Source organism: Chionomys nivalis, chromosome 1, assembly GCF_950005125.1.
Source record: "Chionomys nivalis chromosome 1, mChiNiv1.1, whole genome shotgun sequence".
Lineage (NCBI taxonomy): Eukaryota > Metazoa > Chordata > Mammalia > Rodentia > Cricetidae > Chionomys > Chionomys nivalis.
Window position 1 is genome coordinate 173,751,621 of NC_080086.1, and position 142,599 is coordinate 173,894,219.

The 142,599-nt window shown below is 44.5% G+C and overlaps 4 protein-coding genes and 1 non-coding gene across 17 annotated transcripts; 1 reads left to right on the forward strand and 4 right to left on the reverse strand.

Annotated features, from left to right (window-relative positions):
• Positions 1-3,952: 3,952 nt before the first annotated feature.
• Ccdc136 (coiled-coil domain containing 136) lies at positions 3,953-35,782 on the reverse strand. 11 transcript variants are annotated; one of them, XM_057772355.1, is made up of 18 exons: positions 35,642-35,782; positions 34,791-34,898; positions 32,447-32,701; positions 32,288-32,362; positions 25,406-25,726; positions 21,670-21,781; positions 20,583-20,751; positions 19,283-19,423; positions 18,626-18,784; positions 17,984-18,154; positions 17,455-17,640; positions 15,781-15,975; positions 15,115-15,339; positions 13,300-13,806; positions 12,719-12,940; positions 11,482-11,763; positions 10,578-10,874; positions 3,953-4,271 (listed from the first exon to the last, which is right to left on the reverse strand). In XM_057772355.1, the coding sequence occupies exons 1-18, from the start codon at positions 35,697-35,699 to the stop codon at positions 4,161-4,163; spliced, it is 3,594 nt and encodes a 1,197-aa protein (XP_057628338.1). In that variant the 5' UTR covers positions 35,700-35,782; the 3' UTR covers positions 3,953-4,160. The 11 variants fall into 11 exon arrangements, with proteins under 11 accessions (XP_057628338.1, XP_057628347.1, XP_057628355.1 ...); XM_057772364.1 differs by lacking the exon at positions 18,626-18,784; XM_057772372.1 differs by lacking the exons at positions 17,984-18,154; positions 18,626-18,784.
• Positions 35,783-40,239: 4,457 nt separating this feature from the next.
• Trnap-agg (transfer RNA proline (anticodon AGG)) lies at positions 40,240-40,311 on the reverse strand. Its single transcript has one exon. It is a non-coding gene; the product is annotated as a tRNA-Pro (tRNA).
• Positions 40,312-46,749: 6,438 nt separating this feature from the next.
• Positions 46,750-50,002, forward strand: Opn1sw (opsin 1, short wave sensitive). The gene is made up of 5 exons (XM_057772457.1): positions 46,750-47,095; positions 47,477-47,645; positions 47,884-48,049; positions 48,481-48,720; positions 49,479-50,002. The coding sequence occupies exons 1-5, from the start codon at positions 46,750-46,752 to the stop codon at positions 49,596-49,598; spliced, it is 1,041 nt and encodes a 346-aa protein (XP_057628440.1). The 3' UTR covers positions 49,599-50,002.
• Positions 50,003-50,794: 792 nt separating this feature from the next.
• Positions 50,795-80,138, reverse strand: Calu (calumenin). Of its 3 annotated transcripts, none has more exons than XM_057772482.1 (7): positions 80,031-80,138; positions 72,036-72,267; positions 66,008-66,201; positions 61,173-61,339; positions 60,398-60,458; positions 54,879-55,078; positions 50,795-53,099 (listed from the first exon to the last, which is right to left on the reverse strand). In XM_057772482.1, exons 2-7 carry the CDS (start codon positions 72,254-72,256, stop codon positions 52,995-52,997), a joined length of 948 nt encoding a protein of 315 aa, XP_057628465.1. In that variant the 5' UTR covers positions 72,257-72,267; positions 80,031-80,138; the 3' UTR covers positions 50,795-52,994. The 3 variants fall into 3 exon arrangements, with proteins under 3 accessions (XP_057628465.1, XP_057628458.1, XP_057628449.1); XM_057772475.1 differs by lacking the exon at positions 66,008-66,201 and adding an exon at positions 65,742-65,935 and having other exon boundaries at positions 72,036-72,262; positions 80,031-80,119; XM_057772466.1 differs by having other exon boundaries at positions 72,036-72,262; positions 80,031-80,119.
• Garin1b (golgi associated RAB2 interactor 1B) lies at positions 79,637-104,597 on the reverse strand. The gene is made up of 8 exons (XM_057751981.1): positions 104,352-104,597; positions 102,783-102,970; positions 99,625-99,877; positions 96,344-96,465; positions 92,796-92,833; positions 89,120-89,287; positions 79,731-80,480; positions 79,637-79,680 (listed from the first exon to the last, which is right to left on the reverse strand). The coding sequence occupies exons 1-8, from the start codon at positions 104,595-104,597 to the stop codon at positions 79,637-79,639; spliced, it is 1,809 nt and encodes a 602-aa protein (XP_057607964.1).
• Positions 104,598-142,599: the final 38,002 nt, after the last annotated feature.

Here is a 142,599-nt window from a genome sequence, read left to right on the forward strand (position 1 = left end):
GCTCTGGAGGCTAGCAGCTGGGTCTCACAAGGGAGTCTCTCTCTCTCTCTCTCTCTCTCTCTCTCTCTCTCTCTCTCTCTCTCTCTCTCTCTCTCTCTCTGTGTGTGTGTATGTATGTAAAGGCAGACTTCTGACAGCCAACCCAAGGACCCAGGAGCACTAGGCTCCATAGTATTGTCTTTGTTGAAGAAACCAAAATATAGAGCTGAAAAAAAATTGAGTACTCTCTGAGCTACTGGAGCGGGAGAAAGGAGGTCAGCCGGAGTACCTAGAACTGACCCTTACAGTTCCTCATGGCTCTCAGTCTCATGTGTGGCGGGGTGTTGTGGGGGTTGCTAGTCAGGCCAGGGACTCTGTTGGGGTGGAACTGTTCAGAGGGAGGTTAGCAAGGGGCAAGACCTCTGAAGGATAGAAGGATGGTTTCCCTTGCAAGTATTATCTCACTGGGGGGAGGAGGGTCAGCGTGCAGGCCCCATACGGGGGTGACTGGGCAGGAGTGGTAGCAGAGCAGCGCACACAGCGCCAATGGACGTTCCCATCACCCTCCTGCCTGAAATCTGAGCCTCTTGCTCTCCAGGATAAATCGGGGCCTGACTCAGGCTCGGCAGCCTGTCACAGTCAGCCTACCCAGGAGCAGGCTGGTGACTCAGCCCTCAATATAGCCCATGAGCCCAGGTCCCCAGCCTCAGCCATGCAGGCAGAACAGACCGTGCGCAATGCTGTTCTGGGGCCTGCCAAAGGGGGCCCCCACCCTGAGAAGAGCTAGTATGTTCTTCCCACAAGCCAGGCAGAGGTCCCAAGAGGGGCTTTACAGGTGGTTTCATCAGCTGAGTGTGTTTGAGAAGTGCTGGCTCAGGCCACGGGCTGTTTATAGCCCCCTGACTATCTTTTGACCTATCTCAGTGCCTGGCTCATCACCTGGGCCTGCCTCTCCCATCAGGGGACACCGCTGACCGGTCACCGACAGTGGTCATTTATAACTTGGGTCGAAGCCCCTGCAGTGAGTCAAATGTGCCATGTTTGAAGATTTTGCGTTTGGGATCCAGGGACGTTCCCGCGGTCACCTGTGATGACGCTAGGCCTCCGGTGCAGGGACTCTGACAGTCGGTGATACTGTGGCCTTGTCTGGATGTCGGGCCGAACCCCAGTCTCTCCACTTCTAGCTCTGCAGGTTACATAACTTCAGTAGGTTATATAACTCCTTTGAGCCTCTACTTCCCCCTCTGTAAAATGGGATTAATTGTATCCTCAAAGAATGTGTAAAGACAAGAAGCAAAACAACAAAACAAAACACATGGATGATGACGAGTATGGTACCAGGCACTTACTAGGGGACTGGAAGATCTCTTCCGCCGCTAAGATACTGGATTCCTCTGAGGAGGAGAGCCCTTCCTTACAGCCTTTTGTCCACAGGCTGCTCTCCTCACCTTTCCTCTCGCCGGAACCAGAGGTGCTCTTTAGACCCACCCTGACCCACAGCAGCTGCCCCCTGCACTGGCCTGCAGGGGACCTGGCCTGCAGGCAGTGGGTAGAAAGCAGACAGCTATGCTGTGGAGGGCAGTAGCTAGGGTTCCTCTGTCTAACTGTACCCAGACTGCGGTGCCTGCCTGATTGTGGTGTTGAAGACACACTTGCTCTAGACTTAAAAATCAGTTTCTCTCTGTCTTTTTAAGCTAAGTCCGGTGAATGTTTCACATTTAATAAAAAGAGAGCTGTTTTGTGTGCTCTGGGAACTCAGGGTCAACAAGACCTGAAGGCTTAAGTCCAAGCCAAATGAAGAGAGGAAAGGTGTGTGTGTGTGTGTGTGTGTGTGTGTGTGTGTGTAAGTGCCTGTGGAAGCTGAAAGAATTGGGTCCCCTGGATTGGAGTTATAGGCAGTTGTAAATTGCCCAGTGTGGGTGCTGGAAACTGAACTCTGGTGCTGTGAAAGATAAGGAAGCACTCTTAATTACTGAGCCATCTCTCCAGCCCTAGGGCAAGGGTCTAAAATGGGGAAAGGGTCAGGTACCCTAAAGGGAGCAATTGTTTGTGGGCGAAGGCGGGTCATATTCTGTCATTATCTAGGCTTTTGGTTCAGGTCTCTTGGCTAGATGGACTGCCTCCCAGAATCTTCTCTTCTAACTCCAAATGCTGCATGTCTCTGAGCGTCCATCTACTGTTGTGGATATGTGGCCCACATATAGAATAAAATAAAGACAAGCCGCAAAGAAGACTCTCAAAGGAGTAGAGCTTCCAAGAAGACAGACAAGCTGAGCTACCTGGAAGAGGCGTAGACCACTGAGACACCTGGGAAGGACACTCCAAGCCCACAGGCTGTGCAGTGTGCTGCTGCAGATTCCCAGCATTGTGAACTGTCACCCGTGCTGGTGTAGGCTCTGGTGATGCAGCCGCCTTTGAGTCACTTCTGCTCCTGTAAGTAACCCTTCACCCATACTCCTGGGAGTGACTCCAGTTAAACTTGTTGGTTCACCAAATTTGACTTTGGTGGCATCTGTGTTCAGGTCTGCCAGGCGGTCCCTATCGGTTATGGGCGGATGTGTGTGTTGCGACTCCCCAAGGAAAGTTTGTTACCCAACAGAGGCAGAAAGAGGGGTTTCAAGGTCATAAAAGCCATTCTGCTCACATGGTTTGAGGAAACAGTTGGGGGTCTTGCATATGGAACAACCAGTCGTAAACGGAGGACTTCACAGGAGTGAAAGTAGAGGGCTGCATAGATTGTCGCATTCTCAATGCTGCCCAGCATTAAGCTCCTGGAGGCTGATCTTGAAAGACTACATCACGTTGGAATGTCTACTCTCTGGTTCGCCAATGAGATGCCACTGGGAGGCAAGCTGCTGGGAGGAGGAAAGGGTACAAAACTTCCCTCATCATCATAGGTCTGGTACAGCACTCCTGTCAGGGTCCCTTCTCAGGGCTCCAGCTGAGTATCGTTCATGAGTCAGCTGAGTAAAGAATGCACGCCACGGTGCACATCTGGAAGTCAGAGGATAACTTTCAGCAATCGGTTTTCATTCCATTGTGGGTTCAGAGAACTGACCTCAGGACATCAGACTTGTTCAGGATCTTGGCTGGCTTCAGCTGTCAACTTGACATAGCCTAAAGTTATCTGAGTGAGTCTCAACTGAGGGAGGATTGCTAGGATCAGGGTGGCCTATGACCATGTATGTCGGGGACTGTCTTGACTGATGGTTGATGTGTGAGGGTCCATCCCACTTTGGGTGGCACACTGTCTTGACTGATGGTTGATGTGTGAGGGTCCATCCTATTTTGGGTGGCACAATGCTTGGGTCGTTGGTCCTGGGCTGCATAAGAACGCTAGCAAAGTGAGCCAGGGAACAAGTCGGCAAATGTTCTTCCGTGGGTTCTGATTTGAGTTCATGCCCTGAGTTCCTTCAATAACGGCCTGTGACCTGAAGGCTAAATCCCTTCTTCCTACTCCAGCCTAGGGTGGTAACAACTTTTCACTGTTGTTAGGACCGGAGTTCCTCGGTTCTCCCGTCTTCCACACATAATTGCTTCATGGAATTCTCTTAGGTCCAAGCATCTGAGTGTCTTGTTTGCTGCCTTGTTAGGCTCTTGACTAATTAAACTATCTCCAAATTTGAGTCCCTTAAGTCAGAAGGCTAAACCACAAAGGCTCCCATGAAGATCTTAGGGCGCAGAAACGAAGAAGTCTTTTGTTTGTTCATTGCTCCCGTCCCATACACAGGGTACCCGGTTCACTCCAGTTCTCTGTGTTTTTAAGAGTTCCTTGAGATAGGGTCAAATAGGTACAACTCAATCTCTCTGTGATTCAGCTGGTAGCAGAGAGAGAGCCAACCTCATTTCTGAAAAATTGTATTTAAAAGTCAGACTCTTAGGTGGGAATACTTGGCTGAAAGGTAATTGCTCTCTTCAGTTCTATGTGAAACATTTAATGAAAAAAAAAGCCACACAATGTCTCATGTAATTAGGTTGACATTTAATTACAAGGAACCCAGGTTCTTACACAAGGCAGGAGGTTGGGAGCCAGCAACTCCCATAAGCCTTTCCAGTCTGAGTGGCTGAGGCAAAGGAGATGGGACACATGGGTGGGTGGGGGCTCTGGCACAGTGTGTTCTGCCCAAAGGTGAGGGTGGTAGCCGCTGGGGGTCTGCCCTCTGGTCTGGCCCAGGTCTCCATCACTTCATGTAGCAGTATTCTGTATTTTGCGGTCGCATGTTGGGTAACACATACAGAGCCACTGCTGCGATAGCCAAGAATACCACAGGCTTCCACATCCCAAACATGTTCTGTGGGGACCAAAGAGAAAGAGTGAGCTCCCAGCCTCCTGAACCTGTCCTTAAGCCAGAAATCACCTGCCTGCTCGAGGGCACACCTCAGGAACATTATAGCTCAGCCTCTCTCATTTCCTGGGTAACCATAGAGACTGTGACACCACTAGGTTTGTAGTGATACTATTTGTACCACTTAGGTCACTCCTGAATCTGTGCTTGATCTGTCCCCGTGGATGAGAATCCGTGTGCACGTGAGAAAAGTGGGGTCGTCCCGCCTGTGGAGGAGGCAGGCACATCTCATGAGCTCTACATGTAGAAGTGAGATCTGAGTTAAGAGGAAGAGGGGCGGGGACATGGAGGTGACCAAAATGCACTGTAGGATGAAGTAAGTAGGGAATTCACTGGCAGCAGAGATTTTATGTCAGATGGTGTTATTCCTAGGAAGTTCAGGGGAACCTGCTGCTGGTCCTGGGAGGCAAGTGTCAAGAGCCAATCCAGTCGTCACCCCAGCTCTCCACATTCAGTCACTAGGCAGCATGCACTCAGAGGGTGCTAAGGCTTCTAAACACTCCAACTGCTGTAAACCCTGAGGATTCATGGGCAGTAAATGGCACCATAAGAAAATGTTCAGGAAACAGGAGTCTTCTTGGACATGAAAATAGGAGAAAATGTTCCTATCTTCACTTCTCTTTTTACTGTATCGCTTAAGGGATAGAATTTGGATTTTGGATCAGAAGTTATGGCATAAGGGGAAAGAAAGATGGCTTGAAGAAAAAATGGAGTACAGCCCATTAAAGCTAACAACATATTTGTTTAGAGAATAACTGATCTAAAGAAAAATTTAAGCTAATTACAAAGAGCAAAGATATTCTCTCAAATTTGTAGGAATAGTTACTAAGAACAGAATATGTGAAATGAAAAACTTAAATGTTGGAAGTTGATGTATAGAAAACTCCATAAAAGAAACTTGGAGCAGAACCGGATATATACATGCTATTGCCTGGTCTGTCAGGCCCTCTCAAGACAACTGGACGGTCTAGAAAAAAATGTTTACTCCAGCTGTGGTAGCACACATAATCCCAGCGCTTAGCTACACAGCCAGTTTGAGACTAGTTTGGGCCACATGAGATGCTGTCCTCCAGATGCCACCTCTAGCCAAGCTAGATAGTTGACGGCTGTGGGGGAGGGTTAGCCATTTTTGTTGCTGTTGTTGTTGATGATGCAGCCACTGTTAAGGGATCTAGTGGGTGGCCTGATATTCGTGTGCATACAGGCAACGCTGGGTTGAGCTGAGAGTCCCAAAGAGCTTCTGGGTCTTCTAGAAATCACAGGCTTCTGGGAGTGTCACCAAACTGACAGATTGATGAAATCATATTTGACAAGATTTCCTTGAAGTCCTTGCAGACAACAGGCAGGCAGACAAATAGGGTAATAGTGCAGTGTGCCGCATGGTCAGTTCTTAAGTGACCAAACTGCTGGATAAAGAGAGCTTGGCCAGACAAGTTCCTAAGCCTGGGTCCGTCCATGCAGTGTGACTGAACACAAAGGCAGTGGCCTTGACCCCCTGAGGATGTGGATGAAGCTAGGAGGAAAGGGGCTGTTGTGAGAATACGGGGTCAAGGTGAACAAACAAACCCAACAGAAATTCCTAGGTTACAGGAATGACCTGTGGCTAATAGAGAAGAATGGAAAGTTTGGCCTCTGAACTCTAAACAATCAAGTGTGGACACAGAATGCAGAGAGGACACTTAGTGTGCACAGTATACAACAGAGTTTTAGAAACAAGACACAAATAAATTAATATCAGTTACCAGGAGAGCTAGTGAGGGTGAGGGTTGCATAAGCAGAACAGGATACCAGTACAATCTGTTGTATACCTGGGGCCAGCCAGCGAGAGGTGCTCAGAGTGAGAAGAGATGAGGATAAGGGCTGGGGTGTAGCTCAATTGGCAGAACACTTGCCTAGCATGTATGAAGCCCTGGACTTGGTCCCCAGCACCCCTAAAACTCAGTGTGGTGGCGCACACATATAATCCCAGTAATCCAGAGGGGGTGTCAGGAGGATCTGACTTTAAGGTCATTCTCCCCTACAAATAATTTGAGGCCAGTATGGGCTACAAGAGACCCTGTTGAAAAAAAAAATCACAAAGCAGAATGGGGTGGGAGAGTAAGGGAGGGAGCAATGAGAGGGCTGAGAAACAGAAAGAGGATTTGGTTTTGTGTTTTTGTGAGACAGGGACCTTACTATGTAGCCCAGGCTGGTCCAAAGTCCTATCTTCTCACCTCTCTGAGAGGATAAGATTGCAGGTATATGTTAATATCAATTCCTTACATTCATATCCACAATTCCTGGTTGGATTCGCCTGTCTACACCAGTTTTATCATCTGTAAAATGACACAGTAAGCGCTTCCTCAGAGGATTGCTGTAGGGACTAAATTAGTCCATATATGTACTGTGACTAGAGACGAGCCTGGCACGCAGCACACAGTACATGAGTGCATGCTCTTTTTGTTATTCCTATGATCTTAAAAACTGAATTTGGCCGGGCGGTGGTGGCGCACGCCTTTAATCCCAGCACTTGGGAGGCAGAGGCAGGCGGATCTCTTGTGAGTTCGAGACCAGCCTGGTCTACAAGAGCTAGTTCCAGGACAGGCTCCAAAACCACAGAGAAACCCTGTCTCGAAAAAAACCAAAAAAAAAAAAAAAAAAAAAAAAAAAACTGAATTTGATCTATTTTGTAACTTTTAAAAATATTATGTATTTTTGGGGCAGATTGTGGACATGGAGGTCAGAGGAGAACTTGTAGGAGAAAGTTCTCTTTATCCACCAAATAGATCCCGGGGAAGAACTTAGGCAAGCACTCCTGCCTCCGAGCCATCTTTCTGACAAGTAATATGGCGCTTTACAGAAACTATGGGAAGGACGGGGCAGAATCATTCTTCATTCAATTTGAAGAAATGGAAATCTAAACCATGGGACCCTGGAACAAAGCTAACAGGAGGAAGTAGACTCTGTCAAGCTCCTGTCACTTGTCACTGACTTCCACCCACCGGTGCCTCGAGATCTGCAGAAGCTATACACTGGGGATTTGGCCAGAGCTCAGGGCACAAATGGCTCCCAGGAGAACCCTTAACCACAGTGCCTTCCCTGCACTCTGATGGTGCATAGTGGAGCCTGGCAAAAGGCTGTGGCTGAATCCCTTGTCTCATTCCACAGAGACTTCAGAGACTTCTGGAAGTATGCGTGGAGGAACAGGTGTAAGGAGAGGTCCCCATCACATGAAAGGAGCTAAAGACTGTCATGGGAAGTAACTGAACAGCCTAAGAGAAAGAAAAGAGAAAGATTGGAGGCAGGGGATTGTGAGAAGATTAAAGAGGGAGGAAAAGAAACCAGGAGGGGAGTCAAGTTGGTTCAATAGGTAAAGTCCCTTGTTGCTATGCTGATGACAGAGTTCCATCACTGGTTCAGACAGGGCAGAAGAAAAACCACAAGACTCTGAAAGTTGTCGTCTGACCTTCACACAGAAGCTCACCAAATAAATGTTATATATATATATATATATGGAAATGGTGAGGGTTGTCACCAACGAAAGCTGTCACTCTGGAACTTTGCATTAAGCCAGCTGTATTTATGTAGAGAGGAACATGAGAGAGAGAAGTAGCAGAGTCTGACAAGGATGTCAGAATAGAACTTACAGGTTCCAGGAGGCAGGTGGAACCACAGGTTCCTACCTTAGACCATCAAACAATCTTCATCCTAAACTGGAAATTCTGTCAACAGACCAGATGACATGAGCTAGGCCAATGGAGAGGTGCCCAGACCACATCAGTCTTGATTCCTGAGAACATCTGCATCTCTACTCATTAGGAACTTTCCACCAACATCACATCCTCTCCAGAAGCCTGGCTTGAGAAGCCACTTATAATGGAATCTGATCCACCAAAAGAATGAACACAACTGTACATAATTTCCTGGGCTTTTGTTGTCATTTTTCTGGTAAGCAGAATTTCTGAGCTAGAGACCTTTTAAGGTGGGAATACATACTACAGCAGGGATTCAGTTCTACTTCTACCAAGGGGGAAGGACCAGCTGAGGGTGCTGTCATCCAAGTGTTCCTGAGAGGATCAGAAGGATCACAGCTCTTTGGATCCCCTCTTACCCGTAACCACAGGGAGTAATTTCTTCTGGGTGGGAACATTGGCAAAAGCTTGTCTCTGGGTTTAAACAAAGACAAAGCTCAGGCCTGCCTTGCAGGCAAACATCAGCTCATCAGAAGTAGCTTGGTAGATTTTTTATATAGCAACAGAGATGTGCCAAGGACAGAAACTCAAACTGTGCCTCTGGTAAGCATTCCAACTACCTGTGCATTATGTACATCATGACATGCTCAAGAAGGCTTTGTATGTTTTGCACCAAAGCCAGAAAAAGCCAGGGCTACACCTCAGACCTGAGCATCGCCTACTGTGTCATGGGAGGAGTAAGAAGCTGAGGGGAAGAGGAAGCCATACCAGTACCTGGGTTAGGACGCTGTCTCAGCCCACCAGCACCAGAGCAGAGCTGATATGACCACCAGGCCTACAAGAGGCAAGGAGAATATGGGGGGATCCGTGGCAGGGGGTGGCTGCAACATGTCAAATGAGGAGCACAGGAGAGACCAGGGACGCGTGGTGGCATGAGAAGACACAAACATACAGACCCAACAGATAATGGAGATGAGAAGACAGGGGAAGAGAAAAGAATCAAAGGTTAAAAACCACAGAAGCTGGAGCAATGGCACTTCTTCTCTGCTCCCAGAGCCTTGAGAAGAGCAGAGGAGTTCCTCATACAGGAAGCCTGCAGCAGTTGCAAAACTGAGTTAAGCAGCAGACAGGTCCAAATTAGGTATCTGGACCAGTGTCCTCTCAATCATGTACAGCTCATGTCTTGTCAAGCAGAAATTACCGGCACCTAATCTTTCTTCTTGAGTCAGACACTCTGCAAAAGTGGAGCTTCAGAGAGGACAGTGGGCTTCCTTACAGGAATCAGGTAGATACTTTTTGCTCGATCACACCTACCAGCTTTACTTTCCTTCAGTTTTAGAAGTATGCAGAGCTCTGGTTCCCAAAATCCCCTAGGAATCCAGTGCTTTGTGAGACAAAAGATACTACATCAATCTAACAATAGAGGTTAGAGAGAAACTGAATTTGTATGTAATAATATGAATGTCAGTTGAGCTGTCTGCAAAACATTCAGGATCCACTGAGACAAAAGGACATCTACATATGTAGACATCAACAATGCATTTGACTTTGAAGTACAAAAGTCAAGCTTTGATTTAGAAAAGTGGTCCTTGAGGTCAAGTCTATGAGCTCTGAACCAGTCTGTGGTAGAATCTAAGTTCAAAAGAAACATTGGCCTGGGGAAGGGCTATAGTTACTCCTGTTTACATCCTAAGTACCAAGTCCTTCACCTCATGGTTAACAGGGAACCATATACTGGATCATGAACCAGTAAAGCAAACCGAACTGCTGGAAAATTCCAGATATCTATAAAGTGAGTGGAATAACCTATCACAAGGACATTTTTCTGCACTGTAAACTGGGCTGATACATACCAATGGAAATGTGTCAGTTGCTAAAAGATGAAAACACTTCTCTAAGCAGCTAACTTACCTCTGTTATCTGCATATACCCCAAGAACCGCCCCCCCACTCTCTCTCTCTCTCTCTCTCTCTCTCTCTCTCTCTCTCTCTCTCTCTCTCTCTCTCTCTCTCTCTCTGGTCCAGGAACTAAAGGCTGAGAGCAGTGCCTGGTAGCAGACTGGTCAGTGTCCCTGCTGTGCAGACTGACTTTGAGCATCACCCGTACATTCCAGAGGCCCAACTCTCACATTCTATGATATGCAGAACCTAGTGGGTGATACAGGCCTACAAGTCACAGCACTAACAAGGGTTAGTTCTCACAGGGTATCATGGGAAAAAGAGGATGAAGTGATTTGCTGAGGCTAGCAGAAATGAAGAAGGGCTTACATCATCAAGGTCCTCTGTGTCAGGGAGAGGAATGAGGGGACACTGTGACAGAGGGAAGTGACTGAGAGCTACACATAGTGTAAGTGACTTTGGTTCCAAGGAAAGGCAGTCACTGTGCAATGGAACTTGTCTACACCTGTCATTTTCCTCAGGAAGACTGCCTTCACCAGCCCCTTCCCATTCTCATACGCATGCCCACCACATAGTCTGGCCTCCACTCTTGTACAAGTGTACCCCTGGCAGGGCCAGTCCTGAAAACCAGGGCACCTGAGCCCCAGCTCATCCCCACTAGATCCAGCCTTGGCTGTGGTTACCTTTCTGCTCTCAGAAAGCGTAAGAGGGTTGCCTTCTTCAGCAGCCTCAGAAGACTCCTCCTCCTCTTCATTGTCTTCCTGCCCCTCCCCTTCTCGGTGGTACTCTTCGTAGTCCCCATCCTCCTCTGTTACGAATGCAGGCTCTTCCCTATGGTCTGGTGGCTTATTAGCTAGTTCACACAAGTCTTTCTTGTCTTGCTTTTCTTTTCTTTTTGCCTCTTCCATCTCTTTTTCCTCTTTGGCTATCTCATCTAATTTCCTCTGGCTGGCCTTGTAGTACAGCACCACCTCCAGACTCTGCAGGGTGGAGGCAGGGCGGGGCGGGGTTGCTGTTACCCATAAAGAATCTTACCCTTACCCTCGAGACAGAAAGCTCTACTTGTAGCATGTCAGACTTCCGGTGTGCAGGACTGTACTTTAGGACTACTAGCTAATCTTTCCAAGAGTATTGTGGAGGGCAGTCACATTCAGTATGTTAAGCCAGCACTTCTTGTTTGACCATTAAGCCATTTTAAGCAATTAATGATAATTTAAAATTCTTGGGCTCTGCTTCTTAACTGTTGCTTCCTACCCTTCCTGGTAATGTTTATCACACCCAGTCCTCTTGAATAAATCCCTGTATCTCTATCTAGTTGGTCTTTCTCTTGATCATGTCACTAGGAATAACAGAGTCCCCCAAGTCGGCCTTAGGTCAGTGAAAGCGGCTGTTGTGCATTCTCCCCATAGCGCCCAGAGAAGTGATCAGATGTAGAATTATACAGACAGAACTCCTGCAGACATCAGTGGTACCAAAAGCCTTCCTCAAAGTACCTTTCTTGGCAGGAATTGTTAGTAAGGGATGACGTTCCTTCCCGGGGGTCTCCTCCATCCACCTGCCTCTCTGGCTACTAAGGCTGCAACTCACCTTCCCGTTGTCAAAGCTGCCATCCAAGCTCTCTGAGCATGCCTTGCTCAGCTTCTTGTTTTTCACACCATTGGCATTCTTGTTCATGTTCTTATTGCCATTCTTGCCCCTGGCCTCGGAGCTAATAGAGGACCTGCTCTCTTTGAGCTGGCGGAGTTCTTCCTGACAGCACTGCAACTGCCCCTCCAGCTGTTCCTGCACTGCCAGAAGCCGCCCCTGCTCATCCATGCTAGCCTGGTATTGCAGCTGCAGCTCCCGCAGCTTAGTCTGCAGTTCTTTGATCTGTTGGTGGTGGGATTCCAGTTATCCACAGCATTCCCACCCAGTCAGCCCAGGCCCTTAAAGGATCATTGCCTCGCAACTCTCCCTCCTAAAGCTCACAAGGAAGTGGACAATAAGAAATTCAAGTAGACAATGAGATCTAAGCAGTTTCACAGATAGATAGCTTTCCCCCTAAGTCAAGGTACTAGAAGGTCTACATCTAGGATGACAAAAAATTAATAGTAAATCAATAAATATTATCACTATGTTTTTGATCATGACCTGTCCGGGGAATAACTACAGGACTGACACCACTTCTGAGCCTCAGGCATTTATTATTATCTCATTCTTTTTCCAAGAACTCCTACATCACCTAGTTCGTTTCTCTAGTAGATAATTACTTGGGGAATTATTGCATATAGCTGGCAGTGTCCTGGGCACCTGCACCTCCCTTCTAGTAATACACAGTTACAACCCTGTTCCCTAGTCTCGGGTTTTGCCTTCCTGGGCTGATGGCAGCATTTGGTCTGTTCAGTAAGTACCAATCAGACTAGGCTCACATGGCCATTACTTTCTGGGTCTGTTCCATCTATCCCAGGCACACATGCAGGACCCTCCCACTGGACAGTGAATCATGGCGGGTCAGAGTCCTGTCCTTGAATGTATATAACCTAGCTGTAAAATAAAAAATAAATAAATAAAACACAATGAGCTAAAAATAATCAAAGAATATTGGCAAGTAAGAAAATATAGCTCCAAACAAGTGCTCTGGGGTACAAAGTAAGAGAGAGAACAGAAGCAGCAGAGGAAGGAAAGGTAGACTGGCTGGTCAGTATGGAACAGTAGTGAGCACTGAGCACTGTCCATCAAATGCAGCAGACTGCCCGGTCTCCTGGGATCTGGCTTCCCGGCACTCCCCTCCCTGCCTTGGTCTCTAGGGACTTCCTGGGGGGAACTCTGCCACTGGCACTGGTACCTCGCTCTTGTCGCACTGGGGAGCTGTGGGCTTCTCGAGGCTCTCCATGCACTCCTTCAACTCCTTCTCACAGATCTCCAGCTCGTCCTTCAGCTCTCTCTGTTTCACCAGCAGCCTGCACATCTGCTCCTGCAGCTGGCCGTGGTCCTCCTGGCTCACCTGGTACAGGGCCTTCACTGCCTGCAACTTGGTCAGCACCTTGGCCACTGTTTCCTCAAAGTGCTGCAGAGAGTGGGGGAGCAATGACGGCACCCCAAGAAGCATTTGATCTCTGCCTTACACTTCGCTAGGCCCTTCCCTGAAGCTGCCTAGGCAAGACTGTATTTCCTCCCAGAAAGAACATCGTGACTATGTTCGAAGTCCTTAACCTCAGGGTCTCTGTCCGAATCAGGCCACCTCTGTCAGGACTGAGAGAAGCAGGGCAGCAATGAGCAGAAGCCTTACATACTTCAGGAAGTCTTCCAGGCCAGCTCTGACCCTGCTTCTCTTTTACTCCTTATGCCCTTCCTCTCCTGGTAATGTTTCCCTCAAAGACAGAAACCCATCTTCCCCTGACTGACCAATCATCTAGCAATGGTTACCTCTATGTCTTCAGGCTCAGCTGGGTCCTCATCAGTGCCACTGCTAACGTAACTCTTGTGAAGGGTTTCAGAGCTAGCGGCACTGCCATAACTCTTCTTATAGGTAACACTCGTGTTGCTGGAGCGGTAGCTCTTCTGATAGGCCTCATTGCAACTGGCACTGCTGTCATAGCTCTTGAGGAAGCATTCATTGCTGGCCTGCGAGCTTACGTAACTCTTTTGATAGCATTCATTGTCCTCGATGGTGCTGTCATAACTCCTGTGGAAGCTTTCACTGCTGGGGGGCATGCTGCCTAAGTTCTTCCTGTAGGACTCAAGACTCATTTTTATGGTGGGGGACTGAGTTTGGAGCAGCTGCATTTCTTCCATGCAGAGCTGTAGCTCAGCCTGCAGCCTCCTCCGCTCTTCCAGGAGCCGCCCATGCTCCTGCTGCAGTAGCTCCTGTTGCTTCTGACTGCTGTCGTACAGCACCTGCAGAGCCTGCAGCTGGTCCATAAGCACCTTGGACTAAGGGGGAGGTGGGGGAGCGGGAGACATCACCATTACTCTAAGACATTTCAGTCTTTAGCTGTCCCTCTCCCAGAGCAGATGTGAGTGCTCACCCGAGAGAAGCACAGGCACACACACCTCAGTGATTTAGGGCTCCTGTGTCTGTTGGGTTTGTACTCTGGCAGCATAGGTGAGTCTCAAGCACACCCCGGCTCCCTACCACACCATCTTTTTAAATCAAGTGGACCCACGCTCCTGATCTTTAGGCTCGGTTATCTCCCTTACCCTTTATGGTCAAATCAGCCCAGCTGGGAATATGAATTCTTTCCTTGGAAGATGCAGGCTTGGAATCAAGGTCTAGCTACCCACTAGTCCTTGTACCTTCTGCCCAGATTCTATATCCGGCCTTGAGGTATGTATTCCAGACCCAGGTGATATTCAGCATTAGATACAATTGATTAAGGAACAGTTTATATCTGGTTTCCCAGTCTCTATGTTACCTAGGCTTTCCAGCCTGGATATCTGACACCCCTGGAATGATCAACCTCCCTGCCCCTGTCCCTGTGTCCCCAGTTTGAATTTCTGCTACTTCCTGGTTCTCCTCGTTCATGCAGCCTCAACTGAAACTGTCCACCTGCTCTGTCTACGTCAGACCAAATTTATTCCCCAACTCAGAACAGACTTGTATGGAGATTTCTACCTATTTTTCCTCATAGGCATGACCACCTGGTAGTGCTTGAGAAACACTGGTTTTCTGTTGAGTCCCTGTGACCTGGCTTGGATAGTATGGTCAGTACCATGAACCTGTCTGTTGCAACTGCTTTCTTGGAGATGACTGGGCCCCGATTTGTTTGTGGAGCCTCAAAGGGTTAAACACTCAGAAAATGGAGTAGACTTTCCAGGTTATACAGAAAAGGTAATACATTTAGGACCAGTCCAAAGGAACCAAAACAAACACTGAATTGATCCCATGCATCTTGAAAATGCCTTGTTGATGGGACTGAATCCAGTGGTCAGACAGACTTCTGGGCTTCTTAACTCTGTTCTAGATGCTGATTACACTTCAGCTCTTCAAGCTGAATCATTCTATAATTCCAAACATCAAACCAGAGTGTGTGCCTCTGCCGGAGATCCTCAGGGCGTCTAAGTAAAGCAACAACTTACTGGAGCCTGTGGAGGACCCTGACTAGTGAAGGGCGGGGCTTTAGGCTCAGCCTGCTGCCTATCCCCCTGGGCCTTCCTGAGTCAACTCTTCCAGAGCCCCACTCCTCCCTCGCCACACAGCGTACCCACGAGAACCTTCTCACTTCCTTCTGCTGCGGTTACCTTATTCTCACAACTGGAGGATTTAGGCCCTTTGGCATCCTGAGGGTTCGCCAACACTTCCTGGAAATTAGACTCTTTGAAACCTCGAAGTTCTCTGTGTGCTTCTAACTGTTCCTTTAATACACTCTCTTGATTCTTTATCAGTTTTCTCTGTTCGTCCTGCATGCTTTGGTAGAGCAGCTGCATTTCACACAGGTCTTGTAACTTTGAGAGCAGCTCCTGACTCTGAGTAGGGTGAGGAAGGAAAAGTGATGACTAAGGGAAGCACCCCACCTAGGCCCCATTCCTGTTGGGCTCCATCTCTTATTGATTCACCCAGTCTTCCGGGCAAAGGGGTTCTTTCTACGGAGCTCTGCTAACTGAGTAAGAAGATTCATATGTGTGGATAGATTTTCCAGTCTACAGAGTGATTCTCAGGTGCATCCTCCAGATGGACCAAACAGCTAAATATACAATGTTGCGCAGATTTCAGACTATAAAACACATTTTAAGTTTTAAAGCCCTTATGCAGAAACACCCAAATCAGCTCTGTGGGGAGGATGAAGAGAAAGAAGAAATGCTTGACCAAGAAAGGAAAACGCTCACGTCCCTCCCACGGGCAGTTACACCTGGACGCTTCTTCAAGCAGCCTCCCCTGATCAGTGGTCTCACCCTGGCAATGAGTACCTTCTGCAAGAGGCCACATTTGGGTTGTGGGAATGTGAGCCTGTGCAACTCTTCCTGCAGCTGGCCCTGCTCCTCCTGCAGTCTCCTCTGATCCTCCAGGAGTTCACACTGCTCCATCTGCAGGTGCCCCATCTCCTGCTGGCAGGCTTTGAACTTGTCCTGCAGCTCTGTTAGTCTGGACAGCAGTGCATCACACTATGGTGGGGAGGGGGCAGGGCAGGGTTACCATGTAAGGCGTATTTTGGGGGCTGGCAGAGCACTTGTATGCTCCCAGCCCCCTATGACATACTAGGTCCTCTCTCTTCCCTGGTCAGTCACCTTGGACTGATCAACCTGAGCGGACCAGACCTCTATGCTAAGGGGAAACCCCACTGTGTAGTTTGGAGCAGTCTGCTGTGCACTCTCAGCAGCTATGGTCTCAGGTTTCATCTGCCCTCAGAGGTGATTTGAGAAGCAGTGATCTCAGTGTCCTTCTCTGTTCTCTGGCCCTTTCCTGTGACACTATCTCCACATCCCACACTATAGGGAATTCCAGCTCAAGCCACTCTGCTGATTGTTTTTAGACTTAATTTATTTTCCTCATCAATAAGAACTTAATTTTGACCCATTTTCCCCTTAGTTTTGCTTTCCTTACCTTTACCCCCACCCCCTCCGGAAACTGAACTGGGGCCTAATGAATGCTGAGGCAGTGCTCTACCCGTCGGTGAGCTGCATCCCCAGTCTTAATCACGCTGTAAACCCTTAGAGAAGATATGAGCCATTGCTGAATTCAGTTAAGACTACATTATCCTATGATTCTCAAAACCAGATATTTTAAAATCACATAAAATCTCAATGATTTGTACACTACCAGATCTCCCACTTCCTTTTTTAGGGGGTGGGAGGTGTTCGAGACAGGGTTTCTCTGTGTAGCCCTGGCTGTCCTGGAACTCACTCTGTAGACCAAACTGGCCTCCAACTCACAGAGATCAGCCTGTCTCTGCCTCCCGATTGCTGGGTTTAAAGGAGTGCACCACCACTACCTGGCCAGAATTTATTTCTTAAAGAAAGTGAGACAAAAATATTGTTCTGTTACAAGTCAGGTATGGTGGTTCATGCCTGGAACCTGAGCAGCTGAAGAGCAAGCAAGAGAACAGCCACCAGTTCACGGGTGACCCAGTCTACACAGTGAGACTCTGTGCCAACCCTTCTCTCCACAAAAAAAGTTTAATTTGAAGAAAGCAAAATTCATGATTTGAGAGTTTACTCCCAGACCGACTACATACATCCTAAAAGAGCATGGTTCTTCTAACAATCAGCACTCTGGGTGCAGACCAGACCCTAAGACCATCACCTACATCCTGCTTCAGACTCTGGCCCTACTCTTTTTAGTTTACATAGGCATATGGGTCTACATGCATGCTCCTCCCTATAAATGACAGGACATCAATACATATATAATACCAATACAGAAATGTTTATATACATGGGGTCACAGGAAAACGGATGTTCACACTGACTGAGATCAGATGCACTGATCTACTAAGCTATGGCTCTTTGTCAAGTCAAGTTCAAGACTGCCTTTGTCTTCTGCCTTTAGCTGGGTAACCTCAACCCTTTGTCTTTGAACCTCCTTTCTCCCAAGCTGGTAGAAAGACGCTCCCAGAGGCACTCAGCACTCTGAACGACAATTACCTTGTTGGAACAGTTTCCCTCTTCATCACAAACAGGCTGGTTGGTCTTGAGTTCTGACAGCTCCTGCTGGCAGAGCAGGAATTCCTGCTCCAGCTGGTCATACATGTGCTTCTGCCGATCCAGCTCATCTTGGCTGGACTGATACAGTTCCTTCATCTCCTGAAGCTGGGCTTGCATCCCTGTATTCTGGGTAGGGGAGGTCAGCCATCATCCTATGAACATCCACCACCTCACTCTGGATCTGTCCGCCCCTGACATTCCCACGCCTGACTTCATCCAGCTAGGGAGAATCAGAGAGAACCAAACAGACCTATCCCTAACAGGCTTGAGAGATTGCATCAGGAAAGCAATGGGATTCCTTTCTGCAGCCTGATCTTCTGGTTTAAAATAAAAGGAGGCTGTGGGTATCTCATGGCTCTAGGCCACCTCACTAACAATTCCTTCACAGAACTTCTACCAGGCCCACTCTGTTGTCGCCCTCACAGAATATCCGGCCTGGTATGTGCTCCTGGCCTAGTCCTCCTTTTACCTTATCGTTTTTCTCTCGCAAGCAGTCCACCACGCCTCGGAGATGATGCAGCTCTGTCTCATGGCACCTCAGCTTGTCCTGCAGGTGATGCTGCGCTTCCAGCAGCTTTTCCTTCTCACACACACTGCTCTGGTGCTGGACCTGCAGCTTCTGGAGCTGGCACCTTAACTCCTGCATGCAGGGGGCTTTGGGCAGTGGTGCTGGGTTTTGTGAGTTTGCTCTTGTCCTAACTAAGCCACCGACCACCTTAGAATCTCTCTCCTCTTTTCACCTGCCACTTGTCCTCCCACCTATGCAGCACTTGAAGGAGATAGTTATCTTTTTGGCTTGTGTGTTTGTTTATAAATAAATGTAAACCCAAGCTCATGTAACTGGGGCTAGCCTCGAACTCTTGAATTTTCTGCTTCTACCTCCTCGGTTCTGTCATTATAGATGTGCTCCACCACACTAGGCTTAAAAAATGTTGTCTGCTTTTGCTTTGTTTCAATGCTAGGGATCGAGCCTAGGACCTCATGCATGCTGGGTAGACAGTCTACCAAAAGCCATATTCCCAGTTTTGGACTTACTATTATTTACCTTCCCCCAAAGCCTCAGTTCAATGCTCTTGACCCCTCACTGTCCCTTCACCTTTGGCGCTGTTACCTTCTCACTTTGGCTCTCTACAGGTGTGGATCTGATGACTTTAAGCTGGCGGAGCTCAGTCTGAAGCTGCAACTGCACCTTCAGAAGCTCATTCTGCTCATCCTGGCTAGCATCATACTTTTGCTGCAGGGCACAGAGCCTGCTCTTCAGTTCCTCATTCTGCAGTAGGGAGGATGTGGGTAAAGCAGTTACTCTCAAGAAGCAGGAGGACTTTATCCAGGCCACTGGGATGCTTTTCTTTTTTTTTTTTTTTTTTTGGTTTTTCGAGACAGGGTTTCTCTGTGGCTTTGGAGCCTGTCCTGGAACTAGCTCTTGTATACCAGGCTGGTCTCGAACTCACAGAGATCCGCCTACCTCTGCCTCCCAAGTGCTGGAATTAAAGGCGTGCGCCACCACCGCCCGGCTGGGATGCTTTTCTTGAGCTTCTTGAGAAGCTCTCTGGATGTACGACTGGGTGTCCTCAGTGATGAAGACACTCAACAACGCCCACCTTTCTACACGCCATCCTATGTGGCTTCTCTCTGCAGGGGCTTTGGGTGATGATGGGCTCTGGCCATAGGACAGGAGTCAGCAGAGTTTTCAGCCTCACTCCTCATGTCCAGCCTCCCTGGAGGCAGTGACTCTGAGCCTTGCTGCCCTTCCCCCAGAAGTGTTTACCTGGGCGACGCTGTGGGAGGTCTGAAACCGAAGCACCTCATTCTGGGCACACTTGAGCTCCCTCTGCAGCCGCTTCTGCTCCTCCTCACTGACCCGGCGATGATGCTGGAGCTCTTCCAACTCACAACACAAGTCCTTACACTAGGTGGAAAATGGAAGTGGGGCTGGCTTGTGGTAGATGGCACATGCACACTAAGGACAGGGAAAATAGGTCATTCTTTATGTTTGAATATAGTCAGGTGTCACTTAACAAGGTAGACTCACGCTGAGAAAGTTGTCATTAAGCCATTGAATCGTTGTGTGATCATTACAGAGTGCAGTCATACAAACATAGATAGTATAGTGTGTGTGTCTGTGTATGTGTGTGTGGTGACCAAGCTTTACTATCCCTAGGGAGCCAATGAACACCCCAAGATTGAATATGAACAAAGAAAATGATGCCATTAATAGATACAACAAATATGAGATATTTGAAGATGCTATCAGCATAACATGGCATTGTTTCTTTGGGTTTTTTGTTTGTTTTTTTTTTGAGACAGGGTTTCTCTGTGTATAGCCCTGGCTATCCTGGAACTCTCTATATAGGCCTCAAACTCACAGAGATCCACTTGCCTCTGACTCCCAAGTGCTGGCATTAAAGACATGCGCCACCACCTCCTGCTGCCTGGCATCCTGTTTTATAACGAACATTTTTTTTTTTTTTTTTTTTTTTTTGGTTTTTCAAGACAGGGTTTCTCTGTGTAACAGCCCTGGCTGTCCTGTTGAAACTCACTCTGTAGACCAGGCTGGCCTTGAACTCTCAGAGATCATCCTGCCTCTGCCTCCCGAGTGCTGGAATTAAAGGCATGTGCTACCATGCCTGGCTTTGTTTTTGTTTTTAAGGAGAAAGGCTTTTTTAAAATAAAAATAAAAACATAATGCAGTCAGAACATAAATACTAGCAGTCACTTCTCACCCAGTTCTTGCACTGTGTAGCTGTGTGTGATCTACTTTCACACTGCTGCAGCTCAGAGCAGACCTGCTTACACGGCATCACCACACGCTCTTCAGTAACGCGCTGCACATCAACATCAGTAGGGTAAGAACTTCTCAGCACCCACAATCATTGGGACCACTACCGTACATCTGGTTCATTGTTTGATTAAAATGCCATCACATGACACATGACTATATTTCTATCAGGGCCCAGGATACCAAACCCTGCCATAATGCGTGGCTCCTTTGTTAGCCCTGCCCTCACTACAGGAAAAGGAGAGAGAGACAGTAGCGGCAGCCGGCCATTCCACCCTCTGCAGCCTACCTTGGTCTGCATGCCCTGCATCTGTTCCTCAGCTCCCAGCAGCTGCTGGCGCAAAAGCTGCATCTCAGGATCAGGCTCTGGGAAATCCAGTTCTGAAGTCTGAGACTCTGCTGACATCACGCTCCTTAGCATGTTGGAGTCCAACCATCGTTCTGTGGCTCTTCGCGTCCTGTAATCCGGAACCCAGGGTTATGTTGGGAAGAGCTCTCTGCCTGGTACGACCAGTCAAGTGTGCTCAGGCCCAGTGCTTCCTCTTTAGGCCAAAATTACTTCAGTGCCTTTTACTATGCTTTACTTCTCAAATACATTATGTTTAAAAGATTACACAGAACCTCCAGCACCTCACTGCATAGGCATTTTGAGTTTGGGACATCCTAGGATCTTGGTTTCAAGACTGGGCCTGATGTCAAGCCACCTACAACCTGAAGGCTCAATACCAGTGGTTTTCTTTTTTTTTTTTTTTTTTTTTTTTAAATATTTATTTATTTATTATGTATACAATATTCTGCCTCCATGTATGTCTGAAGGCCAGAAGAGGGCACCAGACCTCTTTACAGATGGTTGTGAGCCACCATGTGGTTGCTGGGAATTGAACTCAGGACCTTTGGAAGAGCAGGCAATGCTCTTAACCGCTGAGCCATCTCTCCAGCCCTACCAGTGGTTTTCAACCTGCAGGTCATGATCTCTTTGGAGGTCTCATATCACATATTATGAATATCATATATTTACACTGCAATTAAAAATAGTAGCAAAATTACAGTTATGACTTTTATGGTCAGGGTCACCACAACATGAGGAACTGTGTTACGGATCGCAGCATTAAGAAGGTTGAGAACCACTGCTCTATGCCTTTAGGACTGAATCACATCTGTGTGGACAACAAAGGGATCTCGGTTGATCCAATATAAAGCAGAGCTATCTGGAGTCCAATGCCAAGAATAGAGGAAAACTACATTTTTATAGCTCACTTAACTATAGTTCTGATATAGTTTGGTGGCATTCTGAGCCTGCTCCTGGGAGGTCTCCATACCCTTGGGATAACATAGGAATGACTGCTTTCCAGGAGCAGAGGACCTCCTGGCTATACCTATCGCTCTCCAGCTCCGCAAGCTGCCCAGTGAGGCTGCTGTTGCTCTCCTGCAAGGCCTGGTACTCCTCATTCAGGAAGTGGTAGCGCTCCCGAAGCTGGTGTAGTTCTTCTGCAGAAGAGAAGCAGGGAGAGGTAAGATCCTCAGTGACGGGAGCACAGATGACCAACCCCAAGTTTTCCTGGACGGAAACAACAGCAAAAAGCCACACCATCTCTCTTTTCCCCAGGCACAGAAGACAGACCCCATGTATTCATCCTAATGCTCCCAGTGAGATACCCTATGGAGCTTTTGGGAGATCTTGAAGGTTTAAGTACATTGAATTTATTGTATTTAAGTTTCTAGTTAACTATTTACGATTACTTACCCATTATCTTGGCTTTTGTTTTGTTTTGTTTTGTTTTTCTTTTAGATGGGGCCTCAGGTAGCATAGGCTAGTCTCTAACCTTAAACTTCAGATCTTCCTTCCTCTACCTCCTGAGTGCTGGGATTACACCAGGCCTGCTTTTTTTTTTTTTTTTTTAAATGAGGTACCTGGGATCATACACAGTTTCACTAATGCTTGTCGAGCAGTCTAGCAACTGGGGCACAATCATAGCACCCATGATGCTTTTAGCACAAACCCTGAGAGATGTGAACTTCTAGATCTGCCTTTCAGAGACAACCCACTCATTCTGAGTATCCTTTATTTCCTTTATCATCATGCTGAAGACACTGGCCTGGATACAGTCCAAATACTCCTCGTTGTTGGGTTTTTTGATTGTTTTTGGTAGGGAGTAACAGTGTACTGGCTGGTTTTGTGTGTCAACTTGACACAAGCTAGAGTCATCAGAGAGGAAGGAGCCTCAGTTTAGGAAATGCTTCCATGAGATCCAGCTGCATTTCTCAATTAGTAATCCAAGCGAAAAGGCCCAGCCCACGGTGAGTGGTGCCATCCCTGGGCTGGCAGTCCTAGGTCCTATAAAAAAGCAGGCTGAGCAAGCCAGGGGAAGCAAGTCAGTAAGCAGCACCCCTCCATGGTCTCCGAATCAGCTCCTGTTTCTAGTTTCCTGCCCTGACCTCCTTCAGTGGTGAACAGCAATGTAGAAGTGTAAGCTGAATAAACCTTTTCCTCCCCAACTTGCTTTGTGGTCATGGTGTTTCGTCACAGCAATATAAGCCCTGACTAAGACAAAGGGTGCTTGGGAGAAAGCCTAGGGTCTCACCATGCATGCTAGCAAGCACGCTGTCATCAAGCTGCACCCATTTTCCTTTATCTGTTAATAGAAACGCCCATCCCAATCGAAAATGATTCTTTTCTTCAAGCATAAGAAGAGACAAGAGGTCCAGCTGAAATACCCAAGTTATATCTCCTTATGAGTAAGAACCATCAGAGCTGTACGGGAGGTTCAGCCTTTAAGAGGGCTGCTGCTTTTCTAGAAGAGTGAATTCAGTTTTCAGCACCCACGTTATGAGCCTGGCTCATAACCACCTATAACTCTAGCTCCAGAGGCTTCAATGCCCTCTTCTGGACTCAGCGGTTACCCAAACATGTGACAGACACATACACATATAAATAAAAGTAAATAAATATTTAAAGAAAAGAACAATATTGCTGGGCGGTGGTGGCACACGCCTTTAATCCCAGCACTCGGGAGGCAGAGGCAGGTGGATCTCTGTGAGTTCGAGACCAGCCTGGTCTACAAGAGCTAGTTCCAGGACAGGCTCCAAAGCCACAGAGAAACCCTGTCTCAAAAAACAAAAAACAAAAAAAAAAAAAAAAGAAAAGAACAATATTACTGGGGCTAGGGAGATGACTAAGGGGGGAAAGTGCTTGCTTGTATAAACATGAGTTCTGATTCCCAGTATCCCCAAAAAAAGCCTGGAATGGAGGCTTGTACCTACAATCTCAGAACTGAGGCATGGAGACCAGTGAGATATCCCGGGGCTCACTAGTGAGCCAGTCTAGCCAAGGTGTAAGCTTCAGGTTCAGTGACAAATTCTGTCTCAAAAAAGATCAGGTGAGCACCAACAGATACACAGCACCAACCTCTGGCTCCTACCATGCATGCAGAGGCCAGGGCTTCCCCAACCCTAACATACACCTCACACACTCCGGGACACATAAAAGAATCACAGCACTTAGAACACTAATTCTACTGACATTTAAGAACACTAACTGGTCTTGATTACAATATGAGACATATTTTATCTACCAGAAGATTCAACATCCCTGAATATCACTTCTAATGTTTCTCCTTTATTTCAATCAGAAGTTCTTAGACAGGTCCAGGCATGATGGCAAACACCTTAAATCCCAGCATTTGGGAGGCAGAAGCAGAAATCTCTGTGAGTTTGAGGCCAGCCTGGTCTACATAGCAAGTTTCAGAACAGCCAGGGCTATGTAGAGAGACTCTGTCTCAATAAACAAATAAATAAATAGCTTGAATTAACAAATAGCTTGAAGTAAGTAAGTAAGTAAGTAAATAAATAGGATGTTCCTAGACTAATCTTAGACTGAAGATTACCATGAGAAGGAAGGTGACCTTTATTGAGAACTGTGCATGAAGCTTTGAACTTGATGACTTTGACCTTCATTTAGTCCTTGAGATAGCCCTGTGTAAGACCACTCCCCTTAAAAAAAATCTTTAATTTTAGCATAGTTTCAGACTTGCAAAACAAAAGAAGACAGTGCACAAGAAGACAGTAAAAAGTTCTCTGGGAGAATTCTCAGCCAGGTTACTCAGCTATTAAGCATCTTAACCATTGCCTACTTGTCATGATTAAGAACCAGCAACACCTTACGATTAACTCCACATATCGTTTAGGTTTCTCTGTGCTTTCCTGAGGCTTCTCTTCTGTCCTAGCGTCCCATTCTGCTGGAAGACTTTATTAACTATGTTGGGCTGCAATTCCAGACATGGGAATGAGGCTTGGAGAGCGTTAATAAGCTGACTAAGTTGACCGTGCTGCCCCAGCTAGAGCTGAGATCCTGACTCAGGTGAGGGCCACTCGAGCTGCATCCTCCCTCTCACATTCAAAGGCGCTCATGAAAAGCTTAACACAGCTGGGAACACTTGCAATTCTTTGATTTCCTTGTTGACTGTCTCTGCTTGACCTGGCCAAATCTAGGGCCTCCATTATACCCAGATCATAAATCTAGGCTAGAATAAAGGCTAACCCTCTGATGTCATGAATCCTAGCAACTAGCTGGGAGACTTTCTGAAAACAGGGCTTGGAGCTTTTGAGTACCACATGCATTACTAGAAATAACCTTTCTTCCTCTCCAGCTGTCTTGTGTTCTGATTTGTTGCCTCCCAAAGTTTCTACTTTGGGGAGGGCTAAATGAACTTACGAATTAGCATTCTAGGTCTCAGGACTAGAGGCCTAAACAGGTCCAGGCAAAGAGCCACAATGCCACAGCAGCAGGAAGGGTTTCCTGAGGTGACAGGTCCTTCTGTCCACCCCAGACCTTTTTTCCCACAGGGAGTATTTCCCAGAGTCAAACTAATGAGGACCTAACAGCTCTCTGTTAAGAATCTCCAAGGAACATCTCTACGACACCAATTCTTGTACCACCATGGACTGGTTATGTAATGACTGAGTGATTTTTTTTTCTCTAGTCTCAAAGTAAACATGGGGGATTTTTCCTTCTAGAAGTTTCTAATGCATAATCTCACACTTCTCTTCTACCATCTTCCTACCTATGATGTCCTCTCCTCCATTTAACTCTGAATGGGACAAAAGGTCTCATACCTTGTATCCCAGAGAAGTCTGAGACACTTAAATCAGATGGTTCAGATGTCTTCAATTCCACTTCTGCACGGAGCGAGGCAATCTCCATCTCATAATCCCCTCGAATGCGTTCCATATCATCGAGTTCATTCTGCAACCGGCAGAGATCTTCCTGCAAGGATGCTATGTCACTCTCATGCTCAGATGCAGAATCTGCTGCAGCTTGCCGTAGATTCAGGATCTCCGCCTGAGCCAAATGCAACTCCTGCTCTATTTCTTTAAGTTCACTGTCTTTTTCACGCTCTAGCAGGGAAATCTCCTCTCGCAGATGTTGCAGCTCACCTGCAAAACACAAAGGTTGATGGTCAAGAAGATAAATGAATGAGTTAAGCATGGCATGGAAGAACAGAGTTCAAGATAGACTTACTTCCTGTCTGGAAACTACAGACAACCTAGTCTTTCCCCCACTAGAGAGGTAGAGCATCATAAGGTATAAAATAAAAGTATTCCCAAGAAGGGATCAGATAGCGACTCTTTGCAGTAAGTGTAGTAGACAGGCAGACCTTGAGGCCTTAAGCTCACAGCATCAGTGTGGGCTAGTGTGAACAACAAACATGAAGTGCTATGAGAGCACGGTGCAGTGATACATGTACAGAAACGCAAGAAAACCCATGGCTTTGCATGCTATTCATCTATGAAATTCAAGGTAATTCTCAGCTACCTCGTGAAACTACCTCATCCAGCCTGAGCTAGGTATTCTATTCCAACAAAACAAAACAAAATATCTAGCAGGTAGTATTTTATCAATGTCTTAAGTCTTTCTAAAAATCCCACAGCTAAAAAAAAAAAAATGTTCAGAGCATTTCAGTTATCCATCCTGGGAGCTTAGGAAATTCAGAGCCTCGGAGGCTGTCCCTTACCCCAAAATCCTAAATGTGAGACAGCACACATTTAGGATTCAAGGTTGAATTAAAAAAGAAGCTCATCATAAAATAATAAAACGTGACATGCTAACCTACATGATGACTGATAATGTCAACTGTGAATCAATGGTGCTAGTCACCAAAAGGGCCTTAGTAGAAGCCAAACAGTGCCCCTTTGAGACCTCCAAAACCAACAAGTCAAAACAAGCCTTTTTACTAACTAAAAATACAAAAGTGCGTCCATGCTATAGTAACCAGAAGGAAAACCAAACCAGACACTATATAACATAAACATACAGAAAAATGGTCTATGCCCCACAGAAAGATCTACGCCCATAAAGAGCAGTTGCTTCAAAGCTGGGAAAATGGCTTAGTCGGTAAAATGCTTGCTAAGCAAACAAAAGAGCCTGAGTTCAGGCCTCCAGTACCCAGTCATGGCAGCATGAGTCAGTTACCCTAGCCCTTGGGACTGGGGAGTGGGAGTGGAAGGTGGAGGCAGATCACTGGGGTTGAGTCAGCCAGCTCTTGGCTCAGTGAGAGACCCCTGTCTCAAAAAATAAGGTGGACAATGACTAAGGAAGACAGTTGACATTGACTGCTAGGCGCCAAACTCATATGCATACATGTGCATTCACAGACACGTGCATACACACGAACACAAGTATGCCACACATTTAAATACATTTAAAAAATAACAGTTGCTTCAGAGAAATAGAATAACGTGGCAGGTATTTTAATCTCCATATCATACCTGTGCATGATACTGCTTCATTTTTCACAAGTTTCTACATTTTACATATGGATTATACATGTATTTTAACTTGCAAAACAAATGTGTCAGAACTCTGTGGAACATCTGAGGTTTCTTTTTTCTTCCTTTCCTTTCTTTCTTCCTTTCTTTCTCTTTCTTCCTTTTTCTTTTTCTTTCTTCTTGAGACAGGGTTTCTCTGTGCAGCTTTGGAGCCTGTCCTGGAACTTGCTCTAGACCATGTTAGCCTGGAACTCACTCACAGAGATCCGCCTGCCTCTGCCTCTGGAGTGCTGGGATTAAAGGCACCACCAGCGCCCAGCCTCTTCTGTTTTTTTAAGACACTCTCTCATTCTGTGGCACAGGCTGGTCTCAAACTCACTAGGCCTCAGCCTCCCAAGTGATAGGATTACAGACATGAGTTGCTCTATTTAGTTTTGCATCTCAGGTTCTCGATGCAGGTACCCATTTGGAATGAGTGAGACTCTCAAAAGTTAGAGAGTTGAAGGCATGGATTCCAGTAAGAATTCAAAAGCAGGGTCAGGATTAAGGGATTAAAGAGAATGAGGCTTTATATCCCCCGCTCAGATTTCATCTTTTCCTAGCCTCTCCTCCATCAAGGAGCTCTTACAACTCCCTGAACTCTACAGCATGTTTGCTTGTGTTTGGTTCTATCCTCACTTGGGCACAATGAAAACTGGGAACATGCCTGTTTGGTTTACCGTTTCAGCTCCCATATCTGGTAATGTGCTTAGCAGAATGCAGCTCAATAAATATTTACTGTATTCATGCATGAGGGAAGGGCTCATTCATTCGATTTTTACTGAATTTTGTCTCTGTATACAGAATTACATGTTTAAGAGAACCTAGGAGTTTTTTTTTAATATTTATTTACTTATTATGTATACAATATTCTGTCTGTGTGTATGCCTGCTGGCCAGAAGAAGGCACCAGACCTCATTACAGATGGTTGTGAGCCACCATGTGGTTGCTGGGAATTGAACTCAAGACCTTTGGAAAAGCAGGCAATGCTCTTAACCTCTGAGCCATCTCTCCAGCCCTAGGAGTTTTATAAGACAAATTTAAGGGCATAGTTGTACACGCCTGTAGCCCCAGCCATCTAGAATCTGTGGCAAGAGAATTGCTGGAGCCTCGAACTCACTCACAGAGATCTACCTGCCTTTGCCTCCTGAGTGCTGGGATTAAAGGCATGCGCCACCACCGCCCAGCCTCTTTTGTTTTTTAAAGACACTATCTCATTCTGTGGCACAGGCTGGTCTCAAACTCACTAGGCCTGTGTCAAGCTGTATGGAGAGCGGGGAGAAGGGAAAAAGGTCCTATTTGGATAGATGGCAGATACCAAGGGTAGGTAGGCACATCCGGTCCGGGAGAAGAGGTCTCCAGGCCCCCCTCCATCAAGCATGTGCACTACAGTGGCTGCGTAACTTCCTGGATTTTGTTTTGTTCTACATTCCTTTACTAGGGATTGAACCCAGCACCTCATGTATGCTAGGCATTGAACCACATCCCCAGGCTCTGACTTCCTATTTGAAAGGAAGTAATACAGCATGCCCCCTGCTTTCATAAAGTTCATAGCCAGAGCACCCCACGACACAAATATACTCCACAGCACAAGGAGTTACGGGGTGAGATCCAGACCCTCAGCTCAGTCAAAGTGGCGGGGGAGACACGGGGGTGGGGTCAGCTGGACACTATGATGAGGACCCAGGACCTGGGCTGGGCATTCGGGGGCGGGGGCGCGACTAACCTCCGTCTCCTTAGCAAGCCCTCAAACCTCACTCTGTAAACTGCCTTCTCAGATCATGGGAGTTGGGGTAGGGATGGGTGGCGAGGAGCCAGGCCTATCCTGGAAGCTAGATAGGACAGCCCAGTCAGGAGCTGGAAAGGCAGGGACCAGGTTCCAAAGAGTTGGCGCCGGTTGACTGCGGGCTGGGGCCGTCGGGGAGGGCGCGGCGGAGGATTCAGGAGTCGGCTAGCGGGGCAGGGAAGGCGACTCGCACTTACTGGTTATGGACTGCATCTCGCCGGCCCCCCACAAGCGGTCTCCCAGGGGGGCCTCCCGCCTCCCGGCCGGTGCCGCCCCGCGGGGCAGTGGCGGCCGGAACGGCCTCTGAACACCAGGTACTTCTGAGGCCGCGAGCGCCCCCACTTGGCGGAAACGGGCAACGCGCGTGCGCAGGGACCCGTCTCAGATTCCTCCCGCGGGGCTGGGCTTGGGTGGGTTCGAGACCCGTAGCCCCTCACCTGGGAAATCGCTGAAATAAATCTAGCTACAACTCCTTTCCCCTCGTGGTCTTTCAGATTTTCAGACTTCTCCATACTGAAAGGAAAAGAAGGTTCTTTTCTAAGCAAAGTCTAATACTTGGCTCAACTGGCCTTTTCTTTCATCGTATAAACAAGATCAAGGGTTCCTGACCTTAAAACAAAACCTCCCTTGAGCTCGCTTCACTGTCCCTCATTTCTCGTTAAAATGGTTATCGCCATGCTCTGTACTCAGTTCTCCATTTGACCTCCTGTCTTCTCTCCAGTTCCAATCCAATCTGCGCTGTCTCCCGATTCTCCATCTTGCCAACGCCAGCGGCCACCTTACTTGCCTTCGCAGCTTTCCACACAGTGGAGCGTCTCTTCCTTGAAGCATTTTCTGCTCTTGGCTTTCAGGACAGGATGAACTGAGGTGTTCCTTCTATCACCATTTCTTTTGTTCATTCCTCCTCCTACCTTGGGCCTCTAGTTAGGAGAACCGACCCTTTCTCTCCCACTGGTATCTCTTGGTGGAACTGAATGCCCAGCTCCCATAGATTATAATGCTGTCTGCATGTTAAAAATGATCAAATCTCATTTCCAGGCCTTGTTTCTCCCCCAGGTCTGGATCCACACATTCAAATGCTTCCTTCACGTACTCATTTGGGCATCGAATTCATCCTGCAAATAAAACTCTTAAATGGTTTCCCTAGTCCCCAAACTCCTTTCTTGCCAAGCTTTTCCAAGTCAACTAAGTATCACCATGTACTCATTTTCTCCGGCTAGTCATGAAGGCTCCACCTTCAAAACATGTTCTGAACCCTCTCCATTTCGACAGCCCTAATTCAAGGAAACAATCATACTCTCTCTCCTCCCCCTGGATCCCACAGGACTCTTCCGGAGGGTTAGGGCTGTTGCTCAGTGGTACAACACTTGACAAAGGCCTTGGATTCCACCCCAACACTGGAGGAAAAAGACAGAAGTAAACGAACGCTTGGAAAATACCTCCCGTGGTGTCTACTTCACTCACACAGAAAGCTAGCCCTGTCAGCTGACCTAAAAGGCCTTTGTAGCCAGACTTCTGCCTTCCTCTTGCCAGGGTCCTTCAGATGCTCTTCACAGTGACCTCGGTTCTATCCCCCAACACATGAAGCTCATTCTCATGTCTGGACCTTCGCGTCCCAGTTCCTTCTGCCCAGCAGGTCCTCTCATCAGATTGTGAACGACTGGATCCTTCCCATTACTCAAGTGCCATCTTCTTGAAGTCATCTATGTAAAACTAACCCATCTCATCCCCATCCACATATCACCTATTATATTGAGTTCATACATGTATTGCCTTTATTGGCAACTGAACTCATTTTACGTTTTCCTTAGAATTTACTTTTTCTTTTTCTTTTTTTTTTTTTTTTTTAATGAGACAGGATCTCATGAAGCCCACATAGCCTTGAACTATGAAGCCAAGGCTGGCATCAGATTCCTGATTCTCCTGCCTTTACTTCCCACATACTGGGATTACAGTTCTGTGACCTCCTGCCCAGCTGTGGAATCTACTCCTCAGGCATTTGATCAATTGTGTTCTTTATTGGTTTCTTTAAATATAATGGAGCTCCACAAATAGTTGACGGACAAAGGAATGTGCCCCATTTTATAGACAAGAAACCGAGGCCGGGCGGTGGTGGCGCACGCCTTTAATCCCAGCACTTGGGAGGCAGAGGCAGGCAGATCTCTGTGAGTTCAAGGCCAGCCTGGTCTACAAGAGCTAGTTCCAGGACAGGCTCCAAAGCTACAGAGAAACCCTGTCTCGAAAAACCAAAAAAAGAAAAAGAAACCAAGACTCACAGGGATCAAAATGACCTGTCCAAGGTAATGAAATTTGTACATGATAAAGCTAAGCCCAGGAGCTTGGACGATGTGAAACCAGCACCCTCGCTCCCTCACTCCCTGCGCTGTGCGTCTCTGTCGTTTTTCCTGCCTCTCCCTTGGCTTACATCTTCTACCCTTCTCTTCTGCTCCTCGGGTTACACACTCGCTTGCTCTCACCAGGACAGCTTCCAGACCTTTCTCCTCCGCTTATGGTTATACTTTTTATTTGGCTTGATCTCAGCTCTCTCTACAGAGTCCCTGCTGTTTTCTAGGGCAGATCCTCAAAACCTTCCGGAAGCCCAGAGAAGTAACAAAAGCTCCCTCTTTATTTGGTAGTGCAGCGAAATGTGGGGCACCTGCCTTACTGCTTTCTGAGACAAAGGGACACGGGCTTTGGAAGATAGGATTTGAGGGGCCGCAAACTCAGTTTCTTATCTGTTTCCGTCAAAGACACATGGTGCGTCCTCCAGTCATACACCATTGGCTCTCTGCTCTCCCCATGGCCCCCTTGGAGGAACCAGAAAAAGAAATATAACCTAGAACTCAATCTTGGTCATCCACCCCAGCCCTGGATGGGTGAACAGGGGTGTGGGGGGTGGAAGAGGAGGCTGGGAAAAGAAAAGGGAGGCTAAAGAGAGGTCAGGACCGCCATGTAGAAATGCAAAGATAGGAAATTAAGGCAAGAAGAGAACAGGGGGGCAAGGAGAAGAGAAAGTGGTGAGAAAAGAAAGAACAGAGAAGAGAGAGGTAAAAAGGTACCAGTTAGGTTTGTGTGGTTAGGGTGGTCGGTGTCTGTCTAGTTGTGGGGGGCAGTGACCTTGTGATCAGGGTGGCCAGTGTCTGTCTAGCCTTGGGGGGCAGTGACCTTGTGATCAGGGTGGCCAGTGTCTGTCTAGCCTTGGGGGGCAGTGACCTTGTGATCTGGGTGGCCAGTGGCTGTCGAGCCTTGAGGGGCAGTGACCTTGTGATCTGGGTGGCCAGTGGCTGTCGAGCCTTGGGGGGCAGTGACCTTGTGATCTGGGTGGCCAGTGGCTGTCGAGCCTTGGGGGGCAGTGACCTTGTGATCAGGGTGGCCAGTGGCTGTCTAGTCTTGGGAGGCATTACCTTGAAGCTGCTGGATCTGCTTGGTGAATACTTCTGCCTGCTGGGCACTGGCGAGCCGCTCATCCTCCAGGAGCCCTGAAGTGAGAGGGACATCTGGTTTGGAACTGGGGACACACAGAGCCTTTGGGCCCAGCCCTCCTGCTCGTCACAGGTGCTCACCCTGAAGCTCCAGGGAGTCATCCTCATGCTGCCCAGCAAGCTCACGGGTCTCCTCCAGCTCTGCCACCAGCTGGAGTACCTGAGCCCTTAGCTCCTCCAGCTCAGTCTCTGTGAGGCTCAGGCCCCGGTGCTTGCTCACGGACAGGGACCCCAAACTCCCTCCTTTCTTCACTTGATCTTCTTCAAGCTCTTCCTCTTCTTCCTCCTCCTCTTCCTCCTCTTCCTCCTCATACAGAGCTGGAAGTAACACCTCCCCTAGGAGAGACAATGATCTCACTGGAGAGTCAGTGCCCATTCCTCTCAATAGTCCTGCATCATGTCACCACCCCAGGACCTGAACAGTAGAATAGTGCCACCTGGTGTCCTCCAAGGTTCCCCGGGGAAGGACTTAACTCATGGTGAGACTCTGATGGGTCCAATTTGGAAGTAGCCTCTCCCGCTTCCAAGCTCCTAATATCGAATGTCCACCGCCCTTACGGCACCCTCAGGCTGGCTCATCAACAAGGAGCCTGCATGAGGACACCTGGCACTTCTTTCTACTCTGATTACTGGGTAGTGGGGACAGGAGAGAAGAAAGGATCCAGACATTCAGACACCAGCTGCGTATTAGGCCAAATGGGGCAAGGCTGGGACAAAAAGAAAAACAACTCATATCGAGGTGGTTTGCAGAATATTAGCCTTTTCATAATAGGAAAGCACTGGCTCGGCCTGCAGGTAAAGAAGGAAGACATTGGAAGGAAAAGACTCTGAGTTGTCTTCTGGGTAAATGTGGGAATCCTTCTAAATGCATATTATCAAATACCTTTTTGAAATTTTCTACATTTATTTTTTTCCTAGTGGGTACCATAAGGTCCACCTCTCTCCTACTAACCAAGTTGGCTTTCAAGGTCTGAAGCTGAATTCATGTATAAAAGAAAACCTGCCATGTTACACATCTATTTTATCTATCTATCTATCTATCTATCTATCTATCTATCTATCTATCTATCTATCTATCGAATGCATCTGTGTGTTTTCCTGATTGTATGTCTGTCCATCATGTGCATGCAGTACCCTTGGGGAAAGAAGAGAGTATTGGATCCCCTGGAGCTGAGTTATAGGATGGTTATGAGCTGCCGTGTGGGTGCTGGGAATCAAACACTGGATAATTGCTAAGCCATCTCTCCAGTACTGTTAACATATTTTAAAAACTGAGTTGGAGGGGCTGGAGAAATGGCTCAGTGGTTAAGAGCACTGACTGCTCTTCCAGAGGACCTGGGTTCAATTCCCAGCACTCACGTGGCAGCTCACAACCATCTGTAACTCCAGTTCCAGGGCACCCAACACCCTCACACAGAAATATGTGCAGGCAAAACACCAATGCACATAAAGTAAAAATAAATTATTTTTAAAAACAAACAATCAAAAAAAAAAAAAAAACAGTCACTGATTTGGAGCCAGGAGTGGGCCCAGCACTTGGGAGGCAGAGGCAGGCAGATCTCTGTGAGTTCAAGACCAGCCTGGTCTACTGAGCCAGTCCCAGGATAGCTAGGGTTACCACACATCGAAATCCTGCCTCAAAAACAAACAAAACAAAACAAAAACCCTGAATTGGTACTGGTGCCATTTTCAGGTTGGTGAGCACTCCTTTTACTGCAATGCAGTTCTCATAAATAGCAATCTTGTCTTGGTGGAGACTGCCTTGTTTCTAAATTCTGAATCTCTGGTTTCCCTTTTCTAATACCAACAGCATGCAGTTCATCTGCGACCCCTTGTGCCATCAAGCCTCTAGGGGAGGTCTGTATTGAACTGTAGAAGGGCCTGGGGACACTTCCCAGGAAATCCTGGATAATGTGTTGGTCCTACCTGCCCTGTCCCATGGGTGTGGTGTTGGAAGTTGGCTTCACCTAGCTCTCTCCTAAGCACCCTCTTACTAAAGCTGCAAGGCTCCTTTCAGAGTTAACAGTGGTGGCACCAGACAGTTCACAGGTCCATGTCCTGGCTTTTAAAAAGGAGAGACAGCTCGGGATCCAGGTCAGCAGGCAGCGAGAACAAGCCCCCTGCTGAAAAGCTGCTTCCAGGCTCTGTTCAGCAGGACCTCTTTCTGTCTGGCAGCTCCCCCAGGACACACAACCTGGTTAGCTGGGTGATTGGAGCCCAAAGGGATGTGCTCAAACTTCCATCAATGCCTGAGTCCAGGGGAGGCCTGGAGCTCTGCCACCAGGGAGGAGGGGCCTGAGATAAAGTGAGGGAAGGGCCATGCCCTGGCTCAGAGCTCCAGGGTCAGAGACCGAAGGAGGATGGAAAGGGATTGGGGAATAGGGTAATGGAAAGCCTTTTCTTCGCCCCTCCCCAGGAAACTCACCCTCCATAGCTTGCATCCCACGGCGTTCCAGGGACCCCCAGCGTTGGCCTTTCTTTCTCTCACAACCCTCAGATACCTCATAAGCGCCTAAAGTGGTTACTGTGGGTCCTGTGAGCAGGGAGAAAGTAGGCACTGTAGGATTCGAGAGAGGCTGGGGGCTGAGGGGAAAGAAAGGGATGTGTGTTCTTGTCTGAGAACCCCGGAATTTGTAATCCCACTGGAGAAACCTGACTCACTCTGCCCGGCTCTGCGAATCTACTCCCTCTGTCACCTCTCACGCTCCGCCTAAGGAGAGGACCCCAGCCCGGCGCTGCCCAATCTCAGCTCCAGGATGTTGCCGGCTCCTCTCCCTCGCCCAGACAGAAAAAGGGTGAGTGTTTAGCTTGAGGCACAAGGAGAAGAGAGGTAGGATGGGAACTAAGAAAGAAGGCTTTGGGAGGATGCGGTGGCGCAAGGCAGAGGAGGGAGGGGCGGCCGGACCAGAAGGAAAGGGGCTCCAACCCAGGCCTCTCCTTTCCCCTTCCCTCCCTCACTAGACCTCGCCCATCGCACCCTCACCGTGGTCAAGAGCTTTTATGAATTGTAAGGGTGCAGGCGCTAAAGCCCCCCTTCTCCGCTCCCGCCGCCCCTCACGAGCTGGAAGCACTGTCGGGCTGGAGAGACGAGGTGGGGAGCGCTTGGGGAGTGACCGCTAGGGAGGGGACGCCCCAGGTCCAAAGATGGAGAGAGGTCTCCGGTGGAGGCCAGGGTGGAGGGGGCCGACTCAGCAGTACCCGGAGCACCTGGGGGTCAGGAGGAAGGAGAGCCGAGGGGGAAGGAGCGTGGGGAGCTGAGGGAGGGGCGGCTCTGACCTGGGCTGGGGCAGCTCCAGCCCGCGGCTCCCGCGCCGGCCCCACCGCCTGCCTCCATGGTCGCTCCCGCCGCCGCCGCCTCCCGAGCAGAAGCCGCAGCCGCGGGGCCGGGGACCGGGAGCCCGGTGCGCAGGGAGGAGAGAGGGCGGGCCGAGGGGGCGGGGCCTGGCCTGGCCACCTGACGCGGGTGCCCGCCTGCTGCCGCCCGGAAACCCTCCCTGTCCGTCCCCAGCTCCGGACCGAGTAGGGACCAGCACAAGAGGCTCAGCGCCTGTCAACAAAGTGCCCAAGGCTCACTCGAGGCAGCTCCCGGTCTGCTGCGCTTGCACAGCGAACGTGAACTACCTGAACTTAAGGATGCTCCCAAGGAGTGACAAGATGGGTTGGTTCTGGCGACACCTTGGGTCAGCCGCTCGTAGGGACTGCTCAGCGCTGGGTTTCAGGGCCTGGTCTTGCTGGTGATTGAGGCCGAATAAACAAGAATGGGCTGTTTCCTGCAAATGCGCAGACACGCGCGCACTTCCTTGGTCTCCACGTAGGGCCAGCGTCCCCATAGCCGCAGTTCACTGAGCCCATCCCCTCCCAGTGGCCTCACGTGCCCCAGAGCTGCTGCAGGACTGGAGGGTAGAGAAGTTGAGACCTGAATGTGCCAACTACAAAGCGATGATCGCTGCTTTCCCCAATTTTTCCCAAGTCAGAGGCAAGGACCGACTTAGAAGGAGCCCTCCGTAGTCCGCCTGTGTTGCCTCAGTGCACCAAGACCTGTCCTGTCGCCTGTCCTTTAGTCACGCCCCCATGGCCTGTTCCGTGTGGGCACCGCTGATATTTCCTCTGTCAGAAGGTTTGGGAAACCACGGGGCTTATTTCACTTTTTCAACTATTCGTTCAAGAGGTGATCTTGATCTTGAGGCCGACCTGACATGTCAGATGGTCTCGTTCAGGTCAGAAGTGGGTACACAGAAACGGGCTTCCCGAGTCCTACTTGTGGGGTGATTTCTAAGCTGGTTACACACAGCCGTCCTTTCTCTTGTAGTCTCATTCCTAGAGTTTGGACATGGGCTGGCTGTGTTGACCTCCCCAGGCTGTCAGGCCCTCTGTGTTCCACAGGAACGAAGCGCTTCTCTGCCTGCACCATCCCCTGCTTATCAGTAATTTCAGTCCCAGGCTGAGAGTCTCTGGACACCCCAGCCCTTCCTTGTTAGACACCTCTGCTCTGCTCTCCCCTCCCAACAGCATCACAGTATTTCCTGCTGTCAAGGTTGGGAAGCTTCCTTAGTCATTTTCGTATCTTCAGCTTCCAGCAAAGAACCTGGCCCCAGGAACAAAGAGTAAACATGACTCTTCCAACTACATTAATAATGCCCTCATCACTCACTACAGAATTTACACTCATGTTCCCTATTAACAATAATGCCCTTCATAAAAGGGGTAGAGGGAAAAATAAAAATGGCTGTCTATTGGACAACTACACATGCCTAATAAATGGTAGGCAGGGTACAAATAAATCCTCTGAGTTTATTTTAAAAAAAAAACAATAATGCCCAAAAGTCAGTAGTGAGTCCCAACCACCCCAGTCTGGTGATGGAGGAATGAAGGATGTTTCCTTCTCACCGTCTCCCCAGGGGACAGGTTCCCACGCCAGCCCCACTGGGTAGTAATCCCACCATGGAGATGAACCCCTGGGCAAGCCTACTGTCCTGCAGGTCGTCCCCCCAGACTTGGGCGGCAAGGTCATTGCTAGAGATGATGGAGAGTGGCTGCCATGGGGGACCTAAGGGAGACACATTCTGGAAGCGTGGTGACTCTGCCCTGTGCACCTCCTGGTTCTGTCTCAGCAGCAGGTCATAGTAGTGGTTGGCAGTGGGCGGAAAGAAAGAAGCTGTCAGTTGTGCCATCCAGGAGTCCAAGATCTCCTCAGGGAAGCCTAAATCTTGAGCATTAGGACTAATCTCTCCCTGGTTCCTGGGGAGCAGGTCATCGCTCACTGTTGACCTGGGGCAGCACTCAAGGGGGACCTGAACCAGTCTGTTAGTAGGAGGCAAACACTATTGGGACCAGTATGGAATTGAGATGAGGTGAAGTTAGGGGTCAAAAGGAGAGACCTTAGCAGGTCTGGTGAGGGGGGCTGTGGTTCTGGGGTGTGTTTCTGAAAGGCCAGGTAGCCAGGTGATTATCTTAGAGGGATTATCTGGATTAAACCTCATAATCCCAGGGTTTAGGACTCAACCTCACCACCAAACCCATCCCAGGAGATCATCCGCTCTCAGACTGATGCTGCCATTTATCCCCCGTTACCCTTGTTTCCAAATGCTCAGAGCAACCATTAGACATTTTTAGAATGAGCATTTGCAACATGCAGAAAAGTAAAGTTCAAAGATTAATGTAACAAGAGTGTGCACAGCGGACTTCTTGCATCACTTTCCTTGTCATGAGATTCTGGGGACTGAAGCTTGGAGCTTGTGCAGGGCAGGCAAGTGCCCCGCTACCAGCTACATCCCTAGCCACTTTTAAATTTTACAAATTTTATATTTTAGTTAATTCTTTCTCTGTGTAGTCCTTACTGTTCTGTAACTCACTCACAGAGATCCGCCTGCCTCTGCCTCCTGAGTGCTGGGATTAAAGGCGTGCACCCCCCCCCCCAGCAATTCTGAGTGATTTTTACTAGCTCTATCTTCTAGCTCACTAGTTCTCTGAGTCTAATCTGTGTGATTCATCATTGTCCCCTACCCCCATGACCTTGAATACTTGGTTCTTTTGTCCCCACTTCCTGATGCCAACATTACAGATGTACACCACTTAGGCAAGCAAGCATCTAACTGAGCTTCATTCTCAGCCCTTTTTAAGATTTATTTTAGGTGTTGGATCCCTGGAACTGGGGTTACAGACAGCTGTAACCTGCCATGTGGGTGCTGGGAATCAAACCCAGGTCCTCTGAGCACTGAACCATCTCATCTCTCAGGCCCCGTTTTTCATTTCTTAATGTTTTATTTATTTTATTCCCTCAATGCTCTCGTTATAGTCGTTTTCATTACAGGTGGCTTTCTTGTCTTGATCGTAGTGTACTTACTGTGTAGTAGTTTTCATGAGTCATCCCAGCTCTTGGAGCACTCTTGTTTCTTCTGTTCCCCCTAGGAGGGATTCCCTCATGGAATATTTTCAAAGATGGTGACAAGCCACTTTTTTTTAAAAAAAACATATATTATTTATTTAACTTTATTTTATGTGCATTGGTATGAAGGTGTCAGATCCCCTGGAACTGGAATTACAGACAGTTGTGAGCTGCCATGTGGGTGCTGGAATTGAACCTGGGTCCTCTGAAAGAAGCAGTCGGTGCTCTTAACCACTGAGCCATCTCTCCAGCCCTGACAGGGGCACTCTTACTGGGCATATAGAAGATGGACCAGAGTTCGAGACCAGCCTGGTCTACAAGAGCTAGTTCCAGGACAGGCTCCAAAACCACAGAGAAACCCTGCCTCAAAATAAATAAATAAATAAATAAATAAATAAATAAATAAATAAATAGAAGATGGACCAGTAGGGATCATATAGGAAGCAGCTCTACATGGCAGGGGATGAGTCCAAAGAATTGACTGAGGGATACATGCACAGTAGGCTGCTGATTCCCTTCAGGACAGACACGAGGTGAGGGGTTCTCCCTGGTGTATCCACAAGAAGGGGTTGGGGCACAGAGTTTATGGAAGGCCTTAAGGAACAGCTGTAGATAGGGTGCGTTTTGATTATCCGACAACTTTTCCTTTGTTTTAAATTTATTTTTGACAGTTTCATACATGTAGTCAATGTATTCTGATTCTATCTACTCCCCACGCCTCCTCCCTGTCCCCACAGCCTCTGCCCCAACATGCCCCTTATCTTTATATCTTTTTTTTTTAACTCCCTGAGTTGAATTAGTGTTTCTGGTGTGTGCATGGGTGAGCCCCCACCCCATGGAGCATGGGAGGGGCTCCATGCCCGAACAAAACTGATTTTCCCTTCCCCGGCAGCCACCAACTGCCAATAGTTCCTTGGCGAGGTGTGGGGCAGGTGAGTCCCACCTTGAGTGGCAGTGTTTTGAGCAGCCCTCAGTGCCTGGGCATGGTTGAGTCTGACTGTTACTGTACTTCTTGGTCAGGAAAAGTTGAAGAAACTGGGAAAACCTACACAAATCATGCTGTGTCACTGTTTTTTTTTTTAGTAGGTTTCTCTCTCATGCTCACCCTCTCCGTCCTCCTCTCTCTCTCTCTTTTAGTAAAATCCCCCCATATGCCTGGTTTACTAAAACATTGCTATAAAACTAACTCTTCCTTGCTCCAGTGTGATCACGAGGCATTTCTAGGAACTTCAGGGGTTAAGAACCAGGTTTCCAGTGAGGTCCTTAGTGCTAGGTAGGTGACTCACTGGACTTCTCTCACCCAGGTCTTCTAATGGAAGCCTGGTAACCACAGCCACGCCTCTCCAGTTTGACCACTTGGAATAACAAGGTGTATATACAGGCTAAGACTCTGAGGTGACTGACAGCTGCCAACACATCAAGATCCTCCCTGGCATGAGCAGGCTATGGACATGGCAGCTGGCCAAGGGGGAACAGAAAAGAATAAACAGGGCTCGTCCGGGATTTGAACCCGGGACCTCTCGCACCCTAAGCGAGAATCATACCCCTAGACCAACGAGCCACTGGTAGTCTTCCCTGGCCAGATGTGTCCTCTCTGCCACATCACCATCATTAGTAGCAGTAGTTGTGGTTCCTAGGAGCAGTTTTTCTGCTCCTCTTCTCAGGCTGGCTCCCAGCCCAGGCAGGCAAGGCTCCAGCAGGCCTTGCTCCTGGGCTCTTTCCTCAGTCACACAGCCACTCCCCTGCCTGGGGCTTCATACAGGGCTCATTCTTCCAAATGCGTAGGTGGAAGAAGGCCAGGCCCTGGCAGGTATCTCTTCTCTGGGTAGCCCTACTTCTTGCCGTCAGTTAAGAGCTATTTTTCTTTCTTAGCTCCCAGTCAGAAAAAGTTTCTCCATATCGCGTAAACTCCTGGGTGATAACCCAGAAGCTGCACCCCACTCACTCTTGCCTAGGCCACATTGGCTGACTTACCTAGTCTTCTTCCATCTGCTGGGAACGCCGACACCTGCCCTGTCTACCTTACAAGGTGAGGGTGAGGACGAGGTGAGGGCTGTGTAAAGAGCTCTACAGCACAAGCGGCTATAGCGGCACCCTAAGATGGGAAGGACCCACCAGAAGAGTGGCCACTTACTGCTGCTGCCGGCTAGGCCAAGCACGTACTCTGTGCTTTGCCAGCCTGTTGACTTTGGGACAGCCTGGTGACGTCCATGTTCCCTGCTGCGAGCTAAGGACACTCGCCTGCATTCATTGAGTTGTGGAAACACTTCCTCTTGCCTAGCTTCCGTTTCTGTAGCCATCTGCGTCCGACGCTGCTTTCAATGCAGGATCGCAGCTTCCCAGACTAGAAGACTGGAGACAGGGATCCATCCTCACACACCTACACGGCCCTCCCCACACCAGCCAGCTCTGCTTCGTGGTCCAAGGAAACTGCTAAGTGTCAGCTCCAAAACAGCTCCCATCTCAGAGAGTTCGGAGGTAGTTTCTGAGGCCAGGCAGCGGCACAGCCTCTAACCCAAGGCTCAGGAGGCTGATGCCCGTCTGGACTACATAGCAAGTTTCAGGCCATCTGAGGCTGCGTAGTGAGATCCCGTCTCTAAAATGAGGAGAATAGAGGCAAATATGAGTGACGTGGTCCAAGGACATAGAATCAGGTTGCCCCAGATACCATTTTCCAGAGCGGTGGTCAGTTCATGCCGCTTTTAAAGTTACATCATGAGAGTATGGTAAGTTAGAGACCCTTTCAGATGAATGGATGGGAATGTCAGGTAGGTGGATCAGAGCAAAGCGGGGGAAATCTCTGCTGTGATTGCACCTGCTGTCTGATGCATTCTTTTAGGATGGTGGTCTGCTAAGTCATTCCCAAGTGTTTCATGTCACACGGTTTCTCAGTCAGACACAGGGACGGGCAGTGAATGACTTTAATATGGGTAAAGATAGCCAAGGTAACGTAGCTCCAGATTGGCAGCGTTCCAACTCTCCACCGTTATTAAATTCTTCGGCCCAATGTTCTTGGCAACTCATACAATTACGAAATTCTAGTCAGTCGACCAATTCCACAGGACCTTTAACAAAGGCATCGTCGGTTTCTAAGAGTTTCCATTCACACAGAGTGACTCACACACAGCCTATCGGTGGTGTAGGCTGGGGTCCAGCAGGGGGGAAGACTCCCCAAAGAGGGCGAGGGCCGAAGTCACGGCTCAGGTGCTAGGACCGTGTAGTAGATCCGTGTAGCAGCACAGTGGTCTCCGCTGCGCCTATTCCCCATCTAACACATATGGAGTCCTTTCTTGCTTTTGGCAGGGGCTTCTGTGAGTGGGGCGCTCCCAGTGGGCAGAGACTTGTTTTAGGGGTCTTCAAGTTTAACCCTGTGCCTGGACTTTGAACCAGTGGCTCTCAGCAGTTCTGTAGGCCTGTTCCGCTTATGCACGTGACAGGACCGACCTCACCAAATTCTCCATACTGTGCCTGTAGTCGCCACTCAGCAGAGGCTGTGGGAGGAATAAATGAGCCAATGAAAGTCTCAGGAATGTGCACACACACACGAAATCACGAGTGGAAACAGATGTGCAGGGGAGCCCTGAGTAGAACCCCACCCTGTGAAGTGACCCTTCTGAAGCATGGACTGACCAGTGTTCCCTTGCCCCTGGGCTGTAAAGTTTTACTATTGACACTCAGGAGTGTCTGTACCCTATGACTGCTCTGTTGGCCCGCCATGGGGGGTGGGGTGCACTCATCTCTTCGCCAACGAGAGAAGCTTTTCCTGTCTCCGTTCCTATGCTGTCAGCTGACTTATAAATAGAAGTCAGCTCAGCCTGTCATTCCAAGATCTCAGCGCTCACGCTCCCTGATGGGCGTGTCAGGGGCTGACGTTGCTCCCGCGGGGACACCACTGAAGATGTTTCAGAGCTGAGACTCCACTTAGGTCCTGGCCAGGGCTTTGGGGTAGGGAAGGTTCTAAATTTTGGACAGGATTGTTCTCTGTGTGGCCTCTCCGGAGCACAACTCTGTATCTTGAATGCCAGGTTTCTCATCTCTGCGGTCTGGGCATCACGAACCATCCCTCCATGCTTTCTGTTGCTTCCTGCATGGGATGGAGGGCAGGGGGGCGGGGAGGGGGGTTCCCTGGGGGGGTTCCCTGCTGGAAATCCATCAGGATCTACCTATAGTTTAGTGCCAGACTCAAATGGCTGTGCCCTGAATCCATGCTGTAGGAATCCAGGCCCACCATTGCTCATGTGCTTTTACATCAAAGGAGACACAGGTAGAATTTTCTAGAGAGACCCCTGCTGAACCTTTGGAGCTTCCTCACTCTCTCCCAAGCACGAGGACAGCTTTCAGTTGGGCAGATCACTGGGGACTCCCTCATGTCTGCTAGAGCATGCCAGGCCTTCCTGATTTCATGTATCTGGGGAGCTTTGTGGGTCCGTACTCAGCAGAATTGTCACAAACATGTCAAGCTCACTGTCAACGTTGTCACCTCTGCATGAGAAGCACAGTAACACTGCTGGCAAGATGGTGGAAGGAGAGAACCAGCCCCCACAGGTTGTCCTCTGACCTCCTCGTGTGTCCTGGGGCACAAGCTAACTCTAGTTGTCTCTGGAAGGAGTGACCAAGTAGTTGGAGCCTGGGTAGAATGAAATGCTACCATATATTCTCTTGGTAATATTTGAATTTTATAAGTACTAAGCAGAGAAGAAAAAGGATTAGGACCAGGAGAAATAAATCCCAAGGCTCCAGATACAAGACGTTCCCTGGACCAGAGGAGTCCCATGGACTTCTGGAATTCCATCTCACCCAGTGCTTCCGGCTTACATGCTATGAGTTCATCTTGGGAGTCAGTGATCTAGATTTCTGTGTCTGGTGTTGAGGACATTGTTTATTTTATCTCACCAGTATCTCCCGGAGAGGCACTCTTATCTTTCATAAGCACAAAAATAGTTGGTTTGCATTGGTTTACGCCAACTCTTACATAGACTCTCTTGAACTTCGAATTATGTAAATGCGTATGTCGCGTCTATAACAGTGATACTTTTCTGGCTTAAGCCTCACTGGATCATCTATCAATTGTAACTGGGTCTGGGTTCCTCCCAACCTCTCTGACATGGGAGGGCACTGTCTTCGTAGGTATCTGGACATCAGAGAGGACAAAGAGGTGCCTACCACCTAGCCTTACATTAGAAGTAAGAGAGCCAAGGCTGTTTGAAATCCACGACAGTCAGAAACCATATGCAGACAGCAGAGGCTGACTTGCAGGATTCTGGCTGAGCAATTGCCAGGTGACCTCTGGCTCTGTCCTCAGGTCCTGCTCAGGTGGAATCCTCAGGGGGATTTTTCTAGTAATTTCTGCAGGATCTTACTTGTGGGTGAGCATGTAGCATGAATAAACCTAGAGACGGATATTGGGGTTCAAGCTGAAGATCAGAAAGGCAAAGCAGGCGTTTGGGAGGCAGAGGCAGGTGGATCTCTGTGAGTTCAAGACCAGCCTGGTCTACAAGAGCTAGTTCCAGGACAGGTTCCAAAACCAAAAAGAAACCCTGTCTTGAAAAAAACAAACAAACAAAAAACAAACAAACAACAACAACAACAAAAAGAAAGATAAAGCAGTCTACCAAATCTTCAGATCGAAAAGGCAAGATCATGTTCCTCAGACTCCACACTCCACTGAGTTCCCGTCTCTTCTCTATATTCCTCTCTCTGCCCGGGCATATCACTCCTGTCTCCACCTCCTTAGTGCTGGGATTAAAGGTGCGGGATCCCAAGATCCCACCTTTGTGTGAGCTCTGTTTCTCTTTTAGACAGATCAATCTCGTGTAGCCCAAGGTGGCCTTGAACTTACAGAGATTCTTCTGCCTCTGTCTCCCGAGTCCTGGGATTAAAGGTGTGCGCCACCACTCCTTGGCCTGTATGGCTGCTTTGCCCTCTGATCTTCAGGCAAGTGTTATTTATTAAAACACAAATAATGTACCACTACATGAGCATCTATGTGAGGTAACCTGTGTGTGCAGATGGGAATGTCATTCTTTCCAACATGGCTGACTTGTCTCCTCCTAGTGCTTTTGACTTAAGTAGGAGTCAAGGGACTGCAACAAATACCGTGGTCAGGCGTGGCTGTGGTTTTGGGTTTTGTTTTTTTTGTTTAATGCATTTTTTTTATTATTTTAATTTGTATTTAGGATTCTTTGTGTATGTGTCTGCGTGCACATGCACACACAACTGGGTCTCCTGAAGATGGAGTTAAAGCAGTTGTGAACCACTCTGAGTGGATGCTGGGAACTGAACTTGGGTCCTCTGGAAGAGCAGCATCTACTCTTATACACTGAGCCATCTCTCCAGCCCTGGCTTAACACACACACACACACACACACACACACACACGGAATTGATATAGATGCTTCATTTATGGCTGAGCACTCAATAGTCAATTACTCTTAGCCCTTTGACCAGACGACTCTGCATTAATGGCTGCCCACTGCAGTCTTCCCAGAACACACTCTGTAGACCAGGCTAGCCATAAATTCAGAGATCTGTCTGCCTCTGCCTCCCAAGTGCTGGGATTAAAGGTGTGCACCACCACCGCCCGGATTTTTTTCCCCCAAAACTATGTGTATGTATGATCACTGCGTGCATGTCTGGTGCCTGTGGAGGCCAAAAGATGGTGATGGATCTCCTTGGAACTGGAGTTACTTGTAAGCCACCATGTGGGTGCTGGGAACCAAACCTGGGTCCTCTTAAGAGCAGCCAATGCTCTTAACCACTGAATCATCTTTCTAGTCCCATATTCTAGTTTGCTGCGGTGGTTTGAATAAGAAATGGCCCCCATAGGTCATGTATTTGAACACTTGGTTCACAGCTGATGATAGCGGGGCGGGGGGAGGGGCGGGAGGGGTACGGAACTTTCAGGGTGTAGACCTTGCTGGAGGAAGTGTGTCACTAAGGGCAGGCTTTGGGAGACTGGCCTTATCCATTCCCATGCTAAGAGGCTAACTCGGTGTCCATCACCTCATTCAGAAGAGTGTCATTCTCTCCTGTTCTAATCTAAAAGAAGTCAAATCTAAGAGGCAGCCTGGAGGTCCAAGTAGGAAGATTCACCGCAGAGGCTCAATGACACAGAAGCAGGCACACCCGGGACTCAAAGTAGGGTGGAGTAGGGCCGGGCGGTGGTGGCGCACGCCTTTAATCCCAGCACTTGGGAGGCAGAGGCAGGCGGATCTCTGTGAGTTCGAGGCCAGCCTGGTCTACAGAGCTAGTTCCAGGACAGGCTCCAAAGCTACAGAGAAACCCTGTCTCAAAAAACCAAAAAAAAAAAAAAGTAGGGTGGAGTTGCTTCTGTCATGTTTCATCATGGCTGTTTAGAGTGTTCCCAAAGTGGATTGGAGAGATGGCTCAGTGGTTAAGAGCACTGGCTTCTCTCTCAGAGGACCCAGGTTCAATTCCCAGCACCCACATGGCAGCTCACAACGGTCTGTAACTCCAGTTCCAGAGGATCTGACACCCTCATACAGACACACACATGCAGTCAAAACACCAATGTACATAAAATGTCATTTTAAAAAATTAAAAAATGCTCCCAAGGGTGCTCCCCAGAGGCCAATTGTCAGCCACTCCGGATAGGGACACTCAGGATGGGCACCTTTCACAAAGGGCCAGGGTGAGGTGCAGAGGCGGGGACGAGTTGTGTGGTGGCATTTGCAGTGGATATAGGTCAGCATCTTCCAGGCCACAGGAACCAATATTGACCCACCTCAGCACCCAGCCTTGCAGATCCAGGTTCCCTGACCCTAATCTGTTATCCTCTGAAGAACACAATCAGCTTTGGGATCATGAAAGGTTAAGGTGGGGGTGAAGAGAGCTCTAATCCTGGACCTCATCTTTGGGAGGCTTAGGGTCATTCAGAGTCCCACTGTGTCTTTAAAGGAGGGTGCTGTGGGGAGGGGCAAAGCAGAAGAACAATCTATAAGAGGGACTGGAGGTGGTGGCGAGGGATCCCAAGCACAAGATGTCAGGAGAGGACGATTTCTACCTGTTCCGCAATATCTCCTCCGTGGGGCCCTGGGACGGGCCTCAGTACCACATAGCTCCTGTCTGGGCTTTCCACCTCCAGGCAGCCTTTATGGGGTTTGTCTTCTTCGCAGGGACCCCACTAAATGCCATAGTGCTGGTGGCCACACTGCGTTACAAAAAGCTGCGGCAGCCCCTCAACTACATCCTGGTCAATGTATCCCTCGGGGGCTTCCTCTTCTGCAGCTTCTCCGTCTTCACTGTCTTTATCGCCAGCTGTCACGGCTACTTCCTCTTTGGCCGCCACGTTTGTGCTCTGGAGGCCTTCCTGGGCTCTGCAGCAGGTACAGCACCGTAGGCAACCAGGGCTAGGGAGCGGCAAAGGATGTTACTCCAGGATTGGAACCTGGAGCCGGGCTTTTGGTTTGGAGCAGGCTCTTTTTTTTTTTTTTTTTTTTTTTTTTTTTGGTTTTTCGAGACAGGGTTTCTCTGTGGTTTTGGAGCCTGTCCTGGAACTAGCTCTTGTAGACCAGGCTGGTCTCGAACTCACAGAGGTCCGCCTGCCTCTGCCTCCCGAGTGCTGGGAATCACCCTGAGTACTTGACCAAACCAGGACGCGTGAGCATTAGCCGCTATTCCAATTCTCTGGACTCACTCAGTTACATTTGTGTTCCACTCCAGGCTGGGTGAGGCTGTCTATTCTGTTTGTTTCACATTTGCCACAGGTCTAGTGACAGGGTGGTCCTTGGCTTTCCTGGCTTTGGAGCGCTACATTGTCATCTGTAAGCCCTTTGGCAACTTCCGCTTCAGCTCCAAGCATGCTCTGATGGTGGTCCTGGTTACTTGGATCATTGGTATCGGAGTGTCCATCCCACCCTTCTTTGGCTGGAGCAGGTGAGAGGGCAGGGTAGTGGTTTGATGTGGGAAGAGAGATTGGGTATAGCCTTTTATTCTTTGATCTGAGTTTGGAGAGAAAGGAAAAAGGGCAGCTGGAGACATCAGTGTTTACTCTGCAGTTGGAATTACTGCAGTCTTTTTGGCGTCCTTCCGACCGGAGAAGCTAATCCAGGAATGCCAGCTCCCACCCTGCTAGCTCTCAAGGAGAGCCGAGTGAACTCTTGATCCTTTTCAGGTACATCCCTGAGGGCCTGCAGTGCTCCTGCGGCCCGGACTGGTACACAGTTGGCACCAAGTATCGAAGCGAATACTACACGTGGTTCCTCTTCCTGTTCTGTTTCATCGTGCCTCTTTCCCTCATCTGCTTCTCCTATTCGCAGTTGCTGAGGACTCTCAGAGCTGTGAGTGGCCTTTGAGAGGGTCAGGTAGGAGTGAATCAGGAGGCTCCAGGACAGAGAGCACGTGTGTCTGCCCCAGGACACACGTCTGGAATACCCGTGGTCAGACGGGAGCTAGCAAGAGTGGGGAAGGGGGAATGAAAAATCCTGGAGTCACAACTCAGTGGTAGAGTACTTCAGTAGCAGGTGGGAGGAATGCTCTATCCCAGCATGAGACAGTGGGGGAAGGGGACAAAGACCTGGGAGAGGAGGGGGAACGGAGTGAGACTCATCTTTCCTAATGCCAAAGAGCTGAGATCCACCTCCATGATGCCTCCCTCAAAGGAAAGCCAAACTCAGCTAGAAGAGCCGGTGAGAGATTTTCACTACACAGCAGGGTTCAGAGATCTGGAGTTGAGGCCAGAAGAGAGGCTATGACCTGTGCTCAATTCCAGGTAGCAGCTCAGCAGCAAGAGTCAGCTACGACCCAGAAGGCTGAACGGGAGGTGAGCCACATGGTGGTGGTGATGGTGGGATCCTTCTGTCTCTGCTACGTGCCCTATGCTGCCCTGGCCATGTACATTGTCAACAACCGTAACCATGGGCTAGACTTACGGTTCGTCACCATCCCGGCCTTCTTCTCCAAGAGCTCATGTGTCTACAATCCCATCATCTACGGCTTCATGAATAAGCAGGTAAAGCTGTCTACCTACATTCCCATGAGGACCTGGCCCATTAGACCCTGATTTTTTGCTTATTGACGTTTTAACTCGGCACCCTGGATGCTACACAGGCCTCATAGATGAGGAAAGGTAGATCAGGAAAGGTACAGAGTCCAAGCGAGCCAGGAAACTCTTGGTTGGCATATATATGGAGAATGTGGTTCCTAAAACACTAGAAGGAAGGTTAGACCTTGAGTTGGAAAAATCAAGTTGTTCTAAAGGGGGGATGGACTGGGAATCTCCTTAGCAATGCTGGAGATTGAACACAGGGCCTTTCGCATGCCAGGCAAATATTCTTAGTAGTGAGTTATACGTCCCTACCCTTAAGCTTTCTGTTTTGGTGAAAATGTGACATCAATAGCAACAGATGTCTAGCTTTTTGCAATTTTTTCCCCTTTTTAAGATAGGGCCAAACCGTGTAGCCCCAACCGTCCCAGAACTTCTATGGAAACTAGTCTGGCCTTAAACTCAGTGATTTGCCTGCCTCTGTCCCCAAGTGTTGGAGTTAAAGGCATGCACCGCCACCTATGTCCAGTCTTCTGCAAACTCTTAATCCAGCCCTTCTAAAGTCTAGCTTGCATCGCTTCTCGGCCTTTTGGCTAAGATCAAGTGTAAAGTCTAGCTTGCAAGATCAAGTAAACCCTACCCTGCCTCGAAAAACCAAATAAATATATAAAAAGTGGAGTTTAAGTAGTTTGTAGGGCAAGGATGACACACACCTTTCCTTCCAGTTCCGGGCTTGCATCCTGGAGATGGTGTGCAGGAAGCCCATGAATGACGAAAGCGAGATGCCTGGCTCTCAGAAAACAGAAGTTTCTACTGCCTCTTCTAGCAAAGTCGGCCCTCACTAAGGACCTTAACTGGCCTGCTGGCAGCAAGAACGCCACATTCAGTTTCTACATTCTCCATTAAAACCCTAGCACAGGGAAGAGATGGGAAGGGGAGCAATGGCACTCCTGGGAGCAGCTTCGTTTTCCTGTTATTCTCTTCCTGTCAGTGAGGCTACTCTTCCCACATGGACCATTTCAACAGTCAGTTTCTACTCCTAAGTGGTACCTTCATCCCCGGAGACCTGCAAAAATGACCTTCTCTGTCATTTTTCATCCCCCTTGTTGGGTCTGGGATGACACGCCCTGTTAGATGAGCAATAGGGGCAGGTGCCTACAGCGAATTTAAAAGAACCTCCCAGTGGGGTTTCTTGCAGTTGCTGCAGCCCTGGTTGTAGTAGCCATAGCCAGAGCTGCCTCAGCTCACCCATCTCAAACAGAATTATTCTAGGTGTTCTCCTCTCCACTTGGCTAAATGAATGTATCCATTTAAAGCTGTGCATTGATTAAAGTTAGTGGTTTAATCCCATGACATCCTCAAAATGAATTTGCATGTCTCAGTACCATTTATAAATCAAACCCAAGTGCTAAAAACATTTTACCTTACACTCTCCCTACACCTGCTGCTCCTGGGAAATGAATCCCTTTAAAATGAAAACCAAGATAAATGTGTTCAGCTATACTCAAGGAATGCTGGATGCGTCTCAGGCGATGATGCACGGGAAGGCAGGAGGGTCGGAGCTGTGAGAAGCAACCAGAAACCTCAGGAACAGCAAAGGACTAAGTCTGAGGGAGGAGGTAGTGCTCTCTCAGCCTGGCGGGGAGATATGGTGGGACATTCTAGGAGAAATCCTTCTTGACATTTTATATTACAGAATTCTAAGCCACAAGCCATATATTCCTTAATTCTTGGTTTCTTCCTTCCTTTTTTAAAAAAAAGATTTAGTTTTATTTCATGTGCATTGATGTTTTGCCTGCATGTACGTCTGTGTGAGGGTGTCAGGTCTCCTGGAACTGGAGCTACAGAGTTGTGAGCTGCCACATGGGTGCTGGGAATTTAACCTGAGCCCTCTGGAAAAGCAGCAGTGCTCTTAGATGCTGAGCCATCTCTCTAGCCCCTTCTCGGTTTCTTGAGACAGGGTCTCACTATGCAGTCTTGGCTGGCCTGGAACACAATCCCATTTCCAAGAGAATGAAAGAGACACACGCCCCTGATGAATGTAAACAGTTTTTATTCAGAAACAGATAGGTACCTGCTTGCATTACAGAATATAAAACTTGGTTTACACTCTATAAAAAAGAACCAATACTCAAATTCAAAAGAGCTTAGCATTCAGAGCACACCCTATGGACATGCAGTCACTGCTCACTGCCTCAGACTTGATTTAAACCAGAAACCCAAACCTAAACCCCAACACTATATGGGGCTCATGGAGATGAGAGCAGTTCTTGCTGCTGAGCACCCTATGTCCGGAATATGCCATTGTAGCACACTAAGCTTGCTGGTTAAGTGTGTGACTTTCACATCAGTGTTAGCCTCTGTGCACCAAATGGCCGTAAGGCCCTCTTACCACACAGTGTGTGATGTACCCTCTCTAAGTCAGGGTTGGTGGCATTAATTATCTCTGGTCTCCTTAACAGTAAAGAGTTGAAAATCTGGAAGGCAGAGAATGTTTATTACTCCTATCCTGGGGTTAAAACTTCGAGTGTATCTTCTATCAAGAGCTTGATGCAATGGCTGGGGTGAAGTTACACCACACCTGGCTCTTTACCACACCACGCAGCCTACCTCAACAGGATTGTGGAAGACCAAAGGGTAGGTCTAGGTTCAGATATGACCATCACCCAGCACCACCACCTGAATGTATTATTCAGATATAGGAAATAATAAAGATTATATATACATATATTTATCTTAGTAACCTGAGGGTTAAAGATTTGGAATACATTAATTCTTAAGATGCCCATTAGTAAGAGATCAAAATATTGGGTTGCACAAAATATGGTTAAGGGGAGTTGGCAACAGACAGGGTTTTTGATAAGGATGGCAACCTGATGATCCATGACCTTCCTACCTACCCACCTTTTAGTGTCAGAGAGAAAGGAAGACGACAAAATGGGACTGATGGGTTAAAGACAGGAAGGATGAGCAGTGGTCCTCAAACCAAAGAGCCTCCTCTGTATGTCTGTCCTTCCATCCTTGAGTCAGAGGCCTGACAGAGAGTGGTTTGCGTTCTGAGGTATGAGGATCCTGGTCAAATCAGCAGCATGAGGTTTTTAGAAACCAGCCCACAAGATAGGAACACTGCAACCAAGCTTGTAACTAATACTGCTATTCAGCTATTGTCCACAAGAGAAAAAGAAGGGAAAAACTCCTCACTGTATCATCAGGAGGTTCAACGCTTTCATGTAAGGTGCCCAAATCAGTCATCTTGTGGCTTCTTAAATTCCCATTTGGTGATTATTTTTCCTGTTAAAGGCACTTTCAATGACATGATCGCAGAAAGTCAATTGTAACTGCAGTAAAACCAAGATTAGTTCCTGGGGGGCTGTATGGGGCCTTGCGGTGATCTCCACAGGCACACGTCAGAATAAAATGCATGCCCTGCACACACTTTTTTCCTTTTGTTTTCTGGCTGTTTCCAGTTGGAAACAGCTCAACAGAGAGCTAGAAATAGCCCTGGGAAGAGATCATACACACTACTTGATTCATTTTTCAAGACACTGGCCCTAATTCTTCCTACCACAGCTGTGCTTGACAAAATTAGCAAATAGCTAGTCCTAACAGGGGAAAAAGAGTGAAGTCAAGTGCGTCAAGCTGTCTTACAGCACAGGGATCTAGCCTTGCCCAGACAATGGCAGGCTCGGTGGCTGGGCCTGTGACAACTGTATGGCCACTTGAAAATTAAGCATTTCAACAGGCAAGATAAAGCATTCTCTCCCTAAACATAAATCACAGAGTACATGCTTTTCCTTTTTTTTCTCTTCTGAACATTTCTATTGATCTCAGGCTTTTTAAAAAATTAGTTAAGTGAGAATTATAAAAAAAATACGTGTCAAGGGGTTGAGAAAGAGTAAAGAGCTAATGTCTGCCTACAAGTGTGGGTTGAGGATCTTGATCCTTCATATTATACTCCCAACTAGAGAACAATACAAAAATAAACACACCATGTCATACATTATACAAAGTGTAAACCTACAGACACGAGTGCACTACTCAGAGTTGTTCTTCAGAAGCATGGCCCCCCAGTCCCTCGAGGGGAGAAGAAAGGGGGCAGGATGGTTTTCATTATCTTGATATGCCTTTTCATGTCTTAAAAGTTTGTAATAACAGTCTCAGTAGCGCAAACAATTTCATGTGAAACCAGAGCTGTAAAAATAAATTACTTTTGAAGAAATGTAGGTTCCTCTGTCTGCAGCTTAGAACTCATCATGTCGCACCAAGGCCTCCCCAAAATCTGTGGCCTGGCTGCCCACAAATAAATCATACTTGTCGACAATCTCTTCCTTGGTGAGCTTGCCATCCTGAAATCACAAGGAACAGAGAACTGAGACCGTACATACTTTCCATTCCAAATTCAGAAAGACTGCTATAAAATAAGAGTAACCCGAGACTGTAATACTGTAAGGTTCTAGTTCCTGCTGCATGCAAACTCAGGTGTTATCCTCCATTTCTCTCTCTTTCTCTCTCCTTCCCTCTCTCCCTCCCTCACACACACACACACACACACACACACACACACACACACACACACACACACACCTTTTTTCATCAAGAAGGTCACTAGTGGGCTGGGGATATAGTTTAATGATAAAGTGTTTGTCTAGTATGACTGAGGCCCTGGGTTTGACCCCTGTACTCAGAAAGCCAGACAGAAGAGTTGTTCAGGGCTAGCCAGGGCTACAGAGGGAGATTCTATTTCAAAGGGGGGGGAAAAAGTCAAAAGTGGAAAAAAATGGGCCAAATATACTCAACAACTTCAGGACAGAGACACAAATCTGTTCCCTAGGCAGCAAACATTCTTTTTGGAGTCAACTACGGTGCAGTTGCCAAACATGGGTGGAAGATGGCCAGGAACATTGGGTTGCTACTCCAGGGCGCATCAGATCGAGGTCTGACAGGAACAGTGAACTCTCCAGGGCCATCCTCATCTCACCTCCACTCTAATAAGATGAGCCACATCAAAACAGGCTGGGTCACTCATCTCAAACAGAACCAAGACTCCTCAGAGAAGACTGCTCACATTCTCACAACTCGGGGCATGAGAGCTGGGCTGCTTAAGTGATGCTGAGCAAGAGCTTAAAACTGATCAGCCCTTAATAAGGTCCTGAGACACAGCACCTAAAGACTAGAGATGTTCAAACAAACAAACAAACAAGTCTGGTCTTTAACATCCAGAACTCTGAAAAGGTGACAGGGCTTAGTTAAAATGTGATTACTGCTGGGTGGTGGTGGTGGCGCACGCCTTTAATCCCAGCACTTGGGAAGCAGAGGCAGGTGGATCTCTGTGAGTTCGAGGCCAGCCTGGTCTATAAGAGCTAGTTCTAGGACAGGCTCCAAAATTACAGAGAAACACTGTCTTGGGGGTGGGGGGGAAGAAGAAGAAAATGTGAGATTACCTAAGCACCTCACATAATTTTCAATTCTAACAGAGTTCAGAGAAAAGCTGGCTTATAACCCCTGTAAAGGGCTTAAATTTTAAGAATATATTTGATGCTGGGAATGGTGATATACCTTTAATCTCAGCAATGGAGAGACAAGCAAGCGTGTCTCTGTTAGCTGGAGGCCAAGTTGGTCTACACTAGAGTTTCAGGCCAGTCAGCAAGGGCTATATATTGAGAGTCTCAGTCAGTCAGTCAGCTGTCAGTCTGTCTGCTCTGTTTCCTCTAAAAATTCTATGTATGTGTGTGTATTTGATTTAGAATGGAAATAACTGGCTTGGAAAAAAGGTAGAATGAGCCTGTAAAAGGTAAAAGAACACAGGAAAGAACAACCAACATTTTAAAAAGACAATTTCCAGGAGATCCAACAGTTAGAACTGATACATGTTGTGTCAGGCTTTAAACCACGACTCTTTGCTGAAGTCCAGGTTTCTCCAACACCATGAGCACAGAGCAAGCACTTTCCAAAATGAGATCAGATAGTTAGTGCTGCCCTGAAGATTTCTGGTCATTAAATTTAGGTCCTTGGCAGATCTGAGGTAAGTAAGACCCAAAACACTATATTTTGATGACATCTGTTTAAGACAATACCCTATGAAGACTCTGATCATGGCTAGATTGCTTGGGCCTGGAATGACTTACCTTGTTTTGGTCTGACTCATAGACTAGATGCCTGGCTTCTGCCTCTGCATGGTCATAGTCTGAAGGGAGGATCCAGTCTTTGGTCTCCTCCTTGTCCATCTTCCCATCCCGGTTCTTATCTCGAAACTCAACAAACTGTTCTCGCTCTGTCTTCACCCATTCTGGCTCATCAGCATTTCCGTCATGACTGTACATGTCACCTGTGTGCAGAAACACACATACAACAGAATTAGTCTTATTCCAAAGGCTACCCACACACAGTCACACAGTTTTCTTAGGCCAGAGAGAGAGACTTCAGAAGGTACGGTAGTTGTCCGTGGCTTAACTGTGGATCTTTAACAAGAGTATTTCCACATGCTGACCCAGTGACAGGAGAGTGGAACCCGTATCATAAACAAACAAACAAACAAATGAAGGCAGAAGCTGGGCAATAGTTGGCACATGCCTTTAATCCCAGCACTCAGAACTCTTCGTGAGTTTGAGGCCAGCTTGGTCTATAGAGTGAGTTCTAGGACAGGCAGAGCTACACAAAGAAACCCTGTCTCAGTGGGGGAGAAAAAGAGGCAGAAATAAGGAGGTGAAGCTGAGCATGGTGGTGCATGTTTGTAAACCCAGAACTTTGGGAAGCTGAGGCAGGAGTTCAAAGCTAACTCGAGCTATATGAGAACTTATCTCAAAATAAAAGAAATAAGTTGACCAATACCAAGTAAGGTTCCCTCATTTACTGCATTGCATTTTACCCCAAGTGGCTAATTATACTGGACACTGGTTTAAGGAGGTCTGGTTATAAACTCTGAAGGAAACTGTCTCCCTACCAGCCAATGCCTACATAAGTGACTGTCTGAGTGGTTTCCATTAGGACAAGCATGGCCCATGCAGAGGAACACCCTCAGAAGTACACTGACAAGGAAAGAAGCAAATTCCTGGTTCTCAACTGCACATATATAATTTTTTTTCTTAAAAATTTAACTGTGTAAGAATGTGGCATGGCACTTAAGGCTTCTATTCTGTTTCCCTTCTACAATCTCCTCCTTTACTTATAGAAGCTCTAGAGACAAAAGCATTGGTGTTAGTCTTAGGAAAGCAGATGGCCAGGGAAATTGGTAACAAATGTCAAGAGGCTTCTAAATTTTTGTGTATAAAAAACAAAAACCGAGTCTTAATTTTAGTTATAAGATCATTAAAAGCAATTTTGATGATAGATTACATCATACATTTTGGCATTTAACTCCAAAGAAGCTGGAAGAACAAAGTAGCATGGCCGTCACAAATCTCCCATTCCACTCAGCTACACAGACAGGGCTTCAGTAACAGTTAGTTTCGTTTTATATTAAGGTAACATGCATACAGGAAGTGCCATTTTGAGACAGGGTCTTACCCCAGATTGGCCTCAAATTGGAGATGTTCCTGCCTCAGCCTCCCAAGGGCTGTAACTGCAGGCAGGTACCACCTGTTCAGTTCTGTGTAACATTTTCAGAGTAATTTAATCTGTAAGATACTTAACACTAAGCTTTATTCTCGAAAAGAAGCCTTTTGATATTTCCATTTAAATGCACAATACACTTGTAAGTAATTATGTCAAGATAATTAAGATAAAACTCCAAGATAAAATGTATCAAGAACACAAAAATGTTTGCAAAAACTAAAAATAAATAAAATACAAATAGTAGAGAAATAGCTTATCTTTTAGTTTTCTCGAGTCAACACTATTTTTTGTCCATTTTGTGACTAGTAAATGGGATGAACATCCCTACAAGACTGAACAAAAATCAACTGTGATCAAGGAATGGTCACACTGCTGCCAAACAAATATTGGCATTTAAGAAATTATATAGGGCTAGGATGTAGCTGAGTGGCAGAGAGCCTGCCTAGCATGCCAAAGTCCTGGATTTGACTTCCGGTGCCTAACATAAACCTATAAACAAAAATAAATGTTTCCAGTTTAGTTAAGGAAAAATGTGTATATTTTACATATTTATTTTTTTCTCCATGCACATATAACTCAAAGCACTATTTTCCCTTTAGTAACTAATAAATGCAAAAATAACAATTAGCTGGACGTGATGGCACACATCTTTAGTTCTAGCACTCAGGAAGCAGAGGCAGATAGTTTTGTGAGTTTGAAGCCAGCCTGGTCTACAGAGTGAGTTTCTGGGTAGCCAGAGCTACACAGTAAGACCCTGTCTCAAAAAACCCACATTTTTTTAATGTTAAAGTAATTAAAGTTAATATTAAAAGATGTTAATAAATGTTAAAGCAATCAACATTTATTGAGTGCTCGTACTCTAGGCATCATGATCAGCACCTACTTACACTATTTGTTTTCATTATGTGAACTTTCAGACACACACAAACGCAGAAAAAACCGGTAGATCTCCCACTCAGCTACCAACTCCTACAGGTACCATGGTTGTGCACATGTGCTCATCCATGACACCCCCACCCTACTTATTTTAGGGCAAATACTAGGTACTACCTACCCCCACATACTGTTGAGTTTAGCTCTAAAATGAGGGAATGTTCTTATAACCAGGAAGCCCTCAGCACAGTTTATAAAGTGACTCCTGTGCATCATCCACTATCCACTTCAAGTTTAAACTTCTGAATTACTGTTTAAGAGTTGGTGTATTTCAACCTCACAGAATCCTCCTGTCTCCTAAGTGCTGGGATCAGGCAGGGCCACCACACACAGCTTATAATGGTTTAAATGCCTAATTAAATATTTTAGATAACAACTTTAAAACATAAGTGAATGGCATTTGATGAAATTCCTTTTAGGTCTACTGTGGTGGTGCACACCACTCCCAGCACTTGGAAGGCAGAGCCAGGAGGATCACCGCATGTGTGAGGACAGTCTGGACTACATGGCGAGACAGAAGTTAAACTATACCATATGAGTACATTTTAAAGGCATGTGAGTAAAGATGACAAAAAATATTACTTTAGTTTGTTTAGGAAGTATTCAACCTACCAGATAATACTAAGGAATGAACTTTTTGGTTCAGACTGTCTTAAAAAAAGTTTGGAACAATAAATGCATCATAGAAACATATAATGAAATGTATACAGACGAAATAGGAAGATGATTAGGGTCTGGGTCAAACAAGAAAGGGAGTAAAGGGGGCTGGATAGACACTTTCACTTTCTTTTTTACAGGTCTACTTCCTGTAGTAATTATTTTTAACTTTTTTTAAAATTTGCATTCGTGTTTTGCCTGTATATATGCCTGTGTGAGGATGTTAGATCCCCTGGAACTGGAGTTACAGACAGTTCTGCGCTGCCATAGGGGTGCTGGGAATTGAACCCTAGCCCTTTGGAAGATCAATCAGTGCTCTTAACCACCGAACCATCTCTCCAGCCCCCTTTTATTTCTTTGTGTCTCTCACATCATGTATCTTGATCTGATTTATTTCCCCGTCCCTTTATATCCACCCTTTGCTCTTCAACCGAATAAAATTTAGGAGAAAATAAAAGAAGGAAAAATCTTGTTACGGAAGCTGTGGCGGGGAGCAGTGAGTCGTACAGTATAGCTTTTTGTCCAAGTGTTCATTGCAATGAGTAACCGGTCTGGTTCGAGGCCCCTGGTTTCTGCTGCACTATGGATGCTGGGCCCTCACTGGACTCCTCTTGAATGTCCTGTTGTTGCCCTGTGTCGTGGAGGTCCTGGAGCTTTGGGTCTGCAGGACTGGCCCCTTCTCACTTTTTCTATATGATATCTTTTCTAACAGGGCAGAAACTGGCACATACCCAGCATCTCAGCTATACAAGCTTGCAATCGTTACTGACCTACAAAGAAAGCTACACATACTCTTGATTGTTCTGTAACTCCACAATGTAATTTCTCTGCCCCGGAATCTGGTACGATGCAGAAGAAAACCTTTATCTCCTTATTTGGCCTCAATGCTTGATAAGTGATGTTACTTAACTGTGTTAAGCCTGAATTTCTCTGCTTCAGAAATTTAAACGGGGAACTCAACTTTTACTGTACCAACAAAATGCCAAAACCAAGAATAAAAAGAAAATACTTAAAAGTAGGAAATCTGATAAACTTGAATTAAGAAAACATGACACTTTCATGATGAAACTCAATTATTTCACAAAAGTTCTCTCACTGTTCATTCCATTTTCTCTGGCAGGGATGAGGAAAGAATATCTGAGCAAGGAGTGAGTCTAACAGGAGCAGAGGTAAACTAAGACTCCCTTTCAGGTTTAATACTTAATAGCAGAGATCAGAGATCAAAAAAAAAAAAAAAAAAAAAACCACAAAAAAACCACAAAAACAAAATGAGAAAGTTCACTAGAAAAGTACTATGAGCAAGTGTGAATGTGGAGTGCAAAAGAACTGAGAACCTAGATATATCTGTAGCCACAAGGTTTTCAATAAAGGATAACCTCTTCATCAAATGGTACTCGGAAGGCTGCATATCTATGTATAGAAGACCGAATAAATCAGATATAAATGCAAAACTCTAAACTGTAAGATCAGTAGAGGAACACATAAGTCACGACATCAGTGCAGACAGGATATTTTAAGAGGCCAAAACTAGGACATGAATAAAAGCAGACATATGTAATCACAGGAATCTTCAAGCTTCTGTAAAGGAAACAATCAATAGAGGGACTAGAGAACAGCAGAATGGAACAAAATAGCCAAAGTACTCATTTGTTAAGGTATTAATACCAGGTACAGACGTCCAACAACTCAAATAGTTACAAATTCAAGGCTAGCCCAAGCAACATTGTAAAACACTGTCTCAATATACCAAAAGATGTGCATTAGAAGAATGTTTCAAAACAGAATGTCATTGGTAACAAAGACATTGAGTAATTGTAAAGCAATTTGCTAAATTATTCTCAAGATAGTAAAGTTTCCCAGGGAAGTAGGAGTGGATGTGATCATGATAGACTGTACACATGTAATCACCTCTCAAGTTTCATTTGTAGCCCCATTCCCACTTCCTCATAGAGATAAAAAGAAAAAAGGATGTGTGTAGCCAAAATAAGTACCCTAAATAAAATGGAAACTTACGGACTTATCAGAAAATGTGCACCACAGTCGCCGAACCCTCAGTCAGTCACCCATTCACCAGACCTGCTTGTTTCACGCAGTCCAGAGTGGCCCTGAGTTTCTGATCTTCTTGTAGTCACCTGCCAAGTGCTCAGATTCGTGCCTGGCTTTTCCATCAATTTATTTGATATACTTTGTTTTTTAATATTACTTAGAAATTATGTGTACATATATGCATCTGTGTGTCTTTGTGAAGGTATGGTGTGTGTGAGTGCAGGCATCAGATTCTCTAGAGTGGGAGTTACAGGCAGTGTGGGTGCTGGGAACCAAACTTAGAAGCTCTGGTCAAAACCAGGCCATGCCAACCTCTCCTGCCCCAGTTTCATTTGTAATGACTACTATGTACCACATTGGTCTGCTTCAACAGTCTGTTAAGAGTTGACCATGGGGTAAACTCTTTCTACGATCACAACACTTCAGTATTTAAAGACACTAGAAACAGGAGACTTACCAATATACTCTTCTAGATCAATGAAACCATCAGCATTCTTGTCTATATCCTCCATTGTTTCCTAAATAGAAAAGAACAAAAAGACTTAGTCTCTAATTAAATTTTCTAGAAAACAGTATGATGTGTATGGTTAAAACCAGGAAGGATACCACACACATGTAATTTCAACTTTTTGGGAGCCAGAGACAGGAAGATCAAAGGCTAATGTTCATCCAAGTTACAGACCTATATATCAAATCCCAGGCTCAGTATATGGAATGATATCCAAGCTAGCTAGCCAGTCAACTCCAAATGCACACAAACCAAAAACCCAAAACCCAAACAAAACAAAAAAGAAAGAAAGGAAGAAAGGAAGGGAGGGAGGGAAGGAGGGAAGGAGGGAGGGAAGGAAAGAAGAACAGAACACTTATTGTTCTAGTTAGAGAACTGTTAAATATTAGCCATTACTTACGTTTCAACCTATGACAGGACACTATCAAACGACAAAAGGTTGTAGCCCTAGTCACGCTAAGCTCTTGGTAATGGGAGCCAAGTCTGCACTGTTAGCAGACCGCCTTCTGTGGGAACTCCTGGGTATTATGGAACTACCTGGCTTCTGAACAACAAGCACAGGACAGCCTCTTACTCCTAACTTTATGGAACTACCAATGAAATGGAAAATCATTATTTAATGGGCAGTTTTATGACCAGCAAAAAGCCTAAGGCACTTAAGCAGAATACATAAACAACAGAAGGAGAAGCTGAATTGTGGTTGGGAACCCTTGGCCTTGCCTACCTGCACAACTATGTCTTTCATGTAGTCATATTCCTCAGGATGCAGGAAAGCAGTAAATTCCTCCTTTGTGGCAATTAGGTCTCCATCCTTGTCTGCCATTTTAAACCTCCGCTCATCTCTAACCATCATCTGTTTATAATTGAATCCATCATCAGGATCTGGATCATCTAGAAAACAAAAATTTAGATAAAGTTAAAAAAAAATCTTCCAGAAAACACAAGAAGGTGAAGGGATCAGACTGATTTCAAACAAGATAAACCAAACAATGAAGACACAGGTAAAATTAAACCAATCATGAAGAAATGATTTTGATTTCAGAAGCAGCAGTAGAAAGACACTTGATTTGGGACTAAGGCTTCAGTGATCACACCTCCAAATCAGGTCCCAGCTGAAAGTAAATGGTTGCCATTCAACATGGAACTGGCCCCTGATTAGTTAACTCAATCGTGTGCTGTTTCATCATACTGGTGTTAAGGTTAATAGAAGGCTTGGATTTCTTAGTTCTATCTGGGAGGCAGTGGAGGCTGTAAGTCATACTATCTGGGTGTGAATTTATCACCTCTAGCTGTATGTCCTTGGGCAAGCAACTTTTCTTTCAATTTTTCTATTACATTATGTGCATGATTATTTTGCTTGCCTGTACATCTGTGTACCATGTGTAAGCCCAGTGCTTGCAGAGGTCACAAGAAGACAGATCTCCTGTGACTGGAGTTACAGATGGCTGTGAGTCACCATGTGGGTGGTGGGAACTGAACCCAGGGTCTCTGCAAGTGCTTGTAACTGCGGAGACAACTCTCCAGCTCTTGGGCAAGAAGCTTAACTGCGTCTCAGTCTCCTACTCTGTAACATGAGACTGTGCCTGCCTTCTAGGTAGTTATAAAAAGTTTAATAAGAAACAAACAGTTGAGTAGTGATGGCACATATCTTTAATTCCAAATTGTGGGAGGCAAAGGCAGGTAATCTCTGAATTCCAGTCTGGTCTACATGGTCTACATAGTCTGTATCAAGACAGAGCTACAGAGAAACTTCTCTCTCAAATTTAAAAAAAAAGAGGAAAGAAAACGAAACAAATCAAACTAAAAGCCTGAAAACATCTGGTATATATAGCTGGCAGCCAATGTCTGTCAGTTGTCATCATTTTTATTAAATGTTAGAACATCCATTAAGACTAGGTATCGCCGGGGAGTGGTGGCACACACCTTTAATCTCAGCACCAGCCTAGTCTACAAAGTGAGTTCCAGGACAGCCAGGGCTGTTACACAGAGAAACCCTATCTCGAAAAACCAAAGAAGACTCTAGGTAGCAAAAGTATTTGTCCCATTTCATTTTAATGTCACTTGGATTCAAGCAAGAAGAACATTACCATTTGAATGGTCCTACTGACCTTCCCCCCTTGTATCTGAAAATTACAGGTAAAAAATGCAGACTGCTATAGAGGTAGAGAAAGTAGGTCAATGGTTTCTTAGGGACAGGCAGAGGGGGAGGTGTGACATGAGGACATTTTGGGAAGTGACAGATACATTCCAGATGTCAGTTATTCTTTGATAAGTTTTAAGAGAAAATAAATATTAAAATATAAAACTGGAGAGATGGCTCAGTGGTTAAGAGCACTTTCTGCTCTCCCCGATGCCCTGGGCTCAATTCCCAGCATCCATATGGCAGCTCCTAACTACCTCTAACTTCAGTTCCAGGGGATCTGACACCTCTTCTGGCACTTACCCATACACAGAAACACACACACACACACACACACACAAAAGTAAAATAGAATCTTTAAAAAATCAAAATATAACCAAACGGGATACAGACTAATCTGTCATGATTTTGAGTTGTACAAACAACAGCTGGTTTACACATAAGCATCTAGGAAACTAAAATTTAATTTCTGTAAACTGAAAAAATATAAAGGAGCTAACTGCAGAAAAGAAACTGGGCTGCTGTGTGAACCAAAAGACCTAAGAGGTATAAAGATACTTTGAGAGGTAGAAGATACCACATTAAAATTAGGAAATTACTGTTCTGTAACACACTAAATAAAGAGACCCTGGCACCTACTTGTCTAAAAACTCACTGGTCTCTTTAACGATAATACCATATTGTTGATATTTGATATTAGAGGCCAATCTTTCTCTATTTTAAGCACACTTAAAAAAACAAAACAAAACAAAAACAAAACAGGCCAGGCATAGTGACTTATGTCTTTCATCCTAGCACTTCAGAGACTAAGGGGCAAAGGAAGGCAGATCTCTGAGAGTTCAAGCCAGTCTGGTCTCCAGAGAGGTCCAGGTCATCCGAGGCTACATAGTGAAACCCTGTCTCAAAAACTCGAAACCAGGGGGCTGGAGAGATGGCTCAGTGGTTAAGAGCATTGCCTGTTCTTCCAAAGGTCCTGAGTTCAATTCCCAGCAACCACATGGTGGCTCACAACCATCTGTAATGAGGTCTGGTGCCCTCTTCTGGCCTTCAGGCATACACACAGACAGAATATTGTATGCATAATAAATAAATAAATTAAATTAAAAAAAAAAGAACAACAACAACAAAAAAAAAAAACCTCGAAACCAGTCAAACAAACAAACAAAAAACCTCCCACAAACAAACCCAAGCAACCAGACAAACAACAACCCCCTCCCCCACCTGCCCTATTCTGAAAACAAAGCACCTTGAAGCTTCTTTGTTGATCAAGAATTTAGTAAGCAGTAGAATCACACAAGGCCGTGGGCCTCTGCACAGGTGAAGTCAAATAGGTTAGAGATGAAGAATAGAAGGAAATAACGTATTTCTCAAACACTAAGTTGTCTCTTAAAAACAAACACTAAGTTTCAGTTAAACTATGAAGCACTAGTCAACTTATGCATTCAGACTAGATTCCTAAGAGCCCTTTGTCTCCTTTCTTGGGGTAACACACAGCAACTAGAATCAAGTAGCTGGACTACTTTAAGTGTGGCATCCATAGCAGACACCAGTTTACAGTCCTTGCTGGCCTTGCTTACAGCCTCTGGTTCTGCTCTAAGCAGGGCCACTCTTGCTATCTTTTATTTTTACTCATGAGAGAGACAGTGGAAGGTGGGATCACTGAAAAGTCTTTAAAGCTGAGATGATTTATACAAACTCAAATCAAATCAAGAACACATTCTCACAAGACTCCTCAGCACTTGTCTAAAGCCAGCTTGCTACCCCCACGGGCTCATCACCCAGTCCTCCTGGGAAAGGGCCTTATAAAGACATTACTTCTTCAGCTAGTAGTGCTTTGCCTTGTGCAGTCTCGGGTAGTAGAAATACCCATTACATTGAATCATCAGCCCTCTGAGGCGAGGAAGCTCTCAACAGATTTCTATGCACATAATTATACACAGCTGAAGCAGAATTCTGGACAGCAAGGGTGTGCCAGAGCCTGAGCCGAGATTTATTAGCACACCATTTTGTTGAGATCATGGATAGTCTAGTCTATCCTTTGCTCCATATTTATAATTAATCCTGATTAAGTCAGAAGGGTGCTGGGTCTCAGCCAGAGAGCAAGAAACATGGAATGCTTCTCCATCTGTGCTGGGTTCTTAATACACATGTTCTTAATTTGCTGGATATGTTTGGTTCTTGGCTCAGTGTCAAGCCTTGAGAGACTGCCACTTTAGTCTTAGGAATGAGAATAAGTCTCTTCACCAGAAATGCATAGTCCTGTAATTAACACGGCAGCTGGCTATCTGGTGGGGAAACAAACCTTTACACACTCCTGTTAAGTCATCGATGGAAAATGATTTCTGTAACCCTAATTTGTCTAATTCCAGGGTTAAAGCACAAAAAGTACCGTTTATATTTTCATGCCTCAAGGTGAAACTATACACAATACAGAAATCTCTATGAATAAAAGTACCCCTTCTCATCAGCTCAGTAAGACTGCCATCTGGAGTTCAGCAGCAGGCAAGCAGAAAAGCATCAAAGTTAAAAATACTATTAACCAGTAGCCCCCACAAACAAAAAGGCTACCAAATCAACAACAAAGCAACCAAAGCAGTGCTTGCCTTGAAGCATTTGCAAAGCAGGCTGATATATACTCGTGTGCCAGAGAAAACAAATGGGATATTTTCATTTCTAAACTTCAGTAAGCACGACACACTGATGGCTATCTTATTTGAATTTATTCCATTCATTCCTAATGGTTTCCACTTACTCTCACCAGTCATGAAAGAATCTAATTTGATTTGAATTTCAGGCCCAAAATTTGAATAGTACTATGGTAAGAGACAGCTCAAGGCAAGGCCTTTTGCTTTGCACTGCTGGAACGATACAGTATTTTACATGAAATCTACTCTAAAAATTATTTTTATATGAGATAGAAAGGAAAAAATGGCAAAATACATTTGCAGTGCTCAAGACATAAATGTCAAACTTCAGAGGATCAAAATCAAAACTTAAAATATATAATATACAAATTTTAAATGAATGAAACAAAGGGAGTCAAGTCAGAATCAACTATCGAAGTCAGGCACAGTAACCCTCTTTCCTATCTGACCCATTTGTTTCTTTGACTCAAGACCACAGTCTCGGCCAGCCTGACATCTCGCCCCTTACCCAAGTAAGTGCCATAAGTCACGTTTCTGTACTCATCCCAGGAGATTAAGCCGTCTTGATTCATATCAAACTCCTGCCACTGGTTTTCAACATTGTCATATATGTATTTCTTCTGGGCGTGCTTAATCCAGGATTTCAGCTCCCCCTCCGTCACAAACCCATCTTTATCCGCGTCTATTTTATCTACAATCATTCTACAAGACAAAACAGTTGCGTTTCAAGGGCCAGGTCCATAAGGATTTTTCCCCCAGATAGTAGCGACCTACCTAAAACGTAGCCGTAGGTGGCATTTTTATACTCCTCCCAGGAAACGAGGCCATCCTCATTGAGGTCGTGCCCCTTCCACTGGCGCTCTACATCCTCGTGAATCCAGCGCTTTTGTGCAAACTTAATCCAGCCTTTGAGTTCATCCACAGTGACAAACCCATCCTTGTCGCCATCTATTTTACTTACAATCTTTCTGTAGAAAATGCAGAGAAATCCAGCAACAAGTTAAAAAGCAACAAGTCTCTGGACATTGCCAGGAGTGTGTGACCACAGGTGTTGCCCAGGGCTAACACACAGAAATAAAAATAAAAATTAGAAGAAAAAAAAGCTCCCAAGACAAAACTGTCAAACAGAAGATGATCACTTTTCCCTTTACTGGCCTGTTACTGGCTTGTAACAAGCCATCTGAAAAAAGTGACGAGACCATGGCCAGTGCACTGGGTCCTAAAGTCAACCCAGACATCTTTACAGTAAGGTCTGAGTCTGGTTTGCAGACCTATGTCCACATGGGTTCTCGCTTTTACATAAAACATGATGTAAATCTTTGTATATTTTCCTTTACTATGTTTATAAGAGAAGGCATACATACCTCTTGGTAAATAATCACTAGAATTAACAATGTTTTCCTTAGAATTTATGATCTCTAAATCAGACCTTAAAATAAAAAATTAATTGCTTTTAGAAAAAGCTATTCTTTTGTTAAAAACACATAGACTTCTTATTAAGAGTGAGACCCCCCATTTAAAAAAAAAAAAAAACTACAACCCAGATCACATATATTTTAAGGCAAGATAACTGTAAAAAACAAAACAAAAACAAAACAAAAACAAAACAAATGAATACAAGAGGCATGAATCTTAAAAATGCCAGTAGTTCTTATACATTACAGGAATTGGATTTTTACATATAGCCACAAAAACAGAACTCTGTGGATATGGAAAGAATATGTATTCCTGGCTATAAGACTGTTAATAAGCTGAGAGGTTATTAGCAGGCAGATTATAAAGCAAACAACAAGGGTAAAGTATGGCTCTATTTCCTTTATAAGATTCTTTCTTCTAGATATGTCATTTTAATTAAGGATTTAAAGACAGGTCTACGGGCTTTGTGTGTGGCTCAGGAGTAGAGTGCTTGTCTGGTGTTTGTGAAGAGCTGAGTTTGATCTCTAGCACCACTAAGTAAATGCTCATGACAAAACCTCCTGTTTCTAGAGGACACAATAAAGCCACACAATAAGCAGTCCAGTTTAAAATGGGAACTCTGTACCAAAAGCCACGGTGAGCAATGAACACATTCTCTGCTTGATGAAAAAAATTATGCACATTGGAAGCAAATGCCCTTCCTTAGTTCGTGGTTGTTTCACGACTAGAGCCTGAGAAAGTGATTAGAAATCAGAGTTCCTCAGCAAGACTATAAACAGACTCATACTGATACAGCATTAGCTCTATTATTTAACTCTAGACACAAGCACCTTCCCTCACAAAATGTATAATCTAGCCTCAGCTCTAAAACACTGATCGAAAAGGGAACACACCAAGATGGCACCTCCTAAACACTTTCCTCCACCTGCATGGTAAATTGTTCTCAGAGAATTTCAATAATGCCAACAATTAAGAAAACTTCTGCATTATCTATAATAGGATCCAATTTATGTTCAAATGGTATTGCTACCAATGGTGCCACTACTAAGAAAAAAAAAAGGCACAGTATCAAAACCGCTCCTGATCCCTGAAGGTATTATAAATACCCTGAAGAACAGCTCAGATAAAATAGGTACATGACTGTTCAAGAGGTCTCTCCCCTGCCCCTGTATGATAAAGGGTTATTTATTTAGGGGAGACTCACAGATCACTGTTCTAGATCACAGTCCTGAATGAACAGGGAACAGGAACAGAGTCTAGCAGTCGGAAGTGAGAGCTGGCAAGAGAGTGAGCGCAGGCTTTACAGCTGCATTTATAGTATAAGGGACCATGCCCAAGTGGGCTGGCTGGTATCAAGAGGTTTCTCTTACAAAGGTAGCTGGTTTAACAGTATCCTATTCTGTATCACCCCCCTGGCTTAACCCAGGAGTTGACAAACTTCTTTTGGAAAGTTAGTAAATATTTTTACTTCATGAGTCACACATAACTTGGTGTTTGTGTATATACAAACAACCTCTGAGAGAAAATAAGGGCTGGCAAGATGGCTCAGTAGTTAAGAACACTTTTCTTCTTTCAGAGGACTCAGGTTCAGTTCTCCAAACACACATGGTGGCTCATAGCCACCTATAACTCCAATTCCAGAGAGCTGATACTTTCTTCTAAACTCTGCGGATTCCAGGCATGCCTGTGGTGCACACACATAAATGCAGGCACAACATTCACACACATACAATAACACAGATCTAAAAAAGTTAAGTGAAAGATCGGGACGGTAGCTCACTTGGACAGTGCTCCCCCAGTATGCACGGAGCTCTGGGCTCAACCCCAACCCCACAGGAACCCAGGGCAGTGGCACCACCTATGCAGCACTGAGGAAGCAGGGGCAGGAACATCAGAAGTTCAGGCAATCCTCAGCTACATAGTGAATTCTGGGCTGGTCTGAGATAGTAAAAACCCTGTCACTCCCCCAACACACACACACATACACACACACAGACTAATAAAGCAAAATAAAAAAAAACCTGGGTATAACAGCACATGCCTGAAATTCCAGCACTGAGCTAAGCATGGTGGAACATACCTTTAAACTCAGGAGGCAAAGATAGGTTGTGGTGGTTTGGAAGAAAATGGTCCCCACAGGGAATGGCACTGTAAGCAGGTATGACCTTGTTGGAGGAAGCATGTCACTGTGAGGTGGGCTTTGAGGTCTCTTGCTCAAGTTTCCCTCAATGTGACAGTCAGTTGACTTCCTGCTGCCTGCAAGATGTACTCTCAGCTCCATCATCTCTGCACACTGCCATGCTCCCCACCATGATGATAACAGACTGAACTTCTGAAATTATGAGTTCCCTCAATTAAATGTTTCCTTTGTAAGAGTTGCTATAGTCATGATGTCTCTTCACAGTAATAAACACCTTAAGTAAGTCTGAAACCAGCATGGTCTACAAGAGCTAGTTCCAGGACAGCTAGGACTGCTACACAGAGAAACCCTGTCGCAAACAAACAAACAAACAAACAAACAAACAAACAAACAAAAAAAAAATGAAAAACAAAAAACACAGGTGAATCTGTGAGTTCCAGATCAGACACAGGTTATACAGTAAGACCCTGTCTCATAAAACAAAAACAAACAAAAGAAATCCTAGCACCCAGGAGATATGCCTGTAATCTCAACACTGGGAGGCAAAAGTGGACAAGTAACTCCAAGATGGAGGGCACCTTGGTCCATATAATGAGATCCTATCTCAAAAGGCCAAAAAGTCCAATCAAATCCAACCCAAAACAAACAAAAAAGTTCTACTTGTCAACATTTTTAACAGATAGATACTGAAAATCATCTTCTAAATTTGTCCTAAAAATGTTCCTGTGGTCTTTTACATATTATTGAAGATTTCAAAAATAGGAATAATTTTTAACCTATAGAAAATGTTTTTTCTCCTTAATAATCACTCTCTTAAAGAATGACGGGGGTAGGTGGGTGGTGGTGGTGACGACTATGATTTGCAATTTTTGGTTAACAGCTACCAAACTAATGATTTAAAATGCTATAATAAAAGTTTATCTGGGATTCTTCTCTCTGTGGGGAAGAGAACTGCACTATGTAGCCCAGGCTGGGCTTGAATCACCAATCCCTTTCCTTTAGGTTCCCCAAGTGCTGTTGTGTGCCATCAATGCCTGGCTTCACCTGAGATCTGTGCTTTCTGGCAATCACTGCATACAAGAGGGACGTCTGTCACTACCTCTAAAGTTTGGGGAAAGCAAACTATTTAGTTCAGTTACACACTGTATAAAAACATGGCTTTTTCACTTTTTCTAATTATACACAGCTTGCCCAATGTGCTTAATTTTGATATCTACTGATGAAAAACCCAGCACTTTCTCTACTGAAAACGGCAGGTAAGTGATTCTACCAACCCACAAAGCCAGAGGGCCCACTACAGCCCTACCCTAAGTGACCCAAACCTAAGGGTCATCCATGATTCAAGAGTAACTCTGCAGAGACTTGTTCAAACCAAAATGTAGGTTGGATATATTCAATATTAATAGGTATGTCATAAAGGACTGAGAGTACCCACATGGACTGCTGTTTTTAGCTCCAAATGTTAGCACAGTTATAAGGTTAAAACTAAAAGCAAGCAAGGTCTCTCAAAGATAGAGAAGAAACCTAGAAAGAAAACTGGCTTCCCGATATATATATATATATATTTGTGAATCATCTTCAAATGTTGAGGTATAGTTCATTCAATATAGCAAAGCCATTTTATTACTTCTATCACTGCTAAAGAATAAAACACTGTACACTTTAGTCAGCAGGTAACACAAGGAATAAATTGTTATTTAAGTTTTCATCAAAGAAAACTCTACAATAATATCTTACAATTATAGTATTGCACATGATGGCAAAAAAATGCGGCGTGGCACAACTTGCTACATAAATCTCTTGTGAACAGTCCACAAAGCTGTACCAATGACACTCATTCGGGAGAATTTTGTTCACAGAATTGACCTGCATCTTCATAAAAATCTGAGTTTTAGAAGAACCAAAAAAGACATGTTTAGAACTCCAGAAACAGCCAGTTAGCGTTCTACTAAGTGAAGATTACCTGTATATGTATCTTTGCATCACATGTGTGCAGTGGGGGCAGAAGAAAGACATTGAACCCCCTAGAACTCAAATTACAAATGGTTGTGAGCTGTAGCATGGGTGCTGGGAACTGAGCCCAGGTCCTTTGGAAGAGCAGTCAATGCTCTTACACACCAAGCCATCTCTCCAACCTCACTACTGAAGTCTTTAAGAAGCTGCTTAGGGCCACAAAACTTGACTAGAACACCATCCCAAAAACTATTCTAATTCTGAAAGTAAGGCCATTATTCGGCATATTCATTTTTGTATTTACTTATTATTGTTTGTTTTCTGAGGTACTAGAGATCAAGTACAGGACCCTGGTTCCGTCACTGAGCTGAACTCCAATCCCAGTTTTGTTGTAGATGACAACATCACATCACAATGTCAAAAGGTTGGACACCCCTATTAAAGGGCATGGTTGTTTTGACTTTTATTAAAGGATACCTGGAGAAATAATAAACTTTACAGAAATAGGGAATCCAATTTCTAGTTTATTAGGTACCTACACATTACCTGGCTTGGGCATCATTGAATAAATTAGAGAAAGTTTTTTAAAATTAAAAGCATCAGAACTAAGAACCCCATGTACGGTTCTGGAATCAAGATAATAAAGCTTAGGCTGGGTCCATTACTACTGGTTACTTCAGGACAGTTTTTTTTTATTATTTTTGAATTATGTGTACATGTGCCCGTGTGCTGCCATGTGTGTGTGAGTGCAGGTATCCTTAGATTCTCGAAGGCGTCAGATACCCTGGAGCTGGACTTAAAGACAGAGAATTCTTTTTTCTAATTGTTTTTATTGAGCTACATATTTTTCTCTGCTCCCCTCTTCCCCTCTCCCATAGTCCCCATGCTCCCAATTTACTCAGGAGAGCTTGTCATTTTCTACTTCCCATGTAGATTAGATCTATGTAAGTCTCTCGTAGGGTCCCAGATAGATAACTCTTGATAAGAGTGCTAGGTACCGAATCTGGGTCCTGTACAAGAACAGTATATGCTCTTAACCACTGAGCCATCTTTCCAGGACTACACTTTACTCTGTAGAAGAATGAGGTGCATACTGTTATTCAGTGGAGAAGTGTATTAAAGAAGGGATTTTATTAGGTTTTTTAGTGGTAGCGATTTTGCTGTTAGTACTCAGAAGACAGAGCTCAGTACAGCTTTATTAGTGACTGAACCAGAAAATAAAAAGAATGAGCTGATTTTAAAGGTGCTTCTCACCCCCTGGACTCCTGCCCTGACTGAGAACAGACATCTTACCCAAGCCTTTCCTTGCTCTCTTCTGGTGTCAGCTGATCAAAACTCTTTGCTTCTTCTGCACCCAAGAAGGCATCATGGTCATAGTCAAAATTCTGAGCATCGTTGTGAACTTTGTCGCTGAGCTGAGGCTCATGATGTACTCGGTCCTTCTTTTCAGTAGGCTTGCTCAAAGCAAAGGCTGTGCACAGGGACAGGCACATAAGAAACTGTCGCAGGTCCATGACAACCTATCCTAACAGAAGAAGAAAGAGTTAACACAGAAGGCAGTATGCTCGATAATAAAAAATCAAAACACGTCCCAATTAAATTACTAATCTGGTATGTACACATAGCTAAGTCTTTTATATTACCTAAATATTTTGACTTAATCCCTAAAATAAGTACAGTAGGTTATCAGACTTCCGGTCCCTATAGTGGGATATTTTCACCAGTTTCCTTTATGACTGTAGGAATTTAGAGTTCAAACAACTATAGTTTCTTTTCGAGGGACACCAAATTTTTGTTCAAGATGTCAAGAGGTAAAACTGAAAGAACAAATCTTAAATCCCAATTCTAAATCCTTTGCTTTTTGTACTTTTATCAGTGATCTGGTTTTCAAACACAGTTGAATAATAGAATTACCTAGAAGACTTAATGTACCCCCCCGCCAAATCAATTCTTAAAATCTCTCAAGTTGAACCAGGCTTCCTTGTTCCATAGCATGGGTTTCTCACACAGGCTAACCTTGCGTCCATTCACAAATAACAACACTGTTATCCATTCATCTGCACAGTCGTGCCCCCAGACTTGCTCAGACACAAAGGCCACCAGGTACTATTCAAAGTACAGATTCCTGACGGCCCCTCCAGTCTCTTGGTTCACAGAAGCAGGCAAATCTAATAAACACAAGGCTGGACCTCTATTGAAAAATTTCAGAGAAGCTATCAATTAAAAACCTGTGTCACGCCAGGCATGGTGGCACAGGCATTTAAACCCAGGGAGCCAGGGCTGTTACACAGAGAAACTCTGTCTTAAAAAAATAAAAACCAAACCAAAACAAAAAACCGTTTCACACACTTAACAATCAACTTACTCTATTACTAGAGAGGCTAAGGTCTCAAGGAACAAAACCTTAAAATTAAATCAAAGGGAATAGTTTTCCTGGACTTTCATATTTTAATTAATCTTTCATTGTGAAACATGAATGTTGAACGTCTACGCCCCATTCCATCACTGAAAATAAGTTCTTCGCAATTCTACAGCACTTCTTATTCCTCTCCTACTGTGCCTCATCTTTGGTATCTCTGAACGTGTCTTTATTTGGAAATACAGTCCTTGCAGTTCTAATCAAGTTAAAATGAAGTCATACTCATTTAGTGTGGGTCCAAAGATGGATGCCCTTATAAATAAAGGAAATTTGGACACAGAATTAGAATGTTGTGCTACGACAGAGGCAGAGGTTGAAGTATACACATGTGAGTCAGGAAATGCCAAAGACTGCTGACTTCTGGTAAGAAGTGAGGAGAGTCGGGAAAGAGCCTTCAAAGAGAGAATGGCCAAACCAAGACCTGCGCTTGAATTTTAGTCTCTGAAAGGGTTAGAGGACATCAACTTCAGGGGCAGGTGAGATGTCTCAGGGGTACAGGGCTTACTGTTCAAGTCTGATGACTGGACTCTGATCCTGGAACCCACCTAGAGGTGGGAGTCCTCTGACTTCCACAAGTGCATACCCTTATCACACAGACAACTAGTAATTAAAACAAAACTATCAGTTAATTTGTTGCAATTTGTTATAACATCCCCAAGAAATGAATACAAGGTTACAGTGGTCAGGACTGCTACATCTTCTGAAGTTAAATACAGCATGCTGCCCTAACCTGAAGCTTAAACCCAGGCACAGATGATTTTCCTTTCCTAGGGATGTCACCAGTGAAACTAACTGGGGTAAGCATTCACATGTATATGCAAAAATTTACCTAATCAGAAAATTCTCTCAGCAAAGCTTCTAACTTAGAGGTTACTAATCCAACTACACCCCACAAACACCTCTAGCTGGTTCTGCTTCCAAGTTTTGGGAACCAGAGCAAAGGGAGAGGGAGGGCTGTGTTAAGGAATAAAGACATTAAATATGCCAACACAGTCTACACCCTTCAATGTGTCTATTTTCCCGTAGCCCTCAAATAGTGGATTTATGAATTTAAACTATTAAGTGATTTATAGAACCCTCTAAATTACAAAACAAAGAAAATATTTAGCACAGCTAATAGTGAACATACTTATATAAAAGCCCCTTAAAAATAAAAGCAGTCAGGCACGGCGACACATGCTCTTAAATTCCTGCACTCAGAAGGCAGAGGCAAAAGCAGAAGCAGAAGGATCTCTGTGAGTGGAGGCCAACTTGGTCTGTATAGTGAGTTCCAGGACAGCCAGGGCTACGTAGTGAGACCCCGTCTCAAAATACAAAATAAACAAAAAGACAAAACCAAACAAACAAACAAAAAAGAAGAGAGGCGGCTCATTACTTAAGAGCACTTGCTGCTCTTCTACAGGAGCAGGATTTGATTCCCAAAACCTACAAGGTGGCTGTCACGCATCGGTAACTCCGATTCCAGGGACTTTCCCTGACAGCCACACTATCCACACTGCTCACTTCTGTTTCCTCAACATCCACAGTCACCCTGAAATCTGGTTTTCTCTCTGATCACTGACTAAACTGCCTAAAAGAGTCACTAGGACCAGTCAGCTGGCAAAGACAACAACCCTATCCAGTCTCCATCTCTGCAATAGATAATAGAAAGAAATTTGTATTTTGAATGAGATCTATTTAAAAAACTGTTCTGTAAGGAAGATGGCTTAGTGGGTAAGAGTGCTCGCTGGGCCGGTCTGTGGACTGGAGCTTAAGAAGTCCAGGGCTGTGGGGAATGAAGCTTGATAGCTGCTTACCTAGCTCCAGGTTCAGGGAAAGAGCCCGTCTCAAAAGGAATAAGGCAGTGGAAAGTGACAGAACAGAGGACAAACACACATGTTCTCTATGTCCACACATACCAAATTCTATTAGAATTTATGACAAAAGGCCTCTTTGTTTTCATGAAGACACACAATCAAAACATATGCCCCCCCAAAATTTGATAGTACTAGATTTATCGAAATCTATTCATGATAATAAACAAAACAGAAAGTTTTATCCAAGGCATGTAAAAATACTTTTGTGGAGTTCATTTCTAAAGCATCTTTGTCTTTATAATCAAATGACAGAAAAAAATTAATATCTCATTTCCCCATTTTTTTTTTAAAAAGATTTATTTATTGTGCATATAGTATTCTTCCTGCATGCATGCCTGCAGGCCAGAAGAAAACACCGGATCTCATTACAGATGGTTATAAGACACCATGTGGTTGCTGGGAATTGAACTCAGGACCTTTAGAAAAGCAGGCAGTGCTCTTAACCACTGAGCCACCTCTCCACCCCCCCATTTTAAATACATATTAACATATGAAAAATGATACACATAAATGAGCTACATAGCTGTATGAGCTTTTATCACAAGATCTACAAGGGCAATCCAAAGGTTATAAAAGGTATTATTTCATCCCGTTTATCAAATGATTTACAAATTTGTATCTCAAATTCTGACCCTCCTCTATTAAATTGAGCATTTTTTTTTCCTTTAGAGAGAGAAAAAAGGTCACACGTAGTGGTTAGTGCCTGTAATTTCAATATTTGGGAGGCTGAAGCAAGAGGCCGCTATTGGCGTGGCAAGATGGTTCAGCAGGTGAAGTCACTTACTGTCTGACAACCTGAGTTCAATCTCTGAATGGTGATAAAGGCGAAAGGGGAGAACTCTGATTCCACAAAGTTATACTCTGACCTCCATAGGCATACAGATATACACGCATGCTGAAGCTGGCACTCATGTGTGCTTGATATCCCCACCCTCACTCCCCCCCCCCAAAGAGAGACAGAGAGAGAGAGAGAGAGAAAACAACAGCAAGTTATACATTCCAGGCCAGCTATAGCTGAGATGCAGTTTCCAAACCAAAACAAAAGGTCTAGTTAGTATTGTAACCACAAGCCACATGGACTATTAAGCATTTAAAATATGGTTAGTGCAAATCAAGACATGTTTAGAAGTGCTATATTTTATATAAATGAATATATGCACCCTGTTTCAAGAAATAGTTTCCCTGAAAGCTCTAACTTTTTAGCACCAACCTCACCTATCCTTTCTGTCAGCTTAGATGTCTATGTTAAATTCAGCCTTTCAGAAACATCAAGTCTGAGAGATTCCACAATTATTCCAGATGACCAAAGACCCATTGCTCAATGCTAGCAAGTGGGAGAAGTGGGTGTGGCGGTAAAATTCCAGTTCTCTGATTTTGGACATTCAGCAGAAGGAGAGTGGAAGACCCAGGGCTTAAAGATCTACTTTATTTCATGGGGAATCAACAGCTTGACAGCATTATACTTAACTATATTAAGACTTGGGGTGTGAAATCTAGAAATAAAAATGACCTTGTTATCTATCTGATATTCCTTACTTGCAGACTTTAATATAAGAACCACTAACATAGATTATCACATAAAAGTCAAATCACCCTTGATATCCAGAAAGGCACGATAACGACAAATCATCTTGACTTTTCTAGTGACAGTCAATTTACACTATTTTACCCAATAAATTTCAATTAATCAAGTGCAAGATTACAAAAGGGCTGAGTATATAAAAGTGCAAAATTTGGCTATTAAAGCTCTCAGAATGACTTAAACTATTACCAGGTTTAATTAGTCATACAACCAAAGCAATCAAGCACAAATGAAAATTTTCTGGCCACACAATCAACTTACTTTTTTTTTTTTCTTTTCTTTTTGGTTTTTCGAGACAGGGTTTCTCTGTGGTTTTGGAGCCTGTCCTGGAACTAGCTCTTGTAGACCAGGCTGGTCTCGAACTCACAGAGATCCGCCTGCCTCTGCCTCCCGAGTGCTGGGATTAAAGGCGTGCGCCACCACTGCCCGGCTCAACTTACTTTTGAAGCTGGACAGATGGTTCAGTGTTTAAGTGTCCTCCAGAGGACCGGGGTTTGATTCTCAGTACCCACAAGGTGGCTAACAACTGTCTGTAACTCTATTCCGAGGTGATCCTACTCCATCTTCTCGTCTCTTTGGAAACTGCGCACATATGGTGCACAGCCACGTGGGCAAAATACCCATAAACAAAATAAAATCTCAACAAAAACCCAAAACAAAAACAACTTGATGAAAAAAGGTTGTAGAAATTCGGGGGGGGGGTGTGACTTCCTTTGGGCTAAAATTTTAATATATAACTTATGGTTCAAGTTATTCTAGCAAAATATACAGAAAAAAAGGTTTGGTGTCTAGTAGTGGATCCTGTTGTATATGTTTAGCATGCATAAATCTTTGAGAATTTGGTAGTTATTTTAGCCTGATCTTGCTTCAGTGTCAAAAGCCTAAAAATTTTAAGATCTTAGATGGGGGGAAGCAATCGCACAAGCTCTTGGAAGAAAAGACCTAGCTAGCAACTACGGCTGTATCTCAAGCTGAAAGAAGTCTGCACTTCTTGCTTGTATCACTCCACAACAATGACTACAAGCTATACTGTTTTTCTTTAGTTTTCTCAGAGGTTCTACTTTTTGGCTTTTTAACATTTATTTGTGTGCATGCATGTGGTCATATATGAGCTAAGGTTAGAGAACAAGTCTGGGAAATTGGTTCTGCCCCTGCACCATGTATGTACTGGAATGAAATTCAGGTTGTCAAGCTTGGGAACAAACACCTTCAGTGGCTGAGCCACCTCAATTCCACCCTTTCTTTCTTTTTTTTGGGGGGGGGAGGGGAGGGTTTCATTGTTTCTCATACTGGTCCAGAACTCGCTATGCTAGGTAGCCGCTAGCTTGAGGCAATCCTCCCGCATGGGCTTTCCAAATGCTAGGATTCCAGGCATGTGCCACCACTAAGATTGTGCATAAGTTAATAGAAATTATCTCTCTAGAGCTCCTAATGTAAAGTCACACACACACACACACACACACACACACGAGACATTTTATTGGCTTAATTGGTTGATATTTAGCAACAATGTGGTTTTGCTGTGCTTTCCAACTCCCAATTTCCATTATTAGATCTGGCCAAATGCCAGGTATAGGCGAATATGTGATTTCAGGGGCTGGCAAGATGGTTGAGCCAGTAAAGCCCAACAACTTGAACTGGACCCCAGAACCCATGGTGGGAGGTGAGAACAGCCTCCCACATGTCACACATGTCATCTCTCTCCCTTGACTTACATAACATGCCATGGCATGTGTACGCCAGGTTCCATAATAAATGTACCTTAAAAAAAAACTTCATGTTATTTCATATATTTAACTCTAATATATGTTACAGAACAACAGCATTTATATTTAGGAGTTCACAGAAAAGCGGGGAGGGGTAGTGTACTCCTTTAACCTCAGCACTCGAGAGGTCGAGATGGGAAGTTCGAGGCCAGCCTGATTTATATATAGTGAGTTCCACGCCAGCCAGACTACATAGTGAGTCCTTTCTTTCACACACCAACAACAAACCTACAAACATTCATTGAGAGAGAATCCAGGATCTTAATCAAGTATCTCCCATGACTCTTCCGGGCTATCCCAGAAACACCGTCACACCAGTGCCACAAAAAAAATGGAGCTAATGCTCATGTACTAGTCTCCTGCACTGAGGCAGCGGTATAAAACCCCATCAAAGGGATATGTAACATACCACTGGATGAATGGCACCAAACACAGACTGAGCATGACGCCGAGATGAATTCCATCCACTCACACAAACTTCAGCATTTCTGTGAGCTCACAGCTCCAACTTTTGATTCTACAAAATATCCTGTTGAAGCCCCTTGTTTAGGTCAGAATAGGCCTAAACAGACTTGCCTTTGACACAACAGTTACAGGTTAGCTCTCGCCCATCATTTGTTCTTCAGAGCTGGCTACCGCTTGATACTTCAATCTAACTGAATGAGGTCAAATACATATTTGTCTCGGGATTGCTTTCAGGCATAGCAAGGAATAATTTACCAGTCAATCCAAGTTTTTCTACTTTCAAGCTCAATTAAATAAACTCGAGGGTCATTAGTCCCAGTTTATTAATGCTGACTTGACAGACCACGACAGGAAGTGAATGCAATTCTCAAAAAAAAAAAAAAAAAAAAAAAATCCTGTGCCAGGGGGCCTTGTACGCTTAGGAATTTGGACCCAAAAGTTTTAGCACCAATCCACTGAATTGTCCCAGTCATGCAAAAAGAAACTTTACAAAATACAAATCACTCTTAATTACAGCAACTATAAGGAATTAAGGTCACTTTTGAATACAGCACGCCAAAAAATCCGAACTAGCTCTTGGGAAAGGCAAGCAAAAAACATGACATTTAAAGGTAATTAATTCTCTAACTAACATGTGAAAACTGCTTTTTATTAATGGCTAAATTCGGCCAAACACAAAAAAGTGCAGCGTTTCTTTCTAAATTAACAAGCCGTTATTAAAATAATGACATTGTGTTCGTCGTTTTGTTCCCCACCTTCCTACACCCTGTAAGATAGCAAACTCTTTCTTGGCACTTACAACCCACTCACGGGATGTGGCCTTGGGGCGGGGTGGCAGCTCCCAGCAGGCCTGTGAGAGGTGGCAGGGAGCTGATATAAATCTCCCCAATTCTCTCCGACCTTCAGGAAACAAACAAGAGTGGCCCTCTAGTCCCAGGAACACTGTGAGTGGAGGGGGCCCGGGCGGAGAACAAAAACGCGCGAAGGCAGGCACAAAACGGTGCCCAGCAGGGCGCAGGGCCCGGGAGTCAAAGTCTGCTGGGCCAAAGCCCTCTCCCCGAAGCTGCGGGACGGCGAGCCAGGGGACAGAGAGGAGTCTCGGGCCCGCTCGAGTACACCGAGGCCGGAGCGAGGAAGACCCACCCCGAACGGGGAACAAGGCGGACAGAACAAGGACCCACCGGGCACCACGGGGTTTACCTTTCCCGGGAGCTCCACGCCGCAGGATACGGTGGCCGAAGCTCACCCAGGGGCTCAACTCCCGCGCACAAGCACCGCCCAACCGGAAGGGGTCCATCGCCCCGCCCCCACCCGCCTGGTCGGCGGCCTCCACACCAATCACCAGCAAGACCGCTGATGATGCGTAGCTTTTCCGCGCTGCCATTGGTTCCACAATAGCGCGGCCGTGATTGGCTTGAAAGCGCCACGTCCCCGCGAGCGCGCCGAGTTGCGTGGACCGGATTCCCGCCCAGTTCGGGTCGCCCAGCCTGTGGCGACTCTGAGTCCCAGTTCTGTGCTCTTGGGCGTGTGGGCGCGGCCCTCTGACCGTGGCCCCCCTGACCGCCACGTCCGCATTCACGACGCACGAGTCTGCTCCCAGGGCTTCTAGGGTTATTCTGATAGCTTTCTTCCTGCGCTCCAGCGTAGCATCTCCACCCGCGGTGAACTAGCCCAGCTTCTGGCTCTTGAGGGTCCCGGTTGATCTATTCATCAACAGCCCTGCCAACGTGTACTTTTCAGCTTCATTTCCCACCCACCACTCTCCTTCGCACCTCTGCCCAATCCATCATGATCCCCGCCTTCCCCGAAAGCCTTACATTTCACATCCTTGTGGTCTTTGTTCACAAAGCATCTTCCTCTGCCTGAAAGAAGTATATATATTTCTCGATTTTCCAGCTACTGAAAGCCATTAGTCGTGAAAACGTCATGAAACAGGTTGCTATCCTGGAATGTCTTAGAGCTGGGTAGGTAGTGAAATCGCAAGGCTCTAGGTCAGGTCTAGGTCCAGGAATCTTTCCTGGTCACAGTAAGCAAACAAGACATATTTACTTTTCTAACAGTTTTCATTTTCAGTACACAACCAGGTTTGGCTAATAACAGCAGCACTTATCCTTGCGTCTTCGCTTAGATCAAGTGCTGGGTTAGGATTCGCTGGGTTTAAGCATCAGGAACTCCCAGCTTACAGTCCAGGTCCAAATGCTCAGTAATACTAAATACATTGCATCACAGGCCCCTGATTGAAAAGAAGCCCAGGAAATTAGCAATCTCTCTCTCTCCTCTCTCTCTCTCTCTCTCTCTCTCTCTCTCTCTCTCTCTCTCTCTCTCGGTGGGCAGGGAGAGTTTGAACCTAGACTTTGCCTGGGACTCTATAATCTACCATTGATCTATAACAGCCCCATTACCTAGTCAGTGTCGGGAAATTGAAGCATGTATTGAGGGCTACTATATTTTTTCAGTACATTTGGAATGAATAGCGCATAAAGTTCATGAAAGACTTAAGAAAGCAAATGAGCTTAAGATGAGAAAGGCTGGCAACTACTGCTTGGGGCATTCAAACTAACGACTCAAAACACAACTCCCATCCCAAAGAGAGTTCATTCCGGAGACAAACGTGAGAGACCATGACCAGGAGACCAGATAGGCTACCCCAAATTCCATGTACCAATGTAGTAATGGTTTGATGAAGCTTTTATAGTAACAGAACAAGGAAACTATTTACTATTACCTTGGTGGAAACGCCAGAGAATGGGTTACAGCCTCAGGTATTATCTGATGACGCCCTTAGCTCTCGAGTTGTGAAAGCTAGCGGTCCGCTAAATCAGTACATCCCAAAGGAAGCTACAGCTCCGTTTCTGCAGTCCACACGATTTGCCTAACGGTCACGAAGCTGTTAGGTTAGTTACAGAGACGAGCAGTAGACAGCTCTTAAATAAATGGACACTAAGGGGGCTAAATATGGCCCCAAATAGTTTGAAAGGTTCTAACTTCTCCACTTCACTGAGGGTCTAATCAGCTAACAAATCTTGGAGAAGGTTCAGTTTGAAAGTGCAGCTACTGTCCCCGCCAGCCAAGCTGCATATTTTGTACATGGGGCAGGGACACATAGCATTTACTGAATATTACTAATGTTCCATGTTGCTAGGAAATGCGTTCTAGCCTCTGAGGTAGATGAGGCTGGATAGCAGGAAGGACAGCAACCTTAAGGAGAGGGGAACAGCCTGTTTGAGCTCTTAAGGAAACAACTCTGGATCAAATCATGAAAATTTACTGGCTGTTATATTCCAGACATTTTTAAAGGCCTCTGTATTTGATATGTGTCTTATATTAAGAGTAACATATCAAAAATTAAAATAACAAAGAACATTGTCTGGCCTAATGGCATGAAGGAAATGGGCATTAAAACAACAAAATAATTTTTAAAGCTTTTTAAAAATATTTATTTATTTATTTATTACGTATACAATATTCTATCTGTGTGTATGCCTGCAGGCCAGAAGAGGGCACCAGACCCCATTACAGATGGTTGTGAGCTACCATGTGGTTGCTGGGAATTGAACTCAGGACCTTTGGAAGAGCAGGCAATGTTTTTAGCCTCTGAGCCATCTCTCCAGCCCCCAACAAAATAAATTTTAAAAAACAAACAGAAAGCCCTAGATTGACTATATATTTGCCCTAGTGATTACAGTTACTTATACTCTGTGAACTATCTTATTTATAATTATAGTATTTGAACAAATCTATCATCTTTGAAATCTAGTGGGATTTTTGTATTATTGTTTTTGTTCTGGCCATCTTAATTCCATAGCTATAACCTTGGGTGGAGTGGCTGACTCTAACTCTAGGAAAGATTGATTTTTAATATTCAAGTTACCATAGCTCTTATTTGTTGACTACTAGCCAGATCTGTTTTATTATATTGGTAGTAAGCTAGATTTAGTTGAGGAGACTAAAGAGAAAGCAACATTGTAAAAGAAACTAGATGCTAATATAGCATTCCTTTTAACTTTCTTTTAACAAGATTGCTTCATGCACGAAATACTAATAGCAATGATAGAAGCAAGAGATTAGACTTGTTAGAAATTAAAATTTAATTGGAGGATGTAGCATAAGAATAAAATGCTTGCCTAGGATGCATGAGGGTCCTGGGTTCAATTCCAAGCACTACCCCCATCACCCAAAAGTCAGAATGTTACAGTCCCTATAGGCATAGCTAAATCTCTATTTTAATGGCAGAGTTGGAAATGGGACTCTATAAGGAGTCACTACAGTTTTGTCCATTTCCTTTTCGTTAGCAAAATATAAATATCATTTAGTTAAAAAACCCAGTTTATTGTACTGTAGAACACCTTAAATAGCCATTTAATGAAGAAACTTCAGCACTCAGCATCATGGATGTTGTAGTTACTAGAGGTTGTGTTTTTTTGTATAAATTAATGAAAAGAATTAACCAAATCAGGTATCTCTAGCTAGAGTAAATGGAAGTAAAGTTACTCTGTTCAACATCTGAGTGTATTGTAGGGTCTTTCATAATGTTTAATTGGTTGGACCTAGTTAATTTTTTAAATCACAAGTTTATTTCTTCTGGCTGTAGTAAGTCCTGTGCAGGAACAAGTGCCCTTAAGCACTGAGCCAGCTCTCCAGCCCCACACTTGAATCTTCTAAACATGAAAACTAGTTTTCTGTAAGGCAGGGGTTCTGGGTAAGCAAACAATCATAGCTAAAAAGCAAACAAGCACACAAGATTAGTGATTTTGTAAGTTCTTTAAAAACCAAAAGTAACACTATTTTATTGCTAAAGAATATACCAAGTGAAATACTAAATATCAAACTATATTGAAAATACTTAATTATGAAAAGATTTAAGAATCATGAAAATGGCTTCAAAAAGCAAGGATTGTGTTTTTATTCTTTTATTAAATGAGACAAAATTTATTTTTATATTCTATGCTTTCCTACTGGACAAAGCCTTTGCTTGTTAGATATCCATTGCCTAAATAGTAATATGGGGTATTCCTACTAACTACATATGATCATGGAAGTCATTTTAATGGACAAATATTTTAATATGAATTTTATTTATAAAATTTGGCCCATTAGATTGAAAAATAGCACCAATAAATTGTCAAAATTAACTAGAGCTTTGACTTTCTCTTAAGGTTTACTCATTTTCAAAAAACATTCTTTTTTATAAAATAAGTACTTTGTCTTAACAAAATGCTGTCTAGACAAGACCTTAGCAATGGCACCAGTTGACATGGCAACATGGGAATCTCATGGATAAGATTTGTACATGTTTTGGTAATATTCATTCTCCTTCCCTACCCACCTGACTTTGCCTTCATTTCCCTCCCTCCCTCTTTCCTTCCTTTCTTCCTTCCTTTCTTTGTAACATGCCCATGTTGGGCGCCATTCTGTAGTAAGGAGCACAGTGGGGGGCCTTGTTCCGTCCAGCTAGATCAACTTTAAGTTTTATTTTCACAATCTTTCTACAATATAATCCAATCTTTTAAAATTACTGTCACACATTTCCACTTTGGAACAACCTTTGTTTACTATACAAAGTCCTTTCTCAACTAAAGCATTTTTTCTTTAACATTTTTAAATCAAAAATATATCTGATCTATAACCATTGTATCTCTTTTCTAACTTAGTTTTTGGTACTTAGCCAATTATTGTTATTTTAAAAATAAAATTTTTAAGAACAAGTTTTAATCAGATAATTTTCAATAAAACCCCAGAAGACTGTACCTAAAATAAGAAAACATATACATGGGGTCACAGCGTCAGCTATAGATACAACCCAGAGTCACTTGGGAAGAGGGAACTCAGTTGGGATATCACTTACATCAAACTGGCCTTTAGAAATATTTGTGAAGTAGTTTTTGAATCGATAATTAATGTAGGAAGTCCCAGTCTACTGTGGGGAGTGCATCCCCTAGGCAGAGAACCTGAGCTGTTTAAGAAAGAAAGACTGCCCCTGCATGGTCTCTGCTTCAGCTCCTGCCTTGGCTACACTCAGTGATAGACTGTAACCTATAGCTAAGTAAATCAGTGTTTATCATAGCAACAGAGAGAGAGAGAGAGAGAGAGAGAGAGAGAGAACATGAATAAATAAATTGAAATAAGTTTTCGAGTTAGTGACCTGGATGAAAGAAATTAAGGTGGCACTCAAAGCTTAAATGTTTGGGCTATGGCTGTGGCTCAGTGGTAGAGTGACTGCCTAGTACACACAAGGCCCAGAGTTCAAAACCTAACACAGCAAAATGAAATCTTTAAAGAATGGTCCTGGTTCTTGGATGCAGGAAATGAGTGGCATGGTGAGTTGAGGTGATGGAAAGAATCAGAGGCTGGTGGAGGTACTGGAGTCTTTGTCCAGGAGGGAACTGTGTTTTCTGTCCTGCTAGTTCCCACAATTGTTAAATCCCAAAGAAATCACACAGAAGTCTACATTAGTTATAAACTGATTGGCCCAGTATCTCAGGCTTCTTATTAACTCCTATAACTTATATTAGCCCATTATTCTTGTCTATGTTAGCCACATGGCTTGATACCTCATTCAGCGAGGCAGTCACATCTTGTTTCTTCTGTGACTGGGCCAGGACTACAGAGGAATGGGCTTTCCTCTTCCCAGAATTCTCCTGTTCTCATTGACCTGCCTCTACTTCCTGTCTGGTTGTCCCGCCTATACTTCCTGCATGGCTACTGGCCAATCAGCATTCTATTAAAATACAATTGACAGAATACAGGCCATTGTCCCATAGCAGAACTGTTGGAACCCTTCCAAGAGAGAGGAAAATTAAGATCGAATTAGAAAGTAGTCAGTAAAAGAAGAGGTCTTAGCAGTGGCACTCTAAGAAATGATACCACTAGGGCTGGAGAGATGGCTCAGAGATTAAGAGCACTGGCTATTCTTCCAGAGGGCCTGAGTTCATTTCCCAGCAACCACATGATGGCTTACAACCACCATGTATGTAATGAGATCTGGTGCCCTCTTCTGGTAATGTAGGCAAACATACAGATAGAACACTGTATATGTAATAAATAAATCTTAAATAACAACAATAACAATAAAGAAAAGATACCACTAACTATACTCAAGGCCTACTTGCCTATTCTGTCTCTGAGAACCTCACGTCTGGTCTCTGGTCTACTGTGGGTAGGCACGATGGCTTTGACTGAAAAGGTTGATGCTACCCTCTGAGTGTCCTTACTCTGCTCCTGTGGTACGAATGAACACCCCACAAATGAATGAAGTGTTTTCTGTGTGCCAGGCAATGCTCTGGGCACTGTGGATGCAGTGGTAAACAAAAGGGGATTGAGTTCACGGTGCTTATATTCTGATCTGTAGGAACAGGTAAAACAGACAGGCTTTAAAAAGCCGATAGGAGAGATGGCAATATATACAACGGAGTAAAATAAAGCAGAGAAGGCAGCAGGAGTGTTGAGATTTTATATGGGATGGCTAATTTAAGGAGCATTCAAAAGGTATGCCAAGCAGGTGTGTCCATATTTCAGGGGCTGTCAACCCAAAAGGAAGTGTGCCAATTTTCCCAGACTGAGACAGTCTGGGAAACCTAGTACGTTTGAACAACAAAATGCAAATTCATCTTACCTTAATACTTTGTCTTCCAATCTCCTGGGAAAATCTGGTTCTAAGAGGGGCTGGCGATATAATTCAGATTGTGAATTATGCTAGCCTAGCATCTATGAGGCTATTTGGTAAACTTGAAGTAGTTGAAAATGACTGTAATCTCAGCATCCATGAAGTAGGATAGGTGAGATCTCGCCTGCCCCTCACTGAGACGGGGTTTCTCTGTGTAACAGCCTTGACTGTCCTCAAGACTCACAGCCCAGCCTCAAACTCACAGAGATCCACCTGCCTCTGCCTCCCAAGTGCTGGGATTAAAGGCGTGCACCACCACCTCTCAGACGAGACCCTACCTCAAAACCCAAACAAAAGCTTGTTCCTTAGCTTGCAATCCACTGCCGGGTGAACAAGCCTGAACTGGGCACTAGGCAGAGAAGAAGGATGAAGCTGTTCCGGAGCCATCTGAGCAGAGAGGAAACCACATCGTCTGCTTGGTTTATGGCTTTACTTTTTAAATTAGATAAATAGATGCTTGGCGGGGCATCTCTCAGAGATGTGCTTCTTGTGTAGTTCTCTTCATCTTTTCTCCCGGGTCTCTCCTGTTTCCTTGTGTTGCGACTTTCTTTCTGCCTCTCTTCTCTGACTCCCTCGTGTCAGCTTCCGCTCTGATTTGCTCTTGTCCGCTGTTCCCCTGGGTTTGCTCCCCTCGCACTGTTCTCCTGGCTCGTCTACCTTCGTGGTACCATGGGATGCAGGTTGCTGTACCCTCAGGCGGTGGTGAGAAGATGTGGAGAGGCTGACAGGATGAAGAAGCATTCTTCTCAGAGCTGCGATAACGCGGCTTTGCTCCTAGTGGTCATTCCCTCCTCCCTTCTGATCAGATAGAGTTCCCGGAAACTGAATACTGAAGAGAGGTGACGGTGTGGACTGCACAAAGTCTCCCCAATGGGAAAGGATCCGTCATATAGAGATTCCTGTGAGTGTCGGACAGAAAGTGGTCAAAATCATATAGGTTACCAGAAACACTCTTCTGTGAATGCACAGACACAACGATAGCCCTTTGTCTCTGGGGATTGATCTCCTGACAACTCTAAACTTTATAGATATCATTTCTTCTGATATAGACAAATTAAACAAAGATTAATTCATAGGCATGGTACGAGATTACCAACATGCCTAATAATTAAATCAAACAATTGTGATCTAACAAAAGTTATGGTGGCTATGGTTTCTCTCTCAATATTGAATCTCCATTTAATTTTGGGGCTGTATGTGGTTGTGGCTAACTGAAACCTTGGAAAGTGAGGCCACGGGGGGGGGCACTTGTTCTTATTTACATTTTCATTTTGAATGTATTTAATTACATGGATGGGGGATCCGTGCACGTGAGTGCAAGTGTCTGTGGAGGCCTGAGGCATCAGATCTGGAGCTGGAGTTACAGGCAGTTGGGAGTCACCTGAAGTGACTACTAGAAACCAATTCAGGTTTCTCTGGAAGAACCGCATGCGTTCTGATTCTTAACTGCAGGATGACCACTTTGGCTCCGACTCACACTGAAAACTTTTCAGTTATTAATAAATGGTCTTTTGGAAGAATTTCACGAATTTTCTTTCATATGATGTTATTTCGTTGATGCTATCTAAAGTTTTATCACATTTGCTTGTTTTGCGTGCATATTGTAAGATCATGAAAGTGGAAAGGGATCGTGGAAGGCAGGAAGAAGGGCAAAAAGAAAGAGCAAAGCAATGTAGGTGACAGGAAAGGGATGGAGACCAGCAAGAAGGGAGCAGTGGGAACAGCGACGGCAGTGAGGGGCAGGAGAACAAAGTATAAGGACATCCACTTAGGAAATGCCAGAATGACTGCTTGTGCAGTGGCAGGAGAGCTACTAGGGTTTATCTGAGGTGTGATCGTTACTAACAGAAAACAAGAAAAATGCCATAGTGAAACCACAGCTTGGTGTGTTAACTTAAAAATTACTCGAGGCCAGCCTGGTCTACAGAACTAGTTCCAGGACAGGCACCAAAGCTACAGAGAAACCCTGTCTCGAAAAACCAAAAAAAAAAAAAAAAAAATACTTTAAAAATATTTTTTTTTGCAAATACAAAAATAAGTATTTTTATGAATTAGAAAAACAAATTAACCCACCCTCTTTAGGACTGCCAGACCCAATGCACGGAAGGTGCTTCACAATGCTTGTTGAATCGATGTAGGATAGATGGGGCACCTTGGAGGGGAGAGGCTGGGACCCAGGGAAGTTTGTCCTCACTCAGCCCTTCAGTCTGGTTCCTCGTCCCTTTACTACCCCACCACCATTAACTAGGAAGACACCAAGAGCTCTAGGGAAGGGGAGGGGAGGAAAGAGCCGCGGGAGCTGCTGAGCTCCAGGAGAAGAGCCTCTATGCCTCTTACACAGCAGGAAGAGAAGGCTCCAGAGCACCAGATGAATGGTCTGCCCTTCAGTGCCCTTCAGTGGTATCTGGAGATTCCACACTGTAGAATTAATTTCACTCACTATTATCGGAGGCAGAGTAAACAAGGGAGAAGAAGAGAGGAGGGTAAGGTTACTGTGGCCAGGAACCCATCCTCTTCACACAGCATTTGGAATCACCCTGAGGACCCTAGGACACAGTCCTGTTTCTGAGCTTCAGCTCCAACCAGTCCCATGAAGACCCCCAGATCAATCCCATTGCCACCATACCTCCAGTCAGTGACAGCCGAGGCCTGCTGGAGGCAGCCAGAGTGCCGAGGAGCGAGAGGGGCTGTGGCCCAGAGGGGTTCTCTCTTTCCCACTCTCCGTAAGTCAGCGCATCCCTCCAGCTGAGATCGCGAGTACAGGGGACACTGTCTTCACTGGGAGTAGCTTTCCCTAGTTAAGAAAAGGAATATATTTGCACTCCGGCTCACAGAACACTCTGGAAGCTAACAGCTAATAGTTGCGGGGAGAGGAAGCCATCATATACGAGATCTGTCAGACAATTACACATTCTTGCTTTTATCATTGGTGGCAACTCTCCCACAATCCCCACCTACAGATAAGAACTCTGAGGTCCACAGAGGCTGATTGATTTACTAACGACTATATTATCACGAGGCAGAGTCAATACGCAAAGCCAACCAACCTGATTAGACAGTCTGTGTTCTTAACCACTAACTACATCCTGTTGAGCAAAATTGCGGGTTAACTGAGCTAATTTCCCCAAGGATATATTCAGTCGGCTAAACTGACAGTGGCCTTGAAACCAGAAGAGCAAAGCCAGAGCCTATTCTTAAACCCTTTGCCCCTGGCTTTTCAAAATGTAACCAAAACCTTGGTGTCAGTGGGGATCATATTAGAAATACCTGATTTCAAGGCCCTATGTCCAGGTCTAATGAGTTAGAAACAGCATTTCAACAAGACCAAGGATTGACTTGTGCACCTGCTAATAGGGGCACACAGGTGAACTTTGGGCTTCTGGTTGTCTAGACTGCATAGCAATCCCCATGCTCATCTGCTGGAACTATTGTGCAGTCAAGTTTGGTCTTGAGCTCCTGACTCCTCCTCTCCTTGCCTGGCAAAGGCTGGGATTACAGGCATTCACCACAATGTCTAACTAAGTGTGCATGTGTGCGTGAGTGCCTCCATGCACGTGTCTGTGTCTGTGTGCATGCATGTGTGCCTGTGTGAGTTAGTACAAGTGAAGGAAGTAGTCTCAGGGACCGGAGGCATCCGATGCCCCTCCTCCCTTGGGAGCTGGAGTTACAGGTAGTTCTGAGCTACCCGAACTGAATGCTAGGAACCAAACTTAGATCCTCAGGAAGGGCAATATGCATTCTAAACCCCTAAGACAATCTCTGAAGCCCCATGGGTTCTGGCGGTCAAACTCAGGTCCTCATTCTTACAAGGCAAGTACTTTACTGGCTGAGTTATTTCCCTGCCCTTCTCGTTATTTTAATCCAGAAGTTCCAATAGAAGGTTTAGGGCATGGCTCAGTAGGAGATAGTAAGGGTCCCAAGAGCCTGGCATGTAGCTTCCCTTTTCTGGCCAGTACTTGACCCAGCAAGAAAACAAGGTACAAAACACATCCCAATGTGGATCATTAAAATCAACCTAAAAACATTTCAACATTAGATATTCTGGAATTTCTTTTGGTGTTGTCCGAGGCTCTAGTAAGATCCTATGTAGCCCAGGTTATCCTGTAACTTGCTATACAGACCAAGCTGGCTTTAAGCTTGAGATATTTCTCCCAGCTTAGCTCTCCAAGGTCTGCAATGACGGGTTTGCACTGCTGCACCTACCCAAATATCCTGAAGTTCTAAACCTTTTCTCTCCAGGCCCAGCACTCATTGGAAACATTCTTGAATATTCTGTTTTCCTTATCTCTAACTTCATAAACTATTTTAAAGTGTGTGTATTTGAGAATGTGCTTGAATGTGCTATAAAAACAGAAAAAATAGTTGACATTGTGTCAAAGGTCACGGCATGAGGAAAGCAGTCCCAGACGGGGAGGAAGCGAGGCTCTCTCTGCTCTCCTGTCAGGACGCAGGAGCTGGCAGCTGCCATCTCCATCTTCAGTGCCCACGAGAGCCTTCCCTCCGGTACATCTTCCTTGCCCACTAAGCTTGAGTATATATATGCTGCACTTCTCTTTACAGGGTATATTTAAAAATTCAGACTTGGGGCTTCTCTTGAAAAAAAATCCAGAGTAGTTGATGATACCAGACTATGTGCCGGCATGGCGGCAATTAGTCAAAGTCTTAGCTAGTACCGCCACTGTTTTCGTTACTCCTGTCTCTGCCGCTCTCGATTGCCTTCTTAGTGTTGAAAACAGGGGTCAGTTGCCAGCAGTTGTTTTGTTTTCTAGCTTTACTTATGTTTTACGTGTGTGACTATTTCGCCTACATGTAAGTCTGTGTACCACATCCATGCCTGGTGCCCATGGAGACCGGAAGATGGTGTCGGTTCCCCCAGGACTGTTGTGAGCTGTCATGTGAGCTGGGGATCGAGCCTGGGTCCTCAGCCAGAGCAGCCAGTGTTCTTAACCACCTTACCATCTCTCCCGCGCTACCGGCAGGTGTTTTAAACATCAAGTTGAGAGTCAACCATTCCTTTTGCCCGCGTTCCCTCAGACCTTTATTTATTTATTCCACCCTTAGACATGAGTTTGTAAAATGTTCTGATTTGGATCCTAGTTCTCCTAGGATCTCCAACCTCCTCTACATTCCAAAATATAGCATGATATAGCTGTCTCTGAGCCAGCATGGAGAATTAATTTGTCAATAATCTTAGGTGCTGATATTTATTGAACTCTCGTTGTGTTCCCAGCTCTGCGCTTATGCTGTGGATGACTTAGAGGCATGCACACAATTTAACATTCATTAAGAACTAGGCCTTATGCCTACAAGAGAACCAGAAAACAGTGTGAGAGGTTAGGAGGAAAGCTAAGTCTTGGCAGGAAAGTGTGGGGTAGGATTTAGGACAGCCGGGTTTAGAGCAGCCCCTCGGGGGAAGGAAGTGAGTGTGGGATGACTAAGGTATGACGAAGCGCGGGTAAAATCGGACTGAAACAGATGTGGCTGGGGTAGACATGAGGCAGGGAGCACGTTATCAGGGGAGACAGGAAGGATGGAGAGGCTGATGAGGGACCATATCCAGAAGACTTGAGGTAGATTAGAATTTGGCAACAGGGAACCAGCTAACGCTTCTAGAACGTCACAGTTTCTCACATGGCCTCATCTACTCCATCTCTCCTGGTCCTATCGTATATGGCAATACCGTGAAAGAAGTGAAGGCCTCTCTACCTTACATATCTCTGGCACCCCAGCATGAACTCTGAATGTCGTCTAGAAAGGAGTTTCTATGATTTTGGTATGCACCCCTGTGACGTCACCCCCTGGAAAAAGGCAGTGTGACACGTAAAGAGCTGGTGCGTGCTTTTGAATACGTCAACCAACAAATGGATGCTGCAGATGTGAAGGGAAAAGCACGGGCTAGGGTCATGTGTGGAACTGGAAATCAAGAATAAAGAAGCATCTCAAGATGGGCGGTGGTGGTGCACACCTTTAATCCTAGCACTCAGGAGGCAGAGGAAGATGGATCTCTGTGAGTTCGAAGCTAGCCTGGTTCCAGGACAGGCTCCAAAACTACAGAGAAACCCTGTCTCGAAAAGGAAAAGAAAGAAGAAGAGAAAAGAAAAAATAAAGAAACAGATTAATAGAGCTTGGTGCCAAATTGATTTTGGTGACCAAAAAGCCCAGAGAGTTATCCATTATGGTAGGAGGATCCTATGGTTCTCCTGATGGCATCCAGAAGGACAGAGGGGGCCTTGAGAGGGATCTGAGTCTATGCCTACACAGCAGTCAGCTCTCCCAGCATGCAACCATGTGTCCTTCCTTACCTGCATTGGTCTTGTTGATCTGAATCTTCTTGCTCCTCCTGGAACTCCAATCATTTCAGGGTCAAGGAAATGAAGATCAAAGTTAAGGAGAAGAACATTAAATCAGGTGCGGTTTTTGTGTGTTGTTTGCTTTTTGAAACATGGTCTTATCATAGTCTTAAGTTCACCATGGAGCTGAGGACGACTCTGAACGCCTGACTCTCCTGCCTCCTGAGTGCTGGAATTATAAACGTGCACCAGCATGCCTGGTTTATGCAGTAGGACTGCGGATCAAACCCGAGCTTTGTGTGTGCTGCCGCAAACACTCTACGCCCTGAGCTACATGCTCAGTCCTGAAGTGACATTTCAAAGCTTATCCCTAGTTGTGAAGGATTTAGAGGCAGATATAAATATGGAAAAGGCCAGCTATGGCTACACTGGGTGGGTGTGATGCATACCATGTTTCCAGAAGAGAAAGGGGGAAGAGGAGGTGGGATGGAAGGAGGTAGGGACCAGAGCCCAGGGCTCTGATATGTTTGAGGAGGAGGACCGTGGCCCTATCATGGATCTTGCGTCTCCGTCATGCATGCTCTTTACTGTTCGGTGGCAGGTTGCTGCAAGTAAGCAAAAACCGGTAATAACTGCAACTAGTCTGGAAGGCGCCTGAATCTGAAGCATTAACATGCGGAACTTTGTTCTGGGAAACCAAGGAAGCTACTGAGATAACAGGGAGGCAGAAGTGATACGCTCCACTCTTCCAAATCTTTCTGACCCATTTTATACACTGTCCAGACCAGTTTAGCTGCTTATCTGGTCTCTCTGAGTCTCTTCTTCCCTTCCAATCAACTGTCCAGGCTACATCTAGAGTGACCTTTTCAAATGCAAATTGAATCACAGCACCTCCAGGTGTCAAATGCAGCAAAGGCTCCCTTCCACTGAAAGTAGAAAATCCTCCACACAGCATCTCTGGCCCTGCTTGGTGGGGCTTCAGCCTATTTCTACGTGTTCTCTGACCCAATGACCTTCTTCCTCTTTCCCTAAACCAATCAGGTTTCTTCCTCTGGACAAAGCCTCAGTCATTTGTTTCTTCAACCTTCCTGGCTCACTACCTCCCTCGTTCTTTTTGTCTAATGCCTGTTTCTTTTTAGGGGCTTAGTTCCCTCTAACCTTCCAGAATGAAAGACCAGAGATTGGTGGTAGGCCCCCAGGAACCCCACTTCCCTTTTCCTTTGGGGGTAGAGCACCTAATTTTGTGGGGGTATTGTTGTTTTGAGACAGTTTAGTCTAGGTTGACTTCAAACTCACAGGAATCTTCCTGACCCAGCCTCCTGAGTGTTGAGATTACAGGCATGTACCACCATCTCAGACTGAGGACACTTAATTCTGCGTGGGCTTGTGTCTAAAGGACAATGTGCTTCTTAGCCTCCCCTGCAGCTAGTTTGGTCTATGGGATTGAGTTCCAGCCAGTAACTCAGAATGAAATATGTGCAAAAGAGTCTGTGGTGATTTGAATGAAACACACACACACTCACACGCTCATAGGCTTGAGTATCTGAATACTCAGTCCCCAGTTGGTGACCCTGTTCGGGGAGGTTTAGGTGGCGCAGTCTTGTAGGGGGAAATGTGTCACAGAGCGTGGGCTTTGGGATTACAATCTTGTCCCACTTCCAGTAAGATCTCTTTGCTTTGTGTTTGCATTTGACAATGTGAGCTATCAGTTTCCTGTTTCTGCTGCCACGCCTACCTCTAGCTGCTGTGTCTCCTAGCCACAATGGGCTCTTGTTACTCTGCACCCATAAACACATCCATACCTCAGTGCATCTAAGTTGACTTGATCGTGGCATTTTATCACAGCAATAGAAAAGCAGCTAATACAGTGTCCTATAAATAGTAAATTATCTGGGGATTGTGGTCATGTCTGTACTCTCAGGCAGGAAGATCCCGAATTCTGAGCCAGCATTGTCGAGACAGACGCTGTTTCAAACAAACAAAAAAAAACCATAATAGCCAGGTAGTGTGGCACATGACTATTATACTAGCACTTAGGAGAATCAGGGGTTCAAGGTCATCTCAATAGTTACTTAAGTTTCAGGCCTGCTGTGATTGTATGTGTGATTTAGTAATTTGGCAATTTAAAACTTTTGACTGTCCTGGAACTCACTTTGTAAACCAAGTTGGCCTTGGATTCACTGAGATTTGCCTGCCTCTGCCTCCCCAAGTGCTGGGATTAAGGGTATAAATCATCACAGCCCAGAATATGACATTCTACATAACCATTTTTTAATTACAGTTTTCTGTATACAGAAACAATCTTTTATACAGTGACAATCTTTTGACAAACTGTTAAATCTTTCCCAAGACCATTAATAACACACATTAATATTTATTGAAATAACACTCATATCTGCTTCTCGATCTGACAAAGAGCATGCTAAAGGCGTGGTACTTATGAGCTCCCAATCCCAACAGTATCCGGATGTGGCTTTCTATTATCTTTTAGGTATTACAGAACAGAAAGCTGGGGCACTAGTCTGAGAGCTTTCAACCACTCAGAGAGACCATCTCTAGGCTCTCTTGCCTTTAGCACCCCAACACTATTCGGTTTGCCTCTGAGTTACTCTAACTGGTTCCTATTATGATAAGCCCCTCCTCCTGGGTTGATAGACAGCTGAGTGGTAGAGTCCTTGCTTAGGAAGCTTGAGACCCCAAATTCAACCCCCAAACTGGAGGGAGGGGGTATCTCTTCTTCTATGTGTCACTAGGAATGGTGGCACAGATTTCCTTCTAATTCCAGCATTTGGGAAGGAGAGGCAGGAGGGTTGGGAATTCAAGATCATTCTTGATCACATAGGGAATTTGAAGTCAACCTGAGCTGCATGAGATCCTATCTTAAAACGAAAAAGTTCCTTCTCTTTGACACTTCAGTTTTTCTCTCCTGGTGATATTTACTAATTCAGTTTTGGTTTTCCTTCTCTGTTTGTAGCCCATGCTAGTCTGGAACTCATTCTGTTGCCCAGGCTAGCCTCAATTTTTAAAGTCTGCTTGCCTCAACCTCTTTCTCAGGGCTGGAATGACAGTTATGGGTCACCACACCGGACTTCCTGTCTCCCATATCACACTGAATCATCTATACTACAGGGACATTTCTTCAGGCATGGAGAAGACAGGCCTGTATCCTGGAGCATCCCAGGAGACGACACTTTAGGAACAACCTCAGGAGCTCTATGAAGTCCAAACAGAGGCCTAGTCAATGGGGAAACGAACCCAGGGCACAGCAAGGTCTAAAGCAATGCAGTATGCCTCTGTAGAATTAGATACCGGATTAGGATTTAACTCTCCTTCTTCTGTGCCTGTTACTAACTCATTTTCATGCTGAAGAAGTATTTCATTTCTACACACCTCCTCTGGAGTCAGGCCTACCTCCCTTGCTGTGTGGAGATAAAGGCAATGAGAGCAGGACCGTCCTGAGACTATCACTCCCTGACTGTGTCATGTCCCTGACTGCGCTCCTTCACCCAGGGGTCTTCGCTGCTGGGGTCTTCCGGGTTAACCCGATTTAAATCATGTACCTGTACTGTTTCCGCTGATGCAAATCGGCAAAGATCTGCGAGAGGGCCTCACTCTCCCCCTGGGCCATCAGCTGCATGAGGCTCTCGCTGGGCCGGGGACCTTGAGGTTTCTTCGGCACTAACTGTACAGAGAAGGAGTAAGCCAAGCAAGAGGTTAAGCTGGGGCTCGCTGCATTTTCTTAGTACCAGGGCTCTAAAGTCTGAAACATCAGGACCCAACCATTCCCATGAGGCAGCCATCCCGGCTTCAACAGGAATGAGTCTCTTGGTTGGTAGCTAAGTATTTGGTATAAACGTCCTTTGGCGCCTTAAAGGTGCAAACATATAATTAGTATCATTAACTTGCTAATGTGAATTTTAATACCTAGTGCTACTTGTTTTTATATTTAAATGTATATATTATGAGAAGTTCATGCTTAAAAAATGAGCTCCTCTAACAAAAGTCCTCTACGCAGCTGCTTGTAGGTATGAAGTGCACTTGGACCTGCACGAATGAGTCCACACGGAGCGGCTACAGGTCAACACTGAGTGTTTTCCTCCACCATTTTCCACCTGATATTTAGACAGGCCTTCCCTGGACCTGGCTCTCATTTACTTCCAGGGATCCCCCCCAAGGGGGCCAATCAATCACCTGACCAACAGATATCTCTCAGAAAATCTGATACACCTAAAGACATCTGAGGAGATGGGAAGAATAATTATGCCATTAATAAAATAATGTGCTTTTCGTTCCTTGAAGCCCCCTCCCATACAGTTGCTCCCAGAGCCTCACTATTAAACCCGCTCATTTTTCTATACCTCAAAAACTGTAGCTCTTGGGGGCTGGAGAGATGGCTCAGAGGTAAAGAGCACTGGCTGCTCTTCCAGAGGTCCTGAGTTCAATTCCCAGCAGCCACATGGTGGCTCACAACCATCTGTACTGAGATCTGGCGCCCTGCTCTGGCGTGCGGGCATACATCGAGGCAGAATGTTGTATACATAATAAATAAATAAATCTTTATTAAAAAAAAACTGTAGCTTTTCCTTTTCTGGTTTACTCCTTTTTTGTATACCACCCAAAGCAAAAGCACAAAGCCCAGTACTTAGGCTTTCTCAATGTTTCTCTGAAGACTCTACCCCATGACCCATTCTTTTTTTTTTTTTCCTTTCAAGACTGGGTTTCTCTGTAGCTTTGGAGCCTGTCCTGGAACTTGCTCTGTAGACCAGGCCAGCCTCTAACTTACAGCCTACAACCCATTCTTTTTTTTTCTTCCTTTTTATTAATTAATTAATTAATTAATTTATTTATTTATTTATTTTTGGCTTCTTTGTTATTTTTATTTGAGGGTTCTATTGTTACTATAGGGACAAGGTATTCTCTTCTGTCAGGGCACAGGGTGACCTCAAACTTGTTGTTACAACCTATTCTTTTTTTTTTTTAAAGTATTTATTTATTTATTATGTATACAATATTCTGCCTCCATGTATGCCTGAAGGCCAGAAGAGGGCACCAGACCTCTTTACAGATGGTTGTGAGCCACCATGTGGTTGCTGGGAATTGAACTCAGGACCTTTGGAAGAGCAGGCAATGCTCTTAACCACTGAGCCATCTCTCCAGCCCCCACAACCTATTCTTAAGTTGCTTGCCAACTTCCCTTGTTGAACACTCCTGATATCTCGGACCGTAACTCAAAGGCACGAATAAATCAGACCCTCCCTCAAACAAATACAACACCCACATGGTTCCCAGTCCATGCATTGCAGCACACGCATGTACTCTAAGCATGTGGAGGCTAAAGCAGGAGGCTGGAAGTCGTAGGCCATCCTGAGTTCTGCAGCAGGATCCAGCCTCAAACAGAACTCCTACAACTACATTCACAAGGGTACCACCACAGGGAATCATGTAGGGGTACGTTTAACAAAAGGATGTTGAGGTTGGGGATTTAGGTCCGTGGTAGAGTGCTTGCCTAGCAAGTGCAAGGCCCTGGGTTGGGTCCTCAGCTCCTAGAAGAGAAAAGAATGAGAAAAGAGAAAAGGTAACGAAAGGATGTCAACGAGTAAAGAGCTTGATGCCCAGAAAGCACGTAAAATCAGGTGCAGCAGCTCATGTATGGAACCTCAGAGTGTCTGTGGTGAGATGAGAACCAGAGACAGGAGAATCCACAAACGGTCGAGGGCCAGTTAGCCTGGAGCACACATAGGAGAACCAGGGACCCTGTCGGAAGTAAGGTAGAAGATGAGGATTGACACCTGAGGTGAGCTATCCTCTGACATCTACATGTGTGCCAGGGCACATGTGTACTTGCACATGCACACACACACACACACACACACACACACACATGCACACACCACACAGGGTGGAAAGAGAGAGGGAGGGAAGGAGGGAGAGGTGGTAAGAATAGATAATGAAAAAGCTAAACATTCCCTCATGGGCTAGGGAGTGGGTAATAGTACTTGTGAAAGAATTAGGACCCTAGTTCAGATCCCTAGCATTTGTGTAAAGAGCCATTCACAACAACGCCCACCTCTAACCCTAGCACTGGGAGTGAGGGGTTGGGGAGCAGAGACAGGAGAATTGCTGGGGCTTGTTGGTCACTAATCTAGCAAAAATCCCTCAAGCTCCAGGTTCCATGAAATACCCTATCTCAGAGGAGTAAGGCAAATAGCAATAGAGGAATATACCTGAAGTCTTCCTCTGGCTTCTGCATGCCCCCACAGTGCATACCACCACCCGACACACACACGTACACACACATGCATGTGCTTAAGCACATGTACACGCATGCACACACATGCACATGCATGCACACACATGTACACATGCATATGCATGCACACACGCATGCATGCATGCACAAACGCGCGCACACATACACATGCATGCATGTACACATGTAGGCATACCAGAAAAGTCTCTTTTGACCTGGCACGGTTGAACATGCCTGTAATCCCAGGACTTGGGAGCTAGAGAAAGGAGGCTCAGGATTTCAAGGCTAACTTTGGCTACACAATGAGTTTGAGGCCAGCTCAAAAAAGCCAAACAAAAAATAAGCAAAACCAAAACCCTCCTCTCTTGTTTCTTTTCACTGAATTGTGGTGATGGCTGGTGGTTGCACAACTGTGTGCCTTTACTGGAAGCATAGTTATTTAGAAAGGAGTATTCTGTGCTTACAAATGTTACCATGTCTGTCATAGAGTTAAAGCTGAGGGCACCTACTTCGGGCACTCAGCAGCGGCTGCTCAAATCTCCCTTCTCCAACTCTGGTCTTGGCTGAAGGCTGGCAATGGGGATTTCTTACCTCGGTCTTTCCACATGGGCTGCAGAGGCTCTTGGGTACCAGGCAGTGAGTGACCGGAATGCTAGGGTCCTTGGTGGTGATGGACAGACCCTTCTGCAGAATTTGAACCAGGCGGATCCAAAAGAGGAAGACAGTCTCAGGGTGGTCAGGGTGGAGCTTTAGGAAGTAGATCTTCTCGGTGACTGTCCTCAACCTCAGGACACGTTCATGGTGGTCACAGATCTGAAGCTCCACAAACTTCAAAGGAAGAATACTAAGACACAGAAGAAGACACCTGGACAACCCCATCACTTTGACATGTCTCCTTAAGGGTGGGGGCTTTTAGAGGCAGGAAAGAGAGCTCTTGACCAGTGGTGCTAAACTCTGGGGAAGGCAGATTTCCCTGGAGCGCTTGATGCGGACTCTCAGAGACAATCCCAAAGATTCAGATTCAGTCGATCTGGGCTGTGGCCCTGGGACCTGCCTCTCTCACACTGCCACGATTCTCATGCCAGTGTTCCCTGGGTCCCGTCACAGATGGAGCTCAGGAGTAGGTGGCCGGAGACATGAGATTTTGCCATTTCCTCCTTGAAAACGCAAAGGGAGCTGACCCACCTGCACAACTTGTTCATTCAAGGACCTGGCTTAGATATGACATTAGTCACCTGTAGGGGGCAGTACTTGCTACAGGTATACCAACATCATAATGGAGAGCTCCGCACGAGGTAGCTCGTAGGGATGAAGGGGTTTCCTGGACCTCTGGTAACATCTAGAGATTCTTGAGATGATTTGCAGACTGTGTTAGGAAGCCTTTTGTGGTCTGAATGTCAAATATCCCCAGACGCTTACTTGTTTGAACACGTGGTCCCCAGCTAATGGTGCCATTTGGGAAGGTTGTATACGGAACCTTTAGAAGGAGGAAGTGGATCACTGGGAGCGTGTCTGGGGAGAGCGTTGAGATTTTACAGCCAGACCTCATTTCCTGTTCTCTGCTTCCTGTTTAGATGCAATATCATCAGCCAGCTTCCTGCTCTTGCTACCATGTCTCCCCTTCCCCGCCACAACAGACTCTGTCCCCATGGAACTGTAAGCCAAAATGAACCCTCGCTCCCCTAAGCTGCTTTTCGTTGGGGTATTTATTATTATTATTATTATTATTATTATTATTATTATTATTATTATTATTATTATTTTAATCACAGCAACAGATGGACGGGTCTGTCCCAAGCCTTATGCTACCATTTGCTACAGCCCTAAGCGGGACTTAGGCAGTTTGCTTTATAGTGGAAAACTGCAGCCAGTGACTTGTGATACAGAAATTGAGTCTAGTTAGCTGCGCACCCAGGACCGAAGAGAACATGGCCTCTTACGAGCAGCCCTCCACCCGCCAGTCTCACGGCCTCATTACTCCTTAACGGAGGCTCGGAGGTTTCCTGTTAAATCAGAAGTGTGAAGCAGGAAGACAAGCTTGGAGACCAGCCTCCACTCCTGTCCCTGAGCTTCCCTTTCCCCCAAATAACTTGTCCTTCCTGTGAAAGGCCTGTCTTATCTCACCTGACTTGCGTGTGTTATATGCATGCATGTTTGTCAGGAGTGAGCTTGCCCATGCATGTGTTTGTGTATGGAAGCCAGGGTTCAATGCCACTGTCTTCCCCTCGTGCTGTCCACCATTTAAAAAATGTTTGTTTGCTTGCTTGCTTGTTTTGAAACAGTGTCTCACTATGTGGTTCTGCCTGCCCTGGAACTCACTATGTAGACCAGGCCAGCGTAGAATCCACAAAGATCCACCTACCTCTGCCTTCCAAGTGCTGGACTGGATTTAAAGGCGTGTGTCACCATGCCCAGTCTAAAATTTTATTTTATTATTTGTCATTATGTGTATGGGGATTTGTGTGCATGTCTATCTGTGCACCACATGTGTGCAGTGTCCACGTTATCCAGAAGTGTCCGGTGTCCTGAGACTGGAGTTACAGACGGTTGTTGACTGCTATGGAAGAGGAGCAAGTGCTTTTAACCACCGAGCCATCTCTCCGGCCCCCACCATCTTTTTAAAGGGGCAGTTGCTTAAGAAAGAAAAGGAGCACACGTTGCTCTTGCAGAAGACCTGCCAATCACATGGTGACTCATAACCATTTATAACTCCAGGGGATCTGACTCTCCGTAGGCACTGGGCACTTACATGGCACACAGACAGACATGCAGGCAAAACATTCACATGCTTAAAACAAAATCAGAGCTTTAAAAAAAATATTAAAAATATAAGAAAAAAGGCACTCATGAGGAAGGGAGTGGGCTTGTGAGTTGGGAAGACAGTCACTAAAAAACTTCCACCAAAATTATTGAGACATTGCTCGTAGAATCCCGAGCTTATGGTTTTTTCGTCTGGCTAGACTAGCTGGCTCGTCCCTAGGATCCACCTCTCTTCCTCTAACCCCTGTCCTATCTCTGGGGTTACAGGCACACATTGTACTTGGCTTTTTGCGTGGCTGCTGATAATCCAAACTCGGAAGCTCATGCGCATCATCCATCTCCCCATGAGACGTGTTTCCCCATTCCCACCCATCTGTGTATGCATGTGTTTGGAGAGGTGTGTGTGCATAAGTATGTAGAGGTCAGAGGTTAACCCCAAGTCCCATTTCTTAAGCGTTTTCCACCTTGGTTTATTTATTTATTTATTTATTTATTTAAAATCAGAGTCTCTTACTAACCCTGGAGCTTATTAGCTAGGCTAGGCTGGGTGGGTAGCAGACCCCAGGATCTCCCTACCTCTACCTCCCAGGGCTGCGATTACCATTACTATACCCATTCTTTTTTAACACGGGTTCTGGGGATAAAGAGCAGGCACTATGATTGGACTACCTCCCCAGCCTCCAACTTGTCAATCTAGAGCAGCCAGTAGCCAAGCACCATGGTGCATGTTTGGAATCTAAGCACGCAGGAGGAGGAGGCAGGTAGATCAAGAATTCAAGGCCAGCCTTGACTGCAGAGTGGGTTCGTGGCCAGCCTGGGTTATAAAAGATTTTGTTTAAAACAAAACAAAATAAAATAAAATAAAAATTCCAAGTAATGTCACTGTAGTGACTTCTCAGTTCACCCCATCTGAAGTTTAGTACCAGGCAGCCTCCACCTCGGCCTGCCCTTTACCCCGCTCATCCCTCACTCCCATCTGCATTGCTTACCTCTTCAGGATGATGCTCGGGGCTGTGGATGGTCTGTTCCATGTCTGGCTTTGCCCCTGATGCCATTTTACTCTGGCCATAAGGAGGATGTTTGGAAGGGGTAGGCAAGGCACGGAGGAGGTCACCCCAAGGGCCATTGTGTTGGAGGCTTTGTAGATTTCTTTCCAGTTTCTGCCCCCCCTTCTGACCTGCAATGAAGCCCCCGGACCCAGCCTGAGCATTTGCAAAAAGCAGCAAAATGTTTCAGCCGAGTTTCTTCACTCAGCACTGATCTTTGGTTTTGATAGCTCTGACTGGCCTAGAACTCACTGTGTAGACCAGGACCAGAGAGATCGCCAGCCTTTGCCTCCTGAGTGTGGGGATTAAAGGCACATGCCTCCACACTATGATAGTCACTTAGCTTCTTTGTGGGAGGAAAGCCATGCTGTGTTGTGGGAGTGTTTAGCAGCTTCCTTGGCCTCTGTATCCTGGATGCCCTTAGCAAACTCGCATCCAAATTCTGACAACTGAAAATGTCCTCAGACATTGCCAAATGTCCCTTAGAAAGGAGGACTTAAATATTGCTTTTTGGAAAATATTTCAACCTGTATTGGTTTGAAGACTCTAGTGGGGCTTATGGGTGTTTTTAAAATTATTATTATTATTTTTTTTTGGATTTTTCGAGACAGGATTTCTCCGTAGCTTTTGGTTCCTGTCCTGGAACTAGCTCTTCTAGACCACGCTGACCTCGAACTCACAGAGATCTGCCTGCCTCTGCCTCCCGAGTGCTGGGATTAAAGGCGTGCGCCACCACCGCCCGGCTTTTTTTTTAGCTATTTAAACAAGAAAAAAAAATGAAGCAAAATAGAGTCTTATTCTATAGCCCAGATAGATTCATTCTCAAGGGCATCCTCCTGCCTCAACCTCCCGAGTGCTGGGATTACAGACTGTACCACCAGGTAGAATTTTTAAATAAGATTTAAAGGACCTACTATTAACACAGAGCAAGAAAAGTAACTTAGGAGTTCCTTGGCATCTACTTCGTGTCTATGGACACTCCCTTGACAGTTTCCTGACTTTGCTTTGAAAACGGTCATCCTCATGGCCCTTCCTTCAAAGTTCCGTCTGGCCCAAGGGGAGCCCAGGCAAGGAGATAAAAACACACCAAGTCAGCCGGGCAGTTGTGGCACACGCCTTTAATTCCAGTACTCAGGAGGCAGAGGCAGGCAGATCTCTGGGAGTTCAAGGCCAGCCTGGTCTACAAGAGCTAGTTCCAGGACAGGCTCCAAAGCTACAGAGAAACCCTGTCTCAAAAAACCTCACTGCCTTAACTTGGCGTCAGGTGATAGACCCCAAAATAACATAAATTAGGGGTTCCAATGCCTCATCCTCCACTCAGCAAAGGATGCCTGGCTTTTCTTGCTGTGTGTACACTTACAGGAGAAGCCCTGGCCAGCTTGTGTCTCAGCCCGCTAGCTCTCCTGCATCAGCTCATCTCCCACGGCGGTCCTAAGGATAACTCTTTCGGTCCGATCTCGGGAACGGGTTTAGAAGAATCAAGGAGGGCTGTTCTGAGTCACCCAAGAGTACCTGGACAAAGTTGCTTTCAAACACCACAGAGTGAGGAAACAGGTTGAATTCTGGAGAACGAACCATCTGGCAAAGCAGTCCTTCCTCCACTCCTAGGCCCACTCCAGGGTTCGGCTCCCCTTCCACAGGCAAGAGGCCCCTGAGTTTTTCCCAGGCATTCAAGGAAGGGAAGGTTGGATAAGGTCTTATAACTTTTACAGTTTTCTTCGAGTGCCACCAAGACTGTCTAGGTGGACCTGATGTCATCCTGTCTGCACATGCTCAGGGGCCCTCTGCACAGCTGTCCTGGGATCTCTTTCTTCCCTTCTGACCCTGGGCCGCTGGCCAAGGCCTGGGGGCAGCTGGTCAGCTCACAATGATGAATGGATGACATCATGAGCAACCACAGTAGGCCTGCAAGAAAGGGAAGCGGGGGAGCCTCCCATTTCATCCCGAGACAGTGTTGGTCACTTATGCACTAACATCCCAAGTCCTTCTCTGGGGTCTATGCGGAACAGTCACAGAACTTTCTGGGAAAGCCTGAGGCAGTTAGGAAGCTCCTGCTACTGCCCAGAAGGAAGGCCCTTCCTGACTCTCAACCTTCCCTGACCTGTGTGTGTATGTTTGTGCGTGTGTATATGTGCATGTGACGTGTGTGCGCGTATGTGTGTGTGTGTATGTGTATGTGACATGTGTGTGCGATGTGTGTGTGCATATATGTGTATGTGATGTGTGTGTGTGCCTGTGCGTATGTGTGTGTATGTGATGTGTGTGTGAATGTGTGTATGTGCGTATATGTGATGTATGTGTATATGTGTGTATATGGTGTATATGTTGCTGGGGACTGAACCCAGGGCCCCTCACATGCTGTATGAGCCGCCCAACTTTATCCCCAGCTCACACAGAATGTGAACTTGCCATATTTCTGCCTCAACCTCCTCACTTAAGAGAGGATGGACCTGCAGCATGAAGTTCAAGCTCCCCCATTTCCTTTACATTTGATTGAGCGACTGATTGATGTGCACACATGGGTGAATGTTTCACAGCATGTGTGAAAGTCAGAGAACAACTTATGGGAATCAATTCCACCGCACAGGCTCTGGGGATCAAACTCGGTTCATCAGGCCCGATGGTTAGGTACTCGCCTTTATCTGCTGAGGCATCTCACCACTGAGCTGGCCTACTCCCTTGCTCTCTTAGAGAAAATTATCCTAAACAATGCAAAGAGCTGATGTCTATTCATCTATTCAAAACTCACTTCCAGGACCTCACATGATATCATCCCCCCCACACACACACACCCTGATTTAGCATGACGTCAGTCTCTCACACTCTGGCTTAACATGACATGGTTTAGCGTGACCTCTCCCTGCACCCTGATTTACATGCAAGAACCATTTCTGCTTCTAGGAGAGCTGCTGGTGCCTGCTCTCTGGCTGCTATGGCTGATTGCAGCTGCAGGATCTTGTTCCCTTAGGAAGTCGAAACTGAAGGAGCAGGAGAAGTAATAAGTTTCTTGCAAGGCTGACTGTGGAAGGGAACCAGTTGGAAGGAACAACACCATATCCTGGTCTCAGTAATCGTGTATCTCCCCAAGAGCCAGAGAAAGAAAAAAAATAATCCAAATAGTGGGTATGGTGTGGGTCAAAGAACCAAGCAGGCTGACAACTATTCAAAGTCAATTTAAGGAGACAAAGTATTCTAACTTGAACAAAATTCTAGGAGCTGTTAATGTATCACCATCGAGGTCAAATGTGATAAATAGAAAAATGGTTTGGCCACCAGATATACAAAGGACAGGCCTAGCCAGGCGGTGGTGGTGCACGCCTTTAATCCCAGCACTCGGGAGGCAGAGGCAGGTGGATCTCTGGGAGTTCGAGGCCAGCCTGGTCTACAAGAGCTAGTTTTGGGACGGGCACCAAAGCTACAGAGAAACCCTGTCTCGAAAAACCAAAAAAAAAAACAAAAACAAAAAAAAGAAAAACAAAAACAAAAAAAACAAAGGACAGGCCTAGATGTTACTCCTGTATTTCATTATAAAGTCAGGAAGAGGCTGAGCATCATGAGGTCTTCCTGGTCTGGTTTCATCAGCCCTCTCTCCTGGCCCTCCCCGCACAACTCCCTGGGAAGCAATGAGATGTTCAACTCACATTCCTCATTTTCATTTGCTTACAGTGTGGGGTAAAATGACGCCCCCTTGTGAGATTCTCTAAGGATGGAGTAATAGACCACACCCTGTGGTTTGTATCCCCCTGGAAACCAAAAACACAATACAAAAGTGATGGCTGTTAACAAGCTGTGCCCCTTTCACAGTTGACACTTAACCATAGCACAGCCTGCTGTGCTAGATGCGGGGCTCGAGAAATGTAGCCACCGAGACATCCCAAAGTCAACTGGGAAGTTGACTCTGTTCTTTTCCATCTAGGGACACACTAAGCCGGTTTCTGTGGTGTTCCTCAGAAGGGGGCTTTAGCACTAGTCTAGAAAGTTAATTATAACAACACTTTTGGCTCTAAACAAGATGCTGGACAATTGTATCAATGGTGTTTCAAGGTGTCTATCTTCTCCTCCTTGACCCCTAGCCTTCCAACACCAGTGCTTTAAGTTACTTTAATTACCATGTAATATACCCCAATACTTCTTCCACTTCTTTCTGTTAAACACAACATTGTTTGCAACTGTGAAAAGGAAGGAATAAAAGAGAGACCAAAGAAATACCCTCAATATTAAAAAATTCTTTTAGACATAGTATATCCATCTGATGTCCATTTCTGGGGCATGGAAATTGCTGACATTTACTTGGACAAAGGCCATCTAGAGGAAAAGTACATTGTGTGGCTTCTCCTGCATCTGTAAGGCTATGCGACTATTCTATTGAAAGATATATAAGCTCAACTAAAATTTCTGGAAGCAATTATTTTAGGAAGAAGCATCCCTCTTCCCTACTCCCTTTCCCCGTCTCCCTCCCTACTCCCCCCGTTTCCATTCCAATCCTGAACTGTGAATTTCTATTTATGAAAAAATAGGAATTTTTAACATGTACTTACTATTTTGTATGTGGCTGTATATGTGGGGTGGTGCTGTAGCACACGTGTGGAGGTTGGAGGGAGCCTGCTCACTTCTGCCACCATGTGGGGCCCAGGGATTGAGATTCTGCTGTAGACTTAACCATCTCCACAACTCAAATTTGGATTTTTGACATTAGATTGAGTCAAACCTAAAATTGGCTGAAGCTACATAGACCTCTTGCTCACTCATCAGAACAATTCTGCAGCAAATGGTAGAACTGTTCACCACAGTTCTAGGTGATAACGAAGTTAATTTGCAGGGTATCTGAGCCTTAGTATACAAACTTGTGGCTTCTGGGGAGGGCGACTGTTTCCTTCAACACTGGAAAACGCTGCTCCTGTGCTCCTCGCCTGTTAGGTGGTGCTGGTGCTGCCATAATGACCATTCTTTGAATATTTGATGGTGGCAGCTGTGGTGACTTCTGAAAGGATGTGTTCTGATGCTTGCTCAAAGTGACCAGAATCTCTGGGTGTCAGTCAGGGCTGGACCAGCCTCTGTGCAGCTTAAGGCATGCTGTTTAAAGATTTCTCTTCCTTCCTTCCTTCCTTCCTTCCTTCCTTCCTTCCTTCCTTCCTTCCTTCCTCCCTCCCTCCCTCCCTCCCTCCCTCCCTCCCTCCCTCCTTCCTTTCCTTCCTTCCTTTTTCTTTTCTTTTTGTTCTTTTCCAGACAAAAATCTCACTATGTATCCCTGGCTGTCCTGGAACCTACTTTGTAGACCAGGTTGGCCTCAAACTCGCAAAGATCTTCCTGCCTCTGCCTTCCAAATGCTGGGATTAAAGGTGTGCATCACCATGCCCTGAAAGGTTTTTTTTTTTAAGTTTAGGTAGATGAGAGCATGGAGTTTGTCTTTATTGGGTACAGAATGTCTTTTTAGGAGTGTAAGCCACTTCTGGAGAGGGATGGGTGGTGATGGCTGCATCACTGTGAATATGAATAATTTCACTGCACTGTGCCAAAAAGCTGAAAATGGTATCACTTGTGCTGTTATTTTAACTATAAAAAAGATATCTGGACTTTAAAAGACAATGTGAAAAACCCCCAAAAGTGTGACATGAAATCACCCTGGGCTGGTGGGTATGCACAGAGCAGATTCTTCTAATGAGTGTGATGTTTGGGTTTCGCTTTCAGTACACAAAAAGATTATTAAAACTTTTTTGGGGGACAAGGTCACACTCGAGCCAGATTGCCCTGGAACTCATTACGTGACCAACTGAGCTTGCACATTTGGTGGTCTTCTTACCTCAGGCTCCCACGTTCTGAGGTTACAGGAGTAAGCTACTTTGTCTAGCTCTAATGCATATGTGTGCGTGCGTGTGCACATGTGTGTATGTTGCATGGGAACATGTGTGTGCATGTGTGGACATGCGTATGATGGTATTGGGGATTGAATCCAGGTCCTTGCAAATACCAGATAAGTGTTCTATCACTAATTTACACCTCCAGCCCTTAGATAATTAAAAAAAAAAGCCCAGAATACTCCTAATTTTTGGAGAACATTAAAACTTTGTATGGTATGTGTGAGTATAGATATGTGTAAAGCCAAAACATTGTATTGGGGTTTTGGTTTTGGTTTGGAATGAAGTCTTGGGTATTCAGGTTGGATTGACCTCACTATGTTGAAGATGACCTTGGACATTTGATTCCTTGGTGTCCGGCTCCTGCATTGAGGCTAACAGGCACACTCACCATTAATGCTCTCGCATTCTGTTGTTTCACAGACTTTTTTGATCACAAGTTGCACTTAGTCAACACTAGAGTTGTGTTCATATGTTTTCATCTTGCACCACCAGAGGGTACATTGCAATTTCCCTAAGCAGCTAAATTATTGCCACATCTGGCTTATTAAAATCAATATCCAACCCAAGAGCTCACCTTTCCCCTTGGTTTGTTTTTGTCTGGTAAAGTCTCTTTCTTAGGATACTGAATAGTGAAAGCATTAGTGAGCTATACGGCAGGATGCTCCTCTTTCTGGGTTTGTCTTGTTGGTTCCTCATGCTGATATTTAGGTTAGTTCTCCAGCCACTAACTTGTTATGAAATAGAAGTTATAGCTAAAGAGATTTTTTTTTAGTTCAAGACAAATATTTCTTTTAAAATTAAAATGGTCGCCATTCCTTAGTAAAGATCTAGCATGGGATCTGTACAAAGAACAGCTCTTCCCCCTCCACTGATGCCAACAGGAACATAAGTGACTATGTCAGAAGAGAAATATGTCAGAAAACAGGAGAAAATACTTGACAACAATCTTTGCTGCACTGGGGACTAAATGTAGTATGAGAAAGGAATAATGGAACCCGAATGGAAGATTGTGACGGGAAGAGAAAAGGAAGAAACAGAGGAAATAAACTCTTAAATTCTCAGAGTCGCATCAGAAGCTGCAGCTGATGTGATAGAAAAGCAAGTCATTGATGTGGATGACAGACTAGCAAACATCTCACTGAAGGCCACAGAGTGGGTGACGAGACACAGTGACAGGAGGGGACAGCGCCTAGTGTGATGGTTAGGTCGATCCAGCGTGGCTGCTGTGCCTTTGAAGAGAAAAATGGATGGAACTGGACAACAACAAAAAGGCTGCTCTGAAACTAAACTCCCTCGGTATGACAGCACAACAGGACTTACCATAGTCCAAGGAGACCGCGTAGATAGACTCGAGAGGAAAGAATGGCTTTTCAGAAACTCTGAGTTACTGGAATCAAAAGAGAAGCATCCTACTGCAGATATCCAGAGAAATGAAGCTAACAGTCTACTAAACAAAGAGAGGATGACCTCAGACTTCTCAGGACTTTTAGATGACACAAGACAATGGAACAGTCTAGAAAGAATGTTGAGGAGAAAAGGATGTGGCCCCAGAATTCTACAGACAGCCTGAGGTCTGTCTATAGCATTCAATTGTAATGGCAGCAAAAATAATCTTAAAACATATAAATAAACATATAAGCTAATTGAAAAATAAATTAGTTGACCCACTTGATAACAGCATAGTTTTAAAATGTGGGTATAGGGCTGGAGAGATGGCTCAGAGGTTAAGAGCATTGCCTGCTCTTCCAAAGGTCCTGAGTTCAATTTCCAGCAACCACATGGTGGCTCACAACCATCTGTAATGGAGTCCGGTGCCCTCGTCTGGCCTGCAGGCATACACACAGACAGAACATTGTATACATAATAAATAAATAAATAAATAAATAAATAAATATTAAAATGTGGGTATACAAGGTAAAATTTGGGGATGGAAAGATGGCTCAGAGGTTAAGAGCACTGACTATTCTTCCAGAAGTCATGAGTTCAAATTCCAGCAACCACAGCATTAATAGTGAGATCAACACCTTCTGGTTTCAGACAAACATGCAGACATACACTGTATATATAATAAATAAAATAATTCTTTAAAAATTGAGATAAAGACATAAATTTGTATTGGTAAAACAAAAGTAGTGACATGAAATATTATTTAGAATGTAGCCAAAGTATCCCCTATATCTGGTGATTAAACAAAACAGCTTTTAATTTTTCTCTCACGAAGATACATTGTCTCTGTCACGTGGCTTCATTTCTGAGCCTCAAGGTGGCTGCACTGGCTCTTGTCATCACGTTTGCATGCTAATCAGTAAGAAAAGAGAAAGCAAAGAGAGCACAAAACATTCCTTTTATGGGGATGACCTAGAAATGGCATTATCATTTTGACTCACATTCTATTGGCCAGAGTTCAGATATATGGCCATACCCACATACAAGAAAGGCTGGGAAAGGAACTGTTAGGCAGGTGGTTAGGAACCCGCCTATAGCTGGGCATATAATTATTGAAGGATGAAAGATAGCTGTGGGCAATTAGTCCCTATGAAGAAAGCATGCCACAGAATGGCACCTAACACATACATTAACATCATAATAACGCTTAGTATACTTGAGACAGGGTCTCACTATGTAGCCTAGGCTGGCTTTGAACTTGAGATCCGTCTGCCATGACCTCACCAATGTTAGGATTATAGGTGCACATAACAGACTGATGGCTGGGACTCAAAATAGTCAAAATGAAGTGTCATTGTCTCAGTTAGGGTTACTATTGCTGTGATGAAACACCATGACCAAAAGCAACTCAGGGAGAAAAGGGTTTATTTCACTCATGGTTCCATATAACAGTTCATCATCAAAAGCAGCGAAAACAGGAACTCAAGCAGGCAGGTGGTATGGGAAGTCCTTCTGTGTATGTGTTGTTTTTATTGATTAATAAAGAAGTTGCTTTTGACCAATGGCTTAACAGAATATAGCCAAGATGGAAGAGATATCTATATATAGAGAGAGTAGGCAGAGTCAGTGAGAAGCCATGTAGTTTCTGCTGGAGCCCAGCTGGTAGGCCACTACCTTGTGGTGATGCACAGATTAATGGATATGGGTTAGTTTAGGTATAATAGCTAGCTAGCAATATGCTTAAGCTATTGGCCAAATACTATTGCAAATAAGAAAATCAGAAACAAAAACCAAAAACCAACCAAACAAAAAACCACATGGTTTCAAAACAGCAGTTTCCTGGTCTGTGCTGCCAGCCTGAACTCTGGCTCTTTCAGGAGGTTGAGCATTTGAATGGGGTTTGTGAGAAGAGTGCTACAATTTGCTTAATGGCAACACAGACCTGCTGTGACCCAACCCTGTATCTGGGGTGGAGCGAATGGCTCTCTTCTGCAGTGAACGTGCTTCTGTCGTGTTGGACTGGGCAGAGCCAACAGGCAAAGCTGCAGAGTTGGTCCTAGCCACGCACACTTAGCATTTTTAAAAAGGTGCTTCTGGTCAGAAAATAATTACAGATACACAGTAAAGACAGATTCAGATAAAACAGACCTCTAAGTGGGTCACAGTGCTGAAAAATGTATGTAGGCTTGGGAGAGAGAAGAAAAAGAGTATAGAGAGTTATGAAAAGAAGTAAGTGGTTTTTAAAGAAATAAAACAATGTCTTTAAAGAGACAGAGTAAACATGTAGAAAAAATTGTAGAAGTAAAGAAAAATAAGCCATGTAAATATGGAATATACACAAGAGAGTATGGATTATGTATATTATTATGTATATTATTGTGTTTTCTTTGAATTTCTTGATGGTGAAGGAGCTAAGTACAGAGAGACATTTCATTGTACATGCTGCTAAGCTAAGCTAACACATATGTTTCAGAGGTATCTTAACTTCAAAATTTGGGTCTAAGGATTTGTTGCTTTAGAAAAGAGGTTCTTCTTTTGTTTCCACAGAAGATGAGAACCTGGATTCCTTCCAGACTAATGTGGTTTGATGCATCAAGAACCCCTGAAAGGTCATGTGAACAGCCCCCAAAATACTTCGCCCAACAAAATGCAGGAAGCATTTTAGAGAGAACTATGCCCAAATTTCCAAATATTGTTTATAAATGTTTGTTTACATTTAAAGGGGGATATGCATAGAGATGAATACTTTGCATTGCTATGGATCTTTGTTTATTGATATGAATTTAAGGTCTATTTATATATGTATATTTCTGTTCTTGATTAAAGTATTGTGTTTGTGTAGCTCATTTAAAAATGTAATGTAGATCATTGGGGTGAGTTTGTGACCCGGGGCAGCAGCCCCGGACAGGGAACTCAGAAGTTCCTCACCCCCCACATCCCTCCTGGGCTCCCTGCAGAGACTCTACTCCCTGCAGACTGCCTCTCTCTTCCTATCCCACCCAGTTTGCATCCAGAACCCTTCTTCCTTCTTCCCCCTTCCCTCTTTGGGCACATAACACCACCTAGCTCAGCCTGTCTGGGCGCTGGGGGCGAATCCTCAGGGCAAACAGGCGGGCGGGAGTTCCTTTGTTTCACTGGCCTGCCTGCACCAAACAAGGTAGGCGCTTTGTTTACGAACTACCCAACCAGCACGGAGATCTGATCTCAGCACCAGGAGAGCCATCACTGGGCACAGAGAGCTAATCTTGGCACCAGGAGAGCCATCATTGGGCATGGAAATCTGATATTGTCACCAGGAGAGACATCACTGGAGCACCAGGAGAACCATCACTGGGGAGTGCCATCACTGGGAAGGTACATCAGTAGGCAAGGAGACCTGATCCTGTAAAAGAAGATCCATAGGAGAGCATTCGGAGGAAGAGATGGGCAGGCGCCAATGCAAGAATTCACCCAACAATCTGAAAAATAATATGAAACCACCAGAACCCAGTGACCTCACAACAGGAGGATATGAACACCTTAATCATGAAGAAGTAGAAAAAAATTGACTTTATGAAAGTGATTGACGCCCTTAAACAGCATGTAAAAAATGCCCTTATAGAAATGGATGAGAAGTATAACAGAAAGTTTGAAGAATTGAGTAAATCAGTGAATGATACCCTAGGAAACCAAGGAAAAACAAACAGATAATGGAAACAGTTCAAGTCTTGAAAACTGAAATGGAGGCAAAGAAGAAAACACAAACAGAAGGCTGGCTGGACATGGAAAATCTAGGTAAACAAATAGAGTCTACAGAAACAAGCATAACCAACAGAATACAAGAGATAGAAGAAAGAATCTCAGATTCTGAAGATACCATAGAGAAAATAAACACGCTGGTCAAAGAAAACAGCAAGGCCAACAAACTCTCATCACAAAACATTCAGGAAATATGGGACACAATAAAAAGACCAAACCTAAGAATAATAGGAGTAGAAGAAGGAGAAGAAGCACAGCTCAACGGTCCAGAAAATATATTTAATAAAATTATAGAAGAAAACTTTCCCAACCTAAAGAAAGATATACCTACGAAGGTTCAAGAAGCATACAGAACACCGAATAGGCTGGATCAAAAAAAAAAACAAAAAACAAAAAACATCCCCTCACCATTAATAATCAAAACACAAAGCATACAGAACAAAGAAAGAATATTAAGAGCTGCAAAGGAAAAAGGCCAAGTTACTTATAAAGGTAAACCTATCAGACTTACACCTGACTTCTCTATGGAAACCATGAAAGCCAGAAGGTCCTGGATAGATGTACTGCAGAAACTAAGAGACTGTGGATGCAAGCCCAGACTACTATACCCAGCCAAACTTTTGTTCACTATAAATGGAGAAAACAAAATTTTCCAGGATAAAAACAAATTTAAACAATACGTAGCCACAAATCCAGCCTTACAGAAAGTAATAGAAGGAAAATCACTAACCAAGGAGTCCAACAATGACCACAATATCTCAGACAACTAGAGACCCTTCACCAGTGCAACTCAAAGAAGGGAAACACACAAAATTTACTACTAAAAAAATGACCGGAGTTAACAACCACTGGTCATTAATATCACTTAATGTCAATGGACTCAACTCACCTATAAAAAGGCACAGACTAAGAGATTGGATTTGAAAACAGGATCCAACATTCTGCTGTTTACAAGAAACACACCTCAACCACAGACAGGCACCTACTCAGAGTAAAGGGTTGGGATAAGGCTTATCAAGTAAATGGACCTAAGAAACAAGCAGGTGTGGCCATACTAATTTCTAACAAAGTTGACTTCAAACTTAAATCAATCAGAAGAGATGGAGAGGGACATTTTCTACTCATAACAGGAACAATTCATCAGGATGAAGTCTCAGTCCTGAATATCTATGCCCCTAATATAAAAGCACCCACGTACGTAAAAGAAACATTGCTAAAACTCAAGGCAGCCATCAAACAGCACACATTAATAGTAGGAGACTTTAACACTCCTCTCTCACCAATGGACAGGTCAATTAGACAGAAACCTAACAGAGAAATAAGAGAATTAATGGAGGTAATGAATCAAATGGACTTAACAGACATCTATAGAATATTCCACCCAAATAGAAGAGAATATACCTTCTTCTCTGCAGCTCATGGAACCTTCTCGAAAATTGACCACGTACTCGGTAACAAAGCAAACATCCACAGTTACAAAAAAACATCTGTAACCACCTGTATCTTATCAGATCACCATGGATTAAAGCTAGAATTCAACAACAATGCTACCCCCAGAAAGCCTACAAACTCATGGAAACTGAACAGTCAACTACTGAACCACACCTGGATTAAGGAAGAAATAAAGAAAGAAATTAAAGTCTTCCTTGAATTCAATGAAAATAAAGAAACAACATACTCAAACCTATGGGACACTATGAAATCAGTCCTGAGAGGAAAGTTCATAGCACTAAGTACCCACTTAAAGAAAACAGAGAAAGCACACATTGGAGACTTAACAGCCCACCTGAAAGCTCTAGAAAAAAAAGAAGCAGACTCACCTAGAAGGAGTAGAAGACTGGAAATAATCAAACTAAGGGCTGAAACCAACAAAATAGAAACACAGAAAACAATTGAAAGAATCAATGAAACAAAAAGCTGGTTCCTGGAGAAAATCAACAAGATTGATAAACCCCTATCCAAACTAATCAAACGGCAGAAAGAGAATTTGCAAATTAATAAAATCAGAAATGAAAAGGGGGACATAACCACAGACACAGAGGAAATTCAGAGAATCATTAGATCTTACTACAAAAGCCTGTATGCCACAAAACTGGAAAATGTTAAAGAAATGGACACTTTTTTAGATGAATACCGTATACCAAAGTTAAACCAGGACCAGGTAAACAACCTAAATAGACCTGTGAGTCGCGAAGAATTAGAAGCTGTTATCAAAAACCTCCCTTTCTTGCCGGGCGGTGGTGGCGCACGCCTTTAATCCCAGCACTCGGGAGGCAGAGGCAGGTGGATCTCTGGGAGTTCAAGGCCAGCCTGGTCTACAAGAGCTAGTTCCAGGACAGGCTCCAAAGCTACAGAGAAACCCTGTCTCGAAAAACCAAAAAAAAAAAAAAAAAAAAAAAAAAAAAAAAAAAAAAAACCCCTCCCTTCCAGGACCAGATGGTTTCAATGCGGAATTCTACCAGAACTTCCAAGAAGACCTAATACCTATACTCCTAAATGTATTTCACAATATAGAAACAGAAGAGTCATTGCCAAATTCCTTTTATGAAGCTACAGTAACTCTGATACCAAAACCACACAAAGACTCAACCAAGAAAGAGAATTACAGGCCAATCTCACTCATGAACATGGAGGCAAAAATTCTCAACAAAATACTGGCAAACCGAATCCAAGAACACATTAGAAAAATTATCCATTATGATCAAGTAGGCTTCATCCCAGAGATGCAGGGCTGGTTTAACATACGCAAATCTATCAATGTAATCCATCATATAAATAAACTGAAAGAAAAAAACCATATGATCGTTTCATTAGATGCCGAAAAAGCATTTGACAAAATTCAACATCCCTTTATGATAAAAGTCTTGGAGAGATTAGGGATACAAGGGTCATACCTAAATATAATTAAAGCTATTTACAGCAAGCCGACAGCTAACATCAAATTAAACGGAGAGAAACTTAAAGTCATCCCACTAAAATCAGGAACACGCCAAGGCTGTCCACTCTCTCCATACCTCTTCAATATCGTTCTTGAAGTCTTAGCAATAGCAATAAGACAACATAAGGGGATCAAGGGGATTCGAATTGGAAAGGAAGAAGTTAAACTTGCGTTATTTGCAGATGATATGATAGTGTACTTAAGCGACCCCAAAAACTCCACCAAAGAACTTCTACAGCTGATAAATACCTTTAGTAATGTGGCAGGATACAAGATCAACTCCAAAAAATCAGTCGCCCTCTTATACACAAAGGACATGGAAGCAGAGAGGGAAATAAGAGAATCATCACCTTTCACGATAGCCACAAACAGCATAAAATATCTTGGGGTAACTCTAACCAAGGAAGTGAAAGATCTATTTGACAAGAACTTTAAGTCTTTGAAGAAAGAAATTGAAGAGGACACCAGAAAATGGAAGGATCTCCCTTGCTCTTGGATTGGGAGGATCAACATAGTAAAAATGGCAATTCTACCAAAGGCAATCTATAGATTCAATGCAATCCCCATCAAGGTCCCATCAAAATTCTTCACAGATCTTGAGAGGACAATAATCAACTTTATATGGAAAAACAAAAAACCCAGGATAGCCAAAACAATCTTATACAATAAAGGAACTTCTGGAGGCATTACCATCCCTGACTTCAAACTCTATTACAGAGCTACAGTAATGAAAACAGCATGGTACTGACATAAAAACAGAGAAGTCGACCAATGGAATCGTATAGAAGACCCGGATTTTAACCCACAAACCTATGAACACCTCATTTTCGATAAAGGAGCTAAAAGTGTACAATGGAAGAAAGAAAGCATCTTCAACAAATGGTGCTGGCACAACTGGATGTCAACCTGTAGAAGAATGAAAATAGACCCATATCTATCACCATGCACAAAACTCAAGTCCAAATGGATCAAAGACCTCAATATCAATCTGAACACACTCAACCTGATAGAAGAGAAAATGGGAAGTACCCTACAACATATGGGCACAGGAGATCGCTTCCTATGTATAACCCCAGCAGCACAGACATTAAGGGCAACATTGAATAAATGGGACCTCCTGAAACTGAGAAGCTTCTGTAAAGCAAAGGACACTGTCACTAAGACTAAAAGGCAGCCTACTGACTGGGAGAAGATCTTCACCAACCCCGCAACAGACAAAGGTCTGATCTCCAAAATATATAAAGAACTCAAGAAACTAGACGTTAAAATGATAATTAACCCAGTTAAAAAATGGGGCACTGAACTGAACAGAGAATTCTCAACAGAAGAAGTTCAAATGGCCAAAAGATACTTAAGGTCATGTTCAACCTCCTTAGCGATCAGAGAAATGCAAATCAAAACAACTTTGAGATATCATCTTACACCTGTCAGAATGGCTAAAATCAAAAACACCAAGGATAGCCTTTGCTGGAGAGGTTGTGGAGAAAGGGGTACCCTCATCCATTGCTGGTGGGACTGCAAACTTGTGCAACCACTTTGGAAATCAGTGTGGCGATTTCTCAGAAAAAATGGGATCAACCTACCCCCGGACCCAGCAATACCACTCTTGGGAATATACCCAAGAGATGCCTTATCATATGACAAAAGCAGTTAGGTATTCTTCAAATCTTTCAGAGACCTTCAGAATATGGCATTTAAAATGTTTTAAATAACTTAGAACTTTTCATAACAATGAGACACATCTGCTCCTGGCAGCACAAATCTACTTCAAGAGGATAATGGGCATTGAAGAGGCGCCTTATGGAGTTTGATGGCCATTTGGACAGAGACTGCTCTTGCCTGGACTGCTTGGTGTTATGTTGTGTGAGTTGGGCATGCAGGACCCATGGAGAGATGACTGCTGAACTTGCCTAAAGGTGAGACGGTCCTTCAGGGTTCCTGCTTCATGAAAGAGTCTGCCAGACATTCTGCAGGACACAGAAGAAAGTGACTGACAAACTGCCAATATAGGTGGAACTGTCTTTGAAATTTCCTGCTTCATGGAAAAGTCTGCCAGATACTATGGGCCTATAGGCTGAAGACTGATGCTCGCAACGTTACAGAAGAACTTTGGGTGACTGTCCAGGTAGCAAGATGTCTCTGTCAATTCTAGAGTTTTGAAAGTTGCTTAAAGTGTACTTCCTGTTTACTTAGGTAATATTATATCCTTCTGGGGTCTTTGATGGAGTTGAAGAATAGATAGTTAAAATTATAGTCTTCCTTAGTTGTGATAAGAGATAAAATAGATATAAATTTGTAACTGTAATTCTTGCTTGATACCTGTTTTGTTACATGTTACTTTACTATGTTAAAGTTAAAGCCTTCTTTTTTATTTATGGTGTGGGAAGTCCTTCTGTATTTGTATTTCTTTTATTGGTTAATAAAGAAGCTGCTTTTGGCCAGTGGCTTAACAGAATATAGCCAGGCTAGAAGAGATATATATAGAGAGAGTAGGAGGAGTCAGTGAGAAGCCATGTAGCTACCAGTGGGGACAGATTCCTCTGGTGGAGCCTGCTGAAACTTTGCCCCAGTAGGCCACTACCCCGTGGTGATGCATAGATTAATGGATATGAATTAGTTTAGGATATAAGAGCTAGTTAGCAATATGCTTAAGCTATTGGCCAAACAATATTGTAAATAATGTAGTTTCTGAGTGATTATTTTGTGGTCTGTGCAGCTGGTAAGGAACATGCAGCCTCCCACCAACAGGTAGGGACCTGGAGATTGAAGCTGATACAGAGGCTGGGGAGGGATGTTTCTTTCTGGATTGCTCCCCACAGCTTGCTCAGCTTTATAGAACCCAGGACCACCAGCCTAGGTGGCCCCAGCCATAATGGACTGGACCCTCCTGTATCAATCACTAATTGAGAAAATGCCCTACAGGCTTGCCTAGGGTCCTGTCTTATGAAAGCATTTTTTTCAACTGAGGCTCCCTCTTCCCTGATCACCTTAGTTTGTGTCAAGTCAACTTAGAACTAGCCAGTACAGTCATCATTATTAAATTAATTAGATGTTTGGGGTTAGCAGACTCCATGGAGTACCTGGTAGCAGGTTTGGTCTGCTTTATGATGTTTTTCTGATAGCTTAGTGACTGCACATGAATCTATTAATATTTTGATTATCATCTGCTGCCTCATGCCTCCTCCCCGTCAGTGCCCCACTAGCTACTCAGGCTGAGGCCTGGAGGGTCTTCAGGTTCTTTGGCCAGCTCTGCTGTGGCCTCAATATGAAGGTGTAAACTACATCTCTTTTGTTCTATTTACCAACAAAACTCAGATACGGGGCTGAAAATTCGCCAGATCAGAGAAGCTGAGAAGCAACCAGCTGACCTTTCTTTTTGGCTAGAGTTGCAGACTCTTTACTTCTAAAACCAAAAGACTCACCAAATTCCAGCTCTGCCCTTTTCCTTTCTTTTTGTCTTCTCTGTCCAAATTCATGACTTTTCTACAGCTAATTCTTGTCGGCTAGTCGCTGGCTCCGCCCCGGTTCAAGGTTACCTTTATTAACAGTCTAGGAGTGTCCATAGTGCAATCAAATATTCCTCAACAGCTGTAGGGTAGGATGGGTTTGCAATTTACAGAAGAGTTAGAAGTTCCAGCAATCTCCTTTTACTTGGTTCCTATTTCCTGGGCCTGATCTGGGAAGATCAGACAGGGAGAGTGGGACCTGGGGAGAGTGGTTTCTGCCTTTTTCGCTGGCATAATTCTTCAGGGAGGCTCTGGAGTTAGGAAGGGCAACATCAGAGCCTTGTCTACATGTGCTAGCCAGAGGCTGACTCAGACTGAGTGACCTGAGTGAAGGGTAGAGAGGATCAGGATCTCTGTCCCCACCAGCACTGACTCACCTCAACCTGTACCTGCCATGGTTCACCTGTCTCTCAGATTAGCCCCAAAGAGGCCGTTGTCCCTGCTGTCTGCTGGACTTGAAGGACACACAGCACAGTCCTCACAGGGATTCGTACTCACCCGACTGCTCTGGGCTTTGCTTTCTGCACTCGGGAGTATAGTTATTAGTAACAGACGTTGAATGCCATTATGAGACTTTTGATGGTAGATGTGGAGACACTTCCCAAAACGCCAGGTGCGGGACTGGAGAAACGACTCAGCAGGTAAAGGCGCTTGCTTGCCACACAAGCTTGACAACATGAGTTTGATCCCTGAACTCACAAAGTGGGAGGAAACAACTGATCCCTGAGAGTTGTTCTCTGACTTACAACACATGCATTATGACATCTGTACACACACACACACACACACACACACAGACACTGGATGATGGCACACGCCTTTAATCCCAGCACTTGGGAGACAGAGGCAGGTTAATCTGTGAGTTCAGTGCCAGCCTGGTCTACATAGCAAGTTCCAGGTCACCCACAACAACATAGTGAGATTCTGTCTCAATACAAAGAAACAACAACAAAAGGCAAATACACACAATAAATAAGTACACGTTTAAAAAGAAGAGCAAGCATTTGCAATTACAATGTCCTGAGCATGTGTGTGAAGGAATCACTGCTTTCTCACTGCATCTGGTCCTCAAATGGCATCCTGGAGAGGGATGCGTGTGATGTTAATTCTTTGTCCAGGCATTGTACTTGAACACTAAAACTCCACTTAGGATAAATTGTCTATGTCATTCCTTTGTGTGTTATCAGAAGGTAGGATGCATTCAGGTATTCTGGCAATATTAATATCCCAAAGCAGTGTTTTGTTTGAGCATAGCTCAAAATTTAATTTTAATGATATTTAATAAAAATCAGTATCTGTATCTGTAGCAGGACAAAGAAGAGGATTTATTTATTCTACATTAGGTAGGAATCAAAGACAGTGAGGACCAGGAAGGCTCCCTCTGACATTATCTCTAGATTTCTGCATTTGTGGTTGTTTTTATTCAAGTAATCTATCAAGTGATTACTCCCATAAATTAGTGACCTTAGTCTTAATAATCCTAAATGCCTACTTTATTTATATTTTGTTACACCTATTTGTGTGTGTGTGTGTGTGTGTGTGAGTGTGTGTGGGGGGTACCAAGGTGTGCACGTGGAGGTCCAAGGGCAGCTTGCCACGGTCAGTTCTCCACCTCTCTCTTTCCACCATGTGAGTCACAGGGATTAAACTCAAACTGTCAGATTTGACAAGTACCTTCACCCACTGAGCCATCTCTCCAGCCCTTACACATTCACATTAGATGATGAAGCCATTGTTGTCCCATCTTTAACCCTGGTTTTGGATTTCTCCAGCCTGACCCTCTGTGGTTTGTTTCTGCAAACCGGTGGCCTAAGGTTCGGAGTGGTCCCTTGTGAACTGCTCATTTCTCGGCATTCGGTGTGACCTGCTGCTCACCCCCCACTCTGCTGTCTCATTAGCACCAGGGAAGTCTGCATTAACCCTCTGCTGTCTTTCTAGAGACTTCCAAGGACAACTGTGAAGCCTTAATCCCATTTCTGTCACAGAGTTTTAGAAGGTGTTTTTCGGTGTTATTCCTTCAGGGTATTCTCTCTCTCTGAATTCCACCTCAGAACCTTAAGAGGCGTCCTTTTGCTTTGTTCTGGAGATTGTTCTGACAAATGCCACGTCCCAGAGGCCATTAATCGATTCTAGATGACAATGTTTTGTCCCTTTTCTCCTTCAGACGTGCTCACTGGCCTTTAAATGCTTTACTAATCCCTTGTGCGGTGTTATTTTCATCTAAGAAATAGTTTCTGGGAAATCGATTTCTAGGAGAAACCAGGACTGGAGCTTTCAAGACAGTGCTGGGGACAGACAGAGTTGGTAATGGCAGAAATGCATTTGCCTAACCGCCTTTAATTGGGTGTCTGGTAAGAAACAGACCCCAGGGGATACACAAATGACTAAACCACATATGGTTTGCATATGGATGCCCACAAAGCATCCCTTGCCTGGGAACAGAATGGCTTCAATTAGACTTCATGGCTATCGGCACAGGGAGGAGACAGGCCAACCTAAGTCAGAGGGTTTTTTGTTTTGTTTTGTTTTGTTTTGTTTTTGTTTTGTTTGTTTGTTTGTTTTTGGTTTTTTGAGACAGGGTTTCTCTGTGGCTTTGGAGCCTGTCCTGGAACTAGCTCTTGTAGACCAGGCTGGTCTCGAACTCACAGAAATCCGCCTGCCTCTGCCTCCCGAGTGCAGAGGGGTTTTGTTGGAAAGCCATTAGGGACTCTCAACTCCAACTAGGTTAAGGAAACTAAGTAAAGAAAATTGGGGAACAACACACTGAAGAGAAAAGGCGACAGTGAGGATGTTATCTTCAGGAACAACCTTGCTCATGATATAAAATCAGAAAGAGAGCATCCAGGTAGCCAGGTCCACATCACGGAGGTGTAGAGTAAGAAGCCCGAATGGTTACTGGAGCAGGGGGTGGGGGTGGGTGGGAACATTCTAGAGCAACCTTATGTGACCATGGGGTAGAACTGACTCCTCCTATCTCTCTTGTCTCTTACCTGGCCTGACTGTTGGCCAAACTACATGGAAACTAGACGTGATGAGCCCTGCTGTGTAGTCTACACGGACCTGCCAGAGAACAGGGAACTCAAGTTCCCAGGTCCAGAGCTTCCATCTGGGGGCAGTGGGCGCCTCCATCTGTGGGAAGGGACTTTGATCTTCACCTTTCTTCCCTTCCCCACACACTTGCCCTTCACTAATCTTCCAAGCAGATCTTGGTACCTTTGATTAAATCTTTAACCATCGTTGGCAGTAATTTACAAATAGTTGCAAATATAACACATCCATGAATTATATTGTCTCTTTCTACAGTTTTTTCTCCTTAAGAGTTTTTCATCTGCTTGTCTTTAATCCTGATTTTTTTCTATGTCAGCTTCAACACAGATACAAGGTGCCTCTCAAGCATTCAACCCGATCAGTCAGGTGCCCTTTGCTGAGTGCTGCCTTCTGGCATCTGAGCCATCCCTTCTGGCACATCCTGGTGCTCCTTCACTCAGTTCCTACATGGAACTTGTTAGTCACAGTCAGGCCATTTTGTAAAGCTCCTCCATTTTGATCGAACAGTGATAGTTACCAAAATTACAATAATTTGTGCTTCAGAATGAAAGTAAGTTGTTCTTCTGGGCTCTTGTTCTCACGCTCTGCTGTTGTACCAGAGACAGTCTGGCTGCAAACAAGCAGACGCTACAGACCACTCGTCAATCACGTGACATAGCGCCTGCCTCCTGCCTCTGAATCTTATAGGAAAGGACTTCTGCTTTGCCTCACAGGCCCAAACTCCCCTCAGAAACCTCCAAAGGCTGTCTAGCTATGCATCAATAGCTCACCTAATAAATTTCTTCTTCAGTGTTCCCCACTCCAAACCTGAAACCTTTGAGAATCAGTCAGCTCCTGAGTCTGCATTTCCTCCTTCCCCCTCCTCTTCTAACACTTCCTCCATGACCTCTCACCTTCATTCTCTGTGACGCTCAGGATGGTATCAGACATACCATGCATGCTTAGACAAGCTCTCTACCACTGAGATACATCCCCAACCCTCTTCTTCTTCTTCTTCTTCTTCTTCTTCTTCTTCTTCTTCTTCTTCTTCTTCTTCTTCTTCTTCTTCTTCTTCTTCTTCTTCTTCTTCTTCTTCTTCTTCTTCTCTTTCTCTTCCTCCTTCCTCCTCTTCATCCTCCTTCCTCCTCCTCCTTCTTCTTCTTTGGCTTTTGGTTTTTCAAGTCAGGGTTTCTCTGCAGCTTTGGAGTCTTTCCTGGAACTCATTCTGTAGACTAGGCTGGCCTTGAACTCACAGAGATCTGCCTGCATCTGCCTCCCAAGAGCTGAGGATTAAAGGTGTGTGCCACCATTGCCCGGCTTCCTTTTCTTCTTTTTAAATAACGACATCAGATCTTTTGTCACAACAGCAGAAAGTCAACTACCTCAAACTATATGAAAAATGTCTGCTACTTGCCGACCTGAAGTTGAGAAGTAGGGGTGGCAGTGATGTCACGGGGCTGGGGGTGGCTGTGGGGGGTGGTCCATTGTTGAAAGCTGGAGGCAAAGCTGGCTGTGATGCTGTATATACCAGTAACCTGCTACTTTGGAGGCTAAAGTAAGAAGACCATGTGTTTAAGGCCAGCCTTACATGTATAGACTCTGTCTCAAAACAACGACAACAAAAAACAAAGCTAGAAATGGGAGGCAGATGTTGCTAGTTTGGGCACCTCTTCCCTAGGTCAGCTGTTCTTTACCTGTCATGACCCCCTTGAGGGCTGAGCGAACAACCCTTTCACAGAGTTGGCTGCCTAAGACCATCGGAAAGCACAGATATTTACATTATAATTGATAACTGTAGCAAAATTACAGTTATGAAGTAGCAATGAAAATAATTTTATGTTGGGGGGGTCACTACAACATGAGGAACTGTATTAAAGGATCAAAGCATCAGGGAGGTTGAGGACCACTGCTCTAGAGGACTGTGATACTTCTGGCCGGTGTTTGGAGAGGATCATCTTTACCAGTAAGACAAGCATGCTTTCTTCACAGTAAGGGTAGAAAGTAGTGACACCAAAATAAAACGGAGATCTTGCTCGGGACATATACTACATAAGCAAAACCATCAGGGATTTGGAATTTGGGGTTGAAAGGCCCCCCTACAAGAAAACTTTTAACAAGGAACTCATGTCCCTTGCAAGATTTTTAAAGATTTATTTATTTTGTTTTTTTGTATATGAATGTTTTGTCTGCGTGCATGTATACGCACCATATACAAGTCTGGTACCCGGGAAGGTCAGAAGAGCGGGTCAGATCCCTTGGAACTGGGTTACAGATGGTTGTGAGCCACTGTGAGGATGCTGGGAACTGAATGAACCCTGATCCTTTGCCAGAACCGCAAGTGCACTTAACTGGTGAGTTCTCTCTCCAGGCCCTCCTTGCAACATTTTAAATTCTGTACATAGAAAAACAAAAATACAGGTTAAATAGTACCTGAAATTCACAAGAGCAGGAGTGTTGCAGATTTTGGGACTTTCTGGGCTGGTGGCACAGCTCAGTTGGCCGAGTGTTTACCTGATGTGCACGAAGCCGAGTCTGATCCCTAGCACAGCACAGTGTAGTGGCTTGGGCCTGCAACCCCAACACTTGTGAGGCTGAGGCAGGAGGACTGCTGAGTGCGTTCTAGGCCAGCGTGGGTTACAAAGATACCCACCGTGAGAACAACAGCATCAACAGTGTGTTATCTTTAAGTACAGCATCATTTAGAGATCATTTCACTATTCTAAGTGGTGAATGAAGGGTGCATGTGGCCTTGGATGCTGTAGAATATAGGTCTCAGAGGGTGGCAAAGAGTAACATTTAAAAATGATGACTTGGAGCTGGAGAGATGGCTTGGTGGTTAAGAGCACTGACTGCTCTTCCAGAGGACCTGGGTTCAATTCCCAGTACCCACATGGCAGCTCATAACTGTCTGTAACTCCAGTTCCAGGGTATCTGAGAACTTCACACCAATGTACATAAAATAAAGTTAAATAAAGCATAAAAAATTCTTTAAAAAAATGATGACTTAATGAAGAAGTGGGTGAACTTACTACAATTCCGGAACTTGGCACCTCTATCAGCGCCTTCTGCGACACAATGACAGAACTCCTGGCAGAAAGAGTTCACGAGAATAAAGGATTGTCTGGGCCGTTTAGACTCTCAGTCCATCATGTGGAAGGGCAGGGTTGGAGTACAGGAAGGCTTTGCCCACACTGCACACAGGGAAGCAGGGAGGACACCGGAACCAGGGCCCTGGTATAATCTTCAAAGACCTGTCCTGCATGACCTACTTATGTCATCCAGACCCCACATCCAAAATAGCACGTCCAGGTCGAGGAGATGGTCCAGTCAGTAACATGCTCAGTGCACGAGCACAAGGACCTAAGTGGATGTGCCAACGTAAAATTCTAGGAGCTGTGGTACATCTTCATAAAAATCCAAGAAGCAATGTACCTATGATTCTACAGCTGGGGAGGGAAAGGTAGGAGGGTCCCTGAGACTGGTCTCTTAACCTAGTCAATTGGTGAGCTCCAGGTTTAGTGAAAAGACCTTGTCGTCGCTAAAAAATAATAAACAAATAAGTCGGAGGGCAGGCAAGATGGATCAGAGGGTAAAGGCACCTGCTTGTTAAACCTGGAGACCTGAATTCAATCTGAGGCTGTCACGGGGGAGGGAAAGAACCTGACTCCTGAAAAGCTCCTCTAACCTCCACGTGTGTCAGGGCACACGTGCAGTCCCAGTGTTGCACACAATAATACTAAACAAAACATAAGCAAGTTAAAATAGAATGCAGCTATTGAAGAAGACGCCATGTTGGCCTCTGGCTTCCATACTTATGTCTGCCACCTCACACGGGAAGTGGTTCAGACTTAAACCATCACTACACCCAAAAGGAACAAGGGGGGATTGAATGAACAATGGATCAAAACAACACAGTTTATTCCATGAGCACAGCAAACATTCCATTATCAATTGGCCTGGCGCATGCTACAAAACAGAACCAAATAAGGGCCATATCTCATAGGTTGTGCTGTGATGAGAGCCCAGAGCTAAGGGCTTTGTGGTTTTTCACACTAAATAGTAACCAAACTTGCTCTCTTCCAAGAAGAGAAAATGTCACAAGGTGATCATCCTATGTCACCTGACCTTCTTAATTGTCTATCTAACTAGCCACTGGGACAGCTTTTGGTGGCAGAACTTGAAATTTGGCATGCTCTCAAAGCCCACGGAAGTGGTGGCTCAGGTTACAATCCAGAACTTGGGAGGCTTAAGAATGAGTCTCATTAGCTCAAAACCAACCCAGGCTCCAGGGTGAGACCGTCCCTCAAAAACAAAAACAAAAAAAATATAGGGCCAGATGTGGTGGCATGCGTCTTTAATTCCAGCAGATGCAGGTGTATCTCGGTCAGCCTGATCTACCCAGAGAGTTCCAGGTCAAACAGAGCTACACAGAGAGCTGTCTCAAAAAAAAAAAAAAAAAAAAAAGTAAATAAAATTCTCTTGTTTCCCCCACCAGAGAACAGAGTTAAACCACACTGGACATTCGCTATCAGTCACCAGAATTCCATTTCTCTGTTTGCTCCTTTGTAACAACTTAAATTTCCCTACTGCAGCCTTTGACCCAATGACCAATTACCCACCTCTCCCTGACCCCCAGTGATGCCCTGCTGTCACACTCTGAGACGTCTTGACTCTCCACTGCTGTGCTGCTGTCCTTCAATTGTCCTTTTGGTTTTGTGGTGGCTAAAGAAGCTCCATTTTATGCTAGGCATCCATCGTGCTACCCACTAGTCATTTGGCTCTGACTCCAGTCCCTGGAAGGTAAGTTCCCAGTCACCTGATTCGGTGATTTCACCCAGAAATGTACAGCTATGATTATTGTTAGGTTACGACTAACTGCTTTTTTGCTCCTGTAACTTGCTTACACAGATACCCAAAGATTGTTTTGGTAAAGATTGCTTTAACCACTTAATATGGCAGAACAGGCTGTTTTTGCTTGCTTGTATAGACACTGAAAGTCATCTTGTGGTGTTCACAAATGTAGTTTTGCTACTGTTACGAATCATAGTGTAGATATCTGTGTTTTCCGATGGTCTTAGGTGACCCTGTGAAAGAGTCATTTGACCCCCAAAGAGGTCGTGATCTAACCATAGGTTGAGAACCTCGGCTCTCGGTCAAGAGAGAAAACAAAACAGTCCGGGAAAGGATACTATGCGCTTTAGAACAGTTAGAACATAAACTTGCTGTACCTTAAGGTTTGTAAGCTTATTGGACACAGTTAAAAGTCTGTCAAACAAAAACCTGTAAAGAAAACAAGAACAATCCCAGGCCTGGTGGTGGCACGTGCCTTTGATCCCAGGACTCGGGAGGCAGAGGTGGGCAGATCTCATAGAGCTCAAGGCCAGCCTGGTCTGTATAGAGAGTTCCAGGACAGACCAAGGCTGTTACACAGAGGAAACCCTGTCTCCAAAACAAAACAAAAACAAAACAAAACAACAACAAAAACATAAAGAAGAAAGAAAACAAAACAACAAGATGCCAACATTTTCTGAGTTCCTGTAGTTGTTTGGTTTTTATAGATTTATATTTAATGGCCTCTAGGTTACAGACACTTATATTACTATGCAACTTAATGACTTCATAAGAAAAAAGTACTTGGCCGGGCGGTGGTGACGCACGCCTTTAATCCCAGCACTCGGGAGGCAGAGGCAGGCGGATCTCTGTGAGTTCGAGGCCAGCCTGGTCTACAGAGCTAGTTCCAGGACAGGCTCCAAAACCACAGAGAAACCCTGTCTCGAAAAACCAAAAAAAAAAAAAAAAAAAAAAAAAAAAAGAAAAAAGTACTTATTAATCTTTCCAGGTCTCCATATGAAGACACAACTGGTTATAAAATAAAACCCTGTTGTTTTAACTTCGGCACAGTGGCTGCATCTTAATCTACTGGCATTTCAGCCAGCATTGCCACTCCACGGTTCCTGCAGGCACTGGCTCTGTTGCTGCCACCAAAGGTGGCTTTAATTACATCTCTATTGTTTTATTTATAAATAAGACTCCAGATTCAAAGGCTGCGGTGAAAATCTGCCGGCTCAGAGAGGTTGAATAGCAACCAGCTAACCTTCTTTCCTTGCTGACAGAAGAGAGCACCCTTCCACCACCACCACCAACAACAAAAGCTGCACCACCCAAAAATCCCTCCCTACTCCTTCTGGTGTGTCTTCTCTCTCTTCCAGATGCCCTCTGATGCTCTATGATTACTTTCTGTCATCTAGTTACTAACTCAGCCTCCTGACACAAATGCAAACTCAGGGTTCACAGTGTGATGGAATGTCCCCCATCAAAACCTGTCTAAAATATCTCAGCAATAATTCCAAATATGTCTGCTTAAAATAACCCAAGCTGTACTTGTTAAAAATTGATATTCCTCCAAAAAAGGAGATAAGCAAGGTCACTGGCCCTTCACCTAAGCATCCAGTTACAGTGGTTGTGTGCAATGAGGCCCTGATTGCATGAGTTTCAAGGTTTTCTGGAGAAACTGGGGTACACAGGCTAAAAAATAAGAATAAGGATGGGCTCCACCTTTGCAAAAATTGAAAAGCTGTCATATATACTGGGTAAAGACTCCAAATATTGTCTAACACCCCCTTAGGAAAAATCTGTTACAACAAACGGTAAACTTATTTGATATTGTTATGTCTCATGTTGTTTAATTCTTTAATCAGAAAGCCTTTATATAAAACTTAGGACATCTAGATGAAATTGAAGATGCCGAGTTCTTTGACCTCTCCCTCCTTTTTTGCTCCCTCATTCGAGACCGTGGATATTCAAACCCCTTGCTAAAATGTAAATTCTCTCTCTCTCTCTCTCTCTCTCTCTCTCTCTCTCTCTCTCTCTCTCTCTCTCTTTCTCTCTCTCTGAATCTATATAAGACAATTGTGGGGGTAGGGTGGATTGGAGGACAGGGTGGACCTATAAAATTCCAAGTATAAAAACTTAGTTTAAAACTTGTAACAACAACAACAACAAAAAATTGTAACAAAAAAGGGCTGGAGAGATGGCTCAGTGGTTAAAAGCATTGGCTGCTCTTCCAAAGGACCCTGGTTTAATTCCCAGCACCCACACGACAGCTCACAACTGTCTGTAAGTCATGTTCCAGTGGATCTGACTCCCTCATATAGACACACACGCAGGATAAATATCAACACACGTAAAATTTAAATGAATGAATGAATAAATGAATGAATGAATGAATGAATGAATAAATAAATTTAAGTCATGTGGTGGTGGCACATGCTTTTAATCTTAGCATTTGGGAGGCAGAGGTAGGTGCATCTCTTTGATTTCTAGGCCAGCTTGGTCTACAGAGTGAATTTCATGACAGCCAGGGCTACATAGAGAAACCCTGTCTCAAAAAACCAAAATAACAATATCAAAAAATTTGTAACAAAAGGTTAATAATTAAAGACCTATATGTAGATGGATGTTTCTCTCCTGCCCACCAGTTCCCAAATAACCACATAGATGCTGAATATGAATTATAAATGCTCGGTCAAAAGCTCAGGCTTGTTACTAGCTAACTCTTACATTTTAAGTTAACCCATATTCCTTATTTACACTCTTCTATGAAGCAATACCTTTATCTCCTGCTCCCTCTGCATCTGGCTGGTGATTCCGCCCTTCTCCTTCTCATCATCCTTAGTTTGAATTTGGTTGTCTGTCTCTACTTCCTGCCTGGTTACTGGCCAGTGTTTTGCTAAACCAATTCTAATGACAAATCTTTGCAGTGTACAAGAAGATTATTTCACAGCATTTCCCCTTTTTATCTAATTAAAAAGGAAGGTTTTAACTTTAACATAGTAAGACTATACACAACAAAAACAGTTATCAAGTAAGAATTACAACATCCAGTCTATCTGTATTTGGCAAAACTAAAGAAAATACCGTATTATCTATCTGATCTTCGTGAGTCCAAAATTTTGTACCTAATTTATCTTTTATCATAATGAAAGAAAACTGCAATTATCTAGTCTTCAACTCCATCAAAGACAGCAGAAAGGTGGAATGTTACCTAAGGACAAGAACATCAGGCTGCCTGGACAGTCACTCAAATTCCTCTTTGAAGTGCTTCCAGGAGCAGACATGTCCCACTGTTGAGAAAAGTCTAAGTTCTTAAAACATTTTAAATGCTATATTCTGTAGGCCTTTGAAGTATTTGAATGTTGCCTATCTATCTAAAATACATCTCTATATGACCTTGAAAAACTGACTATAAGTTTGCTGTTATAAATAACTATTAATCTGTATTTAGTAATTATTTATTACATTTTAAATGGGCTGCATAAACAAAATACCCTAATCAAAAGTATAGATATACATTCAGTATAATAGAGATTCTAAGATAAATAGCTGTTTTTTGGTTTAAATTAAATTTGACAAGCCGGACAGTGGTGGTGCACGCCTTTAATCCCAGCACTCAGGATGCAGAGGCAGGTGGATCTCTGTGAGTTCGAGGCCAGCCTGGTCTACAAGAGCTAGTTCCAGGACAGGAACCAAAAACTACGGAGAAACCCTGTCTCGAAAAATCAAAAAAAAAAAAAAATTTGACAGTCTATCCTTTTATTCTATTTCTAGATCCCCCCTTTTTCTTTTTAGAACAAGATCTCTGAATCTATTCTCTTTTGTTCATCTTTTTTCCTGGTCATTACTAATAACAACTTGTAACCAACTCTCCTAAATGATAAGATTTATAATCAATATTTGGGAATGTGGGTATAGTTCTCTAGACCACTTTTTGTTGATTGGGGGTGCTGGCAGTCTTTGAGGAACTCTGAGAAAATTTAGGGTAATAGTTAAGTCTTGGCTGGAGTAACCTGTGAGGCTGGATCATTTCAGCAAGCAACCTTGAAGATTTTTTGGATGTAGAACTCTGAGGAAACTACAACAGAGGTATTTTAAAATGCTGGATCACCTGGGCCATCTGTTTTCATTGATGTCTGGTCTCCTTGCTCTGAAAATACATAAACTTTTAAAGGTAACATACATGTCTACATTAGTACAAATATAGACTGTGCATTGTACACAAGTCAGTCAACGATGATTTTTTTGTTATGTGTTTGAGCAAGTAAAATATATATCATGTGTTTTGTAGTTCTTCTAGGTTTATTTTTTTATTTGTAGCCAGGTCTTCCTCTATCAAACCTGATTTTTCTTAACCCAGAATGAATATTTCTCATTTCTTATGGAAATAAAAGCATAACCTCTACTCCAAAGTAATAGATCTTTTGACTTAAATTTGAAGTCAAGATAATTTTTAAATATATAGGTTTGTTTAATATAACAATTTTTATAATCCAAGGTCTTTAAGCAGTCCAAAAGTTTAAAGACAACACAATAATATACATAAACCAGACTCTGTATATTTTCCATCTTTATGTGGTTTATTATATTTTTTAACTCTATTTCTTTTTTAAGGAATTTCTCTACCATTTTTCTTTTTTCTCCCAAGCCTATATAGATTTTTAAACACACTGTAACCCGTATAGAGGCTTTTTGTTGGAGGAAGGGTTGCTTGTCTGTCCCTGCTGCTCAGCCCTGAAATATCCACACAGAAACTGTTTTAATTAAATAACTGCTTGGCCCATTAGCTCTAGCTTCTTATTGGCTAATTCTTACATATTAATTTAACCAATCTTCATTAATCTGTGTATCGCATGACACATGACGGTGGCTTACCAGAACGTTTTGGCAAGGCTGACTCTGGCAGCTCTATGGTGTCTCTGTGACTCCACCTTCCTCCTCCCATGCTATAGGCTAAACTGGTTCTTTGTTCATTAACCAATAAAAGCAACAGAAAGACCTCCCACACCGTGACCTTTTGTATGAATGTCTCCTTACTTAGAGCATCTGTAACCTTTTCTGCCTGCATGAGCAAAAACAATAACAACAAAACAAACAAACATTCAAAAACCCGGCTGTGTAGCTTGGATCATGGTATGTTGGTGACTGGCTCCTCTCCCCCGTTCCCTGAGAGACTAGTCTCATGGTTGAGGTATGTTTACTTACTGTTGTCTAGGGAACAGTCTCCAGTAGCACAGGGCCTTGAAAAGAATCCATGGAGTTGGCAAGGCTAAATTTTTCTATCTGAGGCAGGTTAGGGAAAAAGGAACTCACAAATTCTCTTGAGGTTTTCCTTCTTTCTTCTTCTTCTTCTTCTTCTTCTTCTTCTTCTTCTTCTTCTTCTTCTTCTTCTTCTTCTTCTTCTTCTTCTTCTTCTTCTTCTTTTCTCTCTTATTTTCTCTCTTCTATCTCATGTTATTATTTTACAGCTTTTATATCCCAACATAATCTTCCAGGAAGTATAACAGTCAAAACAGTTGCATTCCATTTCTCAAGTGAATGATTATAGGTAAAAACATGCTTTTCCTCTCCCTCACATGATTAAGCATTTTATGTATTACAGATGAAAAACAAATTATCCCAAGAACCCACATACCCAAGCAACATTCATACCCAAGCAACTTGTTAACCATGTGGCAAGCAAGGTATTTTTGTCAGGTCTTTTACTGGCAGGTTGCATTTTGCAGTTACAAAGAAAGGACCAATTACTTTATTATCTTGAAAGGTAATCTTATAAGGAATCTTAAAGGAATCACAAACCTAAACGTTTATATATGAAAAAAAAAATCAGTCAGCTCTACTTTAAATCTTTAGGGTACATATCCATTCGTTAATAGTTTTTTTAACATCAGGAGATTGAGCACAGAAATGGTATAAGAAATTAATCATCACCTTTGGTCATCAACCAAACCTAGCAAGGAAAGTATGACAGCCAAGCTTTTAATCCCAGCACTCGGGAGGCAGAGGCAGGCGGATCTCTGTGAGTTCGAGACCAGCCTGGTCTACAAGAGCTAGTTCCAGGAGAGGCTCCAAAAACCACAGAGAAACCCTGTCTCGAAAAACCAAAAAAAAAAAAAGAAAGAAAGAAAGAAAGAAAGTATGACAGTCAGTAATAACTGGGCTGCTTTGTTCTTATTCCCTGACCTTAAAGAGTTCTGCATTCAGCTATGTGCCTTTCTAAAACTTTAGATTGTCTTCTTGGGTTTTCACCTCAAAGTTATTTAACAGAAACATCCTAGTCTAACTTTGTTATTTTTCAAAGCTTTGTTTCAACTATGATGCACTCCAAGACCTGTGAACACATCTCCCAACATTAAGGTTAAAAGAATTTAAACTAGCTAGACTATTGGGACTCAATTGTTAGTCATTAACTTGAGCTACAATCCATGTAGCTCCTTAGACTCACAGACTTTGGCTATGAAACACATCCTTGTATTTATTTTTATTCATCAAAACTCTATATAAGCTATCATTATTATTATTATCCAAATTAGCACAGCTTAAGGAAAAGGCATCTTCTTGGCAATCCACAGGTAAAAATGCCCAGTAGAATGAGATGTTTCCAAGAGCTAAACACATTATATTACAGTAGTAGAGATCTCCCCACATCCGATATTCACACCATGCTAGATACCAGAGAAAGAGAGCTGCAGCTAACATGTAAAGGCACAGCAGAATCAAAAGACATTCCAGGGCCTGTAGTCCTGCGGCCTTGCCTAAACGAGACTGGTCCATCAAGGGATTCCCTTCTGCTGGGCTGACACTGGGACCTTCAATTACAACTCGCTGCACTTCTGGCATGGCCCAAGGCATTTACTGCCATCTCTGGGAGTCATCTTCACCAACGCAGGAAGTTCCTGGATCCATGTTATCACCAAGTAGTGTGACACCTGCGGCTCATCAACCCCATTTAGGTATCTGGTAGCAGGACCTCTGAAAAGAGTCACATGATTTTTGCCACTAATGCTGAGTCAGGAAGCCGTCTCTTAAAGGAACAGTGCCTCTACTCACCACCAGCAAATAGTGCCCACCCAAGAAATTGCTGCTGCCAAGAAGCTGTGCTTGACTCTGCTCTTTGGTGTGTTTAGAATCCTTTTTGAAGCTTTCTTAGATTTTATGTGGAAATTCTTGTCAAACGTTTGAAGCCATACATATATAGGTGGATCTCACCAGTTCCCAGATAACCAATGCTGAATATGAATTATCAATGCTCTGTCAATAGCTCAGGCTTCTTACTAGCTAACTCTTACATTTTAAGCTAACCCATATTCCTTATTTACACTTTGCCATGAGGCAGTACCTTTATTAGCATGGCACATTCATCTCCTGCTCCCCGTGAGTCTGACTGGTGACTCCTGGACTCCGCCTTTCTCCTTCCTATCATCCTTAGCTTGGTTGCCCGCCTACACTTCCTGCCTGGCTACCGGCCATCAGCATTTTATTAAAACAATTCGAATGACAAATCTTTCCAGAGTACAAGAGGATTATTTCACAACATCCATACACAGGTAATCTTAATTTGCTATTGCATACTTATATGTAACTTAAAATCAATTCTTGTTATCTCCTTTTTAAACTAAGGAGACAACAGCAGGCCTTCAAAAAATTTATATTAGGAGATATTTTTATATGATTTTTGTCCTAAAAATTTAAATAAAAAACATTTTTAATAAATAAAATATATCCAACAAATAAGGTTTATGACTTCCTAAGGTCTACTCAAGTTAACAATAACTGACTTAAAGATATATTTCTAGCTTCTTTGCCTTCGCTAATTGCATTAAACTTTAGCTCTTTGGATAAACTGAAGAAACTATACATACAAGAAACTATGATATTGAGTAATGGTGCACTATAAAAGAATAAAAAAATAAGGTTTTCAATCTCTCTGTACTATATGTATGGTTTTATAAAATTTCCAGTCTCTCTGTGTGTTGCACTGATAATTTAATGTTTTGTTTTGATACTAAAAGAGTTTAGATTCAAAATTGTAATTTTTAAGGCTAAAACATAACAGGGTTAAAATTGTAAAAATCCTAATCTTATTAAAGTTATTAATGTCTTATAAACTATTAAAGATAATTAGGACATGGAAGTTAATGTTCAGTCATCTTATAAGTGATCAAATTCTTTAATGAGCTCAAAACTATGCTCGTAATCATGTTAAATACAAATGTAATTCACTTTTTGGGACAAGCTTTATTTAGCCTTCTATGTATGTTTTCAAGATTAAACCTACAGCAAGTAACTGAAAAACAAAGTTTATTTAAAATTAAGAATATTTAATAAATTAAATGTTGGCCCTTGTATTGGCTGGTTTTGTGTGTCAACTTGACACAAGTTAGAGTCGTCAGAGAGGAAGGAGCCTCAGTTGAGGAAATGCCTTCGTGAGATAAGCTGCAAGGCATTTTCTCAATTAGTGATCTATGATCGAGGGCCCAGGCCCTGGTGGGTGGTGTCATCCCTGGGCTGGTGGTCCTGGATTCTATAAGAAAGCAGGCTGAGCAAGCCAAGGGAAGCAAGCCAGTAAGCAGCACCTCTTCATGGCCTCTGCATCAGCTCCTAGCTCCAGGATCCTGCCCTGTTTGAGTTCTGTCCCAACTTCCTTCAGTGATGAACAGCAATGTGGAAGTGTAAACCAAATAAACCCATTCCTCCCCAACTTGCAATAGAAATCATGACAGCTCTCAAACTCCTCAGAGTTCTGCTAAGTATGGCATTTAAGATGTTTAATTTTTAAACATCTTTGAGACAGATAAACTGTGTTTCAAAAAAACCAAAAAAGTTTCCCATGATAGACAAAAACTACTAACTCCTAGAGGCAGCCCTTAGGTCTCCTCCAATGAAAATGAGGGAGCAACAACTCATAGTAACTCTAACCACTGCTTCATGCCTTGCCTGCTTCCAGGACCCTGCTCAAACTGTGAACAAGGTTGACTGTCCCTCTTTGCCACCAAGGGAAGCCAGTGTGTCAAGTTTTTCACACACAAGCAAGTTTCTCAGATCTGGGACTGGCAGCTGAAGGCTAAACTACGCTGTATGCCAATGAAAGACATAATGCCGTCCTGTGTGACTGCCAATGAAAGACAAAGACCTCTGTCCTCAAGATCATCGTGAATGAGCCTAGGATAACTGTCTAGGTAAGTCTTTGTCCTTTTAATTGATAGAGGCCATTTGAATTATAGTTCGTGCTCAAATTTATCCTTAGATCTCTGATCATATTGATATTTAACTGTAGCAATAACTGATCCTTAGTGACCAACCACCTATGTCTCACGGTAAAGAATTAGATAAAAAAATTAAATTTATAGCTAGGCAGTGGTGGCACACACCTTCAGTCCTAGGATGGAGGAGGCAGGCAGGCAGATCTCTGTGAGTTTGAGGCCAGCCTGGTCTACAGAGTGAGTTCCAGGACAGCCAGAGACACAGAGAAACTCTGTCTCAAAACAACAAAAGAGAAGAAAGAAAGGAAGGAAGGGCGGACGGACGGACGGACGGAAGGAAGGAAGGAAGGAAGGAAATAAAATGAAACTTATAAAGGCTAAAGGCTATGGGGTCTATGAAAATGATTTAGAATGCAAGTCTTAAAGGTCTGAGGATAGAAAAGCTTAAATAAGTTGCGAGGGTCTAAGAAAGTAATTTAAGGTATATGAAGATCTGAGGATATAAAAGCTTAAGTTGTGAGGATCTGAGAGGATGATCTAAGGTGTGTAAATACAAGTCACAAAAGTCTAAAAGAATGATTCAAGATTTATATAAATCAGTTAACAATGTTCCAAATTTCTTTCCCTCTTGCTATGCTATTGTTATATTAGGGTTTCAAAAGTTCAGGGTTTTACCATAAATAGAGTTAAGATTTTCCCCTAAACTCCTGAACTTTACCTTCTGTTCCTAGTCTAAATTTGTCCCAGCAGATTTCCAATCAGCTAAAGATTGCAAAGCACTCCAAACACAGCAGCCTCAAAGCCTAAAAGGTGGGCCTTCAAAAGTAGCCAACCCGGACTTGCTGAAAGTTGCCTGAGTCCCAGCTTTGGACCAGCATTCCAGATGCCCCAAAGCTACTTCACTAGCCCCAGATGGCCCACCAAAACCAGCACAGCACACCCAAAACGTGCCATGTTCCCTCCCGGCCTTTGTCTGCCATCCCAGCCTTCCTGGGCCTGACAACAATGTCCTATTTCAACTGAGAGGCAGGTGCAGAAGAAACTGTATTGCCCCTTAGCATTGACAGAGTGGGAATGTTAGGTCCAAAGGAAACTAGTTCCCCTCTATCGAAGCAGCCATTTCCCTAGCACTGTCAAAAGACAGATGACTGTCTCTGGTGCTTATTCATAGTACAAATACCTTTAAAAATATGAGAATTAGAAAAAGGGTTACTCAAGATGGGGTTTGGGATCTGATTTAATAGCTTACTTCATAGTTATCAAATTTTACCTGGATAAAGCAACTTTATTTTCTCTGTCTTGCAGCTTTATGCATCCTAATGCTTGTTTGTAAATGTCAATCTCAACACTACAGATACCCAGAACCCTAAATTAGATTCCCTGGCTTATTCTCCTGGAGTCCATGGGGAATATAATGGCTACATATATATTTTTTCAATACAATTAAGGTATCAACCTTTGGCCTTACATAAATGTGAACCAATGATTTAATTAATATTATCTAGGACCAGTGAGAAACGTGATGGCTAAAGAAGCTCTATTTTATGCTAGGCATCCATCGTGCTACCCACTAGTCATTTGGCTCTGACTCCAGTACCTGGAAGGTAAGTTCCCAGTCACCTGATTCGGTGACTTCACCCAGAAATGTACAGCTATGATTATCTACTTGTTAGGATATGACTAACTACTTTTTTGCTCCTGTAACTTGCTTACACAGATACCCAAAGGTTGTTTTGAATTGCTTAACCACTTAACTTGTCAGAACAAACTGGTTTTTACTTGCTTGTGTGATCCTAAGGGTCTTCTTGTGGTTTTCCCCTTTTAAAATTCCTCCCTCAGCTGGGGTGTGGTGGCACACACTTTAATCCCAGCAATCAGGAGGCAGAAGCAGGCAGATCTGTGAGTTCAAGGCCAGCCTGGTCTACAGAGAGAATCCAGGACAGCCAAGGCTACACAGAGGAACCCGGTTGGAAAACAAAACAAAACAGCTCCCCCCACATTCTTCTCTCAACCCCCTTTCAAGGCAATCTCAAATTTGGCTCAGATATTGTCGTCCTTCTAGCAGCTAATCAATAAATCTTTTAATTATAATTGGGTTGAGTTTATGGTCTTTTCCCAGGGGTCACAAGCTCCATAACAGTTTTGCATGGCTACCCACATCCTTCCGATGAATTCCTCTCCTTTGAGTGAAAGTTAGCTTCTCTTCTGAGTATCTAATTGATTCTGAAATGGCATCTGTTCTTAGAGTTTCTATAAGGAGACAGACATGGAAGAAATAGCTACGATACGATTAGGAATGCTACAATCCAAAGCAAATGAGGACCACACGCGTAGCAGAGTATATAGCACATTAAATACCAGTATCTTGGGAGGTGTAGGAAAAGCAAGGAAATGAATATTGGATAGAGTGAACGTGTATAAAATGCCTAGGCAGTACTCAAAGACAATGCACATTTAGGAACCCACAAGGAACTTGGCATGATGGATGCATAAGATTCCAGGGGAACTGCAGCAAATAGAGAGCCTGTGGTTATTAGCGGGGTGTCAGCCATTTCATGTCAAAGAGTGGGTTTATGAAGAAGGAAGCTCTGGCAGGCATGTATACAATGCTTCAGAAAGGTTGCTGTTAGACATGTGTAAGAGGAACATATAGGCAGAGGGTCACAGGCTCATCCAAAGTTTGGGCTGTGGCACATGCCTTGTAAGTCCAGAACCTGGGAAGCAGCAGCAGTTTGAAGCCAGATCTGCCTCTATAGCAAGTTTCAAGATTACCAGGATTATATAGAGACACCAATACAATGTTGTAAGCTTAGATTAGACAGAGTTAAAATGCTGGCTACTCACTCCCCGTGTGACCTCAGGTGTTCTCTCTGTGGTGTCGTCATTCACAAAATGTGCTAACGAGTATCTGCCTCCTAGTGGGTTGTGGGTAGACTGAGAGATCGTTGCAAACCCTTACAGATGTGAGTATCCAATGATGCCGTCTCTTAATGTTATGGTGATATTAGAGTCTGGCCAATGGGATTACCACAGCAGGTCAAGTGAGAACTGAAAGAAACATAAACCCAGGCACTAGAGGCTGAGTGTGGTGGCCCACACTTGTGATCCTAGCATTTGGGAAGTGGAGATAGGAGAATTGCTGTGAGCTCAAGGATAGACTGGGCCACAGAATAAGATTTTGTTTAAATGGAGTAAAGACAGGCAATCTTCGAGTGCTTATAAACACAGGATGCCTTACGATTTAGCCCCACAAGGACAATTTTGAGAGCTATATATTATATATTAACAATGATACTAGAACAGGCATACATTGGGGGGTATGGTCACTCTTCATTATCAGCTTCACATGGGTTCAGCTTCTAGATGTCCTTTTACCAGCACCGGCAATGCCCAGTTTATTTAGTAGCAAATATGTCTGCCCTAGCTTCCTTTCTATTCCCGTGATAGATGACATGACCAAAAGCAGTTTGGGAAGAACACGGTTTACTTCCGTTTACACCTTATAGCGTATCACCAATGGAAGCCAAGGCAGGAACTAAAAGCAGAGGCCGTGGAGAAAAGCTACTTACTGGCGTGCTCAGCCTACGTTTTTATACAACCTGCTCAGTGGACTGGGATCTCCCACATTGATCATTAATCAATAAAATGCCCCACAGGAAAAATAAATGCACCCTAGGCCAATCTGATGGAGGCAGTTTCTCATTTGTGGTTCTGTGTCCCATATGACTCTAGCCTGTGCCAAGATGACAGGGAACTAGCACAATGACCAAAAGAAATTTGGGTTGCTTGTGTTTTTCATGGGGGGCGGCGCGGGGAACAAAGTCACTGTCGTCAGTATCTTGTATAACCCAGTCTTGCCAGGATTTGCTCCTCGGATTAACCATGCCTTCCCGGGAAGGGAACAACCATGCTCTTCCTCCTGGCATCACACAAGATGTGAGATTCGGGAAAGCAGGTCCTCCAACTTTTATTTAGGGACTGAGTGACATAAATGTCATGTAAACAGTAATGGTCTTCCTTTATCTTTACAACAGAGGCCAGTAGCTGCCCCAAGCTGTCTCCAAGGACAGGAAACTTGCCCTCTCTCATTCTCTGATGAGCTCAACATCACACACCAACCAGGGCACCAAACCGATGTCATAAATGCTTATCTGATGTTTTTCTGTCAGCTTAGCCGCTGAACATGATTCCACTGGTATTTTAATTATTGTCTGTGGCCCCTTGCCCTGCATTCAGCATCCTGCCCACCATTCAGCCATCAGCTGTGGCAGAACCTGGACCATCTGTAGCTGCAAACTAAGTCTCTGTTGTCCTATTTACCAGCAGAGACTTGGAAGTCTGATGTCGGGGTGAAAACCTCCTAGGTCAGAGAAGCTGAGAAGCAACCAGCAGACCTTCCTTTCCAGTCAGAGACACTGCAAGAGACACGTCTTCCCTTGTCCCAGAACCAAAAGGAAACTCAAACTCTCCTCCCTGCCCTTTTCTTCCAGTGCATCCTCTCTATCCGAAGTGCGGGCTTCTCTAAGGCTAATTTCTGTCGGCTAGCTGCTGGTTCTGCCCCCCGATTCAAGGTAAAGTTTTCTGGAGGGCCACAGTGTAATCTAAATATCCTACAACATGGATTGGCTATTATGGTAGTGTATGCCGGGTAAATATTCCTAATTCCTAGGAAGTAGGTGCAGTTTCGATCATTGCCGACACAATTAGGAATATGTGCTCAGAAACCCGCAAGATACAAGATCCCCCAGCTTGCTTTCTCCAGGTTCCAGAAGGGAACAGTCAAGGCCGTCAGAACTCCTTTGCTGGGCTGGAGAGATGGCTCAGAGGTAAAGAGCACTGGCTGCTCTTCCAGAGGTCCTGAGTTCAATTCCCAGCAACCACATGGTGGCTCACAACCATCTGTACTGAGATCTGGTGCCCTCCTCTGGCGTGCGAGCATACATCGAGGCAGAATGTTGTATACATAATAAATAAATAAAATTAAAAAAAAAAAAAAGAACTCCTTTGCTAGGGAGTCACCACTGCCCTTCCCAGAAGCCACATCTCCATTAGTAACCCTTGCTCGCGGCCAGGAGCGTGCCATTGGGCTTTTGCCCTCACACAGGGAGTTGAGAGAGATGAATCCTCAGTTTCTTTCTTGAAATGCATGAGGTCATCTCCTAGCTGCTGCCATTCTCCCAGGGTTTTTTCATACCAAAGTCCTGCCTCTGGGTCCCGCTATCTCTTTGACAATGGAAGTTAGAGCGCTCCTCAGAGACCGTTTCCTTTGCG

What these genes read in the sequence shown, in the direction of transcription:
- Ccdc136 (XM_057772355.1), bottom strand. Translation starts at nt 35,699, where the DNA reads ATGGAGGCAGGCGGTGGGGCCGGCGCGGGAGCCGCGGGCTGGAGCTGC. An exon ending in GCGGAGCTGGAGAGCGATAG is followed by an intron (nt 20,752 to 21,669) that starts GTATAGCCAGGA and finishes TCCGGATTACAG; the next exon opens with GACGCGAAGAGCCACAGAAC. An exon ending in AGGGAAACTGTTCCAACAAG is followed by an intron (nt 15,976 to 17,454) that starts GTAATTGTCGTT and finishes TCCCCACCATAG; the next exon opens with TGTGATGCACTGCTGTCCAG.
- Opn1sw (XM_057772457.1), top strand. Translation starts at nt 46,750, where the DNA reads ATGTCAGGAGAGGACGATTTCTACCTGTTCCGCAATATCTCCTCCGTG. An exon ending in CTTCCTGGGCTCTGCAGCAG is followed by an intron (nt 47,096 to 47,476) that starts GTACAGCACCGT and finishes CATTTGCCACAG; the next exon opens with GTCTAGTGACAGGGTGGTCC. An exon ending in ACGGCTTCATGAATAAGCAG is followed by an intron (nt 48,721 to 49,478) that starts GTAAAGCTGTCT and finishes CTTTCCTTCCAG; the next exon opens with TTCCGGGCTTGCATCCTGGA.
- Calu (XM_057772482.1), bottom strand. Translation starts at nt 72,256, where the DNA reads ATGGACCTGCGACAGTTTCTTATGTGCCTGTCCCTGTGCACAGCCTTT. An exon ending in TGAAAGACATAGTTGTGCAG is followed by an intron (nt 60,459 to 61,172) that starts GTAGGCAAGGCC and finishes TTTTCTATTTAG; the next exon opens with GAAACAATGGAGGATATAGA. An exon ending in TGATCTAGAAGAGTATATTG is followed by an intron (nt 55,079 to 60,397) that starts GTAAGTCTCCTG and finishes TTCTGCACACAG; the next exon opens with GTGACATGTACAGTCATGAC.
- Garin1b (XM_057751981.1), bottom strand. Translation starts at nt 104,597, where the DNA reads ATGACATCAGGTCCACCTAGACAGTCTTGGTGGCACTCGAAGAAAACT. An exon ending in TTGAAAGCAACTTTGTCCAG is followed by an intron (nt 102,971 to 104,351) that starts GTACTCTTGGGT and finishes GCTTCATTGCAG; the next exon opens with GTCAGAAGGGGGGGCAGAAA. An exon ending in CTCTTGTTTGTTTCCTGAAG is followed by an intron (nt 79,681 to 79,730) that starts GTCGGAGAGAAT and finishes CACCTCTCACAG; the next exon opens with GCCTGCTGGGAGCTGCCACC.